We start from the raw sequence: 127,139 nt of genomic DNA on the forward strand, positions 1-127,139 counted from the left end.
TCTGCACTCTATCCACTGAGCCAAACCAGCTTCAGTGAGCCTGACCTTTGGGGCAGATGTGTGTCTCAGACTGGAGAAGTCACCCTGGGTGGAGAGACTCAGGGCAGCACCAGAGGAGGAAATACGCTGTCTCCTCCCAAGCAGAAGTAGTAGCTGCCCATTACCCACCCAAGAGCACAACACTTCCTCTGGGGACCGCCTCCCGGGCATCCAGCCTCTTCTCTTCTACTTCCCTTTGGTTTTCTCCCTTCATTCAGCTGTCAGCGTCTTCTAGGGATTTAATTTTATCCATTCGTTTACTACTGTCAGCAAGTAATGATGAGTATCTGCTCTGTGGCCCAGGACAAGGCCTGTCTCTGCGTAGCTACGTTGTAAGCACGCAGTCTTGTTCTTCCGGCCAGCTGGGGCTGGTTTCGCACACCAGACTTACTGTGTTCCTCTCTTTCATTTTCTAGACACAACAGTTTTCTATTCCTGGTCTGAGCTTCAGCCCTCTCTCTCAATTCCCTTGGACAGTGAGGAAACCATGCCTTTTTTTCATTTCACTTCTTTGGATTGTGTTCTGGGTCAGACTAGATATTGCAGTCCAGAGAAGGTTCTGGAGATCTGATGATATGGTCAATGAAACCTCCCTCAAGTGGTGCCTCTCCTCCATGGGTGTATACCAACCCTGCCCCCCCCCCCCCCCCCCCCCCGCCACCCCGTAGTCTTATTATTTGATTCTGAACGACAATTTCGGCTTCTCCACTAGCTCCTTCTCTCTAGTTCTGCCACTTTTTGGTCACTAGCCTAAACCTTATAGACCCGTGGTCGGCAAGCTGCAGCTCGGGAGCCACATGCGGCTCTTTGGTCTCTTGAGTGTGGCTCTTCCACAAAATATCATGCCTGGGCAAGTCTATTTTGAAGAAGTGGCGTTAGGAGAAGTTTGCATTTAAAAAATTTGGCTCTCAAAAGAAATTTCAATCGATGTACTATTGATATTTGGCTCTGTTGACTAATGAGTTTGCCGACCACTGTTATAGACCATGTATTTTCTGCTTTGGACCTGGATCTGTTCTCTCCAATTTTTATTTTTTTAATGATTGCTGCCCTTTCCCTACAACATGAATGTGGCTTAAACCCACATTTATCTTCATGAATCCTCACATTGTGGCCTTAGACATAGGGATTTGGGGGAACAGTCTATTTCTTCAAAGGGTCACAGTCAGAGGTAAATTCAGACTGTAGGCTTCCTGTTGCCAGGGCCTCCTTGTTGACATGTTGCATCTCTAGCTCCTGGACTCATGTCTGTCACACAGTGGATGCCTGATTAATATTTGGGGGAACAGACTCAGGACCAGTATCTGGCCACAGTGGGTGGTAAATTCAGGACAGGGAAAAGTTATTTGAATATTGTATTAGTCAGGGTTTTCTAGAGAAGCAGAATCTGTGGGATGTGTATATATTACAGAACGATTTCTTTGTAAAGTTAGCTTATGTGATTGTGGGGGCTGGCAAGTCCCAGATCTGTTGGGTAGGCGAGTAGACAGGAAACTCATGGAATAGTTTGTGTTCAAGTCTAAAGGTTGGCTGCTAGCAACATTTCCTCTTCCTTTAGGGAGATCAGTCATTTTCTGTGAAGGCCTTCAACTGATTGGACGAGGCCCACCCACATTATGAAGGGTCAACTGCTTTGCTCAAAACCTATTGATTTCAATGTTAATCTCATCTAAAAATACTTCACAGAAACATCCAGAATGATGCTTGCCCAAATATCTGGGTACATGGTTTAGCTAAGTTGACACGTACAATTACTCATCACCAAGTAACGTTGTCGGGTAAGAATTCTACGGCATTAAGAAGAATACAGTTGAGTAGAAAATGTTGTGTTTCATAGACATGATCTCATATGTTCCATAAATATTTATTACTTTTACTCTTTGGGACAGACTCCTTGGCCCTGAGCAGACTATTAAAAATGTTCAGAATATGATTGTAGATGCCTAGGAGTTCCAGTCAATAGGGAGAAATGGAATCTGTACAATTTATGCCATCCGGCACTGACTCTCTCCTCTTTGCAGCTGAGTCCCGACTCTCTACATCTAGCTCTGATATTTTACTTTTCACTCATCGTTTCTGTATATCCTGCCTCAGACTAAAAGTCAAGTAAAGTTAATCACACCATGTGGTAGTTACATTGCTCACTGGACAGTTACAGTGTCTGGGTTTCAATGTGTAAAAAACAAACCTTTACAGAGATCTCTATGCCTCAGTTTCAAGAACAATAGCACCATCTTCTAAGCAGGAGGACAGTGACATAATTGATATAAGATACTTGGCAGGGTGGTACTCAGTATCTAGTTAGCAATTAACACTCAGTATTTGCTCTCATTATTAAAAGTCATTCTCCCTTTAAGATTTCATATTCAAAAGAGGAGAGTATCACCAGTTATTTAGACCTAAGCTTTCTAGGTTCCTTTTCTTCCCCTCCTTATACTCTACTAGAGGCCTGGTTCTAGAAATTCATTTACGGGTAGGGTCCCTAGGCCTGGCCAGTGATCAGGGCTGACTGGGGCCTTCCTTCATTCTGCACTGCCCCTGGTGGTCAGAGCACGTCATAGCAAGCAGTTGAACTGGTTTGTTGAACTCCTGAGGGGATAATTTGCATATTAGCCTTTCAGTATATAGGATATGAAAAAATATATTAGTGATATAATTTACATATTTAAGCCTTCCATGTGAACTGAGTAAGATGGTGAGAGACCATAGGTAATTCAGATGGTTATAACTATCTGTAAAGTATTGATACTGTTTCTTAAGTCTTGAGTCTTTCCACACTCAGAGCTGAAAAACCGAGGAAGGAATTGAGGCTGTTTAGAAGTTACCACTTCCTTTTTAACGGATAGGAGCAGCTCAGAAACAGTTTTACAGGCTTAGGGAAGGATTGGGATTACCAAGCGGACGCTGGACCTTCTGCGTTACAACCTGGACTGTCCCAAGCAAATTGGGGTTGTTGGTCATCTAGGCTTGCTAGTGACACACACTCACACAAATCTAATGTAATCCTCCCACCAAGTAGTGCAACAGCCTTTTTATATACATCTTTGACAAAGCACGAGAGTGCAGTTCAAAGAGATTCAGAAAGAGCCCTAAAAACACACAAATTGGGATGAAGGAACCTATATTTAAACTTAGTTTTGTCTGATGCCCAAGTGTTCTTTCTACTCTATCACACTTGAGACTATCTGTCTTGCTTACACTCACTCTCATCCACTCATTTAAATGTTTTCACAGTGCAGACTATGTGCTGTGCTAAGGACCGGACGAAACTGGGTTGGGTTGGCTTTGGTCTGCATCATGGCAAATTTCATTTCTTAGTAAGACTGACGGAGTTACATATTGTGTATGGCTTATGGGAGGTGGTCTCCCAGCTGAATTCATTCATTTACATTTTGTGGGAGATATTTACGTATATATCTTAATATTTCCTTTTACCTCAATCTTTTTAATTCAACCAGGGATTGGAAAGGCTAGAGGCAATAGTGTCCATGAAGAAGCCAATTTAGCCTAGTCTCCACACTGGGCATGATGCCAGGAAGGTGGATCTGGAAAATGATCATCTGATACCAGTCCTTTGTGGAAGCCTGACAGATGCTTCCTTTGCTTTAAGTGAGAGTGATCTGCCTGTTCCCTAATGCTTCTGAGTGCTCCCATTCCGGTGGGGATGGAGAAAATGAGGAAGGCCGGTCTCCACCACCCTCTGCTCCCCTCTGCCTGTCTCGAGTGCTGACAACTCACTCACTTCTCTGGCAGCTGCTCCTAAGCTTCTAAAAGATGTCACTGTCCTTTCCACATGAATATGAAGACAACCAGAGTGACCAATGAAGGACAGTAATTTACAGAGGGATTTGTATCCACTGCCCCCTCTACCGCTCCATTCCCTCGTGCCTGGGGGCTATCTCCTCCCCACAAGAGGGAGGCTCCTTCTGTTCTCAGTTGTCCCTACTGACAAGATAAAAATTCTGAAATGTCCTAAATTGAATTATAGCAGCCTGAAGAGTGAGCGAAGGAGACAGAATAACCTGTTAATAGCTGCAGTTCAGCTAACAGGACTGTTCACATTCCTGAGTTGTGTTAGAACTTTGAATTAGTTTCCAGGCGGCCATTCCCTGACTATCTTAAAGAGAGAAGAGCCAGGTGCCATGGAACCTGGGGAGCCTCCACTTCTTGTTTACACAGGAACCTCCCAGAGTGTAGCTCAGACCAATCCACAGAGCCAACTCTTCCTCCTCATGGACTCAGCACCTGTCCCAGAACTACCGTAGTCCCACTTCAGCTTTGCCCGCCCTCTTTATCTATAGCAATGTAAACTCTCCCCAAGCAACTTACATCTCTCTTCCCCCTGTGGGTGCATGCTTTCTCCTTCTTTAAGTTTGTGGGTGAATTGTGGGACTCTCTCACCTCTGGTTTCCTAAATCCCTCAGATTCCTCTCTGAACCAGGTATATCCCAGATTCAGCTCTTCAAAATGTGCTTAAGGGGCCCTGGCTGGTTTGGCTAAGTGAATAGAGCGTCGGCCTGCAGACTCAGGGGTCCCAGGTTCAATTCTGGTCAAGGGCATGTACCTTGGTTGAGGCACATCCCCAGTAGGGAGTGTGCAGGAGGGAGGCAGCTGAGTTGATGTTTCTCTCTCTCATCAATGCTTCTCTCCCTTCCTCTCTGTAAAAAAATCAATAAAATATATTTTGAAAAATGTGCGTACTTAAAAGCTCTGAGTTACAAATAAGAGATGGCAACACTTGCTAGTTAGAAAGCCTATGAAATTGCTGAAGCCCGTTTGGCTCAGTGGTAGAGCGTCGGTCTGCGGACTGAAAGGTCCCAGGTTCGATTCCGGTCAAGGGCATGCACATTGGTTGCGGGCACATCCCCGAGAAGGGGTGTGCAAGAGGCAGCTGGTCGATGTTTCTCTCTCATCAATGTTTCTAGCTCTCTATCTCTCTCCCTTCCTCTCTGTAAAAAATCAATAAAATATATTTAAAAAAAAAGAAAAGAAAAGAAAAGAAAGCTTATGGAATTTAGGAACGAGAGGAAGAAAAAATGAAGAGAGAAAGAAAGTTGTTCAGAAAAAAATCAGACACGTTAAAAGGCTATTTGACAAATATTGCAGATACTAAAGTTCCATAGAAAAGATATAATTATTAAAAACAAGGTTTATAAACATGTTCAGTTTTCCTTAATTGGTCCGTGAGCAGACCAAATGACTCACCACTGGTATGCTGAGATCAGCTTGCAGTCTGCGTCATGTTACTGCCACAGACACTTATTTACTACAAACTTCTCTATACACCTACATAGCATGCACATTTCGGTTAATATCCAAGTAACACACACCATCACACACCTTGAAATGTACCCTTGTAAAGGCCGTAGTTTACTTAACCATTCCACAAATGTTAAGCCATTTCCATTGTTCCTCCCCTTTAATGTTGCAGTTAGTGCAACTATCTTCCCCTTTTCTCAGTGGAGGTAGTTTTCTTCATTTCTCTAATGTATTTCTTTGGGTACATGTCTCTGCATAAACAGGCAGGCGTTATAATTGGTCACTTTTGTATGTTTGCTTCTATGTTATTGTCCAAAAAAAGTAGTTACTGGATCCAAAAACAGGACCAGTTTTATGGCTGTTGGCAGATTTTAGAGAAACAATGGGATGGTTTTCCCAGTCACTTTGCAGTCTCTTGAGAGACTTTCTCTAAATACTTGGTGAATTATTCTTTTTTTTTAAAAGAAATTCCCATTCAGGAAATTCCGAGATGAAATCCCAGGACGAGGACTGTAACAGGCTCAGCCACCCTGTTAGGGGGATAGCTCTAGGATCCCGGGGCCATGTACAAGGTGGCCCCAAAAGGTGTAGGCAGACTTTGAGTAATTATTACAATGGGTTACATCTGAAGAGAAAGAAACATCAATTGAGCTATCAGATGTTAAAACATCATGAAGATGACTCTGGTCTCCCAGGCATAGAGACCTACAAAATTGTAGGCTTGTTTAAATAGCATATGGGTCCAAAGATCTTTCTAGAAAAAATCCTAGGTAGACAGAGATAAAAAGATTAATTTCTATTCACTCTTCTTCTTCTTCTTTTTATTTTATTTTATTTTTTTTTAGTCTTGCCATTTGAAAACCCTGGTGATACAAAGATGATCCTTTCTTAATCTATGGGTACTTCTCATATGGACAGATAATTACATTTGTGTATCTGTTTGGACTCTGACTTCTTATGAAAGGGCTTTAATTGCTAATTACTTTATTTATGTTCAGTAAATGCTAAGAAAAATGCTAGCAGAGTATAGTCAAGCTCAGGGGTTGAGTTTTCTAAGGAGATGAAATTTGAGCAGGTCTTTGAAAAACGACGGGGTGTCACCAGGGGGGCAGGGAAGAGGCTAGTTTGGGCAAGCTATACTGGAGTGTGCTTTCTTCGGGTATGGCGCCACTGAAGATGTTAAAGCAGCAGAAAACAGAAGTCTGAATTAGTACAACGACCTTTTACTTTACAAAGGCCTCATAAGAATAACTTGCATTTTCTATTGCTTTAGTTTTATGCCATTGAATTTTTCACCCTGTTGAAGTCCTATCAGAACCTCTTCATACTTTCAGAAAATTCTAGAGGATAGGAGTCAGGATAGGCCCTTACTACAGTAATCTTAGAGTATAATGATAGCATTCGTAGAGAACATTATGTCTTTAAGAAGTTGAGAGCTATCCAGGGCCTGTCACTCCCAAATATGCCTCATAGCAGACCACTTCTCTTTTTCCCGGTGCGGGTCAATGTGCCACTTTGGGTTGATCATGGAGACCAGGTTTTTCTTGAGGCCAGTTTTTGAGTCCCCAAGGGTGACCTGGCTGAGGAGGGAGTATAAGATCATGAAGGAGGTCTGGTTGACAGAGTGGGATTGCCTCTTGGTAAAGCACAGCATTCTGCCTGGTCAGAATCAGACTCAAATGGGGTGATTAAATAATAATTTAAATTCTTTATTGTTTAAAATATTACATTAAGTCTCCTTTTTCCCCCATTGACCACTCTCTGGCCGCCCCCACCCTCCAGATCATGCCCTCACCCCACCCTCCCTGTCTGTGTCCATTAGTAATGCTCATATGCATGCATATAAGTCCTTTGGTTGATCTCTTACCCCATCATCCCCTTTTCCCCTCCCCCCCCCCCCCCACCACACTGCCTTCCCTCATAGATTGGTCAGTCTGTTCGATGCTTCTATGACTCTGATTCTATTTTTGTTCATAAGTTTATGTTGTTCATTATATTCCACAAATGAGTGAGATCATGTGCTATTTATCTTTCTCTGACTGGCTTATTTAGCTTAGCATATGTTCTCCAGTTCCATTCATGCTGTTGCAAATGGTAAGAATTCCTTCTTTCTTATAGCAGCATAGTATTCCATTGTGTAGATATACCATAGTTTTTTAATCCACTCATCTTCTGATGGGCACTTAGGCTGTTTCCAAATCTTAGCTATGGTAAATTGTGCTGCTATGAACATAGGGGTGCATATATCCTTTCTGTTTAATGTTTCTGTTTCCTTGGGATATATTCCTAGAAGCGGAATCACTGGGTCAAATGGGAGTTCCATTTTTAGTTTTTTGAGGAAACTCCATACTGTTCTCCACCAGTCTGCATTCCCACCAGCAGTGCAAGAGGGTTCCTTTCTCTCTGCATCCTGGCCAGCACTTGTTTGTAGATGATAGCCATTCCAACAGGTGTGAGATGGTACCTCATTGTTGTTTTGATTTGCATCTCAAATGAGTTGATTTTTAATAGGGTTGGGGGTGGGGAGCAGGGCAAACATAATAGGGTATAATTTGGGACAGGGGTGGGAGAAGACTTGAATAAGGGATTATTTCAGGAAAGCCTAGAAACCACATAAGCATCTCAGACACCGAGGTTAATGTTGAAGAGCATGGAATGAGAAGAATCATGAAGAAGAGTTAAGAGAATGGAAGAGAAATTATGTCAGCTCATTTTTGTCCGGAGATGGTCCTGTCCTCAGCAACCGATTGCAATTTCATGAATTCCCACTCATTCCATTGGGTGTAGACAATGGATAAGACTTCCATTCTGATTTGACCAGCTTTTGGGAAGAGAGAAGAAAGGCCAAAGGGAAGCACTTCTACATGGAATTTCAAGTCATACTTCCAGGGATGAGCTAGATGCTAGGGAAGCCTGTTGAAGGCCTTGGTCAGGAGCTGCTTTACCATGATGTCTCCTTGGCAACTGTGTAGCACTTTCTCTCTCCGCCACCATAAACCTGAAGACAGCGAGGTATTGTTACCCGGCTGGGCAATTCTAGCCTGGCCTCCTTTCACACTGCCCACATAGAAGACTGCCCTCACTTAGGACACTAAACCAAGGACAGAGACTGATAAAATTATCTCCGTGTTGAATAGGACCTGTATCTTGTACATGGCTACTTTTTTTTGGTGATAATTTAGTTCAGATTTGTGTGAGTGAGCCTGCACCTGTCAGAGGGAAGCCCCTGCTGCTCTGGGAATCTCATTGCCCATTCTCTGTCTTGTGGCCTGTTTTGACCTCAGCTTCTAGGATTTTCTTTCTGGAGGCCTTGATTCAGAAGTCTCCAGTGTATTGGGCCACTTGGGTGCTCCTAACCTCCCTGGCTTCAATGGGAACAAAGCCAGATAATCAAGGTGGGTGGTCTGCTGGGGGAATGGAAATGTCTTTGACCAAAATTGGCAAGCCAGGAGAAAGGCCTGAGAGTTTGGGATAGGGCTGTGGTCGACAAACGGTGGCTAGTGAGCCACATTGCGGCTCTTTGGCCCCTTGAGTGTGGCTCTTCTACAAAATACCACGGCCTGGGCTAGTCTATTTTGAAGAAGTGGTTTAAGTTTAAAAAATTTGGCTCTCAAAAGGAATTTCAATCATTGTATTGGTGGTATTTGCTTCTGTTGACTAATGAGTTGGCCCACCACTGGAATAGGGCATGAAGTGTGTGTGTGTGTGTGTGTGTGTGTGTGTGTTTTGGCTTTTTAAAAATTTTTTATTTTATTTTATTTTAAAATATATTTTATTGATTTTTTACAGAGAGGAAGGGAGAGAGATAGAGAACTAGAAACGTCAATGAGAGAGAAACATTGACCAGCTGCCTCCTGCACACCCCCTACCGGGGATGTGCCTGCAACCAAGGTACATGCCCTTGACCAGAATCGAACCCGGGACCTTTCAGCCCGCAGACCGACGCTCTACCACTGAGCCAAACCAGTTCCGGCTTGGCTTGTTTTTTTTTTAAACCACATTATTTCCAACTAGAAATGCCAGTGAATTATTCAGGTGAGAGATGTCATTTCTCTAGCAGCAACAAGTAGTCATCTGAGTGCATGAGGCACACTGAGCCATGCATGGAGAACAAAAGAGGGTAGTTCCCACAAGCCTTTGACTGTCTCCAGCTGGAACCTCTTTTCGTTTACAGGTTAAGAAAGGATGCAGGTCTGTCTGGAGCCACGTATTTCTCCAGTCTGAGGGCTGGGTGTCTTGTCTGTCTGCCCAGGCAGGTTGGAGCATTTTCTGTACTGAGCGAGGCAGCTTCTCTAGAATGTGTGTTTCCTTTCCAGACCCTTATAGGCCTGTTTTGGAGGGAGGAATAGAATACTGCTTCCATTTTCAACTACATACAGAAAAACCAACTCAGGGCTGAGAGCAAAGAGCTACAGGGGAGGTCAACTGAGCCCCAGTGTCAGGAGCTGCAGGAGAATGTGGGCTGCAAAGTGAACCCCTTCTTCTCATCCTCACCATTGCCTCTTGCTTGGCTTCCTTTCTGCCAGGAACCTCTAATGTCATCTACCGATGGGATGGACACAGACAGACTTCAAAATGCTCCTATGTCAATGACCTCGACTGACAGCACCCACTTTCTTTTTTTCTTTTCTATTTTTTAGATGAGGAAGGGAATAGCCAGTGACGCAGCCGGTCGTGGGGTCCTGTCCTCCTTCCACCCCAGGGGCCCTGCATCCCTTCGATCCGGGCTGGGGAGGCAGATGCCAGAGGGGGCTCTGCAGAGCCTGGGCCGGCCGCTGAGTGGGCCTTGGGGTGGAGGCACCCCCAGGCCCGCCGCAGGTCCGGGGGCGTTCCCGGGAGCCGGGCCGGGGCCCCGGGAGGAGCCGCGGGCCACGTGACCGGCCCGGCAGGCCCAGAAATAGCAGCGGCGGCGGGAGGTTCCGCCGGCGGCGCCGCGCGGGGAGGCGGGGACTGGCGGCCGCGGGCTCGGCGTGGGCGCGGCGCGGCCGGGGCCCCGGAGGATGCTGAGCCCCTGCCCGGCCCGGTCCCGAGCTCATGATGGCGATACGGGAGCTCAAAGTGTGCCTTCTCGGGGTGAGTCCTGCGCTGCCGCCCGCCGGCCGGGGGCACCCTCCACCGTGCGCCTCCCACGCCCCCTGCTTTCCTGTCGTTCTTGCACCCCTCTTGTCCCCTGCACCCCCTTTTGTCCAGAGACCCCCTGATCCCCCCCTTGGTCTGTATGCCCCCCTTTTCCACCTCCGCCCTTCCCGGCGCTCCCCAAGCCTGTGCGCCCCCGCAGTCTCCGTGCCCCTCGGGTCCCCCGCGCCCCCTCGTCCCCTGCCCTCCCCGGCCCGTGCGCCCACCTTACCCCGGGGCCCCTGGCCCTCCTCCCACCCCCGCAACCCCGCCGCGTCCCAGCTCTGTTGGGGGTTCGGGTCCGAGCCTGATCGGCTTTCTCTACTCGTTCCACCCCCGCCGGCCGGTGCCCGGTGCCCGGGGTCCGCCCGGGCCTCGCGGGGCCGGGGCCGGGCCGCCCGGGACCCTCCGCTGCAACTAAGCCCCGGCCACGGCCGTGGAGGGCTTTCTCTTCGCTTTTGATGATTTCCTTCCGGCGGAAACTTTAAGTTACTCGGACCGGGCAGGGCGCCGGGTCCCCTGTGGCTCCGGGGGCCGCTGGTTGGGGGACTTTAAACAGAGAAGCCGGCGGAGGAGGGGGGCGCGGGGGGATGCGGCCGGCGGGGCCGCCAGTGCTGCGCCTGGAAAACTTTTGTGCCCCGGAGCCCCGTGTCACCCGCTCCCCTTCCAAACTGGGTCTCTCTGAGCCCGGAGAACCGGGAGAGGAGCCAGAAACAAAGACAAAAACAAACTCCCAAGCGGAGGGTCCGGGCGGACCGGGCAGAGGACAGGGCAGCGCCTGGAAAGCGGCCCCAGGGAGCTCAGAGAGGGTTAACGGTCCTCTCTTTCCTTTTCTTTCCTTTCCTGGGGGTGGGGTGGGGGCAATATTACATTCCAGGATGATTTCTTTTTGAAAGAGCCAGTTTCAAGCGGTGTTCTCAGCGGCCTTGGCGTCCGTGCCTGATTGTACTGTCCTTGGCAAAGAAAACCACTGGTCCCAAGAAAAGCATTTCCAGAAACAGGAGCATTGGTGGGGGGTAGCCCCGTCCTTATTCGCCTCAAAGAGAGGCTAACTGGTCTGTCAAGATGGATGTGCAGGAAGTGTATAAAGAGGAAATGATTCTAGGCGAGGATCCACTTGTAGCAGCTCAGCGGGCTGTCTGGGCCACACGAGGCCCCTGTGGAACCTTTGACAGGAGGGGTACCTGACCGTCTCCTATGCCAGAATTCTCTTGTCCCCTGGGCTGTCGGGTTCCCCTCGAGTCCCAGGGCATCTGGCAAACTGCCTGTCACCCCTGCACAAACCCCCTGGTGTTCCGCGCCCCCCCCCCTCCCCCCCAAGCCACCAACAGGATCTGAATGGGGTGCTGCTCTGGGCCTCCTCTGTTGACCTTTCTCAGTGTTTCCGGGGGAGGTGGCCCTGTCTGCCAGGCTCTGTAATGCAGTCCAGACCTCAGTCCCAGGGATCCAGTGTTTGCCTTGTGAGGAGTCATTTCGGACTCTTAGAAGTGACTTCGGCGGAATGCCATGTCCCAGGGAACCGAGAAGCAACTTCGACACGTGTTGTGTGTGTATCAGGCGAGGCCAAGAGAACAGACGATGTGGGAAATATTTGGCCTCTCTCTCCCCCCACCCCTTATGTTTTCTCCCTTGTCATCTCCTTGAATGGCACAGGCTCTGACCCATCGCATGAATTATTTTCAAGTTCACTGTTGGATAAATCTCTGTCTTTCTATAAGGAAACAGATCGGTGGAAAGGGCCCTGCTCCAGGAGGCAGCAACCCGGTCCCATTCTTCCCCGCTCACTAGCTGTGCAGTTTTGGACAAGTATCGCAGTCACCTCCTTTGTAAAATGGATATAATGACATCTTTTCTTTGAAGGCAGAGGACTATATCAGATGATCTTCTGAGATATCTGGTACCATTTCCTGCCAAGCTATGGTTCCAGGTGATAGTGAGCAAGCTTGGGAGATGAGAAAGCTGGGAGAAATCCCTTCACTTCTTTCTCTCTCTCTTTTTAAAAAATATATTTTATTGAATTTTTTTTTTTTTTTTTTTTTTTTTTTACAGAGTCAAAGGGAGAGGGATAGGGACAGAGGGTTAGAAACATCGATGAGAGAGAAACATCGATCAGCTGCCTCATGCACACTCCCCACCGAGGATGTGCCCACTACCAAGGTATATGCCCTTGACCGGAATTGAACCTGGGACCCTTCAATCCGCAGGCTGACGCCCTATCCACTGAGCCAAACCGGTTAGGGCTCACTTCTTTTTCTCTTATCTCGGAGAATGAACCACACTCTTAGTGGCGTCCTGGACACAATGCCTCACCCTGGTTTGCTTGTTCTTTGCAGTAACTCTACTCTGTTGACATAGGAGTTTGAGCTTGGAAAAGGAGAACAATCCCAAAACAGAGCAGGAAAGATATTTCTGAACAAACAGAGGCTTTGACGTACCAATCATGTCACACCACTTTGATGGCATTTAAAAAATTTTTTTGAGAATGGCTCTAGGTTTTAGTCTTAGGTCAGAGGATGTCTTATTTGAAAGGCCAGCGACCTTATTATCCACATAAAATAATATTTGCTAAGTCCCCAGGTTTCGCCGGTCCTGTCCTGGATAAGATGTGTGACAGGCTATATTCTCAATTGTTCACCCAAATTCGGTGATTTTTTTGGGGAGGTGAGAGAGCATTTGGGTGAACAATTGTAACTGCCTTGGGTTTGCTCTCTTGATCTGAGAGAGAACGCTGTGGACTTACGAAAGTCCAGAAGTCATTTCAAAAATTTGATAAGAACCCTGAGCTCCTTTGCTGTTTGTGTCAGGAGATCTGTGAAGTGTTGCATGTGGCTAGCACTGAGCTTCCTGTTTTTTTTAGCACTGCCACACCTCCCTGAAGTCTCAGTATAACCAAGACCCTAGCAAGCACACCCTCTGTTGGGATCACTTTCTGTTGGGTTCCCTTGAGAAGGTGATGGAAAATGTGGGCCTCCTAATTGGACTCTTGCTATCTCACTGGAGAGATTAGGGGGTGGGGAGGCTTTTTTTGTGCCTGATCTTTAACTTTGATTGCTTAGTGATTACTTGGGGATGTGCTTCCCAAGGTTGTTTTAGGCATAGGTAGAGCAGACTTTTATCTCTCTTCATGGTAGTCTCTTGCTTCCATGGTGGGGTCAGAGGTCCTGGCAAAAGGGTCATTGGTAGCAGGTGGAAATGAGAGTGGGCCAGATGGCATGTCTTCTCTACCTGTACTTGTGCCTTTCAGAGCCCTGATGTCAGGGTATGTCTGATCTTATTTCTTTTGGCGAATGCTCCCACATGGAATTGACAGTAGTCTGTGGCACATTCTCTGAATGCTTTGTGCTGTTGGAAAAACCAAGGACTCAAGCACCTTGTATTTCTTTAGATATCCTTTTAATACATTCTTGACTCTCATTGTTCTTATGGGTGTACTTCCTCGTTTTTTATCCCAAAGCTTTTGTGAATGACCTTTCTTGGGGTAAGTTGTGACATCTTTTGGAAACTAACCATACAGGAGAGTGTGTTTGATAGGGGTTCTAGCTGGATACCTAGGACCCTAGGTTTTTGCCAATAAAGTACCAATTGTCCCACACTGTAATCTCAATTAGTATTATAAAGCATGGAACTTAAAAACAACTCCCTTAAAAACTGCCAAGTATGTTAAAAAAACACACACACAAAAAAAAAACTAACGAAAACAATACTGAGGCAACAGCTGTTCCAATCTCAAAGGTGGAAAGCTTCCCAGTATGCATTTTTAACACACATTACCCCTGGCAAAAAGCAAGAGGGGAGAGAGAGAGAGAAGGAGGAGGAAGAGAAAGAGGAGGAAGAGGAGGAGGAGGAGGAAGAGGAGGAGGAGGAGAAGGAGGAGGAGAAGGAGAAGAAGAAGGAGGAAGAAAAAAGGAGTGGGAGGAGAGGATCTTTCTTTTATTATTTTCTCTGGGTGTGTATGGTGTACACTTAAAAACTACTTCTGAGTGGAATCCCAAAGAGATTTATATTTGGACTTTGGTTGTCTTGACAACATTTTAGAAATTTCTGCCACTTCCTTAACAGCTGAGTGGCCTGGTGAAGAGACATTGAAGACATTAAAGACACTGAAGACATTCCTGCTTCTGATAAGGAGCTTGAGGTTGCTTCTCTTTTTGGCCTGTTGAATCTATATGGTGGTTTATCACCTAGAAATCAAATACCTAGGAACATCTGAGCAGCGGGGGCTTCAAATACATATGTATAGGCCTTCACATGTAAGGTGTGTGTGGTTCTTGAGGACACAAGAGTGGAATGCTTACAGTAGGCATATCAGTCAGCTCTGTAGAGCCTCAAATGGACTGCTTTGAGCAATAGGGAGCTTCCGTTACTGTAAGTATTCTATAAGGTTATTTGAATTTGTCGGTGTCATCGTTGAAGGAATGAATATATCAGGGAGAACTGGGCTAGGCAACTATCACATTTGCTTTTCTTTTCAGTCTGAGATTCTGTTAACATACACATTTTTATTTCCCCCCCCCCAGAAACTAGCATTTCTTTTGCGGGGGGGGGGGGGTATTCTGGAGAGGGTGTGCAGAGAGGCTAGCAATATAATGCATTTTTTTACTACAACTGATTCCTCTATTATAATAAATTGAACTCCTGTGGAAAGTGTGGTTCAGCACTGGTGGAACTGGGCAGAGAATCAACGTAAATGATACAGCCTCTCACCATGGTCCAGTCCCAAGATGGCGGCCACCATGAAGAGGCAGCTACAAAAAATGTCAATGTTGCCTTTGAAAATAAACAAAAGATAAACAAATCTGCACAGAATACAAGTAGAATCACAGAACAGAAGGAAGAATAGATATCAAAAAAGAAACAACTCCAGAATTTTAGAAGGTACACGTGAGGACATCATGCTTGCGGATCCTAGCTGCTTACTGATACCTTATCAGATTGGTGATGTTTTCATTAGCCATTCTCAAGAAGAAACACAAGAAATGTTAGAAGAAGCAAAGAAAAATTTGCAAGAAGAAATTGATGACTTAGTATTTGGGGTGGAATCACTTCTCTGATTGTTCTCAGATTTGAAAGTTTGGTTACAGCCAAAACTGGTTTGGCTCAGTAGATAGAGCTTTGGCCTGTAGACTGAAAGATCTCGGGTTAGATTCCAGTCAAGGGCATGTACCTTGGTTGCGGGCACATCCCCGGTAGGGGGTGTGCAAGAGGCAGCTAATCGATGATTCTCTCTCATTGATGTTCCTAACTCTCTATCCCTCTCTCTTTCTCTCTGTAAAAAATCAATAAAAATATATATTTTTAAAAAAGTTTGGTTACATGCAGAAAATTTTTAAAAAAATATATTTTATTGATTTTTTTTTATAGAGAGGAAGGGAGAGAGATAGTTAGAAATATCGATCAGCTGCCTCCTGCACACTCCCTACTGGGTATGGGTCTGCAACCAAGGTACATGCCTTTGACTGGAATCGAACCTGGGACCCTTCAGTCTGCAGGCCGACACTGTAGCCACAGAGCCAAACCAGTTAGGAATACATGCAAAATTTGGGAGCAACATAAACTTTGAAGTTGATGAAAGTTAAATATTTTATAATACTTAATTTTTTATTTAATAAACTTGATACTGTTTAAATGATAATTTTCCTTTTCCAATGATATATAGAAAGCTTCCTCTTTAAAATAGGTGCTGGGATATACAAAGATTTTGAGTCCATGAATTAGAAAAAGTGTTCAAATTTATCTATCTTATTTTATTTTTTAATCCTCACTGGAGGATATTTTCCCATTGATTTTTAAGGAGAATGGAAGAGAGTGGGAAAGACAGAGAGAAACATCGATGTGAGAGAAACACATTGACTGGTTGCCTCCTGCATGAGCCCGACCAGGGCCTGGGCTGGGGAGGACCCTGCAGCCGAGGTACTTGTCCCTGACCTGAATCAAACCCCGGGACCCTTTAGTCTGCAGGTTGATGCTCTATCCACAGAGCCAAACTGGCTAGGACAACGACTTCAAATTTAATTGTGTCCAACAGGTTTAGCTAATTTTTAGTGCTTGCAAGTCTGTGCAACTATGAAAGTGGAGTAGGCATTCATTCACTCAATCCTTCACCATTTATTGCATGCTTCTGTCATGCTGGGAGCTGTGGGTGTTTGATGCCTGTCTTCAAAGAGTACTCTGCTTTCCCCAGGATGTGGACACACTAGCAATGCACCTAACTACGTGGCCTGCGTTCCTGTGACAGCACTTACCACAGAGCCATGCTCAGCAGAAATAACAGAGTGTGATGATAAACATTGACTATCTATCAATCATCTTATTAGATATGAGAATAGGCGAGGGTCAGAAAGTTTTTAATCGAGGTTTGTTTTGAGTCCTTGCTGTGGTGCAAGCTCTCCTAGAGATAGAAAGTAGGGAGGGTGGGTTTCTCGTCTCTGCGTGTGATGGAGAGTCTCCTGGGTGAGCAGGAAAGACAGGCATGAGCACAGGAACTAGTATCCATGGCATTTGTGGTGCATGGGACGCTGGAGGTGCAGGAGGAGATGGTGGAGTTTAAGTGAAATATGGTGGGTGCTGGGAAGGGAGCAATCTGGGAAGGTTTCGTGGAATAGGAAGGATCTGAACACGCTTCAAAGGAGGAACGGTGGGCGTGGACTCCAGGCACCGGAGAGAGCAGGTGTGGCTCCGGGTCTCAGGTGTCCTCTGGAGGGCGATGTAGTTGAGAGTGTAGGGAGGTGAAGAGCACAGCCTTCCCGCTCCTGGGCTGACTGCTCTCCCATGGACTCCACTGGCCCTCTGGAATGAGTTCTTTTACTTTTAACTCTGCTTTTCCCGTGGATTATCTTGAAAATTTTCAAATGTATAATACAGTGAATTGTCTGTAGACATAGTAGGGCTAACATTTTGCCACTCTTGGCTTCTCTTTCTAATGTATCTAAATAACACTACTTTCCCCCTGAACCACCTGAAAATAAATTGCAGACATTATAACACTTCATTCCTAAATACTTCAGCATATATCACTTAGGAAAAAGGACCGTCCCCACACAACTATCACAGCACTATCTCACAAATACAACAATAGTGCTGAGCATAGGGTCCATACCCAGCTTTTTCATTTGTCCCTAAATGGCCTTAACAGGTGTTTTTTTTTTTTTTTTTTTTTTTTTTTTTTAAATCCAGGTTCTAGTCAGAGATCATGTATTACCTTGGCTTATCATGTCTCTCTTCTAAAGCAACTCCGCTCCTCTTTTTCAACCATGACATTAGTATTTTTGCAAAAATCCCAGGCCAGTTGCTTTGTAGAAAGTCCCAAGATCTTAGTCTGATTGCTTCCTCATTGCTTTTTCTGGCTCAGCTTTTTGGCGAGAAGACAACAAAAGTGATGTTGGTCTTATTTTTTTATGTGCTCATGTATAATATTAAAATATTCTTTCCCATTTAGTTCTGTGACACTCATTCAGAAAATATCTCTTCGCTTGTACAAGTGCCAGGCATGATGTGTCTGAATAAAACAGACTAAGGGATTTGGACTTGTAGAATTTAGGTTTTAACAGGAAGCTGGGGAATATACAATCCACAGTCTGTCAGAGGTCTTACATAGAAAAAAAGACACGACAGAGCCGAGTGAGGGGCACAGGAGCTCTGAAAGATGGGGAGCGGGCTGGTTGGGTGGTGGGTGATCACGTGTGTTCAGTCTCCGGCAGGACCAGAGTGGAGCATCCCCTCTCACTTACCCAGGGGCTGGCTTTGGTTCTGTGTCTTCAGTTCCGTGGTGCGATCCCTGAGCTGCTGAGAGTCACACGTATGTCCTGTGGAGCCGGAGTTGTCTTTCTTGTTTTCTAACTTTGTCAGCAGAAATCAGAAAAGAGAAAGTGAGATTTAACATCAGTGTCACTGAATGAGTTTCTCACTGTGGCATCTTCTGTTTCCATGAGTCTTTTTCTGATATATAGTTTTTACTTCTGAGGCCCCGGACCTGCTTCCACTTCACTGCAGGCCGTGAAGTTGGCTTCCGCTTGCTCAGAACTTAATCCATAAGGCAGCCTAGGCCACTTCGGTCAGTTCCCCCAGGTGCTCCTGGAAGGCTTGCATTATCAGATTGAGTGGGCCCTGCGGGAGAGCAAGCAGGACCCAGGGGAAACCATCTTCCTTCCGTTTTGCTCTGCTTGAACAAGTACCAGAGAGCTAGATCCCTTTGTACCAACTGTATCTGTTTGTCCACATTTTTCAGTTCTCCGGTATTACTTCACTTCCGCCCCATGGAGGCACTGTTTTAACTGAGGTCTGCAAATAGATTGTGTGGTCCTTAAAAAGTACCTCCATCGGCCCCACCGGTGTGGCTCAGGAGGTTGAGTGTCCCCCCACTCACTAAGAGGTCGCTGATTTGATTCCAGGGCAGGGCACAGGCCTGAGTTTTGGGTTCTATCCCCAGTAGGGGGAGTGCAGGAGACAGCCAGGCCAGGCCATCCGTATTTCTGTCTCTCCCTTTCTCTCTAAATATCAATAAAAACACGTTTTAAAAAGTGCTTCCATCCAAGACCCCCTAGAAAAGAAGGAGAGAGAGAGAAAGAGAGAGAGAGAGAGAGAGAGAGAGAGAGAGAGAGAGAGAGAGAGGAGAGACAGAGAGAAGGGAAGGACACGCACACACACACACACACACACACACACACGGTTTCATGTAAAACTTGCCCTTTGCTGGCGAGGGGAAAGAGTGAACTGTTCCTGTGTGTGTGTGTGTGTGTGTGTGTGTGTGTGTGTGTGTGTGTGTTTTGTTATTTTTCTGGTTAGACTATTAGCCAGGGCATTTACATTTACGGCAAGCTTAAGCTTAATTAACACTTTGTGCACCAGTAGTTTTATTGCTAGCTTTACCCAGTGGCCAGATAAGTTCTTATTGAACGAGTACAAAAAACGTTCTACAAAGTGTCATACTTTAAAAAGATATTAGCTTGTAGGAACATGTAATAAATAACTTCAAAATGCAGTGGTATTTAATTTTAAGGCGCGCCTTTAACTTTTATGTAAAACACTGTGTAATATGAAAACACGAGAATGCTCGTGATCCGCCTGCGATGTCTTAAGTCTTTATTCTAAAGAACGTCTCGTAGCATCATAATACATGCTTCATAGATATGTTTTGCTTTAGAAATAAATATTACCTAAACTTTTTCATAATAAACTTCTAGAAAGCTATTTTTCCCCCCCCATAAAGTAATACATGTTCATCTTAATTCAATTTTAAATCTAATGATGAGGTAGGGGAAATAATTAGTAATAAAATGACAAATGTTGATTTTCCTTCGAGATCACACGTTGAGGTTTGCAGTTTGGTGCCTTTAGCATCCTTTCTTTAAAATAACGTATGTAATTGTACCAACCTGCTGAGGTCTTGTTTCCCTGTGGTTAGTGTGTGATCCTGCAGGCGTCAAGGAATCATCCTGCCCGCCTCCCTGTCCTCGTGGCTCACCCACTCATAGCTCTTCTTCTTCCCTGTATTCTGTTTTACACCCGGGTGTCTGCTTTTTTATTTTATGATCAACACCAGGCTCACCATCCTCCCCCATTTCTTCTGCTACGTCTCCGTTCTTTTCTGCTCCGCAGGGTCATTTTCTTCCCATTTAAATTTGTTTTCTGATCCTCTGCACTCCTCATCGGTGAATCACCAGGCTGTCCTCCTTTTAAAGAGACATCCGGGCAAAAGTTTCTAACTCTGCTTTCCACTTGCTCCCCTCCCTGAGCAGCAGGGAGCATGCTGGGCTACGCACGGGCACCTTCCTTTCTGCTGCCAGTAACCTGGCCAGGGTTACGCTGGGAGGAGTAACACAGGCATTTTCTGTTCTAAAAAACAACAAGAAGGGTCCGTATAAAGCCAGTGAGGATTTAACTAGTGGGTCTTGTGCTGTGGGAGATGACCAGAGAGGCAGGGCTGCTGTGTGGCAGGCTCACAGAACCATTTCCTGTAGGGGAGGGGCCTCTGTCCTGGAGGGGTCCGTCCAGCAGTGATCTTGGTCAGCTGGGGCCTTACTGGGAAAGGTGAAGTAACACCACCAGACAGCTGATGGACGGAGCACGACAATTGCTGAATGTCCCTAAGATGAGGGCTGGCGGGGTCTGGGATTGGCTAGGGAGGGCTTGTGACTGCCGCCTTCAAATGCCCAATGTTATTGATAGTTTTGGCTGCAAATGGGGGAAAGTGTGCCTCTCTTTATATTATGCACCAATAGATGGGAAAGCCTTGAAAAGACTCAAGAGTCATAGTGGTTGTCCAAGTGGGGCAGGGGCTGCTTGGTAAGTTACCTCGTTTGCTTCTCTGTGTTGGTTGATTTTGTGTGCGTTAAATACTGGGGTAATTAATATAAAGCCCATATAAAGATGACTTCAGTGCCCAAGGAGATGCTTGGTGGGTAGACCTCCGTCTGGCTGTCAGTGGAAGTGACTGATAATGAAAGTGGAATATAAACTTGGATCAGGGCCTTGAAATGTGCCAGTTTCTACCCTCAGGTGGGCAAAGGTCAGGTGTCATCAGTGGGACATAGACTTTGAGTGGCTCATTAGGTCGTGCTGTAGTTTCATTTGTGCCCTCTCTTCCATCGCTGGATGGCAGTGCCTCTGTTTGAGGTGTGCTCTGCGACCTCCTCATTGGTGGGGCTGTGGCTTTCTCACCACTCTCTAACCCAGTATTTCTCTAAATGGAGTCTAGGAAAGTTATGGGTGCTGATCTGTTCAGCAGGTTTTTTTGTGCCTGTTAATTTCAATGATGTTCTTTAAAAAATTAAAATAGAATTATATCCCAGACTTTTTCTGTGTCACAACTTTAACGCCCATTGAAACTGACCGATGAGGAAAGAACGGAGGCAGAGTTAGCACAGAAATGATACGCTGGGGCCGTGCGGAGAACAGGCGATTCCATAGCACATGCCACAGATATTTACCCGACGCCTCCAGCGTTGGGCATACAGCAGGTGACGAAACAGATCCGTAATCCCTGGCCTCATGGAGCTGACCTTCGAGTAGAGGCAACAGACATAAATACTTACTCTGACAGACGGTGACAAGTGCTTCCAAGAAAGAAAGCAGAGAGGGGTCTTGGAGTGCTGGCCGGGGAGTGGTGGCTTTAAGTCAGGGCTTGAGGAAGGCCTCACTGAGGTGGCCTTGGGCAAAGACAAAGAGACACTGTTTACGATCGGCCCTCTCCACAGAGGGGAGGGACCCCAAGGCCTTGCCTGGTGAGTTTGAGGACCTGCAGGCGGGCCACTGTGGCTGGAGCAGAGTGACCACTGGGAAGAGAGCAGACGATTTGTGGGGCTGATTATGTGGGGACTCGTGGTCCGGTGTGGGAAGCAGAGCAGTGACACCATCTGACACGTAGCGGCCATGGGAGGGTGGACTGGGACCACAGGAGGACGCATGTGAGGGAGCTCGCCAGCCGGGGACTCTGCTGCCATCGGCCTGGTGGGAGGGCAGGCCGTGCTGACTTCCCCCTGAGTGCAGCAGCCTCTGCGGGGAGTGGAGTCCCGCTTGGACTGCCTTGAAGGCAGACTGAAAACTGCCCACGGACTGCGAGTGGAGTGCGAGGGGACTGAACCATCACATGGCACGTGCTGGTCTCGGAGTCCAGCACAGCCCTGGGCTGGTTCAGCTTAGCAGAGCAACATCATCCATCATATTTGACTGCTGATTTGGATTTATAGTTTAACTTGTATCTAATTAATACATCTGTCTTTGTTGTTTTGCAATAGCATAAACAGTTTGTGTACATTTTCATTGTGTGTACATATTTACACAATAATTAAATTCTACATTGGGGTCCCTGGGTTGCTTTCCCTTTTAAACAAGCCGGTAGGATCTTAAAAAGGTCTGAGAAGTACTGCTGCAGGCACTCAGGTCGGCCATGGCGAATGGAGGCTTTCTTCCCTAATGAAGAGTCAGTGTTGGCAGGGCTCAGGGAAAGGAAGGCTGCGACGGATCCTCGGTCCCTGGGCACCACCAGGTGGAATGTGGAGGTATATTCTGAGTGACGCCGAGTGTGGGCCCGAGATGCTATCCCAGAGAGCAGGCCCCGACTCACAGTCTCACTGCTTTTTCTGATGTGATGCAACTAATGGACAATCTTGAAAACCCTAGATACTACCATCTAAACACATAGATTCTGAGGAAACGTCAAATATATGTGACAAAATAAAGCACATTATACATTTGCTTTTTAAAAATGCTCTTCTCATGAAGACATTATTTATAGAAGCATGTGAGTCATGAACTCAGTCATTTCAAGATCGCCCAACACAATTCAGTTTGAACTACTAATAAATATGGTATATCAATTTTTTAATAGAAAGACCTCTGTTTAAAAAGATGATTTGCATTATTTCTAAACCTCCACCTCATAGGTTAATCTTAATAAGATAATGTAATATATAATATTGTACAATAAAAATGTACAAATTTAAAAATATTGTTACAATTATAATTGATATAATTGATTGCTTTGAACATGTTGCTGCTTTTAACATGAATTGTATTATTTCACGTTTCACTTGCAGCAGCCCTCTGCTTTGTATTTATTCATCATAACTAACTTGCCACAAACCAATGGGCACATTTTTGTTCTTGCTTATGAGTGGAGTGTGAGGGAATTTTGTTCTCTTCATATATCCTTGACTTCCTCCTTATTAAAAAATATCCATGGGAACTTATATGCATATATGCATAGCTCATAGACACAGACAATAGAGTGGTGAAGACCTGGGAGGGGTAGGGGCAGGGTAAAGAGGGTCAATGGGAAAAACAAATAAAGCAACAAATGAACAAACAAATGGGACATCTGTAATACTTGCAACAATAAGGATAAATTAAAAAAGGAAAAAAGTATTTAAAAACTCACCAGCACAATAATAATTTGTAATTGCCCCTACCCCTAATCACAGCGACATCAGTAACAGATAAGGATTGTTGTATAGTTCTGGAATTGCAGCCAAACGTACTCTGTTCTTTTCCAATCAGGAAAGCATGTTGGAATTCCTTTGCCTTTGATTAAAAAAGTCATCGCCTTGAAATCACTCTAGTTTATCAATATCACTTTAATAACAACAGTAGAGACATGTACTGACTATATCTCACGTGCCAGGCACCGTGCTGAATGTCTCAGATATCCATTGCCGCATAACAAACCACCTCACACTTAGTGGTTTTCAATAACGATTTATTATTATTTTTCTTGGTGCTGTGGGTTGCCTGGGCTCAGATGGGCAGTTCTTGTTTGGGGTTTCTCATGTAGTTTCAGTCAGGTGGTGGCCGGGGCTGGAGCCTCGGAACGCTTGCTTGTGCGCATGTCTGGTGTCTGGGCTGGGGTGGCTGTATCAGCTGGGATTAACCAGGCGTCTCTTTGCATGTGGCTTCTCCACACAGTTAGCGTGGGTTTCCTATAGCATGGAGTCTCAGGGCATTAGGGCAGTTAGACTTACATGGTGGCTGGCTGTTTCTAGAACAAGTGTTCTAAGAGCTGTGGGCAGAAGCTAAAAGGTTTCTTGTGATCTACCCTCACAGATCCCAGAATGTCATTTCTGCCACTTGTATTTCTCAAGCAAGTAACTAAGGCCAGCCCAGAAGCAGAGGCAGGAGAATTACACTCTACCTCTTAATTGGTAGGAATAGCAACAATGTGTGGCCCTCTTATATGGCCTCTGCTGAATAAGTGGTTTACATACATGATGGCATTAAAGGACTTGTAAGGGCGAGTTCTGTTATTATTGTCATCTTATTGAGGAGGAAACTGAAGCTCAGAGGGTTGAGTAACATTTGCAAAGACTCACTGCTAATAAAGGATGCTTCGTGGATTAGAACTAGCTTTGAAGGCCTCCAAAACCCAATGCATGTAACCTCTTTGCTGTGTGGCAAACTTTGTTGTTAGTCACAAATGACTTGTTCAGAACCAGCATATAGTAGGGAGGGCACCACTGAATCAATAGGATAAGATTTTAAAAACGTAAGAGGTCTTGTATCAATAAGAATTATAATTTAACTAGAGGCTGGTGCACAAATTCGTGCATGGGTAGGGACCCATGGCTTGGCCAGTGATTGGGGCCAATTGGGGCTTGGGGCTGATCAGGGCTGGTTGGCCGGGGTGAGGGTCCACGGGAGGTTGGTGGGGCCATCGGGGCCAGCTGGCTGAGGGAGGTTGGTTGTGGGAGCATCTGCCCCCTCGTGGTCAGTGCGCATCATAGTGACCAGTCATTTGGTCGCTTAGGCTTTTATATATATAATTTGATTGAATAATTTGAACCAGGTATGAAGTACTTCATGGGAGAAAAAGAGGCAAATTGCCACAAATTTCGGGTCCTGGGCAGGTTTTTTGGGAGTAAGATGGCTGTTTCTCACTTCTGGGAGTGTATTAGACTTGAAGAGTCAAAATGCTTTCTTGGGGAAGTTGGATGTTGATGGCAGCACTAAAGTGTGACAGTCAAACAACACCTTGTATTTGTTTCTCATTTTACAGTTCACAGTACGCTGTGCATATGTTGTTTTATTTAATCCTCCAACAACCTTATGTGGTAGGCATTTTGTCTCTATTTGCAGATGTGAGAGGCCAGGGCTTAGCCGTGTGAAAGGCTTTGCTCCAGGTCACAGAGCGTGTGTCCAGGGAGCACCTTCGAGCCCACGGTTCTTGGCTGTTCCATTTCCCAGCTCACGTGTCCAGGAAACAGGCGACTTACTCTAGTCCCTTTCCCCCTTTGTTCCCTCATAGGATCCATGGCAAGTGCTCTATTTGGGTTTAGGAAATTTCATTTTGCGAACTGTGGTCAATCAATCAGGAAGGCCAACCTGATGGACTGTAGGGGCCTGTTGGATTTCAGATGTTTCTTGGTCTGCCATTACAGCTGTGAGTCACAACTGGTCAGGCCGCCTGCCAGTGCAGCACAGTGGGAGTGGGCACGCCTCCGGGCAGGCAGACATGATTACCGTGCCAGTCACGGAACATCAGGAACAACATCTCCTGCTTTGTAGACTGCTGACAGTTTGCAGGGAAACCCTTTAGCAGGAAACCCTGAATGGCATATATAAAAAAATTTCTTACCTATTTTGCCCCAAACAATTAAAAAGTATTTTTTATATTTATTGGTTTTAGAGAGAGAGAGAGAAGGAAAGAGAGAGAAACATTGATTTGTTGTTCCACTTATTTATTGGTTTCTTTTTGTTTGTGTCCTGACTGGAGATTGAACCTGAAACCTTGGTGTTTTGAGATGATGCTTTAACCAACTGAGCTCTCCAGCCAGGGTTTCCTGAGCAATTTTACATCTGATAACCTCAAGGCTCAGAAGAGTTTAAATAAATTCTTTCTACAAGAGGGGCTCCAGCTTAGACCTTTCCTTGTGTCTCCTTTCCTAGGTGATCTTGCAAGGAACGGGTGCTAGGCAATAGCTTTTGATTTACTATGTAATACTGTAGAACTTCATTATGTTCACTAATTGGACCAAATAAGTAACATATTCTTTACATTTTTATATTGAAGTACTAGAAGCCTGGTGCACAAAATTTGTCGTGGGGAGAGTGTCCCTCAGCCCAGCCTGCACCCTCTCCAATTTGGGACCCCTTGAGAGATCTCCAACTGCCCTTTTAGGCCTGATTCTACCGGGGGCAGCTTCTGTGTTTAGTGTCTGCCCCCTAGTGGTCAGTGTGTGTCATAGAGACCGGTCGACTGTTTGTTCACTTAGGCTTTTATATAGATATGCATGTGTTATTTTCTTGCCTTTTTCACCTAAAGGTAAACCTTTAGTATATGTCTTTGTTAGTAAGTATCAATCGACTTTATTTATTTATTTTTAAAATCCTCACCTGAATATATGTTTAGAGAGAGAAAATCATCCATGTGAGAGAGAAACATCAATCTGTTACTTACTGGACTTGCCCTGATTGGGATTGAATCATCAATCTAGGTATGTGCCCTGCCTGGGAATCAAACTCACAACCATTTGGTGTACTGGACGACACTCCTACACCTGAGCCACCTGGCCAGGACAATAATGACTTTTTTAAAAAAAACATTTTAAATTATTTGATCATGTGGAGTTTATAATAAAAGGCTAATATGCAAATTGTCCCCTCATTTGTATGACTGACCAGGAGTTTGACTGCTCGCTATGATGTGCGCTGATCACCAGGGGGTGGCGCGGAATGAAGGCAGGCACTGGCTGGCAGCCAGCAGCCAGGGGAAGGAAGGCCCTGATCATCCCTGATCGCCAGCCAGGTTTAGGGACCCTACCCGTGCATGAATTTCATGCAGCGGGCCTCTAATTTCGGTATAAAGAGCCAGAAGGGATTCTGTTTTTTGTTTTTTAGCTACTAATGCTCTACCTCAGTAATTACTTTTAATTCCATCTATTGATTAATTGATTGTTATTTACTGATCTAATATGCTATTTTTGTCATAAGTAATATCTCAATGTGCACGTGGGTTTATTTCTTGATTCTCTGTTGTTCTATTAAAAATTTCATTGATTTCCGAATCAATCAGCTTCAGGCAAATTTAGAAATTGTATAAAGGAATCAACTTGTGGGAGCTGAACCGTATAGGTGCCTTGAATGCCAGGGGCTGCAAGTCAGAGCTGGTTAACTGGTTTGCTTACTCAACAAATATTTATTGAGCCATTATTAACAGGCAAAAGTTTTGCTAGGTGCTGAGTATGTAGCGAGTTTTGATGACAATGCTTATCTTACTGAGAATAATAATCGGCAACGTTGCATATATTGAATCACTTCAGTCATTACTGGAAGACACTTTCCTGAGTGAAAAATCTGAGGGTAACTAAAGGGAAAGAGGGGTGTTATGACCTGAGTTGGGTGGTACCTGGCTTCAAAGTGTAATGGCTTATGTTTGGATCGGTGGTAGAAACCCAGCGGAGCAATGAGTTACAGTTTCTACCATCAAAAGCACTTGGGTATTTTCCAAGCAGTAAATATTTTTTTCCACTTCAGTATGTGTGGGATCACTTCCATTGGAGTTAGGTCAGAAATTGCTATGGCAGTGAGAATTTTGAATCTAAATGTTAGGGATAAATCAAGTTTAACATGTAAGAGTCTATTTAAAATGATCCTAGCCTGGCCAGTTTGGCTCAGTGGATAGAGCGTCGGCCTGTGGACTGAGGGGTCCCAGGTTCGATTCCAGTCAGGGGCATGTACCTTGGTTGTGGTACATCCCCAGTGGGGGGCGTACAGGAGGCAGCTGATAAATGTTTCTCTCTCCTCAATGTTTCTAACTATCCCTTTCCCTTCTCTCTCTAAAAAAAAAAAATCAATAAGATATATTTACATATAAAATGACCCTAGAACCTAGGTTCATCTCCACAAATAACGAGCAGTGCTGGGGTCCCTCTTCCTGCAGGTGAAAGCTCTCTAGTGCATGTGGTGTCCAGCCTATAGGGCAAATGCTCTGGTGAGTGAAGCCTTGGCCCACACTGCAGTGCTCGGCTAGCATTGCTGTTGCCCATCAGACTGGGGTCTGGCTGGTCCGGGAGGACAGCGCTTCCTGGGCCCATTGCTGTACTGTTGGAATAGAAGCCTCGAGAAGTTAGAAACTTGCTTAGGACCCCCCTCTGCCCCCCCCAGCCCACCAAGGGCAGAACCAGCCACCACACCAAGGGGCTGGATGAGGTCAGGTGTCTAACCAGGGAGTGTAGTCAAAGGTTGGTACTTAAGCCGTGAGTGAGCTCAGGTTAAGCCTCTAGGTTGATGGTGGCCAAGGTCACTGTGCTCTCAGGTTCGGTTACTGGAAGCTCGTCCTGAATGAGGAAGGGGGAAGAGGTGTCCCTGAGCCATTCCTTGTTTTGTGGGACGGGCCTACCTGGATGAGGGCACCTTTAGTGGAGACATCTCAAGACTGGCTGGAGGAATATAGAAGATCACCTTTGAATTCTTTGTCACTTGAGATGTGTAAACAGAGCTGGGTGACCACGCTGTGAGGGCATACATGCTCGCTTCGTATTTTCTGAAGCCTAGGCTAGCGTTTTGTGTGGGCAGATTTCTGGTTAGTGGGGGAGGGAGAAGGAAGACCGTGGCTCTGGGCTGAGGGATGTCCGCCAGGCACCTTCCAGGAGTGGCGGAGGAGGAAGCAGCCCTGGCCCTCACCTGCCCTCTCAGCCGTAAGAAGTCATTGCTACGTGAACCGCATGGAGGAGTTAGGCTACTGGACATTGAAATGAAGTGTTGAAGGAATTTTGAAGCATTCCTTTTTTTTTGGGTGCATTTAAACTGCACACACGTGTTCAGATGTGTGAGTTCAAGTCTAAGTGTTTGAAAATGGAAAGACACATCAGGAAGGGTTGCCCTTAAGTGTGTACTTATAACACCCCCGCAGCTCAGGCCTGGCACAGTTCAAGTTTTGGGTTGGGGTCTTTTCCTTCAACTTTAGTTGTCTAGTATTTATTCAGATGGCAACTTTATTTATTTATTTATTTATTTATTTATTTATTTATTTATTTTGCTAGGAAACTCTCTTGTAAAGTGGTGGGGACATGGTCAGAGTGAGCTTGTTACGTGTATTGCTTACCTCAGTTTCACTGTTCACTCATGGGAAGTCAATGGTGAACTTTCACCCTAGGAGGGGTGCGCTTTGCTCTCTAAATGGACAGAGCTTACTTTAGCTGGAATGTTTTGTGGCCTGTGATCCTCAGAGATCATGGGATGGAAAGCTCCCTTAGCTTAGCTTCCAGATCAGATGTAGAGAAGCTTCTTCCAGAGAACCCGAAACGTGTCCGAGCAGGGAGCAGCTTCTCCTTGGAACTAACCTAGGTTTTCTCTTGAGTTGGGTGCAGCACCGGGTCTGAGTTGTACAAAGCCACAAAACTAGATGAAAGGAATATATATGTATTTGTCTCTTATTTTAGGAAATTCCCTTCATTTAGGATGGAAATAGATCCTGGCTTCTGAATAGAAGCTAAAGAAGCCAAATACCCCTTTGGCGGGTTGGTTCCAGGCACCGGACCTGGTTCTACAGGCAGAGCACACACTACGGACTCTGTGTAGGAGCCAGACCCTGAGGAGCAGGGACGCCCCACACTGGCTGGGATGAGCAGTGCCCAGCAGACTTACACAGCCAGCCTGGCATCTTAGTGGGATTTTGGCTGTGGTCACTGTGTATTTTCCCAGCCCAGGTTTTCTGAAAATCATGTGAGTTTATCAGAGTTCAGACTCTCACCCCACCCCACATTTGCGTTCTTCAGGTACGGAGGGTTAAATGAATCATACTCCTCAGTTCATGCCACATTATTATCCCAGGTCCATGTGCATCCTCTCTCATTTTTTAGCTTTCATTGATTCATTTTTATCTCTTTACTCCACTTCAGGCCTCAACCTAGTTCTGACCATTCTGTTGTGTTTTTTGTGTGTCTTTTTGTTTCTATGCTAATATCTTTTCAATAATTTCCTTTCTGCTTCAATGTGCCATTTTGACCTCCAACCCTAACTTCAGGGTATTATGGTGAGAAGGGTGGTGATAGGTTTGAAGCACCTTGGGCAGGCAGACTGCAAGAGTGGAGGAATAGGTCATATTAAGTGAAGCTCGTGAGCACAGGAAAGGAGAGCAGTGGGGACGGAGGAAGGGCCGCACAGAGAAGACGTACGAAGGAACCCAGAGAAGTCTCTGTGAAGGAAGCATTTGTGAAAACCTTGGCCACATGTTTCCTTGACCTGGTCTTGGCTTCCAGATGGTTCTGTGGACCCAACCAGTCCACGGACATCTAAGGGACCGCCCACGGGAGGATGCCCAGGGCTCAGCCCTTCGCAGACCTGGCTCCAGGGTGACCAGTGCGGAAGAGAGGTGGACACAGCCACAGGATGACTGAGTTCTGAAGTGAGAAGGAATGTGAGAGCCATTTCTTGGGTGGAAAGCTCCCTGGGGTGGCAACTGCTATTTGACTCTTTCAGATGCCTGTTACAATTTATTAGCTATTTGTACTTCTAAAATGTTTTGTATACCAATCCAATTAAGAATGGATCAATAGGTTCATGTGTCTAGCAGAGGATCGGTTAACAAGTTTAGAATATTGTGCTGAGGTGACACTTGTGTTTTATGACTTTGTGGATGATGGATTCTGCTCCTGTGACAAGGTCAGGCCCATAAAAAATCCAATCAAAAGCCATAAAAAGCACAGGTCCATATGTCAGTTTAATTCTGTAGCAGTCTTTTTGTCAGCGTAGTTGGTGATTCCATCTGTTTCAATTTAAGATTAGCTCTAGTCATGCCTCCGTAATAGGTGGCCTCTCTCTCTCTCTCTCTCTCTCTCTCTCTCTCTCTCTCTCACACACACACACACACACACACACACACACACACACAGAGAGTTGCCTTATATAACATGTAATATAATGCATAGTTTACAATATATAAATGTATATTCTATGTGATATAAAAGAATTCTTATTTATATTGTAGTGGAGGCTGAGTGGTGACAGAGTATAGCATTTGTAATTCAATGTATAGAGGAGGATGCTGGTTTCTCTTTGTGAAAATGTTTTCATTATACTGCTTGTTATTGGGTGGATAAATAATGCTGTTAGCTACGAGCTACTACTACTGAGCAGACGCATGTCATTCTCTACTGCAGCTCTTTATGAAAATGTCATGGCCAAAGTGAATTGCTTGTGCTGATTATTCTGGTCATGGATCGCAGCACATGCCACAGCTGATCAATCTGGCATCGGTAATAGATTATCGTGAAGGCAGGAAATGGCAGGCTAGGACAAATTGACCTATAGCTGTTATATCATCTCAGGTAATGACGGTAGGCTATATGCAGTGGGGCTGAAATACTACATTGCATAAGGTGTCTAAGCCGGAGTCTCTAAATAGGTCACAGGATTCCAACAGATGCCCCGTGCCTTTCAGCTTTTTTAAAAAGCTCTTGTTACTGAATGGTCATAAAAGGTGTTTTGTCTGTCTGGATGCTAACCAACAAGACAGGATTACCAACAACTTGGGCCTGGCAGGCAGCCAGCCTGCCAGCGTTTAAATGGTGCTCGCTGCCATGGCAACCCCACTGGCCGCATGTGTGTGAAACTAGATGCAGCTGCTGAAGAACAGTGTAACTTGACAGCGCAGTGAGCATAGTTTCAGTTCAAATGAGGTGATGCCAGCCCGGGGCACGGGGAAACCAAGGTGGCAGACAGACCACCCGTCCAATAGCTAAATGTGGGTGGGTGACATTTCCCAAATAAGGACGTTGGGAAAAATATGGGTTTAAAGAAATGGATTGTGGTGACTGGTATAGTGTCATCCTTACAAGTAAATCTTGTAACGTTAGATTTGAAATTTGCAAGAATTCAGAGGCCCGGGAGGAATGTATCTGTACCAAGCAAAGACATATGCTGAAGAAACTATAAGGATAATTCTTAGCCTAGAGAGGAATACATAGGCTTTTAAGTTTCTTAGATTAAGATTCTTGTATTCATTAGGATACAGGCTTAGCTGCTGAAACAAGAAATCCCAAAGTATAGTGACTAAAATAGGATAGAACTAATTTCTTTCTCCTTTATCATTCCTGGTTGCTGGTTTAGGGCTGGTTTGCTGGCATCTGAGGTCAACACATTGCCTGTGCTTCTCTCCTGTTTGCCAGAACCTAGTCTTATGGCCCCCTCTACCAGCTAAACTTGGGGTTCTTTTTCTGATGGATAAAGGGGAGAGTGGGTATTGTGCACCTGCAATAGCTTCTCCCATAAGCACCTTTTATCTTCCAACAAGGTCACTGCCAGGCCAGCAATGCCTCGACTGTAGCTTTGAATTGATTTTTCTCTTGGGCTCTGAGAAGAGAGAAGCAAGATTGTGTCATGGGAAGAGCATGGTGATTCCTATTAGACCAACCAAATGACTGAATCCTGACTCTGTCACTTCCTATTTATGTGTCCTTAAGTTGGGGTTGCTGAGCCTGAGACACAAATCCCTCACTTGTGAAATGTTGGTAACAATATCTGTCTCACAGAGCTATTGTTATAGTTAAGTAGCACAAGAAACATGAGAACATCCAGGGTCATGCCCGTGATATGATAAATTCTCAATAAAAATTAGTTTGTTCTTTTTTAGGAAGAACTGTAGAAGTCACTTACTTTCCTAACACTTCTAGAAAAACAAGTTGGTTTTCTCAGAAACTTGATTTAATTTGCATTATTGCACCAGAAATACATCACTTTACAATAAAAGTACTTTCACTTTTCCAAATGCAAATTTTAAAATTCTATTGATGGGCTAATGTTACCCACCCAGAGGTGGTAACTCACAGCCATCACACTGGCTCCGTCATACTGTTATTGGTGGAAGTGGGGTATCCCTTTCCCCATTGGGTGCTGGGGGTCGGGTCCTTAAGATATCTTGAGGAAAAGTATTTCCTGAGACTCCCAGGAGGATGAATAATTTTTATTTGGATTTCCAAAGACCCGTTTCCCATAATCCAGTCCTGGATTCAGCAGAGCTAAAAGCAAATTCAGTCTCCAAAATGGTGGATCTGGGTCCTGTTCAGCATTAGGCTGGTTACAGCCCATCAGTCCATTGTGTGAGGTCCACGTGGCCATGAGCTATGTGGGTGAGTACAGGAGCATGGGAGCCCTGCAAGCCAGGAGTATAAGAGAGCAAGAGAGCAAGAGCCCAAGTGTGTGAACCAAGAGAACAAACTCCTTTTTTTAGGACAGTGGTAGGCAAACTCATTAGTCAGCAGAGCCAAATAGCAACAGTACAACAATTGAAATTCCTTTTGAGAGCCAAATTTTTCAAACTTAAACTTCTTCTAACACCACTTCTTCAAAATAGACTCGCCCGGGCCGTGGTATTTTGTGGAAGAGCCCCACTCAAGGGGCCAAAGAGCCGCATGTGACTCGTGAGCCACGGTTTGCCCACCACGGCCCTACAGCATCCACGTGCACTTTAAGTTACCATCTACTTCACTGCACATCGGAGGTCCCTCCAGCTGCTCCTGGGAAGCGACAGGGCCTGTTAGCTCCCTCAGATGAGGTTATTTTCTACATGAACCCTGAGATTGCCATTTTGGGGGGTTGCATGTAGAAATTCTCACCTCAGTTTGTCTTTTATGAACTGAACCTCGCCCTCATTCAATGCCAACAGGGTTCCTGATGATATTAGGGTTCCTGGGGCAGGCAGGGAAAGGGCGTGAGTGGCCCCTCACAGTGACTTCCAGGCCTGTGGTGGTGGAGGGCTCAGGCCCGCTGCCCTCCAGAGTTGTTCCCAGGCTCATCAACAGCCTGTGGATAAGACAGAGTTGAGTTCATTGCTGACCACCTGGCAATGCCAAAGTGTTGGCAGTGTCTCGGTAGGGGGAGGCAAGGTCGGGATGATTGAAAATGACACGTTTGCTCTAAGGCGGCTTTCAGAGCAGGAAGTGGCTTGGGATTGGGTAAGATGCATGACATCACGGTGCACGATTGGTGGAAACAGAAAGGAGGTTTTTGAGGGTTTCAAAGAATCCTAGGACTTACACTGTCTGTGGATGCTTCCTATTGAAGCGCTGATGGGTCTTCTGGGAAGTTCCTGCCTGAACAATCATCCCATTTGTCTGGGCAGGAAGAGTAAAGAAATGCTAATGTGACAGAGGAACAGCCAAGCCCTGTTAACGTGGCAGGAAGGGAGTGCGGGGCCAGCCCTTTGCTTTCAAGTGCCTATGATAAGGACACACTCAGTGTTCTCTTCATAGCTTTTTGTCTTCTGATAAAAGATATGTTCTTATTCCTAAGCGTGGATGGAACTAGGGCCGGGGAAGGGGGAGCAGCTAAAGGGTGAGGGATTTCTTTTTAGGTCATGAAAATGTTCTTGAATTGTGTGGTGCTGGTTGCACAATTCTGAATATATAGTAAAAGCCATTAAACTGTATACTTAAAAAACGTGGATGGAATAAATGCCCATTTAAAAAGCAATTGTAATCAAGAAATGCTTATCGAGTAAAATGAAGACCAGGGACAATAATTCAGCCCCTAGACCTACTTTTGATGGAAATAATTTTCCTTGAAATAATTAATTTTCCTTGGATTTTGTGATTTTTTTTTTTTTTTAAGTTCTGTGTGGTGACTTTTCATGTACAGGCCTTACCGGTGTATGAAGAGAATGATTAACAGATGTACAAATAACTTTCGTATGTTCAAAAGCTATAAAAGAATATGTTACCAAATATAAACAGGATAGATGTAATACCTGATTATACTATGTATCTCAATTCACTTGAAAATGAAGTATTGCCTTAAACCAAATAATAAAACCTGAATATTTATATAATGCCTGTATGAAAGTATTTGAAAGTTACTATTTTTTTCTTTCTTTCTAGATTTCTAGAAGGGCTGGTTCACAGAGTTAATGAAAAATACCATTGAAACCTGTAAAGAATTTTAGTGAGTTTATTTGAGCCAAACTGTCGACATATGCCGGGAAGCAGAATCTCAATGGATTGAGATAATGCTCTGAAGAATGGTGGGGTTACATTTCTATTTATACACTGAAATCAAAGGAGGGACATAGGTGGGTTACATGAAATTCATTGGTGATGGAGTAAGGAGCGGGGAGAAAGCAAAGCGGTGGGAAACCCCTGGGATTGGATAAAAAGTAAAATGATGGACGTACTTAGGTGAGTGCAGGAACTATTAACATGATGACGAAGGAATTTGAGGCTTCTGTCCTGGCGCCCACCACATTCGGTTGTGCCCCAGGGGCTCCAGAAAAAGGGAAGTTACAAGTTTCCTAGACATCTCATAGATATGTTATCTTAGAGGCAGGAAAGCAGATGGGCTCAGTAAAGAAGATCTAAGTTGATCTTTGTCAGGTGAGATATCGGCCTAGAACATGACTACCCACTATAACCTGTTTGTAGTTAGATATTTAATTTTCAAACCATCTTTTGTGGTTATTTTAGGTCTCTGAGTTTGCAAGACTGCCACGCAGGCCTCCCCTGAGCTTGTCAGGTTAGCATGTGGCTCTTTTCCTTTACAACAGGAGGGCTGATTGGTTAGGAAGGCAGTGACCAACCCTATCCTCTTCTGAGCTCCTAAGATAGATGCCAGGTTGGACCCTGGGTAGGTTTGGGAAACTCCCGGGTTTCCGGTTTTCACAGACATGTGCTCCCTGCTCCTGGGCTCCAGGAAACCTTCCTTCCCAGCCTACATGCAAAACCGGTTCTGTTAGTCATCCTTGGCGAGCTGGGAGTCCTCACGTCCCCTTCCAGGAAGCAGTGACAGCGCCAGGTTTTGCCACCTTGTGGCCCAGATTGGTCTATTTGTCCTGTGTCCAGTGCCTTTGGGCCCCTGTCACTTAGGCCTCCGTCTCATTTTGCAGAGAGATCTGGATGTTAGCCCACAGGTTCCACTACTGTTGACTCCCATGGAGCGGCACGTGCCTGTGGGGCAGAGACTCACTTCATGTGAGTGCTCCCACCTCCTCCTCTCCCAGGTCACCTCCTACCTGCACTGCAGGCCATCTTTCATTTTAGTTCTCATTTTTACTTAGTGGTGGAGCTGCTTCTGCCCATTCCTTTTCTCATCCACACCTTCAGCTTTTCTCTTATTTTCTATGTCATGTTGTGAGGAAATGTGGAGTAAGCAGAAAAGATGCCTGGGTGTCTCCAATAAAAAACTATGTGTCATGTAGAGAACTCCCTTCCAAGGTATTGGTTCTTGCCTTTTCTTGCCTTTGGTCTGTTTTGGATCTCTGTAAGTTGTAGATGACTGGTATTAATCCAAAAGAGTTGCTGTTTATAGACATGGAAAAAAAAACCTATCAGTGTGGTTAAAATGCCAGGAGAAAAATTCTGAGACTTTCTGCATTGAATTATAGCAGCCTGGAGAGTGAGAGATAGATAGAATAGCTGGGTGTCATCTAACAGCACTGCTCACATTCCTGAGTTAGAACTTGGAATTAACTTCCAGGTGGCTATTCCCCGGGAGCCTCCACTTCCTGTTTTTACAGGAACTTCCCAGAGCATTGCTCACAACCAGTCCACGGGAACCAACTCTTCCTCCTGGACTCTGCACCTGTCCTGTTATCAGAGAATTGAGTGACTGCCCTTCTCCGTTGCTAGTGGAAATGGGGTTCTTGGGGCGCTGCTGGCATAAGAATTTCCAGAGGCCCGCATGGGAAGATGAGATGTGGTAGAATGTTTTACTTGCATGGAATTTTATCCTTGGGTTGTCAAGTCCCATTTCCCTTAACCCCATCCTGGAAGAGGTGCTGCTGGGGATCTAGCAGAGCTAGAAGCAAAGCCAGAGTCCAAAGTTTCTGTTCCATGGTGGCACTGAGACTGGCACACATCAGCCTAATTTTAGGCTGTCACTCATTGTGTGTGTGGTCCACATGGCTGTAGGCCACATGGGCAAGTACAGAGCCTGAGAGCTCCGCAAGCCAGGAGGCTGGAAAAAGGGTTGTCTCAGGGTCTGTTCCGTCCAAACACTGTTGAAGCCAGAGACAGGTCTGGGACCACTGAGGTATGGCCAAGTTTGAACCTTTGACCTTCCTCCGGTTTCCTCCCCATGCTCTGCCTCTGGTAACCATAGTCTGATCTCTGTTCCTATGACCACCTCAACCTTGTGCTCCATAAGCAGTTTGTGGGAGGGTGGGGGGTTATCCTGATTTACAGTATCCACTCATTACTCCTGGATGGTTTCCTGTTTCCATTCTGTTAGTGCCCCTACGTGGTGTGTGCTGTCTGTGTTGTACTCCAGACCATGACCTCTTCAAGGGTCTGTTTAATTGGAGTTCTCGTACGGTGTCCTCCTCCAATGAAGAGAGACAGGGAGTAACGAAGAACCGTAAAAACAATTGTGATTCAAAGTTTGCAAAATTGTTCCCAAGAATGGCTATCAGATCTTGATCTGTTTACTTGGAAAACAGAGTGTCTATAATTTTTATAGCATGCTGTGTATACAAAAATAAATCATTAGAGACTGTTAGTCTCTGTAAGGGAGGCAAATCCTGGTGGTTCCTCTGGGACACCACGTGGGTGAGACACAGACTTCCTAAGTCTCCTTTGCTCCCTTCCCCACTGCCATCCCCCCAGGCTCATGCAGTGACTGGGTCAGCAAATGGAAGGCTAAGCTGAAGAATCTCCTGATCCTGGGCTGGTGGGCCCGTGGCTGTTTCTTTCTCACTTTTCCTCACGCTAGGTCATTGTTTCTCCCCAAACTGAGCCCCCGATGGAAATGGAGCTGGCCACTCAGCTGAGAGTGTGCTATGAGCAGGTCAGAGGGTAGGGGTTGGGATGCTTTGTGAATCTGACATCTTATAAAGGAGGGGATGTTTTGGACATGTGTGTGTGGGAACAGTTGCACACTGGGGTTGTGTGTTTTGGCTTTAGTGGAGAAGGAATGAAACGGATAGCACAGCCAGCCTAGCTGCTACTGTTTTGAGGGAGCATATAAACAGCTAGCCGATTTGGGTCTAGAGTCAAGATTAAGCGTAATAGAAAATGCAAGTTCCAATTTTTTTTTCCTTCTGTCAGCAGAATGGCAGGATGCTGCTGCCGTCTGTGTGCTCTGGCTGACCCTGTGTTCCTGGCCGCCACAGATACAGTTTGCCATTTAGATCCATTTAACAGAAAAGGGTCCCAGCTTGTGGTGAGAATGTTGGCCTGGCATGCTAGGACTCTGGGAAGACGTTTTAAAATGATACTACTCCTTTTTGGGGAGAGGGGCAGGCACATAAAACGGGACTGCAGGCACATTTACCAGGATGTTTTCATAGGCATCAGATACTTGGGAAAGTATTTTGTGCCACTTTGGGTAAGAACACCAGATTTCTGGGTAGGAAACCAAAATTTGTAATTAGCAGCCAAGGTCGTGTGGTCAGATCACGGCAAAGCTGAAGTTTGGGCTCCGAGTTCAGAGAAGGTATGTAAACTCTTTCTTGACCCTGCAGTTGTCCAAACCGCTAAGTGAAGAAACATACTTCCTTTGGTTCATCTGACCAAATTATTCTTGTAAATTTTGGGGTTGTTTGCCTCAATCTAACTGCAATCTTTCTGCCTGCTTGAGAGAGAATTTGGTGGAGGAGGTGAGGGCAGCAAATCGTTGCTCCCCAGAGTCAAAACATGAACAGACCCAAGGTTCCAAACCAGAATGATGATTTCACTCTTGGAGCAAGTCATCCTCTTTCCTGGCATATACTTTATTTCTTTTTTTTTTTTTTTAAAGAAAATGAGGTCCATCAGTTGTACTTTTGTAAAGCTAGAATATAGAAATGAACATTCTCTGACAAAGGAGAGGATGCACGTAGCTTTCTGTAACTTAGATTCCGAGTGCACATATTGCAATGCCTGGCTGTGGCCCTAATGCAGAGGAGATATGCTCGATCAAGTGAGTGCTCCTGGTACTGTGGCCAGAGGCAGACAGACTAATCATACTTGTCGAAAAAACCAACTGGAGCTAACTAGTGCCTGTGAAAACATAGCATGTGCCATGGTGCGAAGGCAAAGGGAAGAAGCCCAGTGGGAAGGGCCTAGTGATGTGTAACATGACCAGGGCTCACCTGTAAACTCCTTAGGGATGTCTCCTCCTGGTGGTCAAGTCTCCTGGTGTGCTGCTAGTGAACATGCCATGAGGCCCAATTAAAGAAAGAAAAAGTGCAGAATGTTCCATGGAGCCCAACAGCAGGGATGCAGCGGGGCCTCGGGGAGATGGGACGTTCTAGGATCACTAGCTGTCCTGGAGGGCTGTCTTGGGCTGCTTGACTTCATTCTCTCTGCACAGTTGCTTCCTATTTTCCCTGGCAGGGAGTTACAGGATGGCTGCCTCCAGCCTCGCTTCGTGTGACATGGTTCTGGCTTCAGGGAGCTTCTGCCCTGCGTGTTTCCCAGCCTCTGCGTGAGAGTTCTTCCCCCTAGTGCTGCGTGCGGTTGTTATAAGTCTATCTGCACCGCCTGCGAGGCTCTTTGAGCACAGAGCTGTGAAATCTAGAGGTAGGGAGGGCAGTTGCAGCTTCCACTAGCTTCAATGTGCTGTGGGAAGGAATATCTATACTTCGGCGGCACGATATTGAGAAGACCCAGATTGATATGTCATTCTTTTACGTTTCTATTTCTGTACATGTTTTACACATTGTATAGTATCTCAGTACAGTCATACATGAATACCATTTGTAAATAAATATGCACATATTAGAGCATCCATACAAACTTCTATATTCAGGGATTTGGAGACTGTTACTTTATGGAATATTTATACTACATATAGGATGTTTACCTACAGTACCTCTGGGAATATTCATGGATTCATACAAGGAGTGATTCCTGGAGCTGCTGTCAGGAGAGGAGGTGGACATGCATGTAGGCTCTGCTGGAAGCTTTATCCTACTAACATGCTGAAGACCTTCAGAGTATCGGCTGGGCTTGACTTCCTACAGATTTCCCTTTTGGCCAACTGTAACCCAGAACTCTATGGAGAATGGGCTTCTGGGAAATGTCATCCCTGCTTTAGCTAAGTGGACAATAGGATAATCCAGGATGGTGCACAGCAGGCCAGGGGAATGGTGCCTGTAGAGGGTCTGTGTGTGTACCTGTGTGTATGTGCATGCATGTGCACAGACATGCATTTCTGTGTGCATGTATATATGTGCACACATGTGCTTCAGATTCCCTGCAGGGACATGTTCAGGAATGTCTGAAGCGGGGAGATAGAGCCTTGGGTTAGGGATCCTCTTTAACGACAATTCCTTCCAGTCGGTGCAGAGTCAAAGGAAGAGGCAGAAGGGGCAACCACATGATCATGGGGAGGCATCTTTGCCATTTTCTCCTTTTCATGGCCTTTGTTTGTCATGTTGCTGGAATTCTCCCCTTTCTCTCTTCCTTCATTTTCTAATCCTGCTCCCCACCTTGTCTTGCTAATTTGTGCTTTTGGCTTCTGATTTAATGCCCCTGCCTCCACGAAGCCTTCCCTGATCTCTCAAATGTGGGTTAGATGTCCCTTTGTTTCCCATCATAGCACTCATCATGGTATCTCTAGTTTACTTGTCTGTTCTTCAGGTCTAGGAATTCTGTAGGGTAGGGACATCTGATCTTGGTATCACTCATTGTGGTATCTCTAGTTTACTTGTCTATACTTCAGGACTAGGAGTTCTGTAGTGGTAGGGACATCTGATCTTGCTGAGACTTACCAGCAATAGCCGTTTCATTCTGTTTCTGATGTCAGACAACTGATAAGTGGTCTGGACTTTCTGATTTCAAGTTCTAAGTTGTGCTTGTGTGCATGTGTGTGTATGTTGATTCATCCCCTTGCCTCCCTCTCTGCCTATGAGGATGACTGATGCCCACCATTGCTGGGACCTCTGCTCTGAAGGTGAAGCACAGGGGGCAAGATCTCAAGATTGTATAACTTATAACATCTTCAGAATTCACCAGATGGCTCTGGTGGTTGGGAACGAGAAGTAGGGCAGTGGAAGATTAAGCAGAATTTATAAATCTTATAGATCAGGCGGTATGTGGATTGAGATGGATAAGAAGTGGTAGCTCTGTCTTTTCCGGTGTTATAGGCATTCAGAGATCAGGAGGGGAGCCTGAGAGGTGTCCCCTCAGCTTCTTAGAATGGAAGGGATTCAGAGGCATCTGTGTTTTCAGTGGATCTGAGAATCTGATGAAGGACATTCTCACCAGAAAAACTTGCCTACAAGGTTTACATAAAATTGAGGAGGGGGGGGGGTTATTGGATGCCTGACATTTATGATCCATTTCTGACCCTCATCCTAGAGGTGTGGCCACAGCACACAAACAAGTATGCTGCTTGTTTGTGTGCTGTTGAATGGCTGGTGGAAACAGGGGAGGTTGGAGTGAGATGTTATCTCCTCGTCCTTGTCCCAGAGCCTTTTCAGTTCATAGTCTTGCCTCTCACTTGAGTGGAAAGTTCTTTTGCCTGTTGTCCGTGCAAGAACAAAACCTATAGAAAAAAATGTAAAGGGTTTACTAGAGTTTATTTGATCCAAACTGAGGACATTACTGGAAGCAAGATCGCAATGGAATGAGAAAATGCTCTGGAGAGTGACAGTTATGGAATTCATTTTATATACACACACACACACACACACACACACACACACACACACACTTAGAATTAAAGGAGAACACTGAAGGAAGGTTACCTGAAATCCACTGGTGGCAGATTAAGGAGGTGGGAGAAAGCAAAGAGGGGAAATATGTGGGATTGGATAAAAAGAAACATGGAGAGATGCTTCTTTTATATTGGTGGTGCAGGGTAGTTAACATTTAGCATTTATAGTAAATAGAGATGGAAGCAGGCAGCAAGAGCACAGTGAGTATTTTTGGTGTATGTGCTCCTGAGAGGTTGATTCCACCTCCAAAGGGTCTGAGAAGGATTACTCTGGCATTTCAAAGGCATGTTACCTTAGATGCAGAAGAGCACGGGATAGGGCTCACTGAAGGCAAAGATTAACCTTTCACTAAGGAAGCTATAGGCCTAGGGTGGAAGTACCCACCATGGCCTGCCCAGTTAGGAATTTATGATCAGATCATCTTGTCACTTTTGGTCACTGTGATTGTCAGGTTTGCTACATTGCCCTTATTTTGTTCGCACTCTTTATGGTGGTACTGAAAGCACAGAAATGCCATTGGATTCTAATAAGGGGTAAATGCCCTCACTGGTCTTTGGGTGCTGTGGGTGTGATGTGTCGAAGTGTCAGTTATCAGGACTGTGTCTGCTCAGAAGCCCCTTGGCTGGAGGGGGAGAGCATGGTGAGAAGAAGGGAGCATTTGCCTGAGGTGGCCCAATAAATAAACATATTTGCAGGAGGCATGAGGTTAGATTGTTTGCCTTGTCTTTCATCTAAGAGTTTGCTATTCTACATTTTTTTCCCCACTGAGATTTAGGGTCAATTTAATGTGTTGTTCTTTAGAACAATGCTCTGAGGTATGCTTATAGGATTATCTAAAGCAGCGAGATGAGGGAACGAGCTCCCAGATATGTTCTCCATGCTTCCTTTCTCCCTCCATCTTCCAGGTTCAAGCACCAACCATCCTGGCCGGTGCCCAACAGCTGGATGGGAGAACATTTCTACATTTCCTCCGAAATGTCCTCTTATAGTTCCTAAGGCTCATGCTGCGTGTGTGGAGGGAGGAGGAGAGATAGGAGGAACCAAAACAGCCCATCCTCTGACGTTGGGTTCCCTGTTGACTGTGTGGAAATGAACCAAACGAAGGAGGATGTTCCTAATGGAATGATAAGGCACTTAATAAAATGGCGCAACACTTCACAGGGAGCTGTATGAATAGTGACGCAAATGGAATGTCTATGATGAGATCTTAACAGAAAATTCTGAAGTTTCAGATTTTTGTTTTCTGATCTGAGATGTTGTATCTTCTCTAGAGGTTTGCCCTGCAGGCTGAATTATTGCTTTACGCTCTAGCTCTTTATCTACGACAACTTCACTTGATGGCTTTAGGTTTATCCTCAGTGCTTAAAATCACTTTAAATAGGTTTTGTCAGTTAAAGCCATGTAATATCTTTCCGTTCTCAGGGACCTGAGAGTGGACTCTTATAGGAATATTCAGAATCACTAAACTCAGGGCAGCGCTTCAACTTTGCCCTCACTGGGGCTCAGTCTCTCACACTGTAGACCTGCCCTCAACCTTCATTTCCTACTCCGCACAATGGTAATAACCCTACTTCATTAGGGCTGCTGAATGGATTAAGTAAAAGTGGTTCAGAGCCAGCGCTTAATAAATGTTATCTACAACATCTATAATACTTATTTGTTGCCCCCAAATGTAATGGTTTAGAATTATTACGTTGTACACCCAAAAATAATAAAATGTTATATGTTAATTATACTTCAACTAAAAAAATATAACTGCTTAAAACAACATGCACTTAATCTCCTGGTTTTGTGGGTCAGGAATCTGGGCACAGTTCATGGGTCTTCTGGGTTAGGGTCTCTTACAAGGCCGCAGTCAGGTGTCAGTTGGGGCAGGGTCTGCTTTCCAGCTCCGTTGGTGGTTGGTGACAGGAAGCAGTTGCTGGAAGCCAGTTGTAGGTGTGCACTGAGGCCTGCCTGCTATTGGCTGGAGCCTCCCTCAGCTCCTTGCCTCCTGGTTCCCCATACATGGTGGCTTGCTTCATTAGAGCAAGCTGGTGAGAGGCAGCAAACGGGCATGTGAGTAAAAGGGCAGTCACAGTATTTTATGGCCTAACCTTGGGAGTAACATTGATCACTTTTGTCACATTCTGTTTTTTAGGAGCAAGTCATTAGGTCCAGGGCACATACAGGGAGTCACTGGGAATCATTTTGGAAGCAGCCTACTGTAATTATGATAATTATTTATCCTTAGTTGCTAGATCTGCAAGTCAGGAACAGTGGGAATATTGAGGGTTTCATAAAAAATTACGGAATATAATAAAATCCAATGATTGGTGCCTATGTTGGCCAGGCATTTCATGGAATCAGCAGTTTCCCTCTAGGACAAGGGGAGTCTGTGTCTATGTCACTTGTCTAGTGACCTGTGTTACCCATCTAAGAGCCTACACATGTATTACTTGTGAAGAAAGAAAGGTGGCATACGAACAGTTGGTTCCTTTGGCAGGAAGTATGATTTAAATAAAAAACAGCGTTAAAATTAAAAAAAAAACCCAAAAAAACAGGTCACGCCTTCTAGGATTTATTACATAAACTGAAATTTTTGCTTAGCTACACAGAATTTGCACATTGGGACAAATTGCTCTTTGGAATTGCAGAGAAACAATGAGGGCTATTAGAAGAACGACAGAAGTGAAGGAGTTATGGACCTTCCTCTTCTCCATTTAAGAAATGTCTTCCTTTTTTTTTTTTTTTTTCCTTCTTTTTTCCTTCAACTTATCTGAGAAGTAAGGCAGGAGGAGAGATGGTGACCACGGGGGTTTCTTTAAGAACTGGGATGAGGAGAGGGATGGAGCCTCTGGTATTCATCATTTCTCACTTCCAATAGATATGTCATTGACTTTGATCCCTAGGACGTTTCTTTGCCATCAGCAGGGTCAAGAAGCTACCCAGCCATTGGGCCACAGACTGAAATATTGCTGGACTTTGGAATCCACCCGATCTGCCAAATCTGGAATAATCTTACAACAGTAAAAGGGAACCATTTTTAAAAGCATTATAAATATTTTCTTATTAGTATTAGTTTCTTTGGATTGGATGATGTCCCAGAAGCAAGGCCAGTTCTCATTTTTAAACACTCACCAAAGAGTTAGAGGAGATCTTGGGTGGAGTCTTAGCTTTAACATCTTGTCCCTGGACAAATTGTTCTGATTTCCTCTTCTGAAATGGTGCTGCTAAGACTAATTAGACCTGACCAAAGATATGGGGAGACAGGCCAACAACTGAACGCCTCCCCACAGACAATAGAACTGGCCCCACGGAGAATCAAGATAATGGAATTATCAAACATGAACTTTAAAATATGTATGTTTAATATGTTTAAGGAAATAAAAGTCATGCAGTCAAAATTTGGCAAGCAATTGAAAACTGTACCATGAAAATTTTACAATAGAATAAATATAATAATTGATATTGGGAAATCAGCAAATGGGATTACTCTCATGTTAGATACGTCTGTAGAAAGAACTAAAAATTAGCTCAGAATGAAATCTCCAAACTGAAATTCAGACAAAACAATGGAAAATGAGAAGAGACTAGAAGAGATACACATGATAAGGTAAAAAAAAGATAAATGCAGGCATAATTGGAGACCCGGAAGGGTAGAAAAGATATAATGGAGCAGAAGCAACCCTTGAAGAGTAATAGCTGATGCTTTTCCTTGTAAAATGTCTAGCTGGGTGCCTGGAACTTTTTATGTGCTCAGTAAATGTCAGCTTTTGTCATTGCCCTTGTTACTATTTAACCACTGCGGTTCTTATGAACTGTTGGCAGTATTACTGGAACCCAAATCCACGAGACCATTCATTCTCCCAAGATCTTAGTCTCCTGGGGCATCCTCTTTGTACTAAAGGCCTGGGAGTCCGGTTCCCACTGGCTGAAATCCCCAGTTTGAAATTAGAGTAAGTTTCCTATGGAAACAATGATATACATGGGTATCAGGTTCTTCCTTGTAGAGTACAGTTCAGCATAAGTTTGGGAAGTACTCATTATTTATTTACAGCATTATTTTGGTGAAAAACGCACGTCTGAATTTCAAATGGTTAGCCAACAAACGTACTTTTGGAACACAGCATCAGCCATCCAGGTGATGTATTGATGTTTAACTGTATGATAAATCGCAGTCACTATCACCCTTACCCTGTCTGATTCTTTTGGAAAGTTTAAGTCTGATGTGTAAGTATCCTTACTGGAGGAATCAGGATTTTATCTTCTTATCTCTTGTCCTTGCATATTGCAGACTGCATAGACACTGAATAAATGAATGGATGTGTGGATGGATGGATGCTTTCTGGAGAGAGAGGGTTTGGTTGGTGAACAGAGTGCTAGATATGGGGAAAAAGAAGTCTGAATCTCGTTTATGTTTTTACTACTCTATAGGATTGCAGGCAATTCACATAAACTTTCAAAAAATGTATTTCAGAGGGGAAGGGAGAGGAAGAGAGAGAGAGAGAGAAATATCAATGATGACAGAGAATCATTGATCTGCTGCCTCCTGCTGGCTCCTAACCACAATGGGGATCGAGCCTGAAACCCCGGGCATGTTCCCTTGCCTGGAATGGACCCTGGGACCCCCTAGTCCGCAGGCCAACTCTCTATCTACTGAGCAAAACCAGCTAGGGCCACATTTAAGACCATATTCTCCTTATGTGGGAAATGTGGGCAATGCCATCTAGCCTCCCTTTTGCAAAGGGTTGTGGTGAGGACTAAATGAATAAAGTAAGAGAATATAAGTGTCTTGTTTCTTTTAAAACCATTTAATATTTTATTTCTTGTGTTTTCATGCTCCTCATTTCTGCTTATTTCTTCACTAGAGGCCTGGAACATGAAATTTGTGCATGGGTGGGGTGTCCCTCAGCCCAGCCTGCACCCTCTCCAATCGGGGGATGTCTAACTGTCCTCCCCTGCCAGCCTGATCACCCCTAACTGCTTGCTCCTCCAAGCTGGTCTGATTGCGCCCCTAACTGCTTGCTCTCACTTGCTGGCCTGATTTCACCCCTAACTGCCTGTTCCCCCCTCCACCCCCCCAGGCCTGATGGCCCCTAACTGCTTACTCCTCTGCTGGCCTGATCGCCCCACCACATGGCTTTGTCTGGAAGGAATTCAGACATCCGGAAGATGTCTGGTTGATCCGGTCTAATTAGAATATTACCCTTTTATTAGTATAGATATTCTCTAGTAAGATTCCTCCTCCCACACACACATCTCTCCTAGTCATTTTTGCACCTTATTCTTTGTATGTGGACTTCAGATTATTAGTTATTATTATTTAAAATTCTCTTTTCTATAACTTTTAAATTTTATTTTTATTGATTTCAGAGAGAAACAGAGATAGAAACATCAATGATGAGAAACAATCATCTATCAGCTGCCTCCTGCACACCCCCTACTGGGGATTGAGCCCACTACCCAGGCATATGCCCTAATTGGGAATCGAACCATTACCTCCTGGTTCATAGGTTGATACTCAATCACTGAGGCACACTGGCCAGGCTAGAGGATTGTGGCATTTCTAAGCTATGGTCACTAATTTCCATGGGGGCATTTACCTTAATGCTTAAATTCATTAATGCTATTAACATGTTAAAAATCAGGTCTGTAAGCTTCCCCTCTCCCTCCTCCCTCCCCATGAGATAGACAAAACAAAATCTAATGACTATCAGACTTGGGGCAGACCCACCTTTTTCTTTCTTTCTTTTTTTTTTTCTTTATTGATTAAGGTATTACATATGTGTCTTTACCGCCCCCCCCCCCATTGCTCTTCCACCCCCCTTCACTCATGCCCTCACCCCACTTTTTTCTGTATGAGAATTTAGTTTCATTTTTGTCATATCTATAGTTAGTTCCCCTTTGTAAATGGATTTAAGACATTTGTTATAATATGCACCATTGGCATTTTTCAACATTACCATGACGAGGAATTGCCGAGTTGTTTCTGGGAATGCTCAGAAGCTTTTTATTTATATTGTGTTTCTCTCAAATAATTTTGTGGTATGGCTTCCTAAATACAGTAAGATGCCTAAAATTGGATTTTCCTGCTTTGTTAGCTCACTTTTTTCCCTAAGAACATAGCATGAAGGCTGAGATTTACTCTGCTTAGCTAGAGATCTCACCACCATCAGAGGAAACCTGATAGAATATGTTGTAATGAAACAAGCATATTATGGATTTGAATTTAGTGATGCTTTTTTGGCTCTTTTTTTTTTTTTTTTGGTTCCTTTGATTGATAAATACTGAACCATTTTCAGTGCTAAAGAATCTGGTAAATAGTCCTGGGGATGTATAGGAATTATTTTATACCAGCAAGACACTAGTTAGGGTTCAGAGGCCAATAGGCCCATTACGTGTATAATTGTAGTATAACCTTGAACAGTATCCAGGAACAAAGTGCTTCAGTCCTCCTGTGGGAAGGGACTTGTAAACACAGAATCAAGATCCCCAAGGGAGCACGGTGGAGCTCTGGGAGTGATGTGTAGGACTCCGACCTTGAGTCCTCAGTTTGGTCAATTTCATTTCCTCAGAAGCAGTGGCCTTTGACTTGTGTAAAGGGTGTGTGCGATTGGAGTTTTCATAATTGCTTTGCTATCATTCCAGTGCAGAGAAGTGGAAGGGATGTGTGTGTGCTCTCCATCGTGACCAAAGCTTTAAAAAAGTGGATTCATATGGAATTTGTGCTGCATTTCTGTGGGATTTCTTTGAAGCATCTGAGTGCAGACTGCAGAGCTGCTCGGATTTGATTCCTGAGCCTGCCAGAGGCATGATCCTTTGAGTTGACTTCTGTTCTGTTTTCTGTTCTGGGACCCAGGTTTTGGGTTGTGAAAAGAGATGGTATTGTTTTGGGTTGTGGAAAGAGATGGTATTGCCATTGGGAGCACTGGTGTTATAGAGCAGAGAGAGTTTATCCACCGGTACTAACAGAAGCAAACACTCAACACCGGGGACCGCAGTGGAGAAAGACTGGTATTTCATTATTACTGGCACCACCCTGGAGAATGGGAAGCTCATGCTTAAAGGATGAGCTCCCCGAGGTCTTATAAGTCACAGGTTATACAGGGCAAAATCACAAGACACTGTAGGTTAGAGGGCTCAGGGTGGTGCTGGGAGCTGATTGGTCGAAGGTGAGGTAAAGGTAATAAAGCCTTTCTTTAGGTCTTGAGGACGGCTCTGGCATCTGTCTGGTCTCATGGGAGAGTAGCCAGCGGGTCACTCTGCCCTAGAGTTCAGGAACTGAAACATAACTTAAGTCAAAATGTTGTCTTCAGTCTGCCAGAGGTCTGGACCTTGTGATCATTAGTCAGGTCCGGGCTACTGTCTTCTGCTGCCTCAGGGGTTGCTGGTTAGGTCTCTGTAAGGCACATACACATAACTTCTAAAGCTGGGATTTGAAGCTAAATTAAAAAAAAAAAAAAATAAATAAAAAAAAAAAAAAATATATATATATATATATATATATATATATATATATATATATATATATATATAATTGATATTTTACAGAGAGGAAGGGAGAGGGATAGAGAACTAGAAACATCGATGAGAGAGAATCATGGATCAACTGCCTCCAGCACACCCCCCACTGGGGATGCGCCCGAAACCAAAGTACACGCCCTTGACCGGAATCAAACCCGGGACCCTTCAGTCCGCAGGCCGACGCTCTATCCACTGAGCCAAACCGGCCTCGGCTGAAGCTAAATTTAGTCAAAGTCAGAAGGACCGTGGGTTTCACTGGCCTGGATGACTGGGACTGGTCTTCTGACACAGGGTGTGGTGATGAAGCCCTGCGTTGTGGTGCCCTACAGATACAGGAAACGGAAACTCTTCCCCTCATGACTTCCTCTCTTCTGCAGCAGCACACACTTCCTCCAGGTTTCTCCTCCATCTTCCCAAAGAGGAAAAAATAACCAGGTGTGAGTGGCACACGCCTCTCTGCATCTGCCTCCAGTTTGTCTTCACACAAGGCCTTTGTGTGCAAGGGCGTGGGGGGTGGTGGCCGTGTCCAGTGCCCTTGACAAGACCTTTACTGCACTGGGTCGGGCTCTGCACTGCTGTTGGCTTCCCTCACATTTGGGGTCAGAAGAAGATCAAACCATTTGTCATTCCATGGTTCTGCCTCTTTCTCTCCTTATCTTGTTTATCTCCACTCACAAGATCTGGCTGACCTCTGCAGTCCTCCTAAATTTAATGCCTTATCCATGTGTAAGACCAGACTTTTTAGAAGCATGCGAAGCTTAAAGTCTAAACAAATAAATGGATGGCTGAATGAAACAAACAAAGAAATAAATGCAAAACTCCTTGCTACATGGATTTTCTCTGACTCCTAGACCTGATGCTGGATTTATCATTTCCATGACTCATGCTATGGGCTAATTGTATTTTGCTCTTTCACATTTTTTTTTTTTTTTTTTTAAGAAATGGGAAATGATAAAAGACTGCTGTGGCTGGAATACAAGGTCAGAGGGGTAGGGGAGAAGCTGAGGGAGGCAAGGGTCCAGTCATACAGAGCCTTGTGGACCATGGTTAGGATTTGGTCTCCTTCTTGGAGTCCTGAGAAGTTATCAGAAGTAGTGGTGTGATCAGATGTTCATTCTGATGCAAAGATTTGGTAGAAATTAGAGATTTGGGAAACTTGGGGAGAGCATTGAGTATTCTTCTGTTGAACTGAGATAGTACCAGAGGAGATGAAAAGAAGAATGACAATTTGAAGCTCTTTGGGGAGAAATGGTCAGGAGTTAGTGCTTGATTGGGTATGGCTGCTGAAGAAGATTTATGTAAGGGCAACTCCCAAGCTTCTGTCTTGAGCAACTGGATGGGTGATGACGATGATGATTTGGAAACTGGAAGTTCTAAAAGAAGACCAGATTTTGTGGAGGAATTTTAAGGTCAAATGGCTTAAAAAGGAGAGATGGGCAAAAATGGTGACTGCATTACAACAGATCAGGAACTTCAGAATTTTTAATTTATTCTTGGTTAAATTATTTCTTTTTATCCTTTTATCTAATGAATAACCATCTAGGTACATACAAAGCATTTTTAATTATTTAGCTTTTGATTCCAAAGGATTACATATACAATAGTATCATTCTGTCACATTTTTAAAAATACATTTTATTGATATTTTACAGAGAGGAAGGGAGATGGATAGAGAGTTAGAAACATTGAGAGAGAAACATTAATCAGCTGCCTCCTATAACCTCCCTACTGGGGATGTGCCCGCAACCAAGGTACATGCCCTTGACTGTACTCAAACCTGGGACCCTTTAGTCCACAGGCTGATGCTCTGTCCACTGAGCCAAACCAGTTAGGGCCATTCTGTCACATTTTGATAAGCATGAAATGAAAGCTGTTCGGTTCCTGGTCAAGGCACATGCCCAGGTTGTGGGCTCGATCCCCAGTGGAGGCATACAGGAGGCAGCTGATCAATGATTCTCTCTCATCATTGATGTTTCTATCTTTCTCTCTCTCCCATCCCCTCTCTGAAATAAATAACATATTAAAAAAAAAGATTAGTGTTTCCCTGGCCAGTGTTGTTCAGTAGTTAGAGTGTCAACCCATCCACTGAAGGGTCTCAGGTTTGATTCCTGGTCAAGAGCACATACCTGGGTTGCAGCTTCATCCCCGGTCCTGGTGGAAGTGCATGCAGAAGGCAGTCAATCGATGTGTCTCTCTCACATTGATGTTTCCCTCTCTTTCTCTCTCATCTTATCTCTCTCTTTCTCTTTCCTTCTCCCTCTCTTCCACTCTCTCTGAAAAGCAATGGGAAATAAAATATTCTCAGGTGAGGATTAACAACAGAAACGATTACTATTTATGCCATAATTGATTTAATTTATAGTTGATTTTAGGCCATATCTAATTTTTATAAATAATTAACTTTTTGTGTGATAATTTTTCCTTCTTTCAATTAATCTTAGGTGTGGAATTCCTGTATCTGTGTGTCTTGTTATGGTCTGTGATTTCCTTTCCATAAGAGACATGTTGATTTATAACGTTACCAACATTGTATTTTCCTTACTAGTTTCCTCCAAAACCTTACTGCCTATAAAGGTGTCCAAAGCAGCTGCAGAGCAGCACTTAGTGAGGTTGGAGTGGGAACAGTCAGCCATGGGAGAGGACAGCATTTGTTCTGAGTTGTAGTGATTCTCTGCAGAGCTGGATTGAAAAGATTTTGAGGGCTTTTTCAGGTTCAGTAACATAATGTGTTCTGAATTGATTGGTGATGTCTTCCATCAGAGAGGATTAGGTAGCAGTGATATATCTTTGTAGGATTTACTATTCTTTATCTTGGGAGGTAGGAGTTCCTACCAGAAGCCCTTTGCAGGAGTTCGGGAGCGAATCAGATAATGATTAGAGTTTTTACGTGGCAAAAGCAGAGATTGTCATGTCTCAGAGTAAGTGGTTGTTCTCAGAGAATTGTTTTAATGAGCCCCAATAAATAATGTATACGGGAGGAATATCATGAGAGATCCAGTTCCCAGTTAGCTGGGACTGATTGCTAGACTTCAGAATGTATCCGACGTCAACCTTACAGGGGATACAGTGAAACACTGGTTATCCTTGAGGCAAGATATCGCGAACTTTATTTCTGATTTGTGGATTCATACTACCCAGTAGTTGGTAGTATGTCCTCCGCATTATAGGCAACAACAACAACAAAACACTCAGCAGCTATATTTTGAGAACACGGGATACTCTATGGAAGGTAAAACTGGAAAGCTGTAATAAAAGTATTCCTTGTGAATCCTAGAAAATGGGCCTTTTCTAGGTCAGAACCTTAAGAGGTTTTCAGTGGGACTCAGAAAATTTGGTTCTGACTTTATCAGCCAGCTGTGTGACCTTGAGGAAGTCACATAACTTCCTCTTTTGCAAACTAGGAGATTTGCAAGATGGGCCACGACATTTTCATAGAATGGAAAAATACATGCGCGGACAAGTTTCCTTCCGTTGCTGTAAGTCCACTACAGGTACAGGGGCCTTTAGAGAATGGTGTGCAGCCATGACCCTCCTCTCTCATCTTTTCTCTTTCTTCACTGACTCCTTTATTCACCCAGTAGGCTTTCTTCCCTTTTCCTGCTTTAAACCTGTATGTATTCCTGTGTGACAGTCATGACTCACAGGCAACATTTTCCTCTTGTGTACGTGTCATGTCTGAGTGAGGTTCCTTCAGGAAAGGAAATCACGAAGCTGAGTGATTCATGAAAATTGCCCAGTCTCCTGGCTTCAGGCCACCCCAGCAATCAATCCTTGAGCAGGGCCTTCCCCTGGTGGCCAGCAGGGGAACAGCAGGGGCCTGGGAGAAGGAGGTTCTGGAGGTCATTTCTTGAGCCCTCACAAAGCCATTGGTCAGAGATGATTTGAGGCTGTGTTTTTTGTTGTTGTTGTTGTTTTGTTTTGTTTTGTTTTTGTAAGAATATTTTATTTTCTGAAACAAACTAAAACTTTGCCTATCCGTTGGTTCTGTTATTTCAAATGTATAAGAAAAGTAAAAGGACAAGAGACACTGATTATATTTGACCCAAGAATTGATTGTTAAATCCACATTTGAGCAGGTTTGCTGCTTGAACGATTCAGAAAAGCTGGTGTTGTAGCTTGAGTTGTCTGTAGAAGTTGATTAGTAGAGATGAATAAGATGGCTTTTGAATTTTCCATCTTCAGAGGTGTTTTGAGGATCACCTTTGCAGGAGCTGCTTGGCTGTTTGGGGGATTTAGAGCCAGTTGTTTTGAGCAGAGCTCTTGGGTAGAGTGAATTGGATAGACTCCAAAATGTGCTTCTTAGAGCAGAGTCCTGACTGCAGACACGCTTTGCAGCCAAAGTCTGTACACCCAAGGCCGACCACAGAGTAAGTGCCATGCCACTAACAGCGGGGAGGGGCTGGGATGAGCTAGGGGCATTTCAGGGGGCTCCTTTTCTCAGCTTGGAAGGAGGATGAGCCTGGCGTAAGTTGAAAGGACACCAAGGAGGGCCAAAAAAGCACAAGACTTGGGAGGTAAGGATTTGTCTCCTGATCCCTGGGCGGTGGGTTAGTCACAGGCAGAGCAGCCCTGAGTGCAGGAACTTGCCTCTGCCGGCACTTCCCATGGTCGTGGACCTCTGACCTCTGCACATTGATGTGCACACTGCAGATGAACGGCTTCTGGTGCAGTTGTTTTATTACAGCTCAGAACCCGGGAGGCCGCTCTCTTTGGGATCTCAGACCAGGAAGCCGGGGAGGGACCGGGTTACCACCCATTGGTCAGGGCTCGCCTACAGTTGGCACGTGGGAAGTAGCACTTGATGATTGCTTGCTGGGCCCATGGACAATGGATGCACAGATGTGTCCTGAGAAAGAGAATTCCTAAACTGATGGAGAGGTCTGGAGAGGGACAAGACAGACCCTCGCATTCACCTGCCTTCCTTCCCTTTGTGGGAATGGCTTCACATGCTCAGAGAGGCCAGGGATGAATTACTTAGGATTTCTTGTGGAATAATACATTTAGAAGCTGTGTGGCGTTGGGGAGGGGTTGCACCCCACGAACGTGGCAGTGATAAAATAAAAATCAGGGTGGCCAGTGTTGGCAGTTTGCAGAAAACAGTTCACTTTGTAAAAGAGTGGGGTTTCCTTGTCTTCAAGGTTAAGGCAGCACCGTTCTTCAGTTTCAAAGGAGGGCCAGGCGCCGCTCACCCACAGGGGGTGTTAAAAGCAGCTGAGATGAAAAGAACTGAGCTGCGGTTTGGGGGAGTGCGGGGAACCTTAGCCGGAATCCATAGGGAGGGTGCAGTGCCGCTCAGAAATAGCAGCCGCATTGATTTGGAATCTGAGGAGCTGGAGTTTTAATTCTGCCGTCTCCTCTCTGAACTCTGCACATCGATCTGCTCTCTGCAGATAAATGGCTGTTGTCGCAGTTGTTTTCTGATGGCTCGGAGCCCGAAGGCCGCTCTCATTGGCGGGGGAGACCTCTGGGGAATGATTTTCTGATGAGTTCGACCAGCCAGGGCCCCTCTTCCCTGAGGTTTGCTGGAATTGCCCCCTCCATATAGGAGCAAGGAGGAGTAAAACGAATTCAGATCGCCAGTTGGTATTTCAAATCTTATTTCATATTTGTGTCTAAAGAAAAACACATTTCTCAGAGGTTTAACATTTTCTTCTTCATATTTACATTTTTAAAGTTGTACCTTTAAACTAGGTACTGTATGGCAATTTTTTTTTTTTTTCCTTTTTGGGCCTCATTTCCCTTTCACTTACAGATCTCAAAATGTGTCCATGATCCTTTCCGATAAGCACAGTTGGATGAGGACTTCCATGTTGATAGTATGCCGACCTCGCCTCTTTTGGCCTTGTCACCCCTCTGGGAAGAGGAGGCATTGGCAGCTGCTTTGTTCTCCTTTCTGGACTGTCTCCCAACTTTGTTTTGTAATTCTTCCTTTGAAATTTCCACCCTTGTATTTGTGATTTCTGAGAGGGTAAGATCAGCCTTACTTTCTGAATGAGCATCCTGCTTTCTTGTTGTGTGTATAAAGGTCTGGTACTTCTTAGTTGTTTCTTTTTATAAGACTAAAGTACCCAAAGCTTTGTTTGCACCGAGGCTTGTCCACTAGTGCTCATGTGGCCTTTAGTCGGGGGACTCGAAGCATCTGGAGTTGCAGTTTCACCTCTTACCAGGGTGGGAGTCCCTGCCTCTGCTGTCTGGGCTTGCGCAGGGCAGGGAATAGCATCAGGAGCTCCCTGGAGCTGTCCCTGAAGTGCCCAAACCCGGCTGCGCTCGGTGCAGGTTTCCTGGAGAGTCACCTTCCATCAGGAGGGTCTGTTCTCTGGTATGAGGTTGGAGCGCTAAGGGTATGCTTGTGTGAACCTTTCACTGACCATGATTTCAACTTGCTCCTTCAGTTCTTAATATATTCAGGGTTCGGTGGCATGAATTGACTTGCTTCTCATTAGCTTTCCTTCCTGCAGGCATTTAAGGCTCCAGCCCTTCTTTCTCAGTGACCATTCGGCCAAGTGCTTTTCATTGACTTCACTTGTCTGGTGTTATCTCTTCTCCTATCTTTTGACCTTGTATATTTTATTCCTTAAACCATTTTGCAAGGGTTTTGGAAGGGACTGGGTAGAAATAGTAGTATATATATTTGATTTCCAATGTGTAATAAGACCCTCTATCCTAATTAATTTAGAAGAATTATTTAATAAGGAGCTGAGATGAATTCAAATAATTAAGCATAACTGGAGATTATTATGCAAACATCAGGTTCTAAAGAGAAAATGTCAGAAATATAGCAATTATAGCCTTGGCTAAGTAGTTCAGTTTGTTAGAGCATCTTCTTGATACACCAAGATTGTGGATTCAATCTCTGGTCAGGACACATACAGGAGTCAACCAATGAATGCATAGATAAGTGCAATAACAAACAGATGTCTCTCTCTCTCTCTCTCTCTCTCTCTCTCTCTCTCTCTCTCTCTTTCTCCCTCTCCCTCTCCCTCTCCCTCTCCCTCTCCCTCTCCCTCTCCCTCTCCCTCTCCCTCTCCCTCTCTCTGAAAAAAAAAAAAAACTTACAAAAAGGAAATACAGAAATTGAAATTCATATATCTCACAAGGTGATACCTAGAAAAATAGATTTTTCTGAAAAATAGAGGTTTTGAACAAAATCAATTCTATCTTTACCAAAATAGTGTGGTGTTTTGCCAAACTTCTCTAGACTGTTCTAAAAATTTCCAAATTTCTGAAAATATATGTATTGTGGACATGCCAGTTCTCGTTTAATTATTATATGTATGTAGGACATGTTTCTAAAACTTATTTTTACCATACTTCTTTTCTTTCTATGAAAGCAATACAATTTCATTATAGAAATTACTGGTAAGAAATAGAAGAAAATATACCCTCTCCCCACTCCCCCCACACAATTAACCAGAAATGACCTCCCTGTCCTCTTGTTCCGTGTTTATAGTAGCTTATAATTGGCACTGTTGATCTTCATGGTGTGTCCTCCTTCTTTTTCAGGACACCGGGGTTGGGAAATCGAGCATTGTGTGTCGATTTGTCCAGGATCACTTTGACCACAACATCAGCCCGACCATTGGGTAAGTTTCTGTGTGTTCCTCCTTCTCACATTTCTTCCCTTCAGAGCACTCAGAGAGGTCACTTTGGGCCTGAGCCTTCAAGAGGTTTCATCCCAGCCAGTGAGAATCAATCTCAGAGGGAAAGACTTTGACAGCAACTCAGTCACTTTTTAATTGTGTGTCTGGGCTTACTTGTCTGTGATTTTTTTTCCTAGCCAACTCTTGTCATGCTGCAGTCTAAGGTCATTTCCTTGATCTCAAAGAGTATTGTTCTGAACATGATGCCAGCTCTCTTTCCAGGGGGAAGATGAGCCACAGGACAAATCCCCAAAGGCTCTGTTGTAACTTGCCTGCCAGTAAACCTGGAAATGCTGTGCACGCACATGGCAGAGATGTCTGCCCAGGCTGTGGGAGAGATTGGTTTTCATGTTCTGTGTTAATGAGTGTCAGCATTTCCATTCTAATGCCTGGGGATGGAGGGGTGGGTTGTTCACTTCTGGGTTCCTGACCTTCCATTTCCCCCTTTTCTTTGGATTCTTTTGCCAGACCTGCTTTTGCTGTGTGTTTTGCAGGTGCTTGATTTTTAGAGCTTGGCTTCACTTAATGTTTCTCCCTGAAGATGGCAGGATCCTTGCAGAGAGCAAAGTATCATTTTCTTCAGAAGGGAAACAATGCATGTATATATTTTGAAAATTCTGTATGGTTGATGATGGGTGATTGTCTCTGTTGGTCGTTAGTGGCAGGGCATAAGCAGATGCTCAAGAACAGTTGGTTGATAGGCAGTGGTTGGAGTGGTTGAAGGGAGAAAAACCAACACATTTTACAGTTAAAAGTGGCTTAAAGAGACATGTTCACAAAAATATGTCAAGCCAACAAGTTAACTCTCCCAGTGTCATGGATGTTGACAGAAGACACAGGACGCCTGGGTCAGAAGCAAGGGAAAGAGCAGTTGCTACAGTATTATTTTATGGTTCCCTGAGCTCCAGTTTTCCATAAGGTGCTGTGAAGAGTTTCAAGTGACACTCCACATGCAGTAGCTTGTGTTATAGGAGAGGACCCTAAGTTAGGGAACTCGAATCTTTTACAATGGACAGTAGGCATGTCTGTGCTTTGCTCCAGAGGGATACCTTATCTCTCCCTACCAAGGCTATTTGCTTTACAGGCATCCTTGGTGAGTTCCTTCCTTTTTACTGCAACATAGTATTCCATTGTGTAGATGTACCACAGTTTTCTAATCCACTCATCTGCTGATGGGCACTTAGGCTGTTTCCAAATATTAGCTATGGTGAATTGTGCTGCTGTGAGCATAGGAGTGCATATATACTTTCTGATTGTTGTTTCTGGTTTCTTGGGCTATATTCCTAGAAGTAGGATCACTGGGTCAAGCGGGAATTCCATTTTTAGTGTTTTGAGGAAATGTCATACTATTCTCCACAGTGGCTGCACCAGTCTGTATTCCCACCAGCAGTGCATGAGGGTTCCTAGTCGCAGGAGTTGATAAAAATTAACTCTTTCAGTGCTAAGACAATGACATTTCATAGCCTATGGCCATTTCCCAATGAGAATGTGATCTCAGTGGGAAGAAGGAGGGTGCCCGTTAAAAGTGGACTCACCAAGCGCACCCTCCTTCTTTCCACTGAGATTGCATTCTCATTGGGAAAAGGCCATAGGTTATGAAATGTCATTGTCTTAGCATTGAAAGAGTTAAATATTATCTTCTCCTGTGACTCACTCTGAAAAATCTTGGCTCTGCTATTCAAGCAGATTGTGTTAACGTGTGTGTGTGTGTGTGTGTGTGTGTGTGTGTGTGTGTGTCTCCTTCTCTATTTTAACTTTTACAAGAAAATTGGGTTATTTCTGCCAGATTTCGGTTCCCACAGATAATGAAGTCAGTTCAGCATTTTCGATGCTCCTTCTTTACCACTCTGGATGGAAGTCCATAGAGAAGAAAAGACACTTGAGTTTCTTAAGATTGAAAGCTAGCAAAGAGGCTAAAAAAAACCTCTATAAACAACCAAAAGATTAATCTTGATCAATTTTAATTCCAAATATTGATAGTCTTTCTCCTAGTGGCAAGAAATCAGGAACAGAGAAGAGTATGTACATGTGTGAGTGTGTGCATACATGCTAGTATGTGTGTATTTGTATATATGTATATACACATATATGATATGCATACTACTGTTACTAAAGCTGTTCCTCACAGGCTTATTGTGTATCAAGAGGAAATTTCACAGATGTTATTGCCTCATTTCATCCTAAAACAGCCCTCTAGGTCATGTAGAGAAGATATTGGTCCTATTTCACAGATGAGTAAACTGAGGGACTTTGTAAGTGCTCATTCCACTCTGACTAGCAGTGAGGGCCTCTGCATTCTTTCCTGACTTTGCCTTCAGGTTCTTCTGTGACCAAGGTTAATGTGGTCTTTCTGGTCTCAGAAGCCCCCACTGTCCCTGTCTGGTAAACTGAAGGAGTTAGCCTGGATATTTCATGTGTTTTTCCAGCTCTAACGTCTATGATCCTGTGATTTTAAAGGCATGAACTTAGTTTTCCAAGTCTGAGAACTTTTAAAGGATAGGATTGATGTAGCATTTATTCTATTGCCTAGGACAGACTGAGGAATGAGTGCAAATCCATCTTCTATCAGAGTAAAAACAAAAATAAATACAAAAACAGAATATTGATATAGCTTCTACATCAAGCATGTCAAACTCACAGCCCATGGGCCATATGTGGCCCACAATGAATATTTCTGTGGCCCAGCCAATATAATGATATGTAAGAAATGTTTTTAAATAAAAATTTTGTAACTTAATTTTTATACTATCATGCTATACATAATTATTAATATATGAACTGCAATGTTCCGTAACGACTGATTACTATAATCTTGTTGCATTCATTTCCCTTACGTGCTTTACACACAGGTGCACCATTTCTCTCCTCTAATACTAGCAGCAAATATTTTAGCAGCTGATTGCCATGTCATTAGTATTGGACTAATCTGTTTGGTGCATGCAACAGGAAATATTTCACTTTTAGAGAACACAAAAAAAAAAGGTCTATTTGAGTTATGCTTATTGATTTGTGCAGTTATTCAGTGTCTGGTAAGTTAATGCTCAAGAAAAAATATTAATTTTTATTAAAATGTTTTATTATTTTATGTTAACAATTACTCATTTATTTCATCCCTTTGTATCCAGCATGTCTCTATCGAAATAAATCTACATTTCTATGAAAATTGAAGCTTTTACAAGCTTTTTGTTTTTTTGCAGCCCACATAAACTTAAACCTTGTTTATTTTGCCCGTGTTAGCCTTTGAGTTTGACATGCTTGGTCTACATAAAAGTTTAAAAGGCATTTATGCCCTCGCCAGTTTAGCTCAGTAGGGTCCCAGGTTCAATTCTGATCAAGGGTACATGCCTGGGTTGCAGGCTCCATTCCCAGTGTGGGGCATGCAGGAGGCAGCCAATCAATGATTCTCTCTCATCATTGAGGTTTCTTATCTCTATCTACCTCTCCCTTCCTCTCTGAAATCAATAAAAATATATTTTAAAAAATGAAAAAATAATTAAAAGCATTAATGGCAAAAAAAAAAAATCCATAAGCAAAGGGCAAGGATTAAACTCAAAAAAATATTTTTGAGAATACTATTACAAAGATTGGTATAAAATACTAAAACAGCATAAGAAATGGATGAGCACCCCAACTGAAAAGTGGGCAAAGGTCATGATCTAAAGATACATAAAAAATGGAAGTGGATAATAAACACTAAAATGATGTTCAAACCTCTAATAAGCATGATAAAAATAGGACTAAGATGCATTTTCTACATGTCATACTGGAAAGGATTTGAAGGATTAGTACTGTCGAGGAGAAGATGATCCCACACATTGCCATGTGTGGTTGGCACAATCCACAGGTTGGTGACTATAGCAAAGTAGAGCATGCCTGCTTCTAAGAATTAACTCCAAAGAAGTAGTTGTACAAGGATCCACAGATCTAGGTACAAAGATATTCATTCAATTATTGTCATAATAATGAAAATAGGTGACCAAAATGTCTATCAGTGGAGTAGTGAATAAATTCATAACATGGTGTATAATATCATTTAGATGATGATGTTCATCTGTATTTGTAGAAACAGAAAGATGTCCATCATATATAAAGTAGAGAAGAAACAATATTTATGATCAATTTGGGGGTAAAAGTTGTATAAAAATAATTTGGAAGGATATATACCAACTTATTAGTAATGATTGTGGCTAAGTGGTGAGATGGACAATTTATTTTTATTTTCTTTTTTAGTGAAGTACATGTATTGCTTTTATAATGAGAAAAGTAATAGAGATATTTCCTTTTTTTTTTTTTACTTATTTTTGCTCTTATTAGTAGTTTGGGATGTATTTTGAATACTTTTAAAGAAATAAAATGTCATGGGACAGAAGTTGTGTTGATAATATTTCATCATATTACATAAGAAAAATACGTATGATAATTAGAACTCTCTATTAATCCATGGTACGTATATGTATGTTGTGAGAATAATGTGGGAATTGCAGGAATTTATACTTTTCTCCTTGGGAATTCTGTAATTTGTCTTAAAGTGGAAGTTGAGGAAATATTACTGGGATGAGTGCTGAGTGAATGCAGGGCTGGACTCTGTATTGGTCTGGGTGGGCCAGCTGCACCATATGAAAGTGAAGGAAGAGCCGAAGCTGGTTTGGCTCAGTGGTAGAGCGTCGGTCTGCGGACTGAAAGGTCCCGGGTTCGATTCCGGTCAAGGTCATGTACATTGGTTGCGGGCACATCCCCGGTTGGGGGTATGCAGGAGGCAGCTGGTCGATGTTTCTCTCTCATCGACGTTTCTAGCTCTCTATCTCTCTTCCTTCCTCTCTGTAAAAAAATTCAATAAAATAAAAAATAAAAAAAAAAGAAAGTGAAGGAAGACATCCTGACACTTTACCCCTAAAAACTCTAATACGCTTCTTCTAAGAATAAGAACATAATCTAACCTAGGAATAAGAACATTATTCATACCCAGAAACTTAATTTTGATTCAATGGTAATATCTGACATATAGTCTAAATTTAAATTCCTCCAGTTGACCTCAAAATATCTTTTAAGCTGTTTAGCTCCTAATCCAGGATCCAATCAAGGTCCATATAGTGAATGCATTTGATTGTTTTATTGCTTCTTTCTAAATCTAGATTCTAGAACAATCTCCATGCCTTTTGTTTTGTTTGCTTTTCATAACATTGACTTATTTGAAGCATTCAGGCCCGTTACCTTATAAAATCTTCCACATCCTGGATTTGCCTGTTTCTTCATGGCTAAATTCAGATGAAACATTTTTTTTGGCCAGAATGCTGTGTAGATGTATGTACTTATTCCATGACAGTAGGAGGCTTCTTATGTCTGGTTGTCCCATTATTGGGGATGCTTGCTGGTTTTTAATAATGGGAAAGTTTTATATTACACAAAAAAGTCAAGGGTATTAAACATTTCTTGCATTAAATTTTTACATCTTTCATGAGCACAAAGAAAAAGCTTATTAAGAGAAAATAAACAAAAAAGAAAAAGAGCCGAAACCGGTTTGGCTCAGTGGATAGAGCATCAGTCTGCGGACTGAAAGGTCCCAGGTTCGATTCCGGTCAAGGGCATGTACCTTGGTTGTGGGCACATCCCCAGTAGGGGGTGTGCAAGAGGCAGCTGATCGATGATTCTCTCTCATTGATGTTTCTAACTCTCTATCCCTCTCTCTTCCTCTCTGTAAAAAAATCAATAAAAAGAAAAAAAGAAAAAGAACTCATGAACACAGATTACAGCGTGTTGGAGGGGGATAGGTGGAGGTGGAAGAGGGTATATTGGGAATAAATAGTGATAGAAAATAAAATGAAGAACATAAAATATATTTAAATTAAATAAAATTATAAATACTGGAAATAAAAAATATGTAAAAAGAAAATACCATATGTTTCATTATCTACTAAGAATTTCAGATTCTTCCTTTTTTTGTTGAGGAAGCGTAACTATTTATTAAGCTATCCATCTTTATCTCTGCATTTATGCAAGTAGGATGGGAGTAAGATAGTATTTTTTTTTGTGTGTGTGTGTGTGTGTGTTGCTAGTGTGGGATTCATAGCATAGGTAAAGATGTAAGGTAATTATTTAAAAATATTTTTATTGATTTTTTTATTGAGAGAGAGAAGAAGGAAGAGGGAGGGAGGGAAACTTTGATGTGAGAGCAGAACATTGATCGGCTGCCTCCTACAAGCCCCCTACCAGGATCGACCCACAACCCAGGGATGTGCCCTGACCAGGAATTGAATTGGCAACCTTTTGTTTCATGGGACAACACCCAACCAACTGAGCCACGTAGGTCTGGGCAAGGCAATTTTTTTTTACTTGTGCTATTACAAGGCCCAAACTGGAAAGTGCCCAAATACCGGCTGTCCTTGAACTCTTAATTGTTATAATAAGTTTTTAAAATCTACTGTTTTATTTGTTTTTATGATTGTAGGTATCTTGTCTTACAACACCTGAAGATAAATGTTTTTGGAAACAGTATTTTGAATACATTCTTTGCCTTTTTTCCTCTTCTAAAGCCTCCAGCTGGACTAACAGAAAATGTATTTTCTTTTGGTTGGCAGAATCCTAACAGCCCTCCTTTCCTCTTTGTGGCCCTTCAAGGACAAAGATGATGCTGGAACTTTAATGTTAAATTAAATAAAACGAGGCATAACGTTAACTTGTTTGAAACAGAAGTCTTTGTGAAGATTGTAGAGGATAACTGGTAATGTGGAGATGTTGATTCTGTTGTGTTTTTTTTTCAGGGCGTCTTTTATGACCAAAACTGTGCCTTGTGGAAATGAACTTCACAAATTCCTCATCTGGGATACTGCTGGTCAGGAGCGGGTAAGGATCCCTGTTGCTGGCTTTCAAAAGAAAATACCAAGATCACTTTCTGAAGGGTGCTTTGTATTTGGCAAGACTCCAGTGGTTGCAAGTGACAGAAACCCAGCTGGAAATGATTAAAATGAAAAAGGAAATGTACTCTTCAGCTGTGAGAAAAATGTAAGGGGGGTGCCTATTTTTAAGGCAGGGCCGAGTTCAGGTACTTCAAATGTATTGTCAGAGGCACACAACTCTATTCCTTTTCTTTGCTAGGCTTACCTCTAGATTCGCTTCATTAGGCAGAGCCTCTTCTTCCCTTCATCAAGGGTGGCAAGCACCTCTAGGCCTGCATTCTGACTCCTTAGCATCCTAAAGAAGGAAAGCACTTCTTTCCCATGAGTTGCGCCCTATGTCTTTGCACCTGAGAGTTCTCTTTGGTCATTTGGGTCACGTGCTCACTCTTGAACTTGATGCTGTAAGAGTTGGGGGGGGGGGGGCGGGTGGAGAGTAAGGGGGGTGGGGATCGGCACTCCTACTAGTAGCACCAGGTAATATCCTTACTCCAGAGCTACCCACTCTATCTGAATCACATTGGCTGCAAGTCAGAGAGGCTTAGTTCCCCAAAGAAAGTCTGGGTTCTCTTACTGGAAAATGGGTGAGTGGACATTGGGTCACTAGAACAGTAGAATTATTTTTATTTGCTGAAAATATTTATGGAAAAGATTATATAAGAAGCTCATATCTTTTGGATTTTAAAAAGTGAAATAATGAATTCCAACACACGGTGTCTATAACAGAATTTGTGTAATAACTAGATTGTATATTATCAAAGTTGAAAGGGGTGGTCAGAATAGATGAAGCACAGGGATAACCAGTATCTTGTCTTAACTGGGAGTTTTCGGCTGATTAAAACTTTCATCAGAGCAAATAATTACGGAGTAAGATAGGTTGAACTTTCCCTTGTCTGACCCAAACACAAAGGTCAGCTTCTCTACCAACCCCATTTAAAATGTCAACACCTCCCTCCTGTTCCTTCCCTCTAGAGCTCTTACCACCTTCTAATATACTATTTAATTCACTTAATTATTCATTTATATTTTATTTTTATATATATTTTATGTATATTTTTTTATTCTCACAAAAGGATATGTATTTTTAATTGTTTTCAAGAAAGAGGAAGGGAGGAAGAGAGAGAGAAACATCAGTATGAGAAACATCAATTGGTTACCTCTTGTATGTGCCCAGACTGGGGATTAAACCTGAAATCTTTGTTGTACAGGACAACACTCCAACCACTGATCCACCTGGCCAGAGCACTTATTCTGTGTCTTGTCTCTCTCCCTCAAAGGAAGAGAATCCAGGGTTTAGGATAACCCTTCATTTTTATTATCAGCTTCTAGCAAACAAGAGTATGTTTATATAATTTTCCTTTTATATAAGTCCTCATTTAAAACTAACTTTCTAGCGTTTATAGATTAAAGCCTTTAAAAATAATCTCTTTAAAAAAAAAAAAAGAAAGAAAAGAAAATTAGGACAAATCTTCTGGCCTACAAATGCTAACCTCATTAGAATGTCTTCTGTCTTGCTACTAAATTAGAAGGACAGGCTTGCATACATGCAGCCACTGCCTGAAACAGTGGCTCCGTTCGTCAGCTGTGCCCGCTGACTCCTGACAAGAGAGGGACGGATTGAAGGGAAAAGTGTCTTCTTAGAGACGTCTTCGTTACATCCTTTTGTGTTCTTTGCAGTTGTTCTGCTAGTTTTTTTGGGTTTTGGTTGTTAATGAAACTTAAACAGTGGAATTTTCTTGCTCCCCTTTTTACTTTTGGCCATGAAATAGTTGCTTTTGCAGCTGCTTTTAATGAATGTAATAAGTCTGTTTTACAAATAGCTGGTTTACTATTGCTGCTTCTACGACTGGCTGCTGTGTCCCGAGGGCTTGCTGTATTCCATGCACTGTTCTGAGTGCCTTCTGTGCCAACACATTAGTCCTCTCGCAGCTCTCTGAGGTAGGGGCTGTTTCTATTCCCATTTACAGATGAGGTCACAGAGGCGTAGAGAGGTTAAATAACTTGCTCAAGGTCACACAGTCAATATGGTATAAAGCTGAAATTTGAATCCAGTAGTCTGGGTCCTGAGGTTTTGTTCTGATAGAAAAACCACACAAATGCTATACAGTTGAAAGTAAAATTATCCAAAATGTCACTACCCAGATAGTCCCACTATTGACATTAAATGGCCATTCTTCGGGTATCTCACTATGTCTGTGTTGATAATTATATGTCAGTGGGATCATGATGCTTCATAACCTGCTGTTTTCATTTGATAATACCATTTTCTACAGGGAGATTTCTGTATATTGTAAGCAGAGTATTTGATATTTGCTTACCTATTCTGATATAATATTCAAGAGGGTTACTGCTTTTGATGAAATTTGGTACTCTAAAGTGACTATGTAGTTTGGCCCACTTACCATCTCAAAGCAAAACAGCAATAGAAACTTTTTTTATATGATTGTATTTCTAATTATTGTGATTGCTTTTCCTAAAATCTGACTATTAGATATCTATTACTATATTGCTATGTCTGTACTTTTAAAAGAATCATAGTATATATATATATATATATATATATATATATATATATATATATTATATTAGCATTATATTAATATATCTGATTAGTGTTATAGATTGCTACAATTATTAGTATTATATGTGCAAAACATAACTCCATAGCATTGCTTCAGGGATGAGCATTTGAGATTTGGATGATGATTTCAGGTGAAAGCTTTGTAGAACCTACATTTGTGGAGAGAGTGAGCAATGTCTACACGGCCCTCTAACCCTCGAAGGCCTGACTTAGTTATCCTCAGGCTGTCCTTGCCTTGTGTCCCTTGGTGCAGTCTTGCATCTCTCCAGCGATGGCAATTTTTCAATCGTTCTGGCAGCTTATTGCTGGACTTAATCGTGCTTGTAATGACGTTGCCTAATGTTTGAGCTAAAAATAAATTCCCCGCTGTTGCTTGTGCCTACTGCTGTTTGTTCTGTCTCATTAATTATTGGAGTGCAGTGCATTCTAGTATCCCTCCTTATCTTTGTAGAAATATGCTACTGTTCTCCTTAGTTTTCATAATTTTAAACCAACAAAATCTCTTTGGATTTATGATTTGACAATGCAAGGACATACTGTAGATCTGTGTCCTCCAAGGAGGATAATGCTCAGCCCAGTTCTTTGCATGTATTAATTGGTCAATGTTTGTTTATTTGTGGATAGAGTGAACCAAGTTCTCCCTAGCATACATGGTATTCTGGTTAACCCCCTACTCACTGCCCCATACTAATTCCATGTTATATTTGTGGCATAATTCATATTCTTGGAAAATTACTTTTCCCTCTGAGCACTGGATATGTGAAAGGATTCTCCTCCTCTTCCCTCTCTTTGTATAAGAGAACTTTCATTCTTGATTTGATGTCTTACGTTTCATTCAATCACATATGATGGGGGTTCTTTGATTCTTTCAGTGGCAAATTTTAATCCGCAGGATGCCTCTGTAAAAAAAAAAAAGTTTTAAGAAATTTAATCACTTCCAATTGATTGTTGAATCCAATTTGTTGAAAGCTCAACATTTTAAAGATTTGTGCAATTAGTTGATTGCTATGGAGAAGGATGTTGAGAGAGGAGAGTGTGGGCTTTGGCAGGCTTTCACCCTGTCCTCTTCAGATGGGCTGTGCTGGTTTCTGTTTCATGCTATGCTGTGAGGAGCAGCAGTAGCTCCGAAGGATGTGTGCAGGTACCGAAGCTCAGAGAGGTCCCAGGAGAGGAGAAGGAATAGACCTGCCTAGCTCTGTCTTCCCATCTTCCATCCAGCAGGATTCGTGTGGGGAGATGAGAGAGACTTCTTTCCCGTTCCATTTTCTTTTGACATCCTTCTTCTTTTTTCCACTAAATTGGGATCCATAATATCCTTACTGCTGTTAAAATATTGTCATCATAATACGATATACAACCTTCATTTCCTAGATGTGTGCTTCCAAATCATTCTGTTTTTGCTGTAAATCACAATCACAATCCATGGGATAACAGAATTTACAATGTCAGAATCTCAGGCTTCATTCCCTTGGTTTGATCCATCAGAGCAACATTATTTTATTTACTTATTTAATATATATTTTTTGTTGATTTCAGAGAGGAAAGGAGAGGGAGTTAGAAACATCGATGATGAGTAAGAATCATTGATTGGCTGCTTCCTGCATGCCACCTCTTGGGGACCGAGCCTGCAACCGGGGATGGAACTGTGACCTGGTTCATAGGTTGATGCTCGACCATTGAGCCACACCATCCCAGCAGAAGCAGCATTATTTTAAGAATCTAATATGGAAAATATTAATATTTTATTCTTTTGTTTCATTTGGTTGAAGTCTGTGTTAAGCTGCCGTTCCTTCCTAGTAGACTGCCTGCATAAAGCTTTAAATGTGTTTCCGATTGTCTTAGGCGATCCTACTAGCGGTTCTCAACCTGTGGGTCATGAGAGTCAGAGAAAGTTTGACTTGAGGGAGTCTCTGAAGAATGAGGGAGCTGCTCTTTGTTTTCTCCTTCACTTGCTTTGCAGCCACTGGAAATCGCAGGCCCAGCTCCACACACCACCAGCAAAGAGCACGCATTCAAAACCTGGCTCCTAGCTTGCTGTTGGTGGGGAATGCATGCTTCACCCTATGGCATTTCCCCCACAAATCCACTAGAGAATGGTTTTCCTAAGAACTTCCCTCCAGTGAGAGAGAGTCAATATACGATTTTGCTGTCCCCCTCTTTCCCCAAAAGAACAGTGCCTTTAATTAGTGCAAATTGAGATAAATATTCTAAATATTCCCTCTCCCACCCCTCCCCGCATGGTCAGAAGACAGAATAGAAGCCTGCCGTTAGGTGTATGCTACTAAACACGAGATCAATAGTCATCAATACGGCTGTGCCATGTCGGTTTCTTTTAGAAGGAGCCTCAGGAATGGCTTTCAGTTAAAAGATGATTTGGCTATAGTTTAAAATTGGTGACAACAGCTGCAGAAGGAAAGCATGGCAGTGATATTTGAGGAGGGGCATCTGCTAGCAGCTGTGTGGGCAGAGCCGGAGCCACTTTGCTGGCATATATCCCCAGAGCCTTGCTGTTTGGGGTGTTGATGCCATTTCGAATATTAGGAACTAAGCGCAGAACTGCCCTTTGGGTGTCAGGACGCCACTGACAGGAGAGAAGGAGGAAGGACATGTCCACATGTTAGAATAAATTTAGTAAGTCCTTTGGAAAACAATAAAAATATTTCCCGGTGAGATGGGAAAGCTGGGAGTGAAGGAAAGGGAATGCGAAGTGTGAGACAGGAACAGTGGGGAGGAGAATCTCAACCCGGAGTTGATCTTAGAAAGCAAGGATGAGCTTCTGCCTGATGGTAGACCCAGCCCACTTCCCTTCTGCATTGACGCCTTTGTTTTCCTCGTTCCCTCCCCCTTTGCCTTCCTCAGGGACAGGCAGGCTGTAGGAGGGAAGGTGACTGTTAGATTCTTCACAAGCTCGCCACCATGTTTTACTGGTGTGTGTTTTAGTCTGGGATGCCCTACGTAGCTTCTAATTGTGAGACACTGTCTGTGCCTTTGGGTTAATGCCAATTTCCGTTCTGCTGACTCTCAGAGGACCCGTGGCAAAGATTACAACATCCAAGCTGGAGATAGTCATCGGGGTGGGGGGGTGAGGTAGGGTTGCATTTATTAAGCATCTCAGAAGTACTTTACCTGGTTGTGTTTTCTCTTGTCCCCTCCTCTCCCTATTTTTTCTTTTATACAGTTAATTTCCCGAATCTGGTTAAAATGCAGGCAAAGGGCACTATGAGGCCTATGAATCTCATTCTTGACAAGGAAATTAGGCACCTGGACTTCATGCAATTACCAAAGGACATGCTCCTGAGGTGCTCAAGGACACATCTAAGCAGGGACAGCTGGCGCGCCCTCAGAGCACAGGCATTGCTCTTCGGAGACTCTTGTATCCAGAGCAGCCCTTTTGAAGGCAGTCTGACTGCATCCTTCACTCCAAGAAAGCATTCACTTTTTGAGGCCAGGGATCTTACCTTCTTCCCCTTTTCTGTTTGTTTCCTGTGGCTGCTGTAACAGATGACCACACATTTAGTATATTCCTTCTCTCGCAGTTCTGAAGGGCTGAAGTCCAAGATGAGTCTTATGGCCAAAATAAACTACAGTCAAGGCTGTGTTCCTTTCTGGAGGCTCCGGGAAGAATCACTTTCCTTGCCTCTTTTGGAGAGACTGCCTGTTTTCCTTGGTTAGTGGCCCCTTCCTCTATCTTCAAAATCAGCAGCACAGCATCTTCAAATCTCTCTGACTTTCTTGCCTCCCTTTTCCACCAGTTAGGGCCATTGGGTTGACAGTGGGCCCACCTAGACCATCTAGGACAATCTCCCCCTGTCATGTATCAAGTGGTCAGTAGATACTTGTCACATAAATGAGTAAATTCGGCATAAGCTAAATCTTAATTTCATCATCTTAAGCAATGTTTTGTTTCAGAGAAGCAACTGAGGGGTGGACAAAGCATGGGATTTGTTGTTAGCATTCCTGTGTTCAAGCTCTAGTTCTAACATAGAGGAGCTGGGTGTCTGTGGGCAATTTACTTAACCATTCTGAGCCTATTTCCTCATCTATAAAATGAGAACAGCCCTATCGTCTACCTGCCTTGACAGGGTTATTGATTCATCATGTTTTTAGTCATTATATATGAGTCCCTGCTGTGGCCTCGATAGGGGGTCAGGGATGGGTTCTCAGAGGAAGTGGCAGTTGAGAAAAGGTGTGATGAAACGAGGGAGTGAGCCTTGTGGATGTTGAGGGGAGCAGGGTCCAGATTGGGGGAAGGTACATGGGAAGGCGTTGAGGCTTGTGTCGGAGCAGAGAAGAGGCCAGAGGCTGGAGGTAAACAGGAGAGGGGGCTAGTGTTCTAGTGTCTAGGGCCTTAGACACCATAGTACAGAGTTTGGATTTTATGATTAATAAGTATGAACAGGAAAATGACACAATTTGGCTTTTATTTGAAGAAATTACTCTGCTTTACAATTAGCATGATATGATATTAAGTGTCTGCTTCAGAAGATTTCACTGGTAGAGTGGGTGGGAAGTGAAGAGAAGGTAGGAACATGCCAGGGATGAGGTGTTAGGGATGATCTTGAGCCTAGGGGATGAGAAAGTGGACGTGCATCATATTATGCTCTCTTCTTGTGTATATGTTTGAAAATTTCTATAATAAAATGTTGAAAGTAGATTTAATGGTCTATGTCAGTGGTTGGCAAACTTAGTAGTTAACAGAGTCGCAGTTTGTTGACCACTGGTCTATGCAAATCAAACATGTCAATCTCAAAGGTTAACACGGGCCAAATAAACAAGGTTTAAGTTTATGTAGGCCACAAAAGAACAAAAGCTTCAATTTTCATAGAAAGGTAGGTTTATTTCGATAGAGACATGCTGAATACAAAGGGATGAAATAAATGTTAACATAAAATAATAGAACATTTTAATAAAAATTAATATTTTTTCTTGAACATTAACTTACCAGACACTGAATAACTGCACAGATTAATAAGTGCAATGCAAATAAAGCTATTTTTCTTGTTGTCCAAAAGCAAAAAATTTCCTGTTGCACATACCGACAAGTCAGTCCAAGACTAATAACATGGCAATTCGCTGCTAAAATATTCGCTGCTGGTATTAGTGGAGAGAAATGGTGCACCTGTGCGTAAGGCTTGTAAGGGAAATGAATGCAACACGATTATAGTCATCAGTCATTAGGGAACGTTGTAGTTTGTTATTAATAACTATGTATAACAGGATAGTGTAAAAATTAAGTTACAAAATTTTTATTAAAATGTTTTTTACATACCATTATATTGTCTGGGCTACAAAAATACTCCTTGTGGGCCACATGCAGCCCATGGGCCGTGAGTTTGACATACTTGAGGTAAATAAAATCAGCTGTTAAAAACAGGGTCCTGCCCTAACCGGTTTGGCTCAGTGGATAGAACGTTGGCCGGTGGACTCAAGGGTCCCAGGTTCGATTCCAGTCAAGGGCATATACCTTGGTTTCGGGCTCATACTCCGTAGGGAGTATGTAGGAGGCAGCTGATCGATGTTTCTGATTGATGTTTCTCATCGATGTTTCTAACTCTATCCATCTCCCCTCCTCTCTGTAAAAAATCAATAAAACATATTATATTAAAAAAAACACACCAGGGTTCTTCTGACTATTGTGTAGCCAGCGTGGAGGCCACTGCAATATCTAAATGCTCTGATGGAAACTTCTGGATTGCAGTCAAAGCAAGACGGCATGGGCTGGGGAAAGGAGTGAGGAGTGAGTCTGTCCTGTTCGGGCTTGTTCCCTAGTGATGTTTGCCTGTTTGGGCGTGGTCCTGGTGTTGTTTGCCTGTTGTCCCATTCTGCAGGGAGACTTATCTCAAAGTTGGACATTTACATGGAACAGGAGGGCAAAGGATGAGAGTCTAAACCAACCTTAGCAGAGAAGAGAGAAGGAGAGACATGACCAACCTGAATGGCATTTCCTCCAGGGGCGTAAAACGGTGGCTGTGGGTGGGGTGGGCCCTAGTTCTGGAACTCTTAGGATATTCCATTTGCCTGCCGTTGGGTACTCATGGGCAGGAAAAAATGAATTTCAATAGCATTTCACAACCTTGATTCTTGTTTTATACATTATTCTAGGCATCAAACTATGCCAGTTCATTGCCTTGTCTTTTAAAAGAAACTAACCCATGCCGTCCCCCACAACACCTTCTTAATGGAAAAGTGTTTGGATTGATGCTGGGTCATTTTCTCCTACAAAAAATTTGCACAGCACCTGGTCCATGGAATCAAACGCATGTCAGGTCACCTCTACGCCCCACCCCATCCTGGTACTTAGCTTCATTCCTTCGATTCCTGAATGCTGAGGAAGCTATTTGATAATTGGCACCTTAAAGGGCAAAAGTAAAAAGAAAGGAGGAAGGCCTCTTCTCATTGCAAAAGTACCGTGTCCTGTTAACATTTTTTTTTAAAAAAATTAGAAATATTAAGATAAATGGTGGTCTGCCTGTATGGAATTATTCAGAAATAAACACTGTTAATAGTTCAGCGCGCTGTAGTCTCCCAGCCCCTTTTCTGTTCAACTTTATATACTGTTAGGCTTTAGGACATCTGAGTAAGCATATGAAACAGACTCTTTGCTCTTCTGTGGAGAGAGAGGGTCTGTGTGAAAGTCAGGGGCGTTCTTCTGAATGGCACAGAGAGAACATTCAGCAACGGTTTTTCCATTCAACTTTTGCCAGCTGAGAATGTCGGGAATGTCAGGAATTTTCCTCTACCGCTTCCCTCCTTGTTTGAATCCCAATGGCCCTCAGGATGTTTTGGCTTCTGCCCTTGACTGTGCATGGCCCCAGTGTTCTGTGGGAGGGCTAACCTTTCTGATTGTGCACTGGCTCCTGAGATAGACCAGCACTGGCTCTCAGGATGCTTTGAAGCCACTCCCCAGGGACAGAGCGTTCTCCGATAATCATAATATAGAACCTATCCCTGCAAGTTCCTGGACCTGATGCCTGAGACATGGGGCCTGGATAATCCTCATCTGGGAAGGCCAAACCCAGCTGGAGCCTGTCCTTGTTTGGAAACTTCGTGTATTTTCCACCACTGCTCATTCTTGACATGCCGAGTTTTGCTGCTGTGGAATTTCTGATGCCACAAACCTGCGTTTAAGGAATTTTGCCTGAAGCAGATTGGGTGGTCTAAGGGATTAGGAGATTTCTTAGAATAATGAGTGCTGAGTACACACACACACACACACACACACACACACACACACACACGATAGTGTGAGATAAGAAGAAGGGAGGTTTGTGTTGCAGATAAGGCCTCCATAAAATCAAGTGGTTTTTTTTACTATAGGTATTTTTCTAAGGTACTAATAATATCTTGTAAGTCTCCGGGGAACATTGTTATATGTAGTGTTTCTCAAACTTATTTGGCTAAAAAGCTGTTTCCCCCCCAGAAAGCATCTCAAGAATACAGGGTTCTGCAGAAGACCTTTGGAAAATGCCAGACGAGGCCATCTTTCCTCCTGTGCCATTTCATGTTCTTCAGAGACCTGAGTTTAATTGCTGCCAATAGTCCATTATATTGTTAAGCCAAATTTATGATTTCAGTCCCCAATGGTTAGGCATTAAAGGTGGTTCCAATTTTTCAGCATTATTGATCATTCTACAATGAATTCTGGTTACTTTGTGATCATCTCTGGTTATTCTCTTCAGAAGTGGAATTGTTGAATCAAAGCGTCTGAACGTTTTCAATGCTCTCAAAATACATTGGCCAGTTGCTTCTACCAGATGATGAAAGTGGGGACAGGGTTATTAGCATCCATCTGTCAAAGCTGAGCGCCTAAGGAGCTCGAAGGCCATTCTCTTCTCTCTTATCCTGTGGACCAGGGACAGAGAACCTTTTTCCTGCCAAGGGCCATTTGGATGTTTATAATATCATTCCTGGGCCATACAAAATTATCAACTTAAAAATTAGCCTGCTATATTTGATCAAACATTTCATTAACTCACCCATAATGCCTTGGCAGGGCCAGACCAACTAATTTCTCAGGACATTCTCCACCCCTGCTGTAGACAGTCAGCAATGAAAAAACAAGCATTTGCCCTGGCTGGTGTGGCTCTATTGGTTGAGCATTATCCTGTGCAAGAGGCAACCAATAGATGTTTCTCATATTCATGCTTCTCTCTCTCTCTCCCTCCCCCCATTTTTTCTCTCTAAAAATGAATAAAAACATTAAAAAAAAAAAAGACCTACAAGTATTCACACATACTAAGGACACAAACAGCCATTTCTTTTGAGAGGACAAATTGGCTTTTCACAATTTCCTGTGTTTCTTCTAAGAGTTCTCTAAAAACTTTAATTTGGTATTACATATACTCTGTTTGATAGTTAGGGAAGAAAGGATTTTGAATTGGCATCTGTTTTGCTAATTTTCAAATAAATTTCAAGGTGAGATTTAAAACTATTTTATCAACTTCTCCTGATTGTGAACTTTGTTCCCAGAAAAAAAAATCTTTTATGGGAGTGCTTATGTCATGTTGAATATGCTGATTGTGGTGCTTTTGTTTTATATTTGTAGGAGGAAAAGTATGTACATTGTAGGCTGGAAGTGATTTATCCTATTGTCCACCACAAGTATTATCCTTTGGTCAATGCATTATCGGGTTTTAGAACCGAGATGCGAACTTGAAGTCATTAAAACTCCCAAGTCCCCGGCAATAAAGTCGTGTAAGTGGCTTCACCAACAGATTTATTTCAGAATGATTCCATTTGGAGGAAGAAAAACACAAGCAATGCATTATATACGAAGACCTGTTCAATAATTCATGAGGCCAGCACACCAGTGGCCATTTTGGATTCAGTTCGTGGTCCTACAGCTGAAAATGAACTCTGTCTTAGGAGATAGCCACGGTGTGTCCCTCTTTGTGCTTGAGTCCACGTGTATCTTGATTTTTGAGATACATGTTTTTTACTGATTCTCCTATTTGATGTGTTTAAATGGACCAGTCTTATATGGAGGCTATTTTGAAAAGATAAAGATTTTATATGATCGCGCTACAAGGACACTTTTATATGCATTCCCTTACCCTTAGCAAAGCAGGACTGTTTCAGATATACATTGTGGTATTTTTCTTCGTCTGGGCAGAAATTTTTATTTTGTTTACTACATGTGTAGTGCATTGCCAAAGGGGATTAAAATGACAACAAACACAGTGTTGGGCAGTCAGTAGCTATGGAAAGGCACCCGTGGAAATGGCTTGCTGTCCTCTGGTGAGTCCTGGCAAGTGGCCCAGGCCCTTCAGCTGGGAACTCCTGAGTTCATCCTGAGCTTCATCCAGCCCGACCACCACAGAGGCACCAGCTTCTTGTTAAGGTAGCGACGCACATGAAGGCATGGAGTAGGGCAAGAGTTGCCTGCTTCTGTCCACTCTGTGTGAGCTGCACTAGCAATAATGGGGGAACCATGAAAGGGAAACATGGGGGACTGATGTGCCTCAGATTTCCAAATAGGATCATTTCAGTTTGGCAAGTACATATTCCAGGATAAATATTAGGGGGAAAATAAAAATGAATGAGTGATGCTTTTGTTGATTGCTGGAAAAGCTTCAGGATCTGTTCTAGCTTCCTTCCCTCCCTATACCCTCTCCTACTCCCCAATAAAAGTGGCTACTTTTAAACAAGTTAAAAACCAATTTATTTAAAAATCATTGTAAAAATGTATAGTATTCAAACTCTTGTAAGGAAAATGTACAAATCACTATTAACATTTTGAGAAGAATTTTATACCTGTACACATAGACACCTACACACATTTTACTTAAATTATATTATGCTGCATATGCTACTTTGAATCTGTTTTTTTACTTAACAGTATGTCAGAGATACCTTTTCCCAGAAATAAAAATCCTCCTCATCATTTTAATTGTTGTGGAATATTCCCTTACATACATATACCATTAGTGCATTCTCTGTGATTAATCTAGGTTGATTTCATAATATTTGTTCCCATGTGCAACCAAGATGGTATCTTTGTGTGTATGAAGATCACTCTAGTATATGTTCTATCAAATGGAAATACTGGTTTAACCAGTTTGCATATTTAAATTTTTGCTATATATTACTGACAGTGGCTTTGAAAGAAGGTGTTTCTTAAAAAAAAAAAAATTCATATATATTTTAGGTATACAACATGATGATTTGATGTATGTATACATAGTAAAGTGATTACTATTGCCAGTGTAATTAGCATATCTTCTTACCTTTTCTTAGTTGTGAAAACATCTGAAATCTAGCTTCTTGGTAAATTTCCAGATTTAACATACTATTATTAACTAGTAGAGGCCCGGTGCATGAAATGTGCAACTTCCTGCACACGCAACTTTCTCCTGTCCTGTTGACCCATTACAACAGCTCGAGGGAAGGGGTCGGGGGAAGGAACCTCAGCCCAGTCTGCATCCTCCCGCAGTCTGGGAGCCCTCGGGGGATGTCTGACTGATGGCTTTGGCCTGCTCCCTGTGGAGAGCGGGCCTAAGTCGGCAGTTGGACATCCTTAGCACTGCTGCGGAGGTGTGAGAGGCTCTCACTGTACTTGCTGCTGTACTTGCCAACCATGAGCCTGGCTTCTGGCTGTGTGGTGCTCCTCCCATGGTAGCACACTGACCATCAGGAGGCAGCTCCTGCATTGAGCGTCTGCCCCCTGGTGGTCAATGCGCATCATAGTGACTGGTCATTCTGCATATTAGCCTTTTATTATATAGGATTATATAGGATAGTCATCGTGTTGTACATTACATCTCTATAACTTATTCATCTAACGTAACTACAAACTTGTCCCTTTTGGCCAACATCTTCCATCCTCCCTAAAAACCTCTACTTTCTGCTTCTATATATTTGACTTTTTTTAGATTCCATATGTAAGTGAAATCATGCAGTGTTTTTCTTTTGGTGTCTAGCTTATTTCATTTAACATGATGTACTCTAGGCTCATTCACATTGTTGAAAATGGCAGGCACTCCTTTTATAAGGCTGGATAATATTCCATTATATCTGTATACATATCTATAAAATAGAGAAATATGCTAATTAACCGGGACGCTGTAATGGGTCAACAGGACAGGAGGAAGTTGTGCGCACAGAATTGGGGGCGGGGTGGCAGGAGCTTCCTCGTAGCTTCACTGCGCGAGGTCCTGATCGAGGTCCTGATCGGCAGCAGCTGCAGAGAGGCTGGAGAGAGAGGGAGGGCTGGACCTGCAGTGGCCACAGCTGCTGTGGGGCCTGGGGAGGGAGGCAGGGCCAGACCAGTGACTTGAGGGTGGATGGCGCCACGCGATTTCAAATTGCACACTGGGCTCCTAGTATACATATAAATATACGTATACACAGACATACATATACATTTTCTTATCCATTCATTGGTTGATGAACAGTTAGGTTGTTTCCATGTCTTGTCCATTGTGATTAATACTGCAATGAAGATGGGAGTGCAGATAACTCTTTGAGGCACTGATTTCATTTATCTAGGCTATGTATATACCCCAAAGGGATCCTATGGTAGTCCTATTTGTAATTCTTTGAGGAACCTCCATACTGTTTTCCATAATGGCTGTACCAATTTACATCCCCACCAACAGTTTACAAGGGTTCCCTTTTCTCCACATCCTCACTAACATTTGTTAGCGTTTGGGGTTTTTGTTTGTTTGTTTTGATAATAGCCAACCTAATAGATGTGAGGTGATATCTCATCGTGGTTTTGAATTGCATTTCCCTGATATTCAATGATATTTAGCATCTTTTTATAAGAAAGTTTTAAAATGCATTTCCATGTAGTTTAGTGCCTCCCTTACCAATTCCACACTGACTGGATATGATAAATCTTTTGAATATTTAATAAGCATATAAATGCCTCATGATTACTTTTATTTTAGCATAATTGGACATGGTTTAAAATATTCTTTGGCAATTTATATCTCTTCCTCTTTGACCTATCTCTATCTATCTATCATCGTCTATCTATCACCTTTGTCCATTTTTTTGTTGAGCTGAATTATCTTTTTCTTATTGACTTTCAAAACCCCTCCACAATATAGTCAAATATATTCTACAATACATTCTTCAAATGTACATAAGATCTATATGTATCCTGCTTAGGGATAAATGATTCCAGTGACCAGCGAGACTTGCTTTGTTCCCATTCTGGAATGGAGCTCATCGCTCTCACCATTTGTCGTGTGGTGGAGGGATGCAGCCACCCAGACCCGAGGGCGGTTGCCGAGGTGCCCTTGCTGCAATGTTCCTCATTAATGGCTCATTGCAAGTCTTGTGATCCGTGCAGTCTCCTCTCTTCCTCTTCTTGATAAGCATCTTTTACTTACTGCTGTGTAATTCTAATAAGATTGCCCTGGGTCAGCCATATTAAATAAGTGATGAGCAGCAGAGAAAAGACAATTCATAGGATATTAACATTTAAAAGGAAATTTATTTTTGGCCTTTGCCCAAGAGTGAATTTCATGGTCTGTAAACCATAAATGTATATGTGCAGTCGAGGAGAAAAATTCATATCTGATAGGAATCTCGGGAAAATTCTAGGGGGGATTCAGGGATCTTCTAGGGATGCTGTAGAGTAAAGTTTTATATTTAATCTGGGGTTGCATAAAATGTGTTCACTTTGGCCTAAAACTATTTATTATTCCTAAACAGTTCCATTCCTTGGCTCCCATGTACTATCGTGGATCCGCTGCAGCTGTCATAGTGTATGATATTACCAAACAGGTAAGCATGTCACCCTTAGAATTTAGATGTCATTTATGGTGATTCTCTCTCTTAGAAAGACCAAAGAAGAGATTTCACTGCTTAAATCTTGACAGTAGCCTGGAATGAGATTTCATAATGTGGTTGTCAGAGATAATGAACACTAGATATTGAGTTTATTTCACCTGTATGTAAGGAAGATTCCAGGGTTTTTTGTTTGTTTGTTTTTAAAAATATATATATTTTATTGATTTTTTACAGAGAGGAAGAGAGAGGGATAGAGAGTTAGAAACATAGATGAAAGAGATTCATCGATCAGCTGCCTCCTGTATACCCCCCACTGGGGATGTGCCCACAACCAAAGCACATGCCCTTGACCAGAATCGAACCCGGGACCCTCTAATTTACAGGCTGACGCTCTATCCACTGAGCCAAACAGGTTTCAGCAGATTCCAGGTTTATCTGCTAACTTAAATAAACAACAGTGAACATTCTTATTTATTTATTTACTAGAGGCCTGGTGCACGAAATTTGTGCCCTGGGGGAGGGTCTCTCAGCCCGGCCTTCATCCACTCACAATCCATGAGCCTTCAGGGGATGTCCGACTTAGGGGAGTGGGCCTATGCTGTCAGTCAGACATCCTTAGTGCTGCTGCAAAGGTGGGAGAGGCTCCTGCAACCCCCACTGTGCTCCCTAACTGGGAGCCTGGCTTCTGGCTGAGCGGCACTCCCCTGGTGGGAGTGCACTGACCACCACTCCTGTGTTGAGTGTCTGCCCCCTGGTGATCAGTGCATATCATAGCAACTGGTCATTCTACTGTTGGGCCAAAATTGGCTCTCTGACATCCCCTGAGGGGTCCCAGATTGCAAGAGGGCACAGGCCAAAGGACCCTACTGGTGCATGATCGGGGCTGGGGAGGGACGCAGGAGGTTGGCCAGCCTTTGTGTCCAGGTTATGTCTGGCCCATCTCTCTCAGTCCTGATCCCAGCAACAAACTAACCTACCAGTCAGAGTGTCTGCCCTCTGATGGTCAGTGCACATCATAGTGACTGGTCTACTGCATGGCCCCTGGTGGTCAGTGCATGTCATAGTGAGCAGTCTTAGCATATCATTAGCATCTTATGCTTTGATTGGTTGAAAGGCCAATTGGAGGACCAGACACTTAGCATTTTAGGCCTTTATATATAGGATTTAGTTAGTTAGTTAGTTAGTTAGTTATTTAGGAGAGGAAGAGAGAGAGGGATAGAAACATCAGTGATAAGAGAGAATCATCGATTGGCTTCTCCTGTATGCCCTCTATCTGGGATTGAGCTTGCAACCTGGGCAAGTGCCCTTGGCCAGAATCAAACCTGGGACCTTTCAATCTGCAGGCTGACACTCTGTCCACTGAGCCAAACCTGCTAGGGCAACATTCATTTTTAAAATTGACTGTTTGCCTGTAGAGGCAGGGTTATGTCTGCTAGTACTGTTGTCCAGAATGTCAGCTTTTTAGGAAAAGGAAAATTATTTTTTAAGTTCTGCATGCTTTATAATTATAAAAGATTTACCTTTTATTAATGTCTCAATGACACTACATAAATGCCAAGGAGAGTGTGTTTGTGTACATATAAGTATGCTTTCAGTATTCACATTGAGGATCCAGGATATCAACAACTGACTGCAGTGGTTTGCTGACATTTTTTCCCCCACTCCTGGAGCGCTGACTCAGTGCACAGGACTGCTAGTTTAATGAGTCATCACAGTTACCGGTACCCTCCAGGAGCTCCTGACCACTTTTACCTAAACGTGGTGTCTGCCTTGGCTTGTTTCCTGGAGGACAGTTGTGAGTAAAGGACAGAAAGGAAAACAGACTAAAATTTGTGTGTTTGTGTGACAGAGAGAGAGAGAGAGAGAGAGAGAGAGAGAGAGAGAGAGAGAGAGATTTCTTTTTCTTTCCTGAGGTAAGCATGAACATTGTCTTAGTCCTATGACTTAGTCCTTTTTCATGCTAAGTCGAAGCTATACTTTTTTTTATATATATATTTTACTGTTTATTTATTTATTTATTTTTTTAAAATGTATTTTATTGATTTTGTACAGAGAGGAAGGGAGAGAGATAGAGAGTTAGAAACATCGATGAGAGAGAGTCATCGATCAGCTGCCTCTTGCACACCCCCTACTGGGGATATGCCCGCAACCAAGCTACATGCCCTTGACTGGAATCGAACCCGGGTCCCTTCAGTCCCCAAGCCGACGCTCTATCCATTGAGCCAAACCGGTCTCGGCTGTTTTTTTTTTATTTTTAATGAAGCTATTATTGCTTTTTAAGTTAAACTTATTGTGGTGACATTAGTTAATAAAATTATATAGGTTTCAAGTGTACAACTCTGATACATCATGTGTAATTGCACTGTATTTACCACTCAAAGTCAAATCTTCGTCACTGTATTTTGACCCCCTTTACCCTCTACTAGCCCCTCATCCCTCTCCCCTCTGGTAACCACCACACTATTGTCCATGTTTATGAAGTTTTTTTTTTTCCTTGCTTGCTTTCAGTTTTATTTGTATTTTTCACAGAAATATTTTTATTAAATTTACTGGGGTGACATTGGTTAAGATTATATCTCTTAACTTTATCAAGTTCCAGTTTTAGAAAAGGAAACCTTTTATAGGCTATTTAAGTATAATTTAGCTAATATTAAAATGTGTATCAAGATAGGAGTAGTTTATTGATCTACATGAGCCTCCTGAAAATATTTTTCTCCATTAAAATGTGTTGGGTTTGTATTTCTACTTGGTTGAAATACTGTGTATAGAATTACACAGGATTATGTGCATAGCATTATGTTAGGAACACATAACTCTAGTGTGTTGATGGGTCTTTCCAATGCTTGATTTATCATTTGGATTTAGGACTCATTCCATACCTTGAAGAAATGGGTGAAAGAACTGAAAGAACATGGTCCAGAAAACATTGTCATGGCTATCGCTGGAAACAAATGTGATCTCTCAGATATTAGGTAAGATGCATTTAAAATTTTTGTGTGTAGTTAATATCCTCTATCCCTGAATGTCTACATGTAAAAAGCTGTCATGCCTGTATTATCCTCAGAGTAATAATTCAATCAATAGTAATTCACTTGTGATGGTCAAGGTGATATTAAGAGTAGAATTAAGGGAAAATAGGAGGGAAATGCAAATTTGATGGACCACACAGTAATGAATATTAATATAAAACCTCCTACTTACAGCACAGTTACATCCCTGATACTAAATGTTTTGGGCTACATGGTTTTATTACTTTTATTGTTACCTTTCATTATTATTGTCATTGTTACTACAATCATCATTTTAGTAACTTGCATATGGTAAGGAGAGTTAGATTTTTTTTTTAATTCTCACCTGAGGATATGATTTTATTGATTTTAAAGAGAGAGGAGGGGAGATGGAGAGAAACATTAATGTAAGAGAGAAACATTGATCAGTTGCCTCTCATAAGCAACCCCACTGGAACCTGAACCTGAAACCTGATTAGAAATTAGAAATTGAATCCATGACCTTTTGGTGTATGGGACGATGTTCTAACGAACTGAGCCACATCAGCCAGTGAGGGATTCTTAACGTTTTCCACACATCCCTGTTTGTTTTATTTCTATACTCAAGTGACAGATGTATAAAGTCTGAATATCACTGTTTTGTTCTAAGATCTGAACGTGACCCATCATATATGAACATTTTGGCTTGTCCCAAAAACACTGGATTGTTTAATTTTTAAACATGGAGAGATATTTGTAGACACACAAATGGGCGAGAGATTTGATGATAACTTTATCTAGCCTGATAAGCTACTTATTTTTACTCAATAAAAATTTTATGAAAGAAAAATAGAGAATTTGGGTTGTCTCCATTCCTCTGGTTATTTTATTTTATTTTTTTAATATATTTTATTGATTTTTTACAGAGAAGAAGAGAGAGAGAGAGAAAGAGAGAGAGAGAGAGAGAGAGCCAGAAACGTTGATGAGAGAAACATCGACCAGCCGCCTCCTGCACATCCCCTACTGGGGATGTGCCCACAGCCAACATACATGCCCTTGCCTGGAATCGAACCCGGGACCTTTCAGTCCACAGACCGACGACGCTCTACCACTGAGCCAAACCGGTTTCGGCTCCTCTGGTTAATTTAATTCTCAGCAATTCCAGTAGTTGATTTTCATAAAGACAATGGCATCATGCTCCGGGTTTTGCTAATCCAAATATGATTAAACCAAAGTTAAATAACAGTGAAAAAAGATCTTGCAAAAGCTCTTAACATGGCTTTCAACAAATTGCTCTGTTTCTTTGGGATTTCAAAAAGCTTTATATCACATTGCATTGGGTTGGGTTATAATAACAGCCATCAACACCAATTAATCATTTGTTTTTTCTGGGGGCTGGACAAACTCCCCAGACTTACCTCCTCAGATCCCTACCTTCTTTACTGTAATCCTACAGCAGTTTACTTGTCTAGTGTTCCCAGTATAACTTTTGTCCTTAGGAGGGGGTGGTCCGGGTGGGTAGAGATAGCCTTTGCTGAGAGAAGGCGCTATCATGTGACACCATTGAACTGTATTAAGCCGTACCATAGTGTAACTTTAAGTGAACTAAGCCTTGTGTATTGTGGGAGAGCTGACAGACTAGAATCTACACAGAAAATGATTTAAACTTGAATGGAATTATTTGGTTACAGGGAACCAAAACCCAATTGAAATTAATTTCAGGTGAAAAAAAAGGGGGGGGGGTGTTATTGGAAGGTACCAGTCCCACATGGTAAAACAGAGCTGCCTTTAGCCCTGGTATGCCACTTATTCCACTTTTAGTTTCTGGCAATCTCTGTTTATAGTCATTCCTATGGAAGGATTTTCCCATCATGATAAGGCATTTGTGGTCAAGGGAGGGGACTTAGGTAATACAAAATTATTTTTCCCACCATAACTTCAGGAATGGGAGGGTGACTAGTTTGGAAGAGGGGCAGTTTCTAGTAAAGTACAGCCTGGCAGACAAAACATGTATGTGACATGTTGGCTTGGCTACTGGCACCTAAAGACACTGTTTCTGAGGGTAAAATTCAGCTTATATGCACTGTATAGGGTTCTCCTCAGCAAGCATTCTGCTTTGTGCTAGCCAATTCCTACATGTACAGTTTTCATAATGCAAAATTCATGCATCTCACGTCTAACCACAGATTCACTCACAGCCCCTCCATGCCCAATGGGAGACAATTCAAGACCACATCCCAGCTACTACATCCAGTGGAGACGATGTGGGCCACTGTCACAGGAGTCCTAGTTCTCTGGGTAACATGATGCCCTTTCTCTTCCAGTTTGGCCTCAGTGAGGTCTGAATGTGGCTTCTAAGACCCTGCAGTTGTAGTTTAAAGTGTGGAATATGTATCTTTTATTATACTCAAAGTTATTGAATCATGCAGAAAGAAATGATTCCCTTTGTAATTCTCCTTCAAACATTTGGTTAAGTCAACAAGAAAAACCAGTTTGATGCTAGTAAATGTAAACATTTAAGTGTTAATATTTTTATTAAGATTACTTATAAACCATAAAATGTACCTGTTTGAAGTATACAGGTCAATCAATGTTAGCATATTTATAGAGTTATGCAGTCATTATGACATCCAATTTTAGAACATTTCCGTCATCCTACAAAGAAACATCATGCTCATGTACAGTTACTTCCAGTTTTGTATCATTTTCTCTTGTGCTTGATTTAATCTCATGCTGTTTTGTCCAGTAACATGCTGTACTGGCTTATACTTAGGAGCAATAAAATATCCCATATATCCTAGGTGTGTTGTAGGCTGTACCATCGAGACTTGTGTAAATGCTCTCTGTGATGTTCAAACAATGACATAATCGCCTAACACATTTCTCACAACATGTCCCCGTGGGTAAGCATCCATGGCTATAGTTGTCTGCAAAAGGCCCTCCACCTTAGGCTGCTTCCTTTGTCTCTCTGTCTCTGTCTCTTGCTCTCTGAAAGGGAGAATAGGAAGTATAAAAATAAGTGTTAAAAACTTATTAGCCTCAAGCACACGGAACATTCTCCAGGGTAGACCAAATTTTAAGCCGCACCATAAACTTCAATAAATTTAAAATAATTTAAAATCATACAAAGTAGGTTTTCTGATTACAATGGAGTTGTATTAGCAACCATCCACAAACATGAGGAAGTGAAAAACTGGATCACTCACACATTGCTGATGTGAATGTAAAATGGTCCTGCCACTTTAGAAAATAGTGCAGCGGTTCTTTTACATTTATCTTTGTTGTTGAAAGTATTACAGTTGTCCTCTCCTTCCCCCTTAGAAACTCCCTTCCCCCAGCAATTAAAAAACCCTAAATATGCAATTACCATTTGTCCCAGCAGTTGCACTCTTGGGCATTTATCCCACAGAAATGAAAACTTTGATTTACACAAACCTGCACATGAATATTCATAGAAGCTTTATTTGTAATTGTCCCAAACTAGAATCAGCCCTGATGTCCTTCAAAAGGTGAATGGCTTAAACAGACTGCGGTGTATCCATGCCATGGAATATTACTGAGCAATAAAGAGAAACAAACTAATAGTACGTGCAACTTGGGTAAACCTCAAGGGGAATTATGCCGAGTGAACAAAGCCAATTCCACAGGTTTCATAGTGTGTGATTCCAGTTGTGTAATACTTTGAAATAAAAACATTTTAGAAATAGAGGACAAACAAGGTTGCCAGAGGGGATGGTTAGGGGCTGTGTAGGCTGGAGAGAGGGAGGAGAGTGGGCATGGATATTAAAGGCAACACAAGTTTTCCTTACCATATTGGAGCTGTTCAGTATCTTCTCTGAGGTAGTGGACATGTGACCCTACACAGGTGATAAAATGGTGTAGAACTTGCCCTGCCAGTTTGGCTCAGTGGATAGAGTGTTGGCCTGCAGACTGAAAGGTCTCAGGCTAGATTCTGATCAAGAGCATGTCTTTTGGTTACAGGTTCCCTGGCCTTGGCTGGGGTGCATGCAGGATGCAACCAATCAATGTGTCTCTCTCACATTGATGTTTTTCTCTGTCTCTCCCTCTCCCTTTTACTCTCTCTAAAAATCAATCTAAAAATACCCCCTGGTGAGTATTAGCAAAAAATAAAATAAAATGGTGTAGAACTTTACACACACACACACACACACACACACACACACACACACGAGTAACAATAGAATGGGAAGTCATCCTGGCTGGGTGGCCCAGTTGGTTGGAGTGTTGTCTCTTACACCAAAAGGTTGCAGGTTCAATTTCCTATCAGGGCACATACTTGGATTGCGACTTTGAACCAATCAATGTTTCTCTCTTTCTGTCTCTTTACAAAAATCAATAAAAACATATCCTGGGGTGAGAATTAAAATAAAAATACTGGGGAAATATAAGTAGTATAGAGTGAATCAATGGCAATATCCTGTTTGTGACATTACACTATAGATTTGAAAAATGTTGCCAATTGGGGAACCTGGGCAAAGTGTACAAAGAATCTATTGATATCATTTCATATAATTATGCTATATGGGAATCTCCAGTTAACTCAATAAAAATTTCAATTAATAGATAGCTGATTGAGATAAAATAATAATTAAATATTAAAACAGTACCGTATTATAGATATATTTTCAATATATATGCATCATTCACATACACACACACTCACACACTGAGTGGTCAGATTATTATGATCTCTGAAACATAATAATCTTGCCACTCAGTGTATATCCTATACAATAAAAGGCTAATATGCAAATTGTCCCCTTGACCAGGAGTTTCATCAGCAGGCAGGCCAGCCAACCGCCCATATCCCCTCCCCCTCGCCAGGGTGGCCAAACCCTACCCATTCACAATTTCATACACCGGCCCTCCAATATGCACACACACTCACACACACACATACACACTGCGATCATAATAACCTAGCCACTCAGTGTGTGTGTGTGTGTGTGTGTGTGTATTTAAATAGACTTTTGGGACCAAATGATGAATTTATCCCCAGAACATATAATGTACAAAAGGAAGGAAAATCAGATAACTATATTAAAAACTCCCACTTAGGAATGTGGGAAAGCCTGATTGATTGGTCCTTGCCCAGAGTATAAACGTTCTCCCGTTAGATAAGCATGGTCTGATAAGCATAGTCTGAAGTGACCTATCGGCTTGTTGACACCTTTCCATGGCAGTGGAATCAGATTCTTGGTCAGCAAATCTGGCTGCTCCAGATTCTGCCTGCTGGTACGACTTTTTCTAGGGAGTTAGCCAAATCTTGCACTACAAACTTTATTTAGGACGTGACCTTCTTTTACTTTAATCCTGAAGCACTTTGCTCTCCTATAACTGTCAGACACCATATTTCATTTTCGTTGGAGGTTGGAGAAGGGCAGTATCTAGGTTTGGTTGGGTATGTGAGTATGTGTGTGTTTGTATGTGCATGTGTGTAGTATCACCAGTCTCATCCGGCAGATTGTGGTCATGTAAACTTGTGCATCCTTAAGAGGAGCTTTGTTTGCCTGTTGTATTTTGAGAGGGTACTGGAATTTGAATGGAATTAACTCCCTGAATTTGACTCAGCCCACTTGGGTGTTTGTGTGCAGAAGTGCCTCCAGAGGAGATGCCCCATCATCAGGTTAGTGTGTTTCATAGTCATGATGCTCCAGAAGGTCTCACTACACTAGCCTGACTGAAAGGCATTCAGAGGCATCTGGTTGGGGGCATTTAGGACTCCCAGTTTGGATTTTTTTTTTTTTTTTTAAGCTACTGATCTTTGTGAGAGATTTTCTTGGGTATCTTGAAGAATTCCAGACAAAATATTTCTGTGCCAAGTTGTTGTGCCATTGGAGTAACGTGTAGTCTCTTGAATCTGAGGTGAGGATTGATGCTATAGTAGGTAAGCAGGCTGTACACAGTAGGTGCTCGGTGGATGTCACTTCCCTCCTTTTCCCTGGTTCCTCTCCCTCCCCGGTGGAGATGGGCCTTGTAGAGAAGCTCTGGTAACGCAGTGTGCCCTTCCTGATGGGGCCTGGGAAACGGGACGACCCCTTTCCCTATCATCTGCTGATGCTGAAGTGGAGATTGCAAACTTGTGAACATTTTAGGGATGTACGGGGTTGAAAGAAAGTAAAAGAACCTTGACTGAGGTGATTGTGCAGGACCTGAGGTAACAGCTGACATGAAGAGCATGGGCAGCTCAGAGTGGAGAGAGTAAATGGTGGGATTTGCCTAACTCAGATGGCGGGAGAAGCTGATGAGTCTGTGGCAGGCCACCAAGTTTCTGAACAAATAACGCATGGTGTGGTGCTGATTCCAGTGACTCTGAGGAGGGCAGAGTTGGCCTGCAGTCTATATAGAAAAGAAACGTTCTTCCTGGAGAATCTGGAGAAACTGCCTGGCCCTGTGTTGGGCCTGGTGGAAGAATTAGGGCAAAGAAGTCTTGGAAAGAAAAAAACGAAATAAGTCACCTTGATTTAGTAGTTTCAGAAGTTCCATGAACATAATATCATGCAGAGCACTTTTTAAAAATTCAGATTCCAGGATCCAGCTCCAGAGATTCTGATACTCTAGGCAGGGGTAGGTTGGGAATATATGCATTTTTCAAAGTGATTTATGCCCTGACCAGTTTTGCTCAGTGGTAAGAGCATTGACCCGAAGATCAAAGAGTCTGAGGTTCAATTCCCAGTCTACATCCCTTGGTTGCAGGTTCCCCAATACCAGTAGGGTTGCGTGCAGGAGGCAACCAATCAATGTGACTCTCATATCAATGCTTCTCTCTCATTCCCCCTCCTCCTTCCCTTCCACTCTCTCTCTAGAAATAAATGGAAAAATATCCTCTGGTGAGGATTTTTTTTTTTTTTTTTTTTTTAAGAAAGTGATTTATACGGAGTCCACGGACCATACTTGGAAAAGCATGTGAGTTAGGTAAAAGGAACTTATGGTAGAGAAGAAGGAGGGAGAACCTAGCTAAGGATCTGTGCTGTGCAGGTCTGATTTCAGGCCACAAGCCTCTCTCTCACCCCCAGACCTCATGGAGACTGGAAATAGTGGCTTACCATCACTCACGATCCAGAAGCAGTTATTTAATTTCCAAATTGGAAATCCTTCCTGATTTGCTGATCATTTGGACATTGGCCTTCCTCCAGTGGGTTCTGACTTAACCTGCTCCTCGAGCTCAGTGGTCTCATGTGGCGTTTCCTTGGAATTCCACCTCTTACTGGCATCTTTAAGTCTGTGAAGGTATCTGTGAGAATGAGGGAGGGATCATATAGAAGTGCTGATGGCAGAAAAGCTCTCAGGCCTGATTGATTTTATCTTGCAAATGATAGCAGTAGGAAGCTACCTAACAAAAGTGGTAGTGGAAATTAGGGGTTTAGGACTGAGGGAACCTTCTAATCAGAGGTGGTAGGTAATGACCTGGAGGTAGGTCTTCTGTCATTGCCCCTCTTTGCCCAAGGTTCCTCCCCTTGTCCATAAATACAACCCGGGAGGTCATCAAGTACTGGGTGTCCTCCTCTCTCCTCTCCTGAGAAATGGACACATGGTCTCTAAGATCTTACATCAACACTTCTGCTATCTCTAAAGAAAGGGTGAGTGAGATTGGTGGGGCTGCTGCTGGTGAGTCAAATATTTTTCCTGGAGTAGAGGTTGTACTCCAAGAAAGAAGCATCTGAGGGTGGAGGTGAAACTAGGATGGGACAACAGGAAGGAAATTTGTGCTTTCAGTTTTCAGTCATTATATTAGCAATACATTTTTCTTAGTTCTTTTGTGTATAGAAAGTACTAAGGGAAGAACACGAAAAGAGAAGAAAGTACTTTCTTTTGAAATATTTACTTCTGTTTGGGGAGCCCAGGGTAGTGCCCGAGGGAAGGAAATATCTAATGAGCCATCCATGACGGTATTTAACAGAGTTCCAAAAGTAGTTGTGCAGATAGGACAAAGGAATTCAGGAAAGGGAAAGCTCTAGTTATCTAGAGTGATTTTGAAAGGTTTGGAAAGGTTTGCTCTTGGATGAGTCACAAGATAAGCTGTTAAGGATGAGTCCTGTAGGAGGAAATTCCAGGAAGGGAAGATAATAGACAAAGGCATGGAGGTGGGAGGGAGTGGGACTTGTGTTATGGGTGAGGGGACGTCAAGAGTATCTCGCTGATGGCTTGCCTTGAGGAATGGAGAAAAAGATAGCTAGATAGTAAGAAGATAGTTTATGAATGGCTTAAAAGTAAAGTGATTGTCCAGCCAGGGTTACAGGCTCTATCACCAGTGTGGGGTGTGCAGGAAGCAGCTGAATGATGATTCTCTCTCATTGATGTTTCTAGCTTTCTTTCTCTCTCCCTTCTCTGAAATCAATAAAAACATATTTAAGAAAAGTAGGCAGAGTGGTTTGGGTTGATGTGCTGGGCCAGGATAGCAAACACCTGATATTGTTTATCCCTCTTCCCTGTCTCTCAGACCCGTGAATTGTTGCTTGCACTCAACATACCTGAGAAATTCATCCTAATGACAGCTGCATTTTGTACATTTTCATACTGTTCTGCTTAATGAGTGTAATACAGTTTATCTGTCCATCTTACTGTTGATGGATATATGAGTCACAGCATTGTCTTTTCCTGAGTCTAGTGTGGCCTCAGGTGCCTTCTTAACACAATGAATGCTCCATGTAGTCACCACCAGTTAAACAGAGGAAACCTATTTGCCAACCTCCAGGTAGGTTGCGGGAGCATTCTGAATTCTTGAGCAAGTAAGGACTCATGCAATTTCCTGTGTTATCTAGAGCTAGAAACTTGGGTGGGAGCTGGGCTTGGCAGCCTAAGTTCTCCATCTACAGTTTTCTGAAATACACACCAGCCAAGTGAGAAACCACCACACATCTGTTGTTTCAATTTTTGGATAAAGTTAAGGTCTTTAGCTGACTAAAAATATATTTGGAAATACATGTTTTTACTAAGAATGTATAAATTGCTTTCATTACTTAGATGTGACTCCAAAACGCATTCCAGTCTTACTAGTAGGCCAAAAGTGGATATAGGAAGTCCTTTAAAATTAAACATATCAAATAAGAGAACTTGAGATGCTGGATAATAAAAATACAACTTATTTTAAATACTAAAAAACTAAATGCACAAAAGCCAATGAACATCAGAAGCCACCAAAAGGTCTGGAAATATTATGTCCAGTGTTAAAATGCACACAGAATTTGAGGAAGCAGAGTAGAGGCTGTGCTGTTAAAATATGTTGTGTGCTCCAACATGGGCCGTGCCTTCCGGTGATTCTCTCTGCTGATGCTGGGCAGGTGGCTGAGCCTGTATCTGCTCCCTGTTGTCAAGCAGGAGGCTAAGACCTGAAGACCAAGCTCCCCAGAGGGCCAAGCAAAGGCACCCGGAATCTCTTTTTCTCAGTTTTCAAGTATTTTTAATGAAGAATCTGTTAAACATTTATGGTCTGGTGCTATTATGAACATTGCGTCCTGAATGTTGTTGTACAGTTCATAGTGTCACATGTATACGAGTTTAATTGCTGAGTCACATGGTGTGCAAATGCTCAATTTTACTTGATAATGTCAGTGAATGCTAGTGCAGCATGAGACTTCCTGTTTCACTAAGTCTTAATACTGTAAGATGTTAAGGTGTGGAGTGATGTCTGACAGTAATTTCAGTTTTCACTTTCCCAGTCCTAAGTGCATCTTTTTATATCTTTATTGGCCTATCAAGCAAGTTCACTTTTATGTGAAGAGCCTGTTTAAATCTTTGTCACGTTTTCTATTGGGTCATTTACCTTAATCTTATTGATTCATACAATTTAAATATATATAGATATATACACATATACATTACATACATGTTATATACATGTATCTTTGATGCTATATATGTATATGTTGAAATATCTTCTTCAAGTTTATCTTTTCACTTTCTTTATGTTGTCTCTTTATCATCAGAAATCTTTAATTTCTATGAAACAGTATGCATTCATTTTTTCCTTTATGCTTTTTTATTGGGGGGGGGGGCGCGGGAGGAGAAGGAGGAATGGAGAGTCTTATTTAAAGAAATCTTTCCACACTTCCAAGGTAATAAAGACATTTCCCTATTTTGATGATCTTTAACACACGTTGTAGACCCTTTATGTGAACAGAGGTAGAAAATATATGCATGTAGCCGAAACTGGTTTGGCTCAGTGGATAGAGCGTCGGTCTGCGGACTGAAAGGTCCCGGGTTCGATTCCAGTCAAGGGCATGTACTTTGGTTGCAGGCACATCCCCAGTAGGGGGTGTGCAAGATGCAGCTGATTGATGATTCTCTCTCATCGATGTTTCTAACTCTCTATCCCTCTCTTTCTCTCTGTAAAAAATCAATAAAATATATTTTTAAAAAAGAAAAAGAAAATATATGCATGTAGGCTGACTTAATTACAGATACGTATGCATAAGTATGCATACGTATCTGTAATTATTTCTATGTCTATCCATCTGTATCTAGATTAAGGTAAACATAAATTCATATTGATAGCTCTGATTCTAATCCAGAGCCACATTACTCATTCTAACCTTCTTTAGTGTGTGTGGGAGGGATGTTTTAAAAAGTCATCAACTAATGTCTGACTAAGCTGAATGGTAAGCTTTTGTTCCCGGAGATTTCACATAGATAAATAGTAATCTTTTCCCTTTGACTTTACATGCTGCCCCAAATTTCAGAATTTCAAAATGTAACTTCTGTTAAGAATTATGGCTATCTCGGTGATTACTTTCAAATGGCACTATGTTCACTATCATTATATACTGTTAACTTAAGCAGTGGACTGAAAACAAGTTAATAATCATTGTCATCGATGCTTACTGAATCAACTGCTTACTGTGTTCCAGACACTATTGTAAGTAGTGTGTGTTAACCTTCACAATCCTATGAACGAGTCACAGTTATTCTCCCATCTTATCAATAAGAAAACTGAGGCACAGAGATTAGGGAGATTCTTCCAGGTTTTGTAGCTGTAGGTGCCCAGTTTGCAACCTGGGTAATCTGTTCTAGAGTTGATGTTCCTGACCATCGGGCTATATTATATCTCCTAAGAAGTATGAACAGGATCCAGGAGGGAGAATAATTTCTGAACGACTGAGAGAGAATGACAGCTGATTTGATTCTGCTCATAGGATATGGAGCTAGTGGTTTCTTTCTGGTGGTTCTCTTGGGCCTCTTCAGGACTAGCTCAAACTTCTGTCTGGAGAAGGATTATTAATAGGCCAAGGAATAGCCAGGCCCCCTAGAAAACCTGTGCTTTCGGTTCGGTCCTCATTTGATTTAAATTCTGACACTCTATGAGAAACAATCCATTTCGGTCTGTGGTAAGAACCTGACACTGCTTGTTAGAACTTGACACCAGGAACTTGGCCCCAGGTGAATAGCAGTTATGGACACACGCTAATATGCAGGCAAGGCCCCATGGGAACAGGAATTCTTCCCAGGTACACATACCAGGTGCTTTGATCACTATAAAAGGTTATTGCCCAATCAGATATTAATTGTGAAGGTGGCAATTCTTTGTTGTAGTTTTTCTTTTTTAAAAAAAGATCATTTTAGTGTTAGCTTCACCTTACAAGTAAGCCAACCCAATTATCTAAAACAAAACAAAACAAAAAAAAAGCCAAAAAAAAACCTCACATTGGTATTTTAAAGAGATTTTGCTGCTTTAATTATTGCTTAAGTGGTTGCCTCATCTGTGTTTGCATGAATATCTTGGATATTTAGACAAAATATGTGCTAATGGGAGCACAGCAGTCCCTGGTTATTCATTTCAGTGGCTAAGCCAGAGGGAGTGGGGCAGACAGAGGCTGCTTCATGGCACACACAGCTTCTACATACAGCCTACAGCCTTCCTCTGCTGGGCTTTGATGGAATGTTGTGAATGGCTTCCATTGCTTTTGGCTAGAATAGCTTAAACATGTGGGGTGGTTTTGACAAAAAATAAAAAATAAAAAATAGTTCCACCAGACATTTAGCAGCTGTCTCCTGCTCACTGTTGGCTTGCTACTCACTCATGGCTTAGTTGGTTGTTTAAGCTTGACCTTGGCAAGGGGCTGTGGCTGGAGCAGAGACTAAAAATCCAAGGCAAACATTTTTAAATGAATTGTATTCCAGAAGTCTGGAAGAATATAAAATGCATAGTTATTGCTGTTATGGTGTTTAAAAATACAACATATACAACTAGAACCTACCTGAACCACCAGAGATTTTGTTTGGGAAGAACTTGTGAGAGCACTATTATTTTATCATTTATAAAATTGAGTCTGAGAAATGTACAGTCATGCTTTAACGATGAGGATATGTTCTGAGAAATGGTGTCATTCGGCAATTTCATCCTTGTGTGAACCATACAGGGCACTTATATAAACCTATATGGTATAGCCTACTGCATATCTAGAATGTATGGTACAACCTGTTGATCCTAGGCTGCAAACCTATATAGCATGTTACTGTACTGAGTACTGTAATCATAGCACAATCTAATAATTTAATAAATCACTTAGGTGTAATTAGCTGGTCATAGGGAAAAATAGTTTTAAAATGAACAAGAATTTAAATGTAAAATAACAAATTCATAAAAGTTAGAGAAAGGAGGTGAATTTTAAAAACAATCCTGAAATTGCAATGAACTTTAATCATGATAAAGAACTCAGAAGTTAGAGAGGAAAATGATCAATAAGTCTGACTTGTACTTTTGTGTGGCGAAAATGCCACAAACAAAATTAAACACAAATGATAAGCTCAGAGAAATGCGGGCACTGTATTACAATGGGCTAGGTTGTTTAATATGCAAAGAGCACTTTCAAATAAAAAAAGAATTCTAACAACTCAAACCAAAGTGACAGAGAACATGCACAAGAATGTCACAGAACAGGAAATATGAAAAACTGCTCACCATCTTTGAATAAAAATTACTCAGAATTAATGGCAGGTTTTTCATAGGGAGTAAGGACTTTAAAATATGATGCAGTTTTACTTTTGGCATGATTTATGGAAATTACTGCATTTAACACGTTGGCTGATATAGCCTGAGTTCCCTCATTCTTCTGTGGAATGGTAATAACTACACTGGGAGACTTCTGGGGCCATGAAATGAAGGAGTTAAATCAAATACACCTATGAAAGGCCTTCAGACTTTGAGATAGTCTGAAATAGGATCCTCCGATGTACTTGGTTCCTCTATTTGCATCATTTCCTCACTCTTTTTAGTATTGTGTAAGAAAATGGTGTCATGTCATCACCCTTGCTGATTCAGCTTTGAGAGACCCTGAGATGCCACTTAGTATGGGGCAGGTATTGTTTTGAGCACTTTCTAATATCAACTTAACATTTAAAATCATTGTAAAGCATCTGCCCCAGCAGGGAGAATGAGGAGCGTCAGACCGAGGGAAGTGGAATTGAAGGGGCTGTCTATTGAAGGAGACAATAGACTTATTCTCTGAGCAACACACTTGAACTGCCTTTCTCCCATTGGCTACTTCCTAGGTCATCAGTGAGAGATTCTGAACTATAACGCAAAGAGTAAACCCTTCAGCACACGTGGGCTCAGTGGAAGTCCACTGTTTCCACTGACTTTCAGAAAGAACCCAGGGAACTGAACCTTCCCAGGGAACCCCTCGGAGGCATAGAGCATTATTCTACCTTAGCCTGCTGGTCTGATCCTCTCCCTCGTAGGTAGGGTTTCAGGAACACCTCTTGGTGTACCTGTCCCCGTCTCTCCCTTCCATCGGTGAAGGAGGATCATGGACAATCAAACAGCCTTGGAATGAGAATGAGTCAGCTGCCGTGTTGCCAGGTTCCACCCATGACCAACAAAACAAGGATCCTTATTGGTCAGAACAGCCTGCTGAAAAGTCCCGGGCCCTCAAGAATGTTGTTTCCTGACCTCCCTCCCCTGCCTAGAGCCCCTGAGGGCTGTGTCCGGCTCAGGCTCTGCGTCTGAGACACAGAACAGGCTGATGAGTGGACCATACTGGGATATAAGCTGATTAAAATCAGAGCCTGGGACTAGCAGGAGACTTCCCTTTTTATGTTGCTTGCACCCCTAGGCCTCTCTCCTGGCCCGTTTGGAAGGGTGGGTGAGCCTCTGCCTTCAGGACTTTTTTAGTTGACATTCTCAACACTCCCCGCGCTTTCCCGTAAGTCCACATGGAGACCTTCCTCTGCCCGAATCCTCCTCTCTGCTGAAGGTGATTTGGGGATGATTTTGTCATTCGATCAGTTAATAAATACTCATTGATTGCCTGCTAGGTGCCATGCGGTGTTATGATCCCAGCACACTCAAACAAAAACCATGGTCCTGATATCCAGAAATCCACAGCCTATTTTTGAACCACACAACCTCACAAGGATGATAGTATTATGCTTGCATATGCACAGGTGTTAAGGCAAGGGGGGAGAGCATTTTCTCTGGAGGGAAGGAATGCCGGACTGAGCTCGCCAGGAGGCCGCAGTGGAAGGGTTCCAAGAGAATGGGGAGGGGTGGACGGGGGGAGAGCAGGTGCTCTCTGACACAAGCACAGTGAGTTCCCAGAATGACCACTTGCTTGGAATGGCTTGTAACGTCGGCTGTGAAAGGAGGGTGGGGCGAGAATGAGACATGAAGCCTTGTTCTGCTACTCGTTGGGTTTTATTCTGAGGCGATTGGTATATAGAAGAATTCTGTTCCCACGAATACTTGATAGATTTGCAGTTTTGAAAGATTCCCAGGATGGGCATGTGGGTAGTGGATTGTAGAAGAAGCATGTTTAGTTTTTGTTGTGGGGAGACAGCCTAAGTGTCATGGCCAGAAACTGAGTTGACTTTATTTGCCAGCCATTCATTTAGCACAGGTTTGCTGTGGGAATTATAATAATTTCACAGGCCAGTAGCATATAGGGTAATGTCTTTTCATATGCCAAATAAATAACGGACTCCAAACAAATGACACATTAATCAGACCGTTGTTCCAGGCAAGTGGGGGGTTGGGGTGGGGAGTGGAGTATGAAGGAATAAAGTCCAGGGAGGCACTTGGGAGCGTCAGTGACCAACTGACTCATTTCCAGATCTCCAGCTGCCGGCGCGGAGTAAACGTCTCCAGTTGCTGGAGCGTTTTGCTGGGGAGTGAAGATACCAGTGTGGAAGGGCGAGCTGATCTCTTTCCCAGGGCCCCAGCCTGTCACTGCTGGCTAGAAGGCGTGCCTCCCCAGGACAGGAGGGAAGGCCCCCCTCAAACAGGCCTTGCAGACTCTCCGTCTTTGTAGTCTACTGTCCCCTTGGTCGGCAGTCGCTTCTCCACGTGTTCTTATTGATAAGAAGGGGCCCCTCGGCAGCTGGTTGCTTATCAGTGACAACAGATGTCGAATGATGACATCCTGGCAGGACTTACTTTATTCTTATATCAAATAACTTTTTTTTTTTGGGGGGGGGGGTCATAAACAAGTGGATTAGAGGAACATCATTTAAGTCATAAGCAAGTGGATGTGAAATCATCTTCAACCAGTACAACAAGGCAACTGCAGAAATCCGAGTCCCCAACGAAGGCCCGAACTCGGGCAGAGGCGGGGACGGTAGAGGGGAGGCTTCCAAGGGGGTTGAGCTTCATTGCTTAGCGTTGGGGGGTGAGAGAGGGGAAGCTCGTGGGCGCCTCCATCATTTCTTACTTGGTACGTGGGAGGTTGGTGGAAGGAGTGGCCCATCTGCGGGTGGAAGGCAGTTATCAGACTGTGACAAGTTACTGTTGTGAAGCGCATCTGCTATTCAAGTAGCGATGACAAGCTTGCTCAACAGGGAGATAAGGTCTAGATACAGAGGGGAAAGGGTGGTGTCTCCAGCCCTCGTTACCACAGGCCTTGCAGAGGTAGGCGTCCCAAGATGCTCTACTGCAGTGTCCACTGTTGAGACAGTCACCCCTCCCTTATCCTGACCGGAATGATTCCCATCACTCAGCTCGTTTTTTTTGTGTGTGTTTTTTTAATTGTTCACACTATCATAGATGTCCCCCAGTTTTCTCCCCTTGCCTAGCACCCCTGCCCCTACCTTCGCTACATTATTGCCTGTGTCCGTGGGCCATACATATATATTCTTTAGCTAATTCCTTCCCCTTCTTTTATCCAGTCCTCACCACCTCCTTCCTCTGGCCTCTGTTAGTCTGCTCCATGTATCCATGCCTCTGGTTCTGTTTTGTTCGTCAGTTTATTTTGTTCATTAGATTCTACATATGAGTGAGATCATATGGTATTTATCTTTCTCGGCCTGGCTTATTTCGCTTAGCATGATGCTCTCCAGGCCCATCCATGCTGTTTCAAAGGGTAGGAGTTCCTTCTTTTTTTTTTTTTTTTTTTTTTTGTCACTTGGGCTGTTTCCACAGGTTGGCAATTGTAAATAATGCTGCAGTGAACATAGGGGCGCATATATTCTGATTGGTGTGTTGGGCTTCTTAGGATATATTTCCAGAAGTGGGATCACTGGGTCAAATGGCAGTTCCATTTTTAATTTTTTGAGGCACCGCCATCCTGTTTTCCAAAGTGGCTGCACCAGTCTGCATTCCCACCAGCAGTGCACTGGTTTTCCCTTTTCTCCACATCCTCACCAGCACTCGTTGTTTTTTGGTTTATGGATGGCAGCCATTCTGGAGGGGGTGAGGTGATGGGGCTTGTTTGTGGTAAGAAGGATTATAAGGTACAGATTCCAGCTGGCTGGCTTAGGAGACCTCTCTCCCCTGAATCCCAGGACAGCCATCTCGGTTAATACGGTAGGCTCTGGTGAGGCCCTTTTCCGGTAAGTACCTGACAAGTTCTCCTCTCATCCCATTTGGGGTCATAAAGAATTTAAACACCAAGGTAGAATTTTTCCAGTTGCTTTATAAACGAGTAGTAGCCATTCGTGAGGAATTCGGAGAGGGTGGAGGAAAGGGAAGGAGAGAGGAAGATGGGGAAGGTCCCTTCACCGCCCCCTCCCAGTTTTGATTTTCCGTCCTCCCTTGTTCTCCTCCTGTCACCCTCCCAGGCCAGCATTGTGTTCTCTCTCGCCCACAGCATTAGAGAAGCTTCCAGATCCTTCTCCTCGCTGCCCCACTCTAGTCCATTTGTGCATGTGTTTTCCTAGATACGGAGGTTCCTAATGGACCCTGTCACCGTTCTGCGTTGGCCGCTGTGTGCTTTCCTGCCCGTCTGCCACAGTCCCTGCCGGACTCTCTCTCAGACACCATGCCATTTTTTGTAAATCCACTGTTACACCAGGGCAGGGTTGCGTGCAGATGGGCTTTTAATGGTCTCTGGGGCTGAGGGTGCTCCTCACCATGGGCCTTTGGCAGACTGTTGCATCACAGTTCTCACCTGTGTTCTCCCTGCCCTGCATGGCCGCGGCTCAGGGGACCTCCTCCAGCTCATCTCCTTCAGTTCCACTGATCAAAATGCATCACCTTCTACCCCTCCACGGCTCATCTTCATATTGCAGATGTTACAATGTTGTGGAATAGAGTGACTGTAAATGTGTTGGCCTTTGCTCGCAAATGTAGATTCCAGAAGGCAAGAACTGGTGTTTTCTCTAGCCCCTACAAGGAGTGGCATACCGTAACTGCTCCATTAATATTTGTTGGATAAATAAATGTCTAGAGAATTGGAACTGTGACTTTTTAATCTTTGGATTCACCATAGTGTCTTTCTATAAAAAGTAGATCAATAAATTGCCTTTTTTAGATTGTTCATTTAAATAAACTTCATGTCCTAAAACCCTTGCAGGAACAGCCGTTTAAAGGTCAGAGTTCAAATATGCCATACTGCATCCTAGCTATTGTAGCTATAACATGTTCATTTCCAAACTTTCACATCATGCCACATATTTTGTCTGATTTGTGAAAAATGTTAATGTAGTCTTATAGAAGCATGCACACACAGGGGTGCACACAAATTAAAAAACAAAACAAAACACTGAGTCATTATTATGGGGGAAAATGTTTGAAATCAACCCTACCTCGAAAAGCTGGAATGTGTACATTAACGATTTCCCCCACTGTCCTGGAATTCTTTACTTCTATGGGATTGGACAATATGTTATATATGCACATCTTGTCTATAGATGCCAGAGACCAGGTTTTAAACTTTAAAAATCTCATTCATATCAGGTTTTTAATACTTGCTGAGCCATGGAGTTGATATCCTCTAGGAAGGTAACGGAGCTGTTTCCACATGAGCTTTTTGTTTGGCCTATTGGGGTTATTTATATTTTACAGACGAGCATTCATTTCTGTCTGGGTTTCACCTCTTTTCCAGGGAGGTTCCCTTGAAGGATGCGAAGGAATACGCTGAGTCCATAGGTGCCATCGTTGTTGAAACAAGTGCAAAAAATGCTATAAATATTGAAGAACTCTTTCAAGGAATCAGTAAGTACCTGAAATCATGTCTTTAACTTAGCTCTTGGCTTTTATGCCTCTGCGAGTCAAAGGATGAAATCACAGAGCTCTCAAGTAGAGCTTTTCCTCTGTGTGAATTTGATGATGCGGAGAGAAAACCTACAAGCATGCACTTGTCAATACTGACCTATATTGTGTCTCCCAAACCCAAATTTCCAAAATTCTGTTCTTTAACCTGGTAATTCTATGTTTTATGAAACAAAAGGAAGTAACTCTGTTGCAAAATAACATTTATTTTTAATTAAAAATTATGTATTCTGCCCAAACCGGTTCGGTTCAGTGGATAGTGTCAGTCTGCGGACTGAAAGGTCCCAGGTTCAATTCCGGTCAAGGGCATGTACATTGGTTGCGGGCACATATTCAGTAAGGGGTGTGCAGAAGGCAGCTGGTCGATGTTTCTCTCTCATCAACGTTTCTAGCTCTCTATCCCTCTCCCTTCCTCTCTGTGGAAAATCAATAAAATATATATTTTTTAAAAAATTATGTATTCTACAGCATTTTATGTGTGAGAATGGAAAATCTAATTTGCCTTCTACCAACTTAAGTTCTGGCTGAACTAATGAAATAGACATGAGACTGATTAGCAAGAGAAAATGACCAAATTTCTTATGTATGTACATATGGGGGCTTTATAAGAATCCCCCCCCCCTCTCCCCCCAATCCCGGGACAGAACTGGCAGTTGAGGCTTATATGCTACTTTGAGCTAAGGAGAAGCGGGGTAGACGGGTTGTAGTTTGGGAATTCAAAGGGGAGGAAGGCAATCCACATGGAGACGGAAGAGCAGATGTTTGGTAAACAGATGTTTGCTGGGCCCTCTTTACAGGGGGACACAGAGGATGGGCCTTGCTGCATTCCTCCCTGGCTGTCACACTAGCTCAGAGTGAACCACTGTGGTTATCCGTAATAATAGCTCCCTTCCCGGAGCAGGCCCCCTGTTTAAATTCTTTTGGGCAGTTAGGAGGAAGGCCAACGGTTTTTCCTTAGTCTTGCTTTTCTTAAGAATATTAGTGAGATCATATGGTATTTATCTTTGGCTTAAAATAACCGATATCTCAAAAGGCGTGTTTTTGGCTGGCAAACTGCTTTCTTTCCCTCATATATCAGTATGTGGAGGGGAGGAGAAATAAAATAGATATCGAAGAGGAATAGAAAACTGAAGTCACCCATTAAACGGAATGACTCTAGGCAAGCGAAACAAAAGAACCCTTTGTGCTTTCTTTTGCTTGTTGGTCGCCAAGAAAAATAGTCTCTCCTTCCCACGTGACCTGAAATTGGGACTTGGGTGGAGAGTCTTCTATTTGTAAATACTTTCCTCGTTTCTGATCAGCTAAGTCATGGAAGGTGAAGGCTCCCTTCTTCATCTTCAGTTCTGGGTAATGTTATATTTCCCTTTCTTTATGCTGCTTCTCCATCAGTAACCTCTACCTAGGAGCTGGTGGGCCAGGCTTTCCCAGCTGGTGTGCCAGGCTTTCCTTTACAACTTCTCTGATATGCTTCGTGCCCAGTCTGCTCAGAGAGCTACTTGCTGGCAGCAATCTTGAGAAACTGTGTCCCGAGATACCTTTGAGCATAATTGGGGACTTGAAAGAGGTGTGTTGGTTGAGGTTATAGTACTCAAAGCCTCCGGGTCACCTTAGGAAAAGTTGAACTCCTGAGCAGTTGGCAGTTGTTCTCAAATATCTTGGCTCCAGACGGTTCCAGGAGGGAATTCCAGAAGGGAAACTGATAGTTGGATCTCTCTGAGGTCATCGTTGGCGGTGCTCTCAAAGTCAGAGGGACCGTGGCTTCCCAGAACAGATTTGATTCCCTTTTAACTGGCCTTGGTTCATTACTTCAGACTCTGAGAACCCAGAGCAGGGAATATTTTGTTTGTTTCTTTTGGCTGGATGGAGAATTCGCTGGAGATGAGGAACCCTGTCTGGGTTACTTGCATAATACAGAAACACACAGAAGAATGCACCCCCGTCCTTCTTGTTCTCTGGATCTACACCACCTTTCCTTCCTGCCTCCTTCAGGGGGATTCATTGTCTTGCTGTTATTTAACACTCTCAACAGAATCGCGTTCTCCCAGATGGTTGACCTGAACGGTTGAACTCTGGAGTGCTAGGGAGGGCTGCATTTTATTGTCGGAAACCTCATATTCCCAGGCTCTTGCTCCTTCCCGAAAATGGGCCGTGGGTGCAGTGCTCTGTGGTGAAGAAACTGCTCAGCTGTCCTCCACAGCTGGGTAGCGCTGGGTGACATCTGACAGGGTTCGGTTTGAATTCATTCCATTAACCTCATATTTCCTGAGGTCAAACTCATTCTTTTTCTGGTGGCATTTGGCCTTTCTGGTAGGTTAGGCTAATTGTGCAGCTATTATGCAGTTTGTTTTTATTAATGCTTTGCATTAACGAAGCCAGGTCGCTCCTGATGACCGTGACTTCCACCCTTTTCCTTTGTGCAGCTCCTTGTAGTTTCTAGAGCTCCCGCCTGCTTTAGCCCCTGAAAGGCAGACTGTGCAGATGGCAGTGCTCAGCGAGGGGAGCGCAGCACTCTGTATACCTGCAGCCGGACACTTCTCCGTGAGCTAGGAGACTTTCTGAGGTCTATGTAAGTCATTATTGAAACCCCAAATGAAATAAGGACCTCAAAGAGTAAAATAAACCTAAGCAGCAAAGATCGATATCTTAATTTAAAATGTATTTTTTTGTATGGTCCAGCCAGTATAAATGCCTTCCGGTATATGAGGTCTTATGGCTCAAAGGGATGGAGTCTTGGACTAAGGAATTCCTGAGATCCCACTGGTCTATTCATTTAAGAGAAAACAAGCTTTATTCAAAGCACTGGGGAATTGTGGCTTCGAATAATTCCTGTAGAGGCTGTATCACCTCATCTTTCATGTCAAATGAACAACTGTTTCTGTTTCATTACACTGTGATTGTAAGCGCCTTTGCAAAGAAGCCTGTGAATGCACAGCCCGCAGCAAGCTCTCTCTCCAGGCATAGACTGTGAGTGCTGCTGCCTTCCCAGCCTCTCTGCTTCTTCAGGTGAATTTCTTCTGAATCGGATGTTGTAGCCTGATTACAGGTTGATTTAAAACATAGTACCAAGTGCACCTAAATATACGGCAGCAGACATTTCATTTGTTTTCCTTTTCCCTGTTCCTACTTGTATTACACGTGCTTCTCTCTGAGTTCAAAATAGAAAGATATATTGCTGACATCTATTCTCCCCAAAGCAATTTTCCAGAGACAAACGTGCCTGAGAGAAAAGATGCAATAAAAATCCAAGAAAGAGCAGGGAGAATAAAAGCCCTTTTAAAAAAGGATGCTTAAACAGAATTAATTCACATTGACTTGAATAAAGAGATAAATATTTCTCTTTTATATACTTAGAGTGCTCATAAACCGGGAAGGAATCAACTGTTTTCTTAACATGAGTTAATATGTTTTCTAATTGGAAAGGACATAAGTGCTGGGCTGTTTTGGGTAGTCTGTGCACAGTCCTGACATATTACTTCTTACTGCAAACAGTGGTTTAAAGGGGAACATTATTCATCATGGTGAAAAGCAGGAAATGATTTAACTGTCCAAAAGTTGGGCAATCATTTTTAAAAAAAATCCTGGTACACTAATATAAGCTAGTGATTAAAATGATGATGTAAATCTGTATTTACTGACATAGAAAGATAAATTATTGAGTGTGAAACAAAAGTTAGAGTGGTTTGTATTATATCCTGATTTTATAAATTGTGAACCATATAGTATATAAAAGTAAATAATACATTCTTCCGGGTAAAGAATATGCACATTAAAATGTTAACAGTGGGTCCTAACTGGTTTGGCTCAGTGGATAGAGTGTTGGCCTACGGACTGAGGGGTCCCAGGTTCGATTCCGGTCAAGGGCACATACCTTGGTTGAGGGCACAACCCCAGGGCGGGTGTGCAGGAGGCAGCTGATCGATGCTTCTCTCTCATCAAGGTTTCTAACTCTCTGTCCCTCTCCTTTCCTCTCTGTAAAAAATCAATAAAAAAATCAATGAAAAATAAAATGTTAACAGTGATTGCTTTATGGTGATGAGATTATAGGGAACTTTTTTTTTTTAAAGTCTTTATTCTGGAAAATTTTAAGCATATATGCCAATATTCTGTGTAATATAGTTAACCATCATGTACACATAACCAGGTTGGTTTCATCACTACCTCACCTTCCCACCTCCCTGCCTGTATTATTTTGAAAGGAATCTCAAACATTTCTGTAAATATTTTCTGTACATAATGTTTTTTTTTACATAACAATAATTGCATTATCACATTGATAATAATGCTGTTATCATATTAATACCATCAAATATTCAGTGTTGGGATTTTAATGATAAATAACTGCTTTGTTTGCATTTTTTTATTGAAATCTAATTGCTTGAATTAAGATGCAAGTAAATTCCATACACAGTGATTAGTTGATAGATCTTTAAGTCTCCCTTAAGCAATAGGTTCCTTCTCCATCTTTCCCTCAAATAATTTCTTCTTTTAAGAAATTAGATTAGTTGTCCTACAGAAGTTAACATATGGATTTTGCTGAGTTATTTTTATTGCTGAATGGTATTTTATAGGAGTAATTTTATTACAAATATAAAGCAGGAATTATTGATCCATTCACCTAACATTTTGGTCATTTTTTTTTTATTTAATATTTTTATTGATTTTAGAGAGGAAGCGAGAGGGAGAGGGAGATAGAAACATCAATGATGAGAATCACTAATTGGGTGCCTCACCCTGGGGATCGAGCCAGCTACCTGGATATGTGCCCTGACCAGGAATCAAACGGTGACCTGGTTCATAGGTCAACGCCAACCACTGAGCAACACCAGCTGGGTTTGGGTCGGTTGTTTTTGTTATTTATTTATTTTTTGCAATTACAGGTAAGATTGCTATGAGCATGCATATATAAGTTTTGTGTGGATAAATACTTACAAATGGAATGGGTATCTATCTTCTCTGATAGATAATGTTTAACTTTTTAAAAGACTGTTTTCTGAAGTATTTTAGCGTTTCACATTTCCATCCCCAATGTGGAGCTCCAGTTGCTCCACATCCCTGCCTACACTTGGTATGGTCAGTTGATAAAACTGTAACCATTCTATTAGTAATATAATGGTATCTGCTTGTGGCTTTTAATGTACATCTTCTTAATGACTAGTAATGTTCAATATCTTTTTATTTGCACGAATTTGTGCACCTTGAAAGGAACTGTGGGCCACAAGGCTGCTGTAGGCACGAGGGCAGGTCTCAGCCCATCCTCACACCCCTGGCTGGCCCTTCCTGCTGTGGCCCAGGTCCCCTGTCTGCCAGCAGCCCTGCTCCCACCGTCTCTGCTCACACATGCTGACAGCATGGAGCGATTGGGGCCGGCACCTTCAGGGAGTGTGAGTGGCAGCTACTGCCCCCATTGCCCCTCAGGAGCAGGGGGAGGTGGAGAAGCCCTCAAGGGTGATTGTGGCTGGCAGCCAGCTGCGGGTGCAAGTGGGGCTGGCACTGGCAGTGGGTGTGAGCGCCGGGCAGGACTGTGGTGCGCAGGAGCAAAGAATTTTCAGTAACCACCAGAGGCTTGCCCCAATGATAGCGACAGGTGCCCTGCCTTGGTCTGGCACCCCCGCTCACCTGCTCCCCCATCCCGCTGTGGCTGACACCCGCCATGTTCTACGCACGCCTCCTGATGGTCAGCGCCCATCATAGTGACCAGTTGTTCCGTTATTCCACCGTTTGGTCTATTTGCATGTTAGCTTTTTATTATATAGGTTTTGCAATCCTGTGTCTTCTCATTGGCCCACACACAGAAGGATCTCGAGTTCATTACCTGGTCAAAGCACATACCTAGCTTGCAGATTCATTCTCCACCCTGATTGGGGCACATGCACAAGATAACCAATCAATGTGTCTCTTTCATGTCGATGTTTCTTCCTCTTTCCCTTTCCCTCCCTTCCACTCTCTCTAAAAATCAATGGAAAAAATATCCTTGGATGAGGATTAACAAAACAAAAATGAAAGGGATATATCCATAAAATGGAATATTATCTAATGATAAAAACAACTGAGCTGTGATATATTTTCGCAATGGAATACTACAGGGCTGTGAAAAAGAAGGAACTCTTACCTTTTGCAACAGCATAGATGGACATGGAGATTATTTTATTAAGTGAAATAAGCCAGAGAAAGACAACTGCCATACGATCACTTCTATGCATTATCTAATGACAGAATAAATAGATGAACAAAATAGAATCAGAGGCATGGATACATGGAAGGGACTGACAAAGGTCAGAGGGGAGGGAGGTAGAGGAGACTGGATTTTAAAAGGTGAAGAGATTAGCCAAAGAACATATATGCATAGCCCCTGGACACAGACAACAGTGCAGTGAAGGCCAGAATTGGGAGTAGGGAGCTCAGGTTGGGTGGAGATGGATAAAGGGAAGGAAAATGGGGCACTATGTGTAATAGTGTCAATAACAAAAAACAAAACAATGAAATTTCAGGTCACAAAAAAGGCATGGAAGAACTTTAAATGCATATTACTAAGTGAAAGAAGACAATATGAAAGCCCACACATTGTCTGATTACTTCTAAGTGACATCTGGGAAAGGCAAACTGTGGAGACAGTGCTATCAAGGGTTTCCATGGGGCTTGGAGGAAGGGAGCGATTACTAGGTAGAGCATAGAGGATTTTTAGGGCAGTGAAACTATTCTGTGTGATATTATAATGGTGGATACATGCCATTATACATTTATTGAAATCCATAGAATGTGCAACATTAAGATTCAACCCTAAAGTGAACTATGGGCTCTGATTAATAATAATGATCAATAATAGTCATTAATTATAATAAATGTTCCATACTAATGCAGGATGTTAAAATTAGAGAAATTGGGGTGGGGGGTGGGGGGATATGTGGGAACTCTCTGTACTTTATGTTCAAATTTTTCTATAAATCTAAAACTGCCCCCCCCCCCAAAATAGTCTATTTTAAAAGATAAATAAATCATTGTGTGTGGAGAGGAGACACCTTTGAATGGTCAAGAAGCCTAATGATTCGAGTCACTCAAACCCTCCATGTTTAAGACACTTGGTATTTTGTTTTGGACTGACAGCAATGGGGACCTTCTCCTTCCTTCCCTCTTTGTTGATGTATCACCTCCCTCGAGCTCCCTACACTTTCAACTTTGTTATTGTTTTTAATTTCTCTCCTTACCTTCCTACATCCAATCAGTTGTCACATCTGCCAAGTGTCTTGCTACAGTTCTCTTTCCATCTTTGTTTTCTACTTCCCTCAACTGCACCCAGATGAAGGCTCTCTCTTTTTTTAAATATATTTTTTATTGATTTCAGAGAGGAAGGGAGAGGGAGAGAAACATCAATGATGAGAATCATTGATTGGTTGCTTCCCCCATGCCCCCCTACTAGGGATTGAGCCCACAACCCCGGACATGTGCCCTTGACCGGAAATCAAACCTGGGACCCTTTGGTCCACAGGTCCATGCTCTGTCCACTGAGCCAAACCAGCTAGGGCTGAAGGCTCTCTTAATCCCTGACCTGGACTTTGTGCAAGCTTCTGACTAAATTCTCTTCCTGTCTCCTCCTCCATTCATGCTCTATGTAGATGTTAGACTCTGTATTCTAATATTCAAGGTCATCTAGTAATTCCAACACTGTCCTCTTTACTGCAACAAAAGAACAGCTACAGAGAGTGACCTCCAGTGTCACACGTGTCTCCTCCACGCCCATTCTGTATTCTTAGGGCAATGTTCTCTGATTGTGAGCCGTGTTCTGCAGAGGACTCCACCCCCACCCCTGCCTTCTAAATGGAGAGATTTGTGGATCATTATCAAGAGTAAATACTTCCAAGTCCTAATAAACCTGGTCAGTTGACTAATCTGAATGATTCAGAAAATCAGGATCAAGCAATGAAAGTTACACAGCAACTACCGGCACCACTAAAACTCAACAAAAGATAGCCAAGCCAAGTAAATACTGGAACCGGGATGAAAGGAGAGAAGAAATGGACAGGAAGAACTTAACAGCTTGTGCAGGAAATGGCCGGTCCATCACACAAGGAGAGAGGACAGCTGCAGCTAAGCACTCTGTTTTATTTTTGTTGTGTGTAAAAGCATTACAGCCTCTAGTCCAGAATCATGATAATATTTATAAGCTTGGACTTTTCCGCCCCCTCACATAGTACATTCCTGAGGAATTGTTTATAAAACCTGTTTTTTCTCTAGGCTGTCAACTTTCAGAAAAACTAGACTTCATAAAAGAGTTTTTCCCCCCCAATCTTACACACAGTTCAAACCCTATGAAAATAAACACCCTGGCCGAGGGTTTACACTGAGGATGACGTAAGGAGATTGTGTGCTCCGAGAACATTTTGTAAGAGCGGAAACATGCAGCTGATGCTCCAAGCCTTTTCAGATGTTTGTATGGATCGTTGGGTCCTATTCTTTGCCCTAAGTGATTAGTACTAATTCAACAGTGTTCCCAGGCGATCACCTTGGTACCAAATGCTGTGGCCATTTTCCAGGACTAGTTTTTTGCCTAAGGACACTTAACCTTTCAGTAAGTTCCAAACAATTCAGACCATAAGATCCCAAGCTCTTGTGTTTTCACAGTGCCATTTGCTTCCTTCTCTTGTTAAGGTTATGACATGGCTTTCCTCTCTGTCTGCCTTAAAGTGGAAGTGCTTCCTTTCTTATATGGTTGGAAGCTGTTTTGTGTGGGACACCTCCCGGGCTGAGTCCCAGTACCTGGACCCTGTGTCCACCATGGGGCAGGGGTGTCTTCTCATGCAGACTCCACTCGAGCTGTGCCCAGAGCCATGACGCCTTCCATTGTCATTAGTTCTTTCCATATTAGAAACAGCCATATATCTATATGGCATGGTAGTTACCGAGTTACTTTCCCATATGCTTTTTATAGGTAAGGAAACGAACTCTTGGAGATACTAAATAAAGGGACTAAGTTCACTAAACTAGAGCACGGACTCTCAGGTTTCAGAACTCCAGATGAGCAAACATGATGTGTGAGAAAACTGCAGTAATTCTATTTTTGAGAAATATTTTGTTCTACTAAGTGAAATTTTGAATATTCTGGAGATAACAAAATCTGCTGCCTCTAAAAAGCTATGTTCGAAAATTGATTAAAAAAACATTGCTGAAAGTTTAAAATGAATGAGAGAGGAATCTCCTTGAGGCGTTTCTCAGGTCTTAACTTAACCTTGCATCCCTAACTGGTCTTGCTGATTGTCCATTGAGGAGAGAAGTGTGAGGGAGGAAAGAGGGAGGAAGAAGAGGAGAGCAAGGGACTGTGTTGACAGGCCTCCCTAACACTCCCTATTTTCTGTATGGTCTTTGTTTTCAAACTTCCATTCTACTTTTGTGACTTAATGAATATCTTATGTATAAATATTTTCTCTAATTGGGACAAAACATGACAGGAGGTTTGTAGAATAAGCCTTGTATAGCAGGACTAGAAGCCATGTATAGCAGGACTAGAATTCTATACATAAGCATAACGTGAAGTTGATGTTAGTATAGGTATTGATTTTGATATTGCTAAAAATACTGATCAGTAAACAATACTTGTCTTAGTTAACTAGATCAATAGCTTGCACCAATCAGAATTATAATTTTGTCTCAAAATATTTCAAATATTTTACAAATGCAGAAGTCTGTATTGTAATACCTAACACACTCCGGAGGCACCTGAACTATTATTGATTGATTTAAATAACTTAAATAATGATGTATCTTGACACTATCATCTCTCCAAAACACCCTTTTTCAAGGAGTAAGTAACATTTGACTGGAAAGATTTGACCTAAATAAATCAGAGTATTTCTCACTTAAGATTGACAAAATAGAAGCAGCATTTTGTTTATTTCCTTTTAATTATGACTAATGAAAGGACCTAGCATGTCCAGAAGAGGAAAACACATACTTAACATTCTCATTTGCTACTGGATTAGGAGTGAACTTTTTCGAGAATGACCTGCTAAGCTTTATATAGTTTTGCTGGCAATACAAAATGGCAGAAGCAGTAACTACAGGAATTACTACAACCCTTTTATCTGCTCCATAATCAGATGAAGAGCCATTTATTTTGAATTTTGGGTAATTGCCAATGACCTCAATTTTTATACTTGAGTTTTGGTGAATGGCCACACCACCCAATCTACAGAACTCATTAATACCTTTGAAATTAACTATTTCTGCCTTTTGTGGAAAAGTGCCTCTACCAGGGCATTTCACTCTCTTTATGGTCCTTAGGTACCATCCAGTTGCATTGACAGACTTTATCTTTGAAACTAATTTCCCTTCCATTTCTAATATCTGGGTTCTTAGTAAAGTAATATTCTAATTAGCTGACTTTAAAATCTCCTTATTTTAGCCGAAACTCGTTTGGCTCAGTGGATGAAGCTGTGGTCTGCGGACTGAGGGTTCCCGGTTTCAATTCCAGTCTGGGGCATGTACTACATTAGTTGCAGGCACATCCCTTGTGGGGGAAGAGGGGGTGCAGGAGGCAGCTGATCAATGTTTCTCTCTCATCGATGTTTCTAGCTCTCTATCCCTCTCCCTTCCTCTCTGTAAAAAATCAATAGAATATATTTTTTAAAATAAAATAAAATCTTGTTTTAGAGTTAGCTTTCATGCCTTTTTTCTGGGGAAGAGAAAGTAGCATAGAGAGCTAATGTGGTACAGTGGGAAGAATACAGGCTTTGGGATCCATCAGAAAAGTCAAGATGTCATTTACAAAGAATCACCTGTGCCACTAATCACCTTCAGCACATTATCTAAGTTTTCTGAGGAATAATAGTACAATGATGATGATATACCCATTCTGCCAGCTTCACAGGGTTAAGTGAGGATGGTGCCTATAAAAATCTTTGAAAACTGTCTAAACAAATATTTGTGATTTCCAGATTCTATTGCCTTTTTAAAAATTTGATTTTTAGAGAGAGGGAAAGGGAGGGAGGGAGAGAAACATTGATGTGTGAGAGAAACATTGACCAGTTTGCCTCCAGTAAGGGCCTATGTAGGGATCGAACCCTCAACCTAGGTATGTGCCTGATGGGGAATCAAAGCCACAACCTTTTTTTTTTTTTTTTTTTTTTTGTATACAGGATGACATTCCAACCAACTGAGCCACCTGGCCAGGGCTCTATTGCCTTTTAAAATTTTTATTTATTTTTTAATCGTTATTGTTGAGAGTATTACAGATATCACCCTTGTACCCCCATTGCCCCTCTCCATCTGTTTTCTGCCCCACCCTAGGCCTATTGTCTGTGTCCCTGGATAATGTATGTATGCATATAAGTTATTTGGCTAATCTCTTTCCACCTCTTTCTCCCCTTCCCTCTGAGATTTGTCAGTCTGTTCTGTATCCATGCCTCTGGTTCTATTTTATTCATCTATTTATTTTATTTTGTTCATTAGATTCCTGTTCATTTATTTTGACTTTTAGATTCAATTGTTGATATGAATTTATTGCCATTTTATTATTCATACTTTTTATCTTTTTTTCCTCCCTCTTTTTGAAAAAGACCCTTTAACATTTCATGTAATACTGGTGTGGTGGTAATGAACTCCTTTAGCTTTTTCTTATCGGTGAAACTCTTTATCTGACCTTCAATTCTAAATGATAGCTTTGCTGGGTAGAGTCTTCTTGGTTGTAGGTTCTTGCTTTTTGTCACTTTGAGTATTTCCTGCCACTCCTTTCTGACCTGCAGTGTTTCTGTTGAGAAATCAGCTGATAGTCTTATGGGTGCTCCCTGGTAACTAACTGCTTTTCTCTTGCTGCTTTTAAGATTATCTCTTTGTCTTTAACCTTTGGCATATAATTATGATGTGTTTTGGTTGGTCCTCTTTAAGTTCCTCTTGTTTGGGATTCTGGGCTTCCTGGACTTGTATGTATATTTCTTTCACCAGGTAAGGGAAGTTTCCTGTCATTATTTTTTAAAATAGGTTTTTAACTTCTTGCTCCCTCTCTTTTCCTTCTGGCACCTCCATGATGCTAATGTTGGTATGCTTGAAGTTACCCCAGAGGCTCCTTACACTATCTTCATATTTTTGGATTCTTTTTTTCTTTTTGCTCTTCTGATTGGGTATTTTTTGCTTCCTCATATTCCAAATCGCTGATTTGATTCTCAGAGCCCTTTACTGTTGATTCCTTGTACATTATTCTTCATTTTAGTTAGTGAATCTTTCATTTCTGACTGTTCTTTTTTTACATTGTTGATACTCTTACTAAGTACCTTGAGCATCCTTATAAATATTGTTTTGAATTTTGTACCTGGTAGTTTGCTTGCTTACAATTCATTTAGTTCTTTTTATGGGGATTTCTTCTATGCTTTCATTTGCAACATACTTCTTTGACTATATTTTGACTACTTTCCTATGTTTGTTTTTATGTGTTAGGCAGAGCTGCTATGTCTCCTGAAATTGGTAGGTTGGCTTGTTTAGTAGGTGTTTTGTAGGGCTCAGTCTCCCCAGTCACCTGTGCTGGGCACTCTAGATGTGCCCCTATATGGTCTGTGTGCCTCATTGCCTTTTTCTAAAGACAACTTTTTTTTTTTTTTAGATAAAAATCACATACCTGATTATAGATAACAGTCCTGTGTTGTAAATTTCAAAATTGCTAAGAAACTAGATGAAATGATAATTATGCAATATCCTAGAGGCATTAGCTAACACTACAGAGATAATAACATTGCAATATTTAAATTATCAAGTCAACACCTTAAACTTACACAATGTTATATCAATTATATCTCAGTAATACATTTTTTAAAATGCATGTGCCAACATTTCAACAATTTAAAGTGTATAACTCAGTGTTTTTTAAAATAGTCATAAATATATACAACCATCCTGGCTGGTTTGGCTCAATGGATAGAGTGTGGGCCTGTAAACTAAAGGGTACTGGGTTCGATTCTGGTCAAGGGCACATGCCTGGGTTGCGGGTTTGATCCCCAGTGTGGGGAGTGCAGGAGGCAGCCAATCAATGATTCTCTCTCATCGTTGATGTTTCAATCTCTCTCGTCCTTTCCCTTCTTCTCTGAAATCAATAAAACATATTTTTAAATAATAAAATATATAAATAAATGCAACCATCAGCAGTCAGTTTAGATTATCTTTATTATCTAAAATCAAAACCTCCACATCCTTTAGTTATCACCTTCTTAGACCCTCCATTACCTTTTTAATTTTTACTTTCTGTTTATTTACAGAGACTGTCAGTATATTTATAAAAAAATTACATTAAGTTAAAATAAGATTACTTGTGGATGACATTAAAATACTGTTTCCTATGAAGAGTGTTTCTTAGGGCTTTTTAGTTAATGCTTCATGTGTATTGGTAGGATAAGGGATAGCAAGCAAAGTGTTAGTAAATGATATTACAAAGAAGATTACAATAACCAGTCCAGTTCTATTTTAAGAACAACAAAAAAAAAAAAATGAGGACTCACTGTCATTAGTGAAGTCCTGGTGCCACTGAGCAGCTTGTTGCAGTGGATAGATTTGTGGGAAGGCGGGGGAAGAATGCAGGGGAGGAACGGGGAGGCTGATGTTTGGGCCAAGAAGATGGGTGGGAACTTTTCCCTTTATCCAGAAGCACGAAGTCCCAAACCCAAGGAAATCCATATTATCGGGAAGCCGATTTTACTTTTCCTTAAGCTTTTAAACATGATCTTGATTTCTTTCAGCCAGAGCAAGGACATGAGGAAGGGAGGGGAGGAGCGGGGAGAGTTACACCTGAAGCCCCTCTACTTTCCACAGCCATTACGTGGAGCTGATGAAGCATGGTGACAATCTGCGTGTGGTGTCAGCTCGGGAAAAGGAACTCAACCTTGGCCTCCCTTTTGTTCCAGGTCGCCAGATCCCACCCTTGGACCCCCAAGAAAATGGGAACACTGGAGCAATCAAACTTGGGAAGCAAACCATACCAGCCAGTCGGCGGTGCTGCTGACCGGGGCCCACGGCCCCCTGTACTTGAAGAAGCCAGAGCCACCTCCCTGTGCACTGCTCATGGACCCCATTCTCGGTGGCCTGGCACCTCACCTAGAGATCAGTGAGCACGTTGGCTTGGCATCCTGGAAGGCCTGCAGGGAATGGGACAGGACACGTCCCTGGGAAAGTATTTGCAAAAACTCTGGAAAAATACACCACCTTTCATGCATGAAACGCACATGGGAGAAAAATGGATTTTAGATAATAAGTATAGTTGAGTTTTTGTTCAAAACCTTAAAATATTCTCAATTTGTACAAACATCATACCGGCTTATTATGTGTGTGAGATTCTAAAAGTGATGCTCCACTCTGATTCCCGGTGTTCCCTAGCCAAATTCCAGTACCGTCTTCAGTGCCATTGCCTTTGTGAACTAGCCAGCCTTCACCGAAAGGCTAACTTAATTTTATTTAATTTACCTTTTAGTGGAGTATAATTGGATGATCACTGAAGCTGTAGATGTGAGCTGTTATAAAAGTGGGAAAGATGTATCAGAAACTGTTGTCTGCATCTCTGACTTTTACTTGATGAACTTTTTCCCCCCTAAGTTTTAGTTATCTACAAACAAATCAACTCTGACTAAAATATTTCATGTCATTTTGGGATTAAGAGGCCTGGTTTGGAAGAGTCACTTAAGGACGTACTGTTTAAGCAGTGACAGGTGTAGGATGTAAATATTACTCCAGAGGTCACTTGGCATGCATCACCTCCATGGCAATAAATTCCTGCTCTCTTCCAGAGGTTTAACACTACAGAGTGTTATCTTACTAATAGAATATGTCATGGCATCATATCTCGGGGGTGGGGAGGGATTAACTGAAGGATAATATAGGGCAAAATTTTAATAATAGCAATTATTAAAGGTTACAAGAAAACCAGCCTAGGGAAGTACTAGCACTTTAAGATTATAGACCCAAACTACAAAATTGGAGAAAAGATTTTAGAAGATGCCAAGCTAGAGGAAGTAGGTATTAGGGCTTAAGAGGGGTCCAATTCCGGAATGCCAATTAGCTGAGTGTAGGCTTTGATTAAAAAAAAAACAAACACCTTCCTTTTCAGGTTCCCTGTCGGCTCAATTAATTAAAGATCTCTGAATCCAAAGGTAGTAAAGGGAGAAAAGTCATGAAGAGGAAGAAAAGCTATTTTTATTCCAAATTCGAATTGTGTCACCATTCTAATTTTCATAAAAACTTAGGCTCCAGAAGCAGTTGGCTTCCTATTAAGTCTTATACTGGGTGGTGATTGTTAAAGGATATTCAGATCAGGGCCGTCTGTGGGAGCTAAGAAACTGTACAACAGTCTCAGAAATAGTTAATTGTGCAGTGTGGTCCATGAACACACAAGGGCCAGCAAACATTTATTGAAAACCTACAATATAAAAGCCAGGAGAGCGGTCACGAGCTGATTAAAGACTTAGAACTGAGTAACTCAGTCCTGTCACTTCTGTGTCTCCCGGGTTCCAATGCCTGGAGACACCAGTACCGCCACAGACAAAAAGGAGGAGTCCTTGAGAGACCAGGGCCAAGTGTACACTTCATGTGGATGGTAATCAAGACAATAGGTGGAAACCACAGATTAAGGTTTTTTGCTTTTGAATGCAAGGATATGTCTACTTGATGTTCTTCACCCAGCTTGGAAGAACAGTTTGACAATCTTAGAATGTGAAGGCTGTAAACACTTTTGGTTCAAAAGTGCCTCCTAGCTCCCCCAGTCAGGTACCTCAAAAAACGTTAGCAAGTGGCACTTGGGTGACTTCGCAGGGCCTTTGTAGGGGTTTTTAGGTTTTTTTTCTACATTGTCAACATTTTTGGTTACCATGATTCTGCTTGCAGGCCAAGCAACTCCTATGCTTTTTCCGAAGTTAAAAAAAAAATTTGGAATGAAAATTGAAATGCCCTCTTCCCAGATTGTATGCAGGCTTATTTTGGAACCTTCCTGCATTCAACTGTCCTCTACAACCTGGGTTTCTCTCTAGACAGCCTCTCAGGTTGCCAAGCTTAAGGTGGTACGCATCCCAGCTGAGTGACACAGCTTTGGTCTGGGTCTTCAGTGGTTGCATTTTGCATAAAATGGTTGGTCTTATTCTCATGTAGTGAGCTGCCCACAAGCGAGGCCCCAGTTTTATTTCAGAAGCACACGAGGGTGTGAAACCACTCTTTTACCTTTCTGTACTGCCTTAAATATTCCAGCCAGTCAGATGACTAGATATAATCACTGCTTGGAGTAATTGGTGAAGAAGGTAGAGGTATTGGGGAACAGAAGCCTTTGCATAAATGTGGAGTCATCTCGGAAGGTAGATACTCGAGCCTTGTTCAGGCTTTCTAATCTTCTTTCTGCCTCGAGATTACTTCCTGGCTGTTCTTATAATGAAACTGTAACCAAGAAATATTATGTAAAGCCCTGGAAATTGCTATTGCTCCAACATGACAAGTAGTTTCATGTGATGTAACAATATTCTTCCCATCATTTCCCAAAATTTGCTTCTTTCCCTCTGTTTTTACCCCTTTCATGTGTGGTATGATGTGCTTTTGTGTAAATAGGATTTCATATTTGTCACGCCAACATGTAATCCATTCCCCCTGGCTGAGTTTGGCTCACGACTGTGTTCTATCGTGTAGGCATGGGTTCCCCCCGGGATTTTCTCCCAATGGGAAGCCCTCAGATGGCAGTGGAGTCGTGCAAGCATTTTACGTAGGTACATAACTGACTTGCCATTTCATGGCTGAAAATGGAACACAGGGGTGCTGAACATGACGTCGTCTTACAGCGATAGAAGGCTGGAGACTTAGAATTAACCCTTGGCCAACAAAATGGCTGTGCCCGGATGAGAACTGAAGTCCTTTTCTGCGGGAGGTTTAGGTAATGGAAATGCTTCCTCTAAGACTGGCATGTGATGGCTGCATTGGGCTCCTTCCTGGGGACTCCGTTTCCATCGCTCTGCAATGCTCACGGGGAGTTGAGTAATGAGCCGGCTTATAAACGCAAGGGCTCTGAGCTATATTCAGACCTGTTAGGTGTCTAGTTTATTCTTTGTGCCATAATTGTTGAAACCAGACCCAGTGACCCTATGCCAGTGCTCTGTTGTGTAAACACTCCTTTTTCTCATGTTTCTATAAAGAGCTTCTGTCTGGGCTGGACCCAGTTCTCATATAGAAGATGCCACTGTAGACACTTAGGACCTTTCCACCTTGTATTCATTCCATAGTAAAGCAATGCCCTCAACATTGCCCAATTGTATCTGTTATTTTGGGTTTAACAACACTGATTCATACTAATAAAATTTTTACGTTTTATCATGTTTATCTTTTTCTTATTAGCATGTTCAGTAGTATAATTTTTTAAAGTCACAGTCACCTCAGCAAAGAGAATGGTGATTCACCAGGGGAACTTGTGTATCTGTACACATGAAGACACAGTTAAAGATGTTCTCTGGCACTGTGCAATAGCAAAACGTCTTCCCTAAGGAAATCACTAATAAAATGTGGCACAGCCACAGGATTAAAAATGATAGGGTATCAACAAAGGAATTATGTGCATACATATGAGCCTAACCAGTGGTTGAGGACAATAGGAGAGTGGGGGCCTAAGTGGGGGTAGGGTTGGGGATTAGAATGGGGGGTTGAGGACAAATATGTGATACCTTAATAAAGAAATTTAAAAAATAATAAAAATGACAGGGTAATTTAAACGGATGCAAACGCTATCATGCATCAACATGTGTCTCCAAACAGAATGTGAGCGCTGGAGCATCATCACGATACTCCAAGGTTGTGTGTTCGATCCCCTGTCAGGGCCCATAACAAGAATCAACCAATGAGTGCATTAGCAGAACAACAAACTGACCTCTCTCTTTCTGTCTCTCTTCTCTAAAATCAATTTAAAAACAACAACAGACAAAGCAAAACAGGATGTGGAGTGCAGGGCCACTATGCTGCATATCCCTAAGGGAGCCACTCATAGTGGTCTGTGATTGGAGCCCTCAGAAGCCATGCAGTACACGTCTTCTCTAAGGTTTTGAGATGCTGCAGTAACATGTAGTTCAATGGGCTTATGGTACAGATATGAAGCTATCTTTCCCCCCTTCTCCGGTGCCTATTAAAACCAAACAGAGCAGAAACCGGTTTGGCTCAATGGATAGAGCGTCAGCCTGCGGACTGAAAGGTCCCAGGTTTGATTCTGGTCAAGGGCATGTACCTTGGTTGCGGGCCCATCCCCAGTAGGGGGTGTGCAAGAGGCAGCTGATTGATGACTCTCTCTCATTGATGTTTCTGACTCTCTGTCCCTCTCTCTTCCTCTCTGTAAAAAATCAATAACATATATTTAAAAATAAATAAATAAATAAAACCAAACAGATAATACCAAGCATTAGCAGTCATACTGAAAATGGCTACTCTCAAACATGCTGGTCAGAGTATAAATTGGTATGAGCTTTTTAGAAAGTGACCCCATGACATAGTAGCTGGCTTGCGTAAGTGTAATTAATGAGTGATATGCACAGACTGAGGTGTTGGTCCTGTATCATCTATGGTGACAAAAACTTGGAATACAAATGTCCTATGCCCTGAAATTAATTAACTACATTATAACATATTCTTAAAGTAGGATAATGTGATCATTAAAAATTACAGTGTTAGAAATAAGTGTTACTGGCCACAACATTCAAAGGTACAAAAATATACCTCTATTTTCTGTAGCAATTTAAGTTCTACTTGATCCTCTATTCTGTCTAATACAGAAAGCTGAATGTAGTCATACTTAGTTTTACCTCAACTGGGGCACATCTGAGAGTGAAGGGGACGCTGTTAACATCAAGCTGGGACGAGAGTAAATCGGATAGTCCCCGGCAAACTGGGACATACGGTCTTTTTGGTTTAGCCTCCTACCCATGTAGCAAGATGGGCAGAAGCACTGGGGAGGTGGGCAGAAAACTCTGGAGTTTTTGGGTAAGTACCTTATCACAGCTCTCCTCATAAAACCATCCGTCCACCCACCCATCCATCCATCCACCCAATATTTGCAGAGGGCCATTATGAGTCCATGCTAGACTAGCCCTCTATGCTCCATCAGATATGTGTAATTTCCAAGCTTACAAGGAAATAAAGATAAGGAGGAAGACGAGGAGAACAAGAATAACAGGAAGGAGCAGGAGATGTTCCTCCAAGGGCAGAAAGAGCAACTTGCCTGGGGAGGTACAGTGACCACTGGAGGAGGAATATGGGGTCTTGGGAAACAGCTCACCCCTGACTCATCATCAGATCCTGAACAAGTTTCTCTGTTTCTCTGAGCCTCAACTTCCTCCTGTGAAACAGGAGAGTGCCCACATCACCAACGTGAGTCAAGAGTAAGTGACATCATCGTGTAAGGCACCAGCACGGAGAACCTCGTGGCTGTGATTATGCCATAGCTTCAACCTTTGCCCTGGATGTGGTGGAGTTCTTTTTGCCACTTTCTTATTTTTGTGTTTTTTTTCCTTGGAGGCAATGTAGTATAGAGGTTGAGATAAAGAAATAGAGCATCAGACACAACCTGAGTTTGACTCTAAGGTCTGTAATTTGCTGGCAGTGGGATGGTTAGCAGATAAATCGCGTTAAATCTCAGGTTCCTCCAATGCAAATGCAGAAACTACTTCATATGTACACTTATCCACAATTCTGGAATCTAAAAAGCAGAGATTTTTTCCCCCCCTCTATGTTTTATACAAAGTCATTTGGCAGTAAAACCAGATGGGAACTGATGTGATGTTCTTTGTAGCCATTGTTTATCCCACCAGGGGTGATTCCGCTGGGTATTCTGTAATAGATGTGCTGTATTACTTTAATAAAACCCAAACAAAATTCTTAATTCTGAAAACATCTGCCCCTAAGTTGTCACGTAGGTATTGTGGGCCTGGAATATCTCTCTGCTTTGCAGGTGGGTCATGAGGATTGAATGAGAAGAGGCCTTCCCATTGGGGAGCTCCAGGCAACCACAGGGGGCGCTGTTTACATGACTGGTCAACGTTAGCCATCCCTCCTGAGTGGGCCGCAGGGGTTTCACTCAGCAGAAAACACTTCTTATCCTCCTGGACGGAGCAAATGCTCTTAAACAAGAATAGCTAACATGAATATAGTGACTTGCTGTGTGTCAGGTCCTGTCCTAGGTGTTTTACATCGTCTTACCTCTTTTTATTTTCACACAAAAGTGCATGAAGCAAGTTGAAGAAGGTAGATGAGGTATATATTATTTAGATATTATTGAGGTAGATATTATTATCTCTTTTCTACAGATGAGAAAACAGAGGCATAGGAGGTTAAATAAATTGCCCAAGGCCATGGACTAGTAAGAAAGATCAAATTAAAATGTTAGCTATGCCCTGCTCCGGTAGATCAGTTGGTTAGCATATACTCCCCATACACCAAAGTTGCGGGTTCCATCCCCAGTCAGGGCATATACAGGAATCAACCAATGCATGCATCAATGGGTGGAACAAATAGATGTTTTTCCTCTCTTCCTCTGTCTCTAAAATCAATCAATAAATAAAAAATGTTAGGTACAATTATTTTCTCCTTTTTAATTAAAACATTTTAATGTATTGAGGTGTAATTGACATTAAAGTTTCAGGTGTATGAGATAATGATTAGATTTTTATATATATTGCAAAATGATCATCACAATAAGTTTAGTTAACATCGGTTACCTCACATAGTTACACTTTATTTTCTTATGGTGAGAACTTTTAAAATTTACTTAGCAACTTTCAAAAATATAATACAACTTTCAAAAATATAATACAACTATAATCATCATGCTGTACATTAGATTAGGACTTAACCAGCTCTATACATATTTTATAACTGAAGGTATGTCCCTTTTGATCACCTTCATTCATTCTATCCCCCAATCCCATGCCAACCACCTCTGGCAAAACTTCTTTTCTGGCTTTTTTTCAATCAGTATAATTTGGAGCTCTTTCCATACGTATCAGCATCTACAGATGTACTTTTTTTTTTAATGGCTGCATAATCATGATGATGATAATTAGCATTTATTGAACATTTGCAATATGCCAGCACTGTTCTCAGTGCTTCCATTTTCTCCTTTCTCCCCTCTCATTATAAGTACTGTAAATATAAAGAAATGAAGAAAGGGAAATTCTTGTGCATTGAATACTTCCTGGGAGCTACATAATTCCCAATTGCATCTCATTTTATCCACAAAACAATCTGAGAAGGACGCACAATTGTTCTCATTTGTACAGAAGGAGCTTGGAGAACTTAACTGACTTTCTCAACTTTGCAATAAGAAGGGCAACTCCACTTACGCCAATGCCCATGCTATCACTCTTGCATCTCAGAAGGAAGTGTTGGCTGGGGAGCTCAGGGTTAACCAGCTCAGGCTGAAAGAGCTGAATCACTCCATTAACTAGATTTGCTGGTTTCACTGAACTATTATCTGATCCCAAACTGCTAGAGTGACTCTCCTGGACCCTACTGCTCAGGCAGCTTGATTTATCTTTCCCGTAACCCTGCCCTCATTGCTGACACGACCGTTCAGGCCTGACTGGAGTTCTTAACTGGCTTTTTGAAATGACTTCTGCATCAGAGTCTGGCAGTGTTGACCTTCCTGAATTTGCTTCTGAGTACCCAGTGCCAAAAGCGGTGTCCCCAGTTGGGCCTGCATGACCAGAGAGTGGCCAGCTTCCTCTGCTGGCCTTCACCTCGAATTCTCCCTAGATTGTGTGTCTATTCTCTCCTTTCCTGGTCCTTTGGGAAAAGGATCCCAACTCACTTCTAAAGCACGCACAAGCTTTCTTTTACTCCTTCCATCTTAAAATCCCCCTTGCACTGTTTTCCGCTTCTCATCAACATACATATATGCCCAAATTTTGATCAACTGCCATGCATCTCCTTTTTTCCGTCAAGCTGCCCTCTTTTTCCTTCACACTAATGACATTTTGAAAAGACAATCTTGATCTTCCACTTCTTTGGTCTTCTATTCCCTCCTCCCTGGAATTTGGCCACTATCCTTCATTGTGCTCTTTCAAAAATTATCGGTGACTTACCTAATTGCCCCACTGCTCACACCTCCCCCCCCTCCTCTGTGGACATTTGAGGCTGTTGACCTTTCCTCCTGAAACCTCTTTCCTGGTTTGGGGCCATGGTTCCCCTCCCCTTCTTCACCTTCCCTTTAGGCTTCTTATCTGCGTAAATGTAGCTACTCCCTGCAGATTCATGCTCCTGATCCTGCTCAATGTATGCCCCCTTCCTTATGATCTCATCCAACTTTATTTCATCGACTGCCTCTGGCTTCCAAAATTTCGACTGGCCTGACTTCTTTTCAGGTATCGGACCTTGCTCCCAGCCGCCTGCTAGACGTGGTCAGCGGGCATCCTGCTCCAGATAGCAGTGCCCCGCCAGGCACACAGACCCCGCGCCACCTTGTCACCCTGCACTTTGTGCATTGCATCCTCTCAGTGGCTTGGGCCTCACATGTGAGCGTCCGTTTCAGCTCCTCTCAAGCATCTATCAGATGATGTCATTCTATTTCTGGAATGTCTTGAACTTCCTAACCCTCTTTCCACTGTCCCAGTTTACGATGTTTTCTCTTAACTAGTGTGATTGTTTCTGAACAGCTAGCTTTGAAGTCTGTGTTTGGCCCTCAGATCGATCATTGGATATGCTATCTGAATCTGCTAAAACACAGATCACAGCATGCCGTTTTCTGTGACAACTTATTGCAAATTAAATACAATTCCACTGCGGTAGCCTGTGGTAAATATCCCTCTCCTCTGAGCCCAGCCTCTGTCCCTGCCTGCCAGCGGCTGTGGCCACGGCTCCTGACACCTTCACCTGTGGTTGCTCTCTCCCCACTAGGCAGGGCACCTCCATCTGCTTTTCTCTGCCTGGCAGTGCACGCAGCTTCTGGGGGCTGGAAAACACTCCTGGGAATTTTCCCCGGTCCTTGGGGGGAAATAACAGCCCTTCTTCTAAACACTGTAGAGTTTGGGATAGCAGGTTAGTCAGTAAGTTAAAGTCAAATAATGTTTTTTAAAGATAGTATTTTTCTTTTTCACTAAACACAGTGAATCTAGAATAAATTGTCATTTCTATTCTCTACTCTCAGTATTGTATCAAAGGACCAGGAAGTTAACTGCCCATCCCGAGTGACTCAAGAGATTAAATGCCGTCCCATACACCAAGAGGTCGCCAGTTTGATTCCCAGTCAGGGTACCTGCTCAGGTTGTGGGCTTGATCTTTTTTGTTTTGTTTAAACATTTGTTTTCCAATATTCTGATTTTGTACTTGGTATGGATAGTTTGGGAAAGTTTTGTGGCAATAGTTTTTTTTGTTTTGTTTTTTTAACCTTCCTCGTCGGGGGAAGGGAATGCCAGAGGCAGCCAGTCCATGTTTCTCTCTCATAGATATTTCTACCTCTCTTTCCCTCTCCCTTCTTCTCTCTAAAATCAATAAAAACACATTTTTCAAAAAAAAGAGAAACCCACATGGCACTTCAGTCTTTACAGTGCAAGTTTTTCTGGAGTGTCTGTGTGTTGCAAGACAAGCTAAAGACTGAGACGCCAACGCAGTGCCCCTTTGCCCTCAAGAAACTTGGACTTGGACTGGGGAGGGAAAGTGTACGCCTGGTGACCTCGTTCCACTAAATGTGTGGTGCTGACAGGAGGGGACCAGGTGGTTATGTAACATTTCACTCTTTTTTTTTTTTGGTTTAAACATTTGTTTTTCAATATTCTGATTTTGTACTTGGTGTGGATAGTTTGGGTAAGTTTTATGGCAATAATTTTTTTTTTTAAACTTCCTCTTATTTATTTAGGGGTCAAGGTGCAAATGGTGATCTCTCAGATGCTAAAAAAGTTAATTTTATCAAAAATATGTTTTAAAGTGTTTTAATTTAAATCTTCAACTGTTTCCCACTGTACCTGCTGTAATTCATTCATGCCTTTACCATCCATTCATTAAGTGCCCTTTGAAGCCACACTCACTTATGGTGAAAACGATCTTGGGCCCTTCCCGGGAAGTTCAGTGTCATGATTCTGAACATCAAAGCGACAATTAATGCACCGAGGAATGTTCAATGAGACCCGAAGCTCTGCTCTACCTCTGCTATGGGTGCCACTTGTTCCAGAGGCAGGCAGGCTCCGTGGTTTGTTAACTCGCTTGTCTGCCTTCCTTTAGGAGGTGAGCTGAGGGATATTCCAGGAACTGTGCAGAGAGCACTGTCCCTGAACTAGGAGGGATCGTGTGCACTTTCAGCTTTGTAGCAGCATATTAGCATTAAAACATCAACAAATTTACAACTAATCTGGACCTTATCAAAGCAGCTCTAAACTGAATTTTCCAGTAAATATTTTCCAATAAATATGAGAGCTTTAAATATTATACTGAAAGTCTTTCCAATCACAATAATGTTGGGGGTTAAATATTAGAACAAAGGAATTGAGTAAAATCAATAACCGACTCTCCCTTGAGCAAAACACAGGTACCACTGTGTCCAGAACTAATGAGGAATGCACAGAATAATGAGAGAGCCAGATAAAAAGGCACAAGTTTGTACATTAGATTCAATACTGATTAATCATGACAGATCCTCTGCATGCAACTGGAAGTAGAAAAGAAAAACATTCATTTAAAAAAATTATGTTTTTTCAATATTAATGTCTACTATATTATTTTTAAAAATATTTTATTGATTTCAGATAGGAAGGAAGAGAGAGATAGAAATATCAATGATGAGAGGCTTCCTGCACGCCCCTACTGGGGATCGAGCCCGCAACCCGAGCAAGTGCCCTTTACTGGAATCAAACCTAGGCTCTATCCACTGAGCCAAACCAGCTAGGGCAAAGTATATTCTCTTTTAGTTTTAATTCCCTTCCCATTTTATGCCCAACCCTCTCCCCTGGGGTAACCATCAATTTGTTCTTTGTATCTATGAGTTGGTTTCTGTTTTGTTTTGTTTTGTTTTGTTTTTAGGTTCCACATATAAGTGAAATCATAGAGCATTTGTTTACGTGTCTGACTTATTTCACTTAACATAATATTCTCTAGGTCTCAAGTGGCAATATTGCAGTCTCTTTTATGTCTGAGTAATATTTCATCATATAGATATAGCTTTTTTTTTTTTTTTTTTTTTTTTTTTTTTTTTTTAAATCATCATCAAAGACATGCTGAGAGAGAAAGAGAGAGAGAAAAAAAAACACATTGATCAGCCAAAACCGGTTTGGCTCAGCGGTAGAGCGTCGGTCTGTGCAAGAGGCAGCTGGTAGATGTTTCTTTCTCATCGACATTTCTAGCTCTCTATCTCTCTCCCTTCCTCTCTGTAAGAAAAATCAATAAAATATATTTAAAAAAAAACAACAAAAAAAAAAAACATTGATCAGCTGCCTTCTGCCTGTGTCCCACCTGGGGATCAAACCTGCAACCCAGGTATATGCTCTGAACATGAACTGAATCAGCAACCCTTTGGTGCACAGGATGACACTCATCCTGGCACCCAGCCAGGGAACCTGAGGCTACACCCCCTTCCCAGCAGGGCTTGACAAGAGTGGGACTGGCCAGCCAGGTCTGGATCTAACCCAATGAGGGGGTCGGGGGTGACTGGGTCTGGGTCTCACACAATTTTGAGGTTTATGTGGGTGGGCAGGAACCTGACTCTGGGTCCTGTGGTGAGCCCAGACTCTGACAGGAGGAAGGTTTTCATATACATTTTACTAATTTTCTTTCATCTCTGACACTTCTATTATAGAGAAAGGCAAATAGCAACATTAAATTATTTCCTCTAATTAATCCCCTTTTAATGTGCACAAATTTTGTGCACTGGGTCACTAGTATAACCATATTGCTCATGAGCAATTTGGGGGCAAGCTTGTGCTAAAAGAAAAAAAAAATAGAAATATTGATGCCTCTGAATAATCAATACTTCAAGTTGCTTAGAATCCATTTGAATTGCGGAATAAAGAGTAGGAATAATTGGAACAGCTCTGCTGAACCGAAAACACAACTCAAATCTCTAAGTATAAATATAACGGGATCACTTCCTCACTCATTGCTAAGATGTACAGATACAATGTGACTTTAAATTTTTTCTTGAGTGTATCTTCTCTTTCCCAGAAGCCTTATCTTGATGGGATATGAAGAGGATTGGTGAGGAACAGGGACATGAAATTAAATCTATTTGTGGTATTTCAACCCAAAGAATACTTTTTCATTTTGATAGCAATTTGCTCTCTCCAATTCCTCCTGTGTGGACTGGTTATTGCCAGCCCCTCTGCTTCTGCTGGTCTGGTCCCTAGCCTGAGGACCACAGAGGACCCCTGATTATATCTAGGGCTTGGGGCACTGTGTGGTTTCCTACTGGTAGAGCTTGTGCCTCTAGTCCTTGCTTCTGGTTGCAAAACCCCCTACACTATGGCTTCTTTGTTCCTCTTTGAAGCCTCTGCTGGTTCTTTGGCTTTCTCAGAACCCTCACAGCCCCACTGTGGAGCGTTCAGGACTTCCGGGTCCCTGGCATGTGCAAGCCGGGTCACACCCTCTGCCAATGGCCTACCGTGTGGATGTGGAGTCCATGTGGATGTGAGCCATTCATGGCATTCCAGCTGGAGAATGAGGCAAATACTGCTCTGCTTTCAGCTGTCCTCCAAACACATCTAACCTGCATCCATGCTTAGGTTTCCACCTGGAGAGAGGAGGCCAGGACACACGTTATCTGTTCTCTGGGTTCCCCACCTACCGGGATGGAAGGGCTGAGGTTTTCATTTCTTCCTCTAAATGAGGGAATGCCATCTGTGTCACAATCTATTCCCATCCAAATGGCTCCAGCAGGGCTTCTGACAGGCAGGCAGGGCTTGGCAGAGGAGGGTAACGTGGTTAGGAAGAGA

General features: G+C 42.7%; 1 protein-coding gene across 1 annotated transcript; it reads left to right on the forward strand.

The window, feature by feature from the left end:
• The first annotated feature begins 10,134 nt into the window (after positions 1–10,134).
• RAB31 (RAB31, member RAS oncogene family) lies at positions 10,135–117,561 on the forward strand. Its single transcript, XM_084887772.1, has 7 exons — positions 10,135–10,371; positions 56,480–56,559; positions 63,375–63,456; positions 78,751–78,822; positions 81,694–81,800; positions 100,091–100,200; positions 114,132–117,561. The coding sequence occupies exons 1-7, from the start codon at positions 10,333–10,335 to the stop codon at positions 114,227–114,229; spliced, it is 588 nt and encodes a 195-aa protein (XP_084743898.1). The 5' UTR covers positions 10,135–10,332; the 3' UTR covers positions 114,230–117,561.
• Positions 117,562–127,139: the final 9,578 nt, after the last annotated feature.

This window comes from Pipistrellus hanaki (genome assembly GCF_964339955.1).
Source record: "Pipistrellus hanaki genome assembly, chromosome: 6".
NCBI lineage: Eukaryota > Metazoa > Chordata > Mammalia > Chiroptera > Vespertilionidae > Pipistrellus > Pipistrellus hanaki.

Coding starts and splice junctions, on each gene's coding strand:
- RAB31 (XM_084887772.1), top strand. CDS start 10,333: ATGATGGCGATACGGGAGCTCAAAGTGTGCCTTCTCGGG. Junction 56,560..63,374: donor AACATCAGCCCGACCATTGG/GTAAGTTTCTGT, acceptor TTTTTTTTTCAG/GGCGTCTTTTATGACCAAAA. Junction 63,457..78,750: donor ATACTGCTGGTCAGGAGCGG/GTAAGGATCCCT, acceptor ATTCCTAAACAG/TTCCATTCCTTGGCTCCCAT.